Genomic DNA, 105,376 nt, shown 5'->3' on the forward strand with positions numbered 1-105,376 from the left:
ATGCATTGATCTTGTGGGGAAAAGGCCACTGTAAGAGTGACTGCCCCCTGTGTCATCCCACCAAGAGCATATCAGAAATTTGATAAATGTTATTTTTCCATCAAACTTTGATTTCTTTTTGCATGCATGATTTTCTGTTGGTGGTGGTTCTGTGCAGTGCATGCTCCAGGACTCATGATAATTGGCTTTATCGAGCTCTTCTGGCAGCAGCAGCCACCTGTGACAGTGCTCCTCCTGGAAAACTGCTGGCATCCCAGCAAAACTGCAAACCCACTCAAGGAGCCAACGTGCAAAGAAATAACAATCACTGGAAGGTGACTCCCTGCTTCCCTGAGAATGTACGTTCAAGTCCTCAGGCTCCTCCTGTTCACCCTGCCAAGATTCATGGAGGGGCAAGTCCAGGCTGAGGGCTGGAAGGGGGAGGCTGCCAGTGAGTACAGGAGATTTTCCATTTCCAGAACTCCCTGTTGTTCAAGTTGAAAGCACTGAGATATCTGAAATTGCAAGTACCATTTTAGATCATGTTATTTTTAGACATTTTCATAGCTCCTCAGCTGTGTGGAGGCTGCTATAAACGAGCCACAGCTCTCTTAATTTAGCAGATTTTGATTCTCTAAATAAATACAAGAATTTTTATTCAGTGCTTAAGATTTAGAAAATCTGAACATACAGTGAGTAACCCAGAAACAGTCTTGAGCTTAGAGAAATTTTATATCATGCTGTCATATTTCAGCTTATTTTCTAACCCTCACTTTCTGACCCATCTGTTATGAGTTTAAAAGATTTGGAACTGAGTTAAACTGACTCATACTGGTAAAAGATAATTCATATTGTTAACGGCAATCAACTAGAACAAATAGTACAGAAGCTTGGAACATTACATTAGGAATCCCAAAATGAAGTTGATTAATTCAGTAAACAAGAGTAAAATTCAGTAATCACAAAATTAATTGTGATACATTCTTATTACTTTCTAACCCTTTTTACAAGAAGCCACTGATCCTCCAAATTAGATTGTTTTCCTGCAAAATCATCTCAGAGAAAAAGGATGGTAAAATTTGTTAATGCTGACTTCAATGCTGGATATCCATGACTTTGCTGTATGAGTCACCGATAGGAAAGTTTCCCCCTGACTAATTTTAATTTATATGAGCAGTTTTTTCCCCTCATTAATATGTTAATACTATGCATTTACTCTAGTACAGTTGTATCTTTTTTAAGGAAGCAAAAAGTCAATCCATGCTTTCAGCCACAGTATTTTTCACACCTTCTGCACCAGTTCTATGGATTTTTCTAAATTCTGTTAAGGAGATGCAGTATTATATATTGCAGTTTCTATGTAACAATATTACTTTCTCTGGGATGTTGAAAAACCTTGTTTTTTTAAAATCTAAAAATGCTTGCTCAGCATGGAAAATAACAATCTGAGGACCTAACAAACCTTTTTTTTTTTTTTCTCTTTTTAGTTTTAGAATGCAGAGTAGCAGGCACATGCATAAAGTTGTAGGAAAAAATAATTTAAAATAGCAGTAGCTTGTTGCTACCCTCATACTCAAGTGCCTTCCATTATGGATGGAGGAGCTCCAACATGTCCTGCACTGTACTTTTTATTTCCTGGCAAAGAAGCCAATGGTCAACATGTTCCTAGAACTTTGATTATTTGTAGTAGTGTTGGTCAGATCAGTTCATCTCACTGTGCCTTTGTTTCTCAATCCCCATCAGGACAGTATTTTCACTATTCACTAAAGTGATGTGAATTCTGCCTGAGGTTCCATATGATTATCAGTTCAGAGTCTGTAGGTTTCCCTTCACACAACGCAGCAAATGCTGAAGCAGAACAGCATCTTATTCTTCTAAATATTGCCATCTTGGCAATAGTTCAGTGTGTGGTTACAGCATTAAACCACCATTTTCTAACCAGGGGTAGACTGAAGAACAGCACAAAAGGGAGAAACTATGATATTACAAAAAAATAGCAGAAAACAGCCTTAGTGCTGCATTGTTTTGACACCTTGCAAGTGTAGCACTTTAAATTTTTGAAGAAGTTGAAGCCTGGTCTCTCATTTACCCGATCCTAGCTGTTTTGCTGCCACCTTATTAAAATATGATTATCCAAAACTAATTTGTGTTTGGTAAAACACTGCCAGGCTCTCTCAAGACAGAAGTGCAAATCTCCTGTCTAGACATGGGTTTTGAAAATCCCGACTAGTTTGGCTAATGAGGAACACCTCGATATCAAACCCTCCCTACCTGCTGAGAGGGAAGGAGTTAAAATGTCATGCTGGTAAAGGAATCCCAACCATTCTTTTGCAGCTGCTTCTGACTTGCAGATCTGTGTATGGCTTCCTGCTCTTACTGTTGTGGATGCTGGGGTCCTGCATGCCATGGTCTCTTTGCTATTTGTGAGGAAGTTTTATCACTATACTCGCTGACTCTGAGATTTTGCTCCGCCTGTCATGACTGACTGTAAGCTGAGCCCAGAGTTTTTAATATATTTAGCCTCACAAATCGTCTTTGAACTAACAAAAAAGGAGAGAATTAAGGCTCAGCAAGAAGGAAGTGCCTTGCCTGAGGTCATCTGGGCTGTGTGAGCATGGAAGAGCTGCAATCTTTCACCGAGGGTAGAACTAAAATCATTAACCTATTACCTCTTCCCTTAAGTACAAGAAACAATGCAATCATTTTCAAAATACTCTTCAAATCTTTTTTTTTTTTTTTTTTTTTTGAAGGGACGAGAAAGTGGAGAGGTTTTTTAATGCAAATTCAATAGTTCTACATGAGCCTATCCTGCTGTGGAAAGCTTCTTTGTGATGTTAAATGAGATTCACATTATTCTTCCCAGTATCTTTGTTGTTTGCAGAGCATAACAAGCAGCGAAGCTCAAGGGAATCACATCAATTTTTATTCTGAGTCTGGCTGACAAAGATATGAACACTTAATTAAGATTTCTTTCATCTCATGAAAATAGCCCTGAAAATCTGAGCCTGATGAGAGCTTGATCTGAGTGAAGGCAAACTGTCCAACTGCAAGATCTTAGCTGGAACACTTGCCCTCACAGATCATTTGAACTGGAAGTGGGAACGAGAGGTTTCCAAGTGGATGACCAAACTTTGAGGGAGGGGCTCCTGCTTTCATTTCTGACTCGTTCTAATCCTGTGAATTCCTGTTTCACACAGGGAAAGACCAACAGGAAAGAGAATCTCTCAGCTCTGCAGAACAATGTAATCAATTCAGGCATGCATGCAGTAGGAATAGTTGGCTTAGGCTTCCCAAAGTGCCATCTGTGAGAAAACCGATTTTTAAAACGACTGATTACAACAAAATGCACATTCTTTTTTTTATTTTTTTTTTAACATAGACACGTGTATATTGATTAAAAGTAGTCCCTTCCTGCTACATTAAATCAGAATGTTAATAATTAGGCATCTGTGCACAGGGCTGAGAACATTAGGAGCACTAAAGAAACAAACAATAGTTTATAATAGGATCATTACAGGCATCTTAGCAACACTTACAACATGTTTATTCAAAAATGAAATATGCCCCAAGGAAGAAAAACACCAACTATGGAACCCTGGGGATTTAAAATAAAAAGGTCACTTTTAAAGCCCTTAAGTAAATAATTTCAAACAACTCAGCAACAGCTCACATTAAAAATAGACTAAGCAGCTAAAACAATAAAATGTGTTAATTATACAATCTGGAATGTATCAAAAGGACAAGCACTGTCACCCTCATTACCTCCTCATTGTTCAAAGTGAAAAAACTCAGTATTAATACTGACATACATCTTGGTGCATATATGCACAGAAAATACTTCAGGTTTTGTGTCTCAGAACGTCACTGCCAAGGAGGAAATACTTGCAGCTGCAAGTAGAAGGTTCAAATAAACTGCATTTCTGCATCAAGAGCTCAGGTCTCCAGAAACCATTGGGTCAGGGGAAGTTTACAGGTCCTGCTGCATGTGGGAACAGGAGAGTGTGTGTCTAAGTGGTGGGGAAACTTACACATACACAAATAAAGACAGCACTTGGATTTACACACGTTATTTCTCATTAATGTATTAAAAAGTGCAGCACCCACAGGTTTTGGTGGAACTAATGAAGCATTTCCATTACCCACTCACCAACAGGAGCTTGAGTAGGGCTTGGAGTTACCAAAATATAAAGCACTTTTGTGACTAAATTTCACCTCTTCTGTTTTCCCTCTGACAGCATATCCTCTTAGCATGTAACACAATCTTAATATTATTCTTTAATTCAAGGAATTAACTCAAAAGAACAGCAAAACAGTTCATGGGAACTAAACCTGCTGCAGCACTGGGTGAATTTCAGTGAAAGCCTGATGCTGGCAGTACCTCAAAGCACATCTCTTCAGGCTCTGCCCAGGTGCTGGGGGTTAGGAAGGGTGCTCCCCAGCTCAGGACCCACACTGGGACTTCCAAAACCACACACTGCTCTCTCTCACTCCCCCTTCCCCTTATCTTTCCTGCCGTGTTGGGATGGAGTTGAGAATTGGAGGCACAGCAATATACTGGAAACATTACTGAGATAAGAAACCTGCCCCCACTCCCAATACACAACAGGAATGATCCCTCTCCTCCCTGTTTTCTCCATAGGAAGAAAAAGCCCCTTTTCCCCTGCTTTTGGCAATAACCAGTGATATGAGGTGGTACAGAATAACCTCCATATGCGAGCCATGCTCTTTTCTGGCACCTGCAAAAATTAACACTACCCCTGTTGGAATCAGGACATCAGGAAACATTACTTATTACTATTTTGGAATTAAGGGCTGTCCATAATCACAAAATCAATCAGGTTGGGAAAGACCTGTGAGAATCCAAACCATGATCTAACACCATGCCAACCAGACTACAGCACTAAGTGCCATGTCCAGTCCTTCTTTAAACACCTCCAGGGACAGTGACTTCTGTTCCATTGTGTAATCACCCTTTCAGTGAAGAAATCCCTCTTGCCGTCCAGACTAGACCTCCCCGGCCGTGTCCCTGAGGCCGTGTCCTCTCATGCTGCCTGGGAGGAAAGGCAGCTCCGAGCTGGCTGCAGCCTCCTTTCAGCAGCTGCAGAGAGCGGCAAGCTTCTCTCTGAGCTTTCTGTTCTCCAGGCAAAACACCCTCAGCCGCTCCTCATCAGACTCCTGCTCCAGACGCTTTCACCAGCTCTGCTGCCCTTCACTGGACATGCCCTAGAACTTCCATGACCCTCCTGAACTGAGGGGCTCAGAACTGGCCGCACAATTCGAGCGGCCTCTCACCCGCGCTAAGTACACGGGAACGACTCTAAACAACGCAGCTTTCCTGCCAAGTTCCGGCTCTTCAAACCCCGGGAGAGCTGCTCCCCGCGGGCCAGGCGGGCAGGGCAGGGCAGGGCAGGGCAGCACCTTCCCCCGCCAGACCCGCCTGAGGGCCGGCGGCAGAGGCGGGCAGAGCCCAACATGGCGGAAAGGGCACCGCCCCCACCTCAGGTGCGGCCCCCGCTGCCGCAGGTGAACGCCGGGCGTCAGCACCAGCGCTTTTGTGATTGGTCAGCGAAGGTGTCAATCATTCGTCGCCGCGGCAACACGCGCCCGCCCCGCGCCATTCTCCCGGTGGTTGATTGGCCAGTGTGGCGGTGACGCGCGCGCCGGGGGTTTTACGGCCCTCGGTGTCGGTAACTGCCTGGAGAGGGCGGGCGGTGGGTCTGGCGGTTGGAGGTGCGTGCTGCCGCCATGACGTTCAAGAGGAGTCGTGACCGCTTCTACAGCACCCGCTGCTGCGGCTGCTGTCATGTCCGCACCGGCACCATCATCCTGGGCACCTGGTACATGGTGAGAGGCCGGGGCGGCCAGCGGCTGGAGGGGCGGCCGTGAGGGCCGAGCACAGCGCGCGTGCGCGGGGTGTTCGGTGGGGCGGGGGAGCAGCGCCCGCGCGGCCGCTCTGAGGGACCGGGGGCGTCCCGCTCCCCTCGCCCGGCACTTATTCCCTTTCCAGAGGGACCAGGAGCGTCCCGCTCCCTTTGCCCGGGCAGTCGCTCCCTTTCCTGAGGCGGTCGGGGGAAGCTGCACGAGGAGATTTCCTGGGGTCACCCGGCGGGCTTCGAGTGCCTCTTTCTTGGGGTCTCCTTCGGGCTAGCCAAGCGCGGCTGTCCCTCGGCAGCCACCCTTGTTGTGGTTGGAAAAAGAAAGTGAAGAGAGAGTTCAGAGCGTTTTCATCCACGTCTAGGAGAGATTGTGTTACTTTTCTGTTTCCTGGTTTGGCGGGATCAAGACAGTAATACAATGAGCGTGTCCTTGGTAAGGGAGGAGAGTTGAGGGGAGACTGGAATTTAGGGTATGTAATTGGGGAGTAAGTTGAGGTACCCGTGAGTGGTGTGTGACCTGAGAGGAAGATGAGTGTCTCCAGAATGAGCGAGAGCTTTGTGGCAGGGGAAGTTCCTGGTTGTTCCATACCCTGTTCTCGACACAGTGACTGAAGAGCAGTGCAAACAAGTTTGGTTCCCAAAACACCTCTTTTATTTCTGACTGGTGGGTGCTTTCTCTCCAAGAAATAGTGGTATCGAAGATGCAATATTAGAGATTAAGTTCTGAAGTATGGCAAAAGAGAAATGTGAAAACAGTACCAGCAAGTTAAAGGCCTGGAGCCCTAACGTCCCTTGGTTCCCTTAAAGGGGGCCTGAGCTCCCCTTTATTGAAGTAATTTCATTATCTTTCCTTCCCCTTACCCTCGTGGGCGATAAAAGTGGAGAGGACGGTTTACAAAAGTTGCAGCATAGCTTTTCTGTTCTGAAGCTGTAGTCAAAACCTGTATTCTCCTTTGCCCTTCTCCAGATTGTAAGAAACAAAGAATGCTGAATTTTTGTATTGATATGAAACAGCCGTGCACAGAAACTGCCTTTAGAAGCATGAGGATTTGATTTTGGAGAGCTTATCGTTTATTTTCGACAAGTATGGGGAGATCCTTTATTTTTATGCATACTGGTCCCTCGATTGGCAAAAAAATGTACAAAGTCGCTGGAGAGAGACGACCTGAGGAAAAAGCAGGATAGGGCGCTGAAAATGTAACAAAACTTTAGGGAAAAGGTATCTCTTTTGAAAAGAAGTTGGACAAAAGTCTTGGTGCCGATGAAATTGTACTATTAGTTCATTTCAAGGGAAAAGGTCCATTGTAATATTGAGGATCAAACTTCTTTTGGAAACCTGCAAGCCTCCCTGTTCTGATGGATGGAGTTCAAGAATATGCTTCTGGTCCCTTAAGCAGAAGCACAAATCGCTGGCAGTAAGGGGATCCTCGTTACAGAACAAAAGCACCTCGCTCCTTCCGCGCCGCGATTCCTGATCGCGGGAGCGGCTGTAAACCCGGGAATTGCGGGGGGCGGGGAGATATTTCCGTGGCCACAGACCTGGTGGCACTTCCAGCTTCTCCCTCTCCTGCTGTGCTTGTGTTTCCTCTCGTAGCCTGGATGCGGCACCTCTTTCTTCTTTCCGAGTGGGTGCTGGACGGTGGGAGCTGCGCCGGGCTCCAGGGGCGGAGCGCGGCTTTGATCTCGTGTAGCCGCAGCCGCTCGCCCTGCTAGAGGGAAAAGGAGAGCTGAGTTCAAGGTAGCAGGGGCCATGCACAGTGCCTAAGAGGTGCGGGTTTTTATTAAAAAAATACCCCCTCTGTGTCGAACACTTTGTTAAACCGTACGCTGAATGTTTTTTATTCAGTTCTCATGCGAGTTACCTGGGAAAGGGTGAGAACTTTTAAGTCTGGCAACAGTTGGCTGTTTAAGCTGAAATAAGGTTGTAGTATGAAGCTTTGGGTGATCTTGCCTAGTGCTTTAAATCAGAATTCAACTATAAATTATACTTTTTTGAAAGTAAAGTGTAGTTTGGGCAGTGAAAGTTAAATTTAATTGCCTGCTGCCGAACTTTTTAAAAAATGGTCCAGAATATGTCAGATTTTTTAGACATGTTAGTTAATATCCCATGTAAGTACAGCTCTAACTTAGTCTTTGAGGTTCTTATAAGAAATCTTTCTAAATCAATTAAATAATCTCTGCTTTGAAGTTACAGTGGGACAAATAGTAATAACTTCCTATGTAGAATGCTGGTTTGGCGTTGTGAGTTTGGTGGGGGTTTTTGTTTGTATTTTGTGTATTTTGGTTTGTTGGGTTTTTTTAAGGATGTAGGGGGAGAGTGTTTATTTCAAGAATAGTTTTATGTTATTGAAAATCTTGCTGTTTGCTATATAAACTGTGTTCTTGTGCACTGCAGTCCTGAAGGAATTGCTATCAAACTTAAAATGGAGTCTCATAGCAAACTACTCCAGATGTTTTAGTAAGATAAGACTTCCGTCTGCATAATACGTCTTATTCTTATGTAACCATTTCTTTAGGTGCTTTCCTATTCCCTGCTTATTTGTACACTCCTAAATCATGCATGTAATTAACTTTGCTCTTCAGTAGAACAGTTTTATCATTGCCTTTGTTGTGTGGTTCTCCAAGTCCAGAGAGAGCAAGGACTACCTTCTAAAATGTCTGCTGGGTGAACAGTGTGTGTCTCAAGCACGATTCTGTCCATGTGCTGCTGCTGTTTGTGATCAATAAATAAAAGTGTATTTACCAAAAGTTCAGAACATTTGTGGCTGAGTTGTACTTGAATTCCAGGACTGATAAAGCTTGCTTAGCTCTGCAACACCCACTGCTGTTTGTGTAGGAAGGAAAAAGAAACCTCCTGTTCCTCTCTCCATAATTGCAGTCGTGTTGCTTTGAAGCTTGTTTCTTCCTCTAAACTTTCATATTGGGCACTGTGCTTTCCAGAAACCGGAAGCACAAACTGCACTGGCAAGAACGGGATCAGAGTTCAGTAAACAGCATAAAAGGCAATAGCATTGTTTTGGAGGGAGGGGCTGGTGCGTTCTGGCAGCAAACTTCAGGGCTGCAGTCAGTGATGCAGGAGCATGAGGGGGATCTCTGGAACTGTTTGTCCACTGAACCTGATTGACAGCAGTGAGCCCACGTAGCTGGTCTCGGTCTAATACTGGTAGTGCTAGAGGCTCTGAGGTACCCTATTTAAAATAGCTCTTCTTCAGTTTTTATTACTTCAATATATAATAAACCAGACCAAATCAGAATCTCCATCATGTTGTTTTTGTTGGGTTTTTTTTCCCTTTGGGAATATGTCTGGGGAAAAAAATACTGGAAAAGTGAAAGGAAAATGAATGTAGTATTGCAAGGCAATTTCCCTCTTCCCCTCATAAAGGGTTATAAGCAGATTATAAATAGGAATTCTTGGTTTTGCCCGAGTCACTGAAGAGTGCTTGGGGAAAACTAGGCTTCATATTCAGGCCTCCAGAGAGGGAAGCACTTCCATGATTAGGCATAAAGTGTATACTGTGGAGATAAAACTCACTAATTAAAAAGCTAATGCTTGTTTATACACAGTCTTTTGAGTTCTAATCATATGGGGAGCTAAAATTTCTGTTAGCAGTGTGGAATAAATGCTGACTTTCTACTTGAGAATTTGAAATTTCAGCTATTTGAATTTTGATATGAGCTACACCAAATTGTTAAAATTAGCTATCCCAGATATGAAAATGCAAAATACGCTCCTTAAACTACTGCCAAACTAAATTAAAGTTATTTTCATCTTAGTGGAATTAGTTTTTGAATAAGGACTTGAACATGCATTTTGCCAATTTTTTTGTTACTATTTTTGATTTCCTAGAAAAAAAGACCAGAAAGGGGCTGCTGAGATTTCTGAGGTGTTACTTTAGGGTGCTGCAGTATCTGCTGAGTGCTGTCTTGTCAGTTTTGGTTGTTTTTTGGGGATTTTTTTGGGGGTGTTTTTTTTTTTTTTTTGGTTTGTTTTGTTTTGGATGGGGAGATAGTGATGAATTTAATCCTTGTATTACACTAAGGCATACGTGAGTTATATTTTTTCTGACTTCTCTATTTAGGCATTTTTGAACCTACATTTGATTTGCAGTGAGTATATATTTGCAAGCTCTAACGATGTTCTGTGGTCCAAATCCTATTCTTGCTGCCTGTTACATTGGTCTTGCTGTTATCAAGCTTCTGGGAAAGAATGGAAGTAGTTAAAATAGAGGCTCTGGCTCTATAGCTCTTAATTGAAATCCATATGTTAAATGTGATGAATTGCCCAGTGTTGTGATGGATTTGTAAACATCAGTAATAGAATGCTGGAAACCCTGAGGTGTTAATTAGCAGAGGTTTGGGTTTATTGTTTGTTTTTGTTTAGATTTGTTTTGGTTTGTTACTGTTTTTATTTGGTTTCATTGATTCAAATAGATTGGATTTGGAATGACTCTTTATTTTCTTTTTTACTTGCATGCCACTTCAGGTTGAGAAAATAAACCTTCAGTATTTGGAACTGCACTCAGTAACTAGTGAAATTACTTAGGACTTTGGTAAGCTGAATTAGGACCACAGATAGAATGAAAATAAAGTGACAGATGGGGAATTTCAGTCTCAAAATTCTGAGGCATTCAAGTTCTTCAGTACTTCTGTAGGAATTCAGGTGCTGCTTGCTTTTTATCCTGAGGCAGATAGCCTATCATGGCAATCAAACTTATGACTGTGTATAAACAATAAATGATTTAGTTGTAATTGAACATGTACTTTTGTGCTTTATAAAGTAGGGATCAATGTTTCAGCTGCCAGAGACCTGAACCTTGACATGGGCTTTTGGAAACAAGTACAGTGCAGAAAGATATTTTCCAATATCCCCAGCTCACTCACAGAGAGGAGGAAATAGAAGGTTTGAAAATACATTGGGAGCAGAAGCCCAGAGCGTAGAAGGATTAACCAGGTGGGAAATGAGTGTTCTGTAGGTGTGACCAGTGGTGAAGCAAAATAAGATTTAAAGACAAGAGGCAGGTGAGCACCTTAACAGTTTTCCTTTTTAAGAAGTGTCCTGTGAGAGTGAAAAAAGTACATTTTGAGGCTGAAGATGTTGGTGGCTAAACAGAATTCTTCATTGCCAGCTGTTTTGCCTACTATGTTTTATATTCCAAGGCATAAAATGCCTTATGAAAATACAAGTGGCTCAAAATAGCTGGAAATTCTAGTAAATTTATGTAAATACTTGATGAGATGATTGCATTTCTACAAAGTAACCAACTTTGATTCCACTAAAGGGTTACTTTTAGCAAAAAGTGCAAGCAAGCATATCACCATGTATCTCTAAGCCCCTGGGGAAAAAAGAAGAAAAACCCAATAAAAACAGTGAGAGGAAAGGAGTTATAGGAACTGTGAGTCTCAATTTTTAAAAGGCTCAAAATATTTTTTCTTACTGAAATCTTCAGTAATTGTACATAGACTAGCCATCATTGACTCCTGGAACTATGCCAGTAGAAGAAGAAATACCTGGCAAATATTCTTAAGTTGTGAGAAACTGCAAACCAGGGTTGTTTTTTTGTTGTTGTTGTGTTTTTTGGGGTTTTTTTGCTTGTTTTTTTTTCTTTTGAGGCTAATTGGAAGGGATCCTGCTGGTGGTGGTGACAGTACTGAATACTGATTGGAAAATGTCTGCAGCTCAAAAATACCATCATGAGTTTTTCTGTGTTGCGCAACCTTTGGCATGTGTCACCAGATGTTAGTAACAGAAACTATGTCCCTGTAAACCTTGAATACATTATAAATGCTGTCGAGGCAATTTTACAGAGGCTTAAGCTACTTTTGGTTCTTTGAACTCTTACTGAAGACATTTCTGGTGTGTTCCAAAATGAGGCAACAGAAGGAGTCTGAAGTGGCAGCATGAGGGAGGAGAAGGACTGGTGAGCACGCAGTTCATGCTGAACACACATCTTGGGGGTTGATCTTTGTGTGAAACTTTTTAACTTCTCCTGTGGTTGTGTAGACCTTTCTGATAAGGACTGGTGAGGTTTTAATAAGTGATCTGAGAAGAAAAGGGAGATGTTCTCTCCAGCTTATTGAAGCTGAAACATGGCAGAAACGCAGTAATTTATTTGTGTGTTGAATTTGTTGTAGAAAACAGAAATTCTTTCCAAATATTCCTCATTCTGTACCTTTACCTCCCTGACCTTTTTTAAGTGTTTCCCAGTTTTCCAGTGCACAAATCTCTACATTCATCAAGCAGGATCAGCTTAATTATGTTATTTGAATCCCTAGGAACCTCACCATCCCCTCAATTTGAAGAGTTTAGTTATGATTCATTGAACCTAGCAATTGCTCCACACTCTTTGGGTTGTTTTGGTAGTGGGTTAACTAAATTAGCTTGAAATTTAACTATAAGTTGGGCTCTTTTTTTTTTTTTCTTTCCACATACAGGCAAAGAGAAGAGTTTATTTTTAACTGAAATAAAGGATTATTAGTGGTATTAAAAAGATCTTAGGTGTTGCAATGTAATTAACCTTGAGGTAACTGTCATCTCTCTCAGGTGGTGAACTTGCTGATGGGCATCTTGTTGACAGTAGAAGTGACTCATCCAAATATGGTGCCAACTGTTGATATCCAGTACGAAGTCATTGGAAATTACTATGCTTCTGAGAGAATGGCTGGTAGGTCTAGAACTCTGCTGGCTGGTTGGAAGATAAAGCATGCAGTATCATGGATTTGTCTTACACTACTTTGTCATATATGCATACACCTTTTAATAAATACGGTTATCTTCTTTTCTGAATTTCTCTTCACTTATTCTGGGACTGAGTTCTTCCACAAGAATAAAAAGAAAAGTTTATGGACTATTATTTTAACTTAATTTTATTTCCAAGCATCTTAAGCAATGAGATTTCTTGGCCTTCTGATGCTTTGAGTATTGAAGTATGTATGGGACATCTCTGATTCACCGTTTCCATAAACATTAACTATCTTTGCTGTGTCAGTAAAACAAGCAGCAAAAAACAAGTTTAAAGACTTTTCTTCTGAATTTTTGGTCATCTTCATAGATTAGGAAATACAAGTACAATACAAGTATAATCTAACTTGTGGAAAGCACCTGTGCTTCTGTTATCAGTAACTGTGATGCACAAGGAGAATCTTTATCATGCAGCTTCAATGAGTGTCCTGGATTTTTCTACAAATTGGTTTCTGTTCCACTGCCTTTTCTTGTAAATAGTGGGATACCTTCCACACAGTGATTTCCTGTTTTCTTTAGTGTTACAGAAGGAGCAGTGCTGCTCCCACTGCCAATGACCAAATTACATAACCAAACCATTTTCAAGTGTAAAGGTTGATACTGTGTTAGCTTCACTTAAGATTCTGTCCAGTTGTAAAGTTAATCACTCACATACTTTCAGCACTGACACATATTGCAAATCAGCATCATTATGGTGCATTACTGTCAGGCTTCTAATTGGTGTTCCTGGGCTTTAGTCAGGCTTTTGACTAAGGCAGAGGGATTTTTCCAAGTAGTTGTAGGTTTTCTGGAACCAGATCTTTTTTTGTTAGGAGGGATCTGATCTACTCTATTCTGCTGCTGGTAGTTGGCACAGATGAGTAAATTGAGAACAGATCATAGAAAGGGACAAAGGTTGAGTACCTGTCAGCTGCAGTGTGACACCTCCAGGAAATAACTGATTCCTCATGTTTTTATTTTAATGCAGAAAATGCCTGTGTTCTGTTTGCTATCTCCCTCCTCATGTTCACGATCAGTGCAATGATGGTGTATGGTGCCATTGCTGTAAGTATATTTATAATCCATGGTTTTAAAGTTGCTGTTTGATTTTTTTTTTTTTAACTAAACTTACAGACTGCTCCTGTTTTCTATTTCTTAGCATCGTGTAGGCTGGCTGATCCCATTTTTCTGTTACCAACTCTTTGACTTTGTGCTCAGTTGTCTGGTTGCCATCAGCTCTCTAACCTACTTGCCCAGAATCAAGGATTACCTGGATCAGTTGGTAAGTATTCAGTTCAAGGTGATAATTTACATTTGAAATTAAAGTTTGTTTTAATTGGATCAGTGACTGAGCTACACTTCCCTTCCTGTGCATAAGAAAAAGAATTCAGCCTGCAGCAGCCACAGGTGGTTATGGTGGGAGTGGTAGCTTATCAGAGGTAGAAGAGTTAAAGGAGTCATTGCTCCCTAAAAGGAAAGCCAGGGAGAGTAAGGAAAGAATTGTGATGGAAACTACTGGTTTAAACTGTGTTGACTACAATTGGACTTGGAAGTGTGTTTGTAACCCTTTAAGCAATGGGGCTCAGTGGTAAATTTGCCACTGCAGATTAAAAATGTGTTGACCCTTATTTGGTAGGGAATGAGAAGTGTAGGTAAGGATTCAACGAGCAGTAAACATGGAATCTGATTCCAAGTTTTCTTTCTTACAATTTGTCTCTTCTTAAGTTGCAACAGCACTTTCTAAGGAAACTGCAAAGGAGTTCTCCCTAACACTGCCTGTGTTTTAACTGCAAGAAGAGTGAATGCATAGAATGTACCATCAGCAGGGACCACAAGCTCTGTCTGGCTGGTGTTGTGATCTGTTCAAGCAGATGTTTAAAAGCAAGTCCTTTTTTTAAAACAGATCAAATGTTAGCTTGTTGTTTGAGGCTTTGTTACTGTGGTCAGGGAAGGAAAAGAGACAGGTTTGCAGAAGCTCTGTTTTGGCTCCCCCAAGTTTGGGGGTGACTTCTTTCACTGCACACCTGTGCGTTGCAGGGTTGACTGACAGGATGTAAGTAACAGTAAGTTATTAAAGAGTTGTAGAGGACCATAAGTATGAATACTGTCCTGCAGCTGTGAATAAGAATCTGTGTTGGCATGAGACTGATGAAGTGACTAGGAACACAGACTGTACTGTAGTGATCTGTTCTTCTGGGACAGAGGCAGGATAAATACTGTGCTTTGTGGGAGGATAAAGAGGAAACTTGTTAGAAATTGAACTTTTTGTTTCAGGCGAGCAGTTCACACAAGGGTTTGTTTCATTTGGTGTGAAGTTTGGATGTTTTTCTATCATATTTGATTGTGCAGTGTTCATTCTTCTCTTCCCTTTCTCTCCCTTCCCCCTTGTTTTTTTTTTTCACTAGCCGGATTTCCCTTACAAAGATTATCTCCTTTCTTTGGACTCCAGCTGTCTCTTGTTTATTGTTCTGGTGTTCTTTGTTTTATTTATCATTTTAAAGGTAAGTTAAAACTTAATTATATGTCTGTTGCTAGAGTTCATAAATATTAAGACACTGTCAATCTGAGTTAATTCTCAATGCTGAATTCAGAACCCAGCTGCCTTCTTAATGCTGAGGTAAGAACTTTGAGCACAATTGTTAGGATGTTCAATTCTGGTGGGACTTAGGTCTGGTGTGTTGTGTACTGGTGTCTTCAGCTACCTTGTGTGTGTGCAGTGGGATGTGCAGCTCTGCCCTTCTTGAGTAGGAAGGAGGAATGCAAAAAGAGTTTTTGTTTATGTAGAGATTATTTCACTACAAGCTTAATTACAAATATTAAAATTATGTTGAGTTAGTGCATATAAGTTTCTAAACAAAATGTTCAAAATTTCTCTCTGTGCCTAAAAAACCAGGATACAAGTTTTGGAAGGAAAATGATGGATTGAGGAAATGTATAAATTAATTCTAGACCTACATCTTCCTCCCTGCTGAAGGGTGATAATATACTTTCTTTCTGAAGCTCTAAATAATGAGGCATTCATTTGAATTATAAAACTGCTTGTATAGAGGAAGCACATTAGAGAAATTAATTGATAATATACATTGGCCATGATACTATTCCTTTGTGTTCAGGTTTCATTTAAGAAAAAATGAAATTATGAAAAATAATTTTACTGATTTTTCTCTTTTTCCTAAGAGGAATGTTTAACTGGAGGGAATGGAAAATAGTACTGTAAATAGTACTTGTGTATAGATTGGGAAGTGTGGTACCTTCTGTACAACAGTGCTAGCTTGCTATTGAGTGATTTGGAGAGGTTAATGTTACACAAATTAGTAATAAAAAATCCCCTAATCCTCATCATATCATGATAGTGTTTTTTTCTGCAGCATCAGTATTAACTTGAAGTTCAAGGTTCATTGCTCTACCTTCTCCCTGCTGCCTCAGTTGTGAGTTTGAGCCCTTTCTTCACACTGCAGGTAGTGGGAGAAATTGTGCTAACTGGGGGATGAGTGGGATTGTACTGTTGGCCTCTCCTCCTCCTCCTGGCAAGTTTGGACTGAGATCCACAGGAGCATAAGCCAGTTGGGGATTAATTTGATTAGCACTTGTGAGGCAGACAAAAAGATCATCTGAAGGCATCTGTGAGTTCTTTTGCTAAAACCTGTGTGGTGCATCCTCTGAGTCACTGTGACAGCAAAACTAAATGGAGAGCAACATAGGTACATGGCCAGGTCTGTGAAATAGCAACCATTCCTCAGATGTGTATTGCCTCAGTTGATTTATGATTCTTTTTATCATAGGAATGTAATCCAACATCTAATTTCTGAATCTGCCAATGCTTATCAGGTGTTTAAAACAAGAAATCTCTCTTCTTTCAGGCATATCTAATTAACTGTGTATGGAACTGCTATAAATACATCATCAACAGAAATTTGCCAGAGATTGCTGTGTACCCTGCTTTTGAAGCTCCTCCACAGGTAAAACCTCTTTTTGAGATAAAAGAAGCAGTATCATAAGTTTTGAAGTAGAAAATCACCGTGTCCATGTATGTTTACAAGCCTTGTCCAGCTTTCTAAAGAAAGACTGGAAAGATAAAAAAAGTTAAATTTTGTGGTGGGCTATTTTTTAGCTAAATTCTAGCAGTCTGTAAAAGGAGGGTCTTTGGAGAGAAGTATTTCAATGTTTTCCTTGTGGTAGAGGGGAGCTTTGATTGTACCAGTGCAAACCTACCTTGCTGCTTTGCAAAGTCAGGATGCTGTGGGGTGTGGAATGAATGACCCAAGGTTAGGCTCAGCAGAGCAGTAAACTGCTCCTGCACCTTTGTTCACTTTCTCATTTGCTTACTAGGAACAGCAGTAAATTCTTAAAATAACTTTGCCTGCAGTAGAGGATTAAGTTACTGATGTGTGCTTTTGTTTTTTTGGGGTTTTTTTTTTTTTTCCATTTCAAATCTTTTGCATTAATCACTTCAACTTATCACTTCTTCTCCTTAGTATGTTCTGCCAACCTATGAAATGGCAGTGAAGATGCCTGAGAAGGAACCTCCACCTCCCTACATACCTGCCTGAAGCAATTTTTACATTCATTAACATCTGTACCAGCTTCCTGGGGTTTTTTTCTTTTAATCTTGCAAAACTGCTTAAGTAATAGAAATATTCAGGGCTTTAGGAGCAAACTGTTCTGTTTAAAATATAAACTTACTAAGCAAAACACATCTGAGAGTGATTTCATTTGCTTTAATTTTTGTTCTCCCTAATGCTCTTAAACATTTTATTGCCTTAGGGCCTTACACCTGCAAGAACTTAGGCATGTGACTAACTTGTGGCTTTTAATAATACCAATGAGCCACTCTGATTGAAGTTAGCTGTGATTATAAGTGTCTGCAGGATTATGCCCTTAATTTATATTAATTTTTTGTAAAGTAGTTCATAAAGACAATCTGATCGTGCAGCAAAATGACAGTTTGCCTTTATCCATTTTTTGGAAGGGGAAGGGTTTGAATGTGGTATATATGTGACTTTTTTACTTTGCACTTTTCTCATATGTTATCCTACCTTTTATTGTGGTTGGTTTTTTTTTTTTTTTTGGTTTTCCTATGTCTCGAAACAGTATTTTTGAGGAACAAGTGAGGGTGGCACAGGAGTTCTATTACAACGAGCTGGGAATGCAAGAAAAATAAATACAAATGTGGAAGATGGTTGCATGCTTCTAATCTTCTATGTATTTTCCTCTTTGTGATAAATGATACTTAAATAAATCTTTTACAAAATGTTTACCAGTGGTGTTGGTTAATCTTTTTGGTGTCTTTTTTGTTTAAATTATTCAATGTGATGCAGACAGTCCAACATACTCAGTTACAGGTTTAGTGGTTGGTTCATTCTTCAGTAGAAGTCCATATGTGACTGAGAACATGGATTCTGTCTATCACACCCAAGTACTTGGTTGATTTCTACTTGTCTGATTGGTCCTTACCCACAATCTGGGAAAAGGGAATTGTACTGGAAGCTTTGAGCCCTCAGGGAAATCTGAAGGTACCTTATTAGGATTGAGAGAGAGATGGGAACTACTGACCTGTGATCAGAATTCAAATTTACTGTGAGCTACATATGCTTATATATCACTTTTAGGAAGGCTAGTAATTTTTTACTATGTCCATTGGGTTAAACATCACACAGACAAACTACATTTCTACTTATTTCAATCTTCTTGTGATCTTCAAAGCTCTGTTTTCTCTTGCCAAAGCATCTTGGTTATTAAACTGTACATGCTAATTAAATCCACAGTACTCTGTTCTAGCTTCCACAGTAGCTGGTGTTAAATTCTAGATTCAAATTGTTACAGCATCTAATTTGTGGGGTTATTCCTGTATTTTCACTATGTACCCCTGTACACATTTAAAAGTACCCTGTTAGGGCTGTGGTATCAGCAGTAGTGTCCCTGGTAACTGAGGTGCTGTGAGAGCATTTGAACTGCAGTGGTCTCAGGCCTTTGTGCCCCTGTTATGACAGTGCTGTCCCTCCTGCTTACCCTGAGGGGATACCCAGGCTGGGCCCAGTGCTGCTGCCAGCTGCACTCTTTATTTCCAGGTTCTGAGGAACGGCACTGGGTCTGGACTCCCACAGAGACTCCAAGCCTTTAGATGCTGCCACAGGCTGCTTCAGTGTGACTGGAGGGAGGAGGGGGGGATGTGAAACTGTGGTTTTTGTGGTATAAGAAACATTGCTGAAACTGTTGGGCAGTTGGGTGCTGCTCAGGCATGGGTTGCAGCAGACACTGCTCTGGGACCCTCTGCAGTAAGGGAGTGTGTGTCTGACCGTGAGTGGGCAAAGAGCTCCTGCCAAGGGCTGGCTATTGACACTGTCCAACGGGTGGCTGACCATGCTGTGAGCAGTATTTGGCAGCATTGGGCACTGCCTGAACTTTTCCTGGGGTGTGTGTGCATGTTCTGCTCAAAAAGCTGCACTGTCTTCTGAGAGAGAAAAGCCATTATATTCCCCTGGAGCCCTTTCATGTGGCTTTCTCCTGCTTGAAGGGTGGTATTCCTGTTTGCAGCCTTTGGGAATGTGATGGTGGCTTCTGCTGTGACTTTGCAGTAGAACTTGGTGAAATGAGTCAGTGCCTGCCTGATACTGTACAGCTGAGAGGGGTTGATGGTTCCTCGTCTAAATCAAGGCTTCCCGTGCCCCTGATGGAGGTGATGGGAGAGAGGATGATCCTGCAGTACAACAGGATACTGATTTGGCAAAAGTGTCTTCTAAAGCGCTGTGCTGGAGATCGGGGTGCCTTTGTGCCCAGGCCGTGCTTTCCGTTCAAGCTTACCGCAGCTTCCTGCGGGAACTGGCAGGAATTCCAGTGCCAGGAGCCACCAAAACGCCTTTAGTCAAATCTGGCAGCAGAGCGGGCAGTTCCTTGTGCCTCGGTGATCCCACTGGGAACTTTTTCTCCCGTTCTTTGCAACTACTGTCCTAGAGACCGAAATGCAAAATTAACCTGGACCAAACACTTGTGGTGAGGGAAGAACAGTGTCTCGGCTCCCCTTGCGCCCAGGTTTGAGCCCTGCCCTGCCGCACACGCTCCCAACGAGCCGGGAATCCTCGTCCCTTCCCGCTGGCCGCGGCTGAGCGCCCGTCGGGGCGGGGGAGCGCGGCCACGGCCCGCCCTGGGGCGGAGGCGGCGGGGCGGCCGATGTGCCCCGGTGTCCCGGCGGCTTTAAAGGCGGCGGGGCCGGCGGCGGCACCGCGGGCCGGGCTCTCGGCACCCTGAGCTGCGGCACCACGGGCCGGGCTCTCGGCACCCTGAGCTGCTGCCTGGCGCTGGCACTGCCCGCGGCGCCCCGGGGCTCCGCCGCAGGTACCGCACCGGGGGTATCGCACCGGGGGTACCGCACCGGGTCCCGCACCCGGGATCCAGCGCTCCGCTCGCTGCTGCCGCTCCGCGCCGCTCAACCCCGCCAGCTCTTCACTACCACTGCTCATTTCTCGAAAGAACTTTATTTCAGCAAGCTGGTGGAACAACCAGCTTGCTGAAAAGCTTTTTTCCCCTTTCTCAATCTAAAAAAGAGAATTATTCTACCTACGAACCGGCTGCACCGGCTCTTTTCTTTTTTCCTTTCTCCTCTCCTCTCCTCTCCTCTCCTCTCCTCTCCTCTCCTCTCCTCTCCTCTCCTCTCCTCTCCTCTCCTCTCCTCTCCTCTCCTCTCCTCTCCTCTCCTCTCCTCTCCTCTCCTCTCCTCTCCTCTCCTCTCCTCTTTTTTCTTAAAGCTATGTCTTAAGCTACGCATGCATGCACTAACATTTTCTCACGTGTTTTCTCAACTTCCCCAAGGCAAAACTGAGTTACAGGACGAACATAAAATTATACAGAATATACCTGAGTGGGATCCTAGATTCGTCTGGTCGATTACTCCATCCAAAGGCAAAATCAACTGTGCTGCTGTGCTTCCTTGAGGGATTTTGTGCAATTTAATTTTTTCTCTCTGTTTTCACTTGAATCAGAGAAAAAAGGTCTCTAATGCCTTAGCGGGAAAAAAAAAAAAACCAAAAAAACCAAACAACAAACAACAAAACAAAACAAAACAAACAACAAACAACCCTGCTGTTTGCACTTCTACTTTTAGGTACGTGTGAAGTTTTTTTCTATTTAAGCAGGAATGGAATAATCAAAGTCAACTTGATAGTAGCCAGGAGAGGTTTGCAGGTTCCCAAAACAGCCCTCAAGGTATGAATTCAAACTGGACACCTCATATTTTGCTATTTAATGCACTGGTGAGCCAGAATGTCTCCTTTATAGAAATACTCTCGTTTTGAGTTGTCCATTTTTCAGCCGCAAATCCAACCTTGATGGTATAAACTGAGTACATGGTACCATCACTGTCAGGACATGGTGTCAGGACATGGTATCAGGACAGGGAGGGAGCATTTCAGTTGCTTGCTGTCACTGTCTGGACTGTTTTTTGTCTTCCTAGAAGTGATGCTTGTCTCTGATCTGAGCTATGTCTTTTCTGTCTCTGTCTAGATTTATATGACAATGAGGAACTTTGGAAGTGTGTGTATAAATGTTCAGTTTTACATATAAAATTACTTAATGACTAATTTCACTTTTCTTTTTGCTCTACAAGCCTTAAAATACTAACAATTTCCAAAGAAGCCTTTTTACCACATAATTTGTGTCTTTTCCTTGTTAGCCTTCATTTCTTCCTATATTGTTACTATTCTAAAAAATATTAGGATAATAGGTTCCCTATGTGATCTACTCAGATGTTTTGCCATTTTATTTCTTTATCTGATAGAAACTGGTATTGAAACTTTATGAAAATAAAAAGTAAATACATTTATATATCATTACTTCTTCTCTGTGTTGGTTGTTACATGAAAACCACAGCCCTTTGTTAGGATACATTTTGAAGGCTCAAATGGGCACTTTTCTATTAATGCTTAGAAAATTTCAATTATTTATAACTTGTCAAAATTAATATTTAAGACCATCTGATATGTTGCTAACTATAATTCGAAGCCTCTTCCTACAGAATCAACGGACATTATCTGGCAAGAGTCGTTTGCCATGACAGAACTCACTGTATTTGGGTGAGAGCTCCTGTCCTGTGTAGACTCAAGCATTTTCCTTCCTTCTTGGCAGACAGTGCCTATAAGAACCGGCCCCTGGACCTCGTCTTCATCGCAGACAGCTCCCGCAGCGTCCGGCCTGAGGAGTTTGAGAGAGTGAAAACCTTGGTGTCAGAAATGATCGACAGCCTGGATGCTGGCGAGAGGACGCGTGTGGCGGTCATCAACTACCGGTGCGAGCACTGTCCGGGTTTCGACAAAGCCTCTGTGAAGGAGGCTGTGTCTGGATCCAGCCCTTGTCCGCCGGCACCGTGACCATCGCCAGCCACGCTGCCGTGGATGGAGTGTTCACCGAGGAGATGGGCGCCCGGGCGGCTCCCGCAGCCCCGGGGCGGCGATGGTGCCGGCGGCCGCAGGACGGGGCACCGAGATGCGCGCGGTGGGCGCGGGCACACCGGCAGACCCTGAGCACAATGGCCAGACAGCCCCTGCACGAACACCTCTTCTGTGTGGAGACCGACGGTGTGATAGAAAAGCTGACCTCCAGACTCAGGGAGACCTTGTGTGGTAAGGGGCTCAGCCCAGGGGAGCTGTGTAACTTGGCTCCTTTGGAACTCTGCTGTGCTTCCACTCCTTGAGAAAGAAGTTTTTCAGAAGCGTTATGTATCACATCGAAATATTTCCTTTACCATCCACTGGGCAAACAAGCCAACCTTCTTCTTCAGTGGAGGCCAAGTAATGACCTTTCATTTTGAATAGTGCCCTTAGTGTAGGTAACAGATGTGATTGGAGTGGATCTCCTTGTGCAGTTGGTCAGATTTAGAGAGAGAGAGAAACCACAGCAATGTGGACAAGGTTTGACTGCATATTTACTGAATTACTGAAGGTACACACCAGAGCTGTGCAGGCTGCTTGTTTCTTTTCTCATCTCGATGGGAAGCAAGGAGGGTGAGAGTGTGGAACTGAAGGGATTCCCCCTAGGTTCAGAGTAGGAAAATCAGCGTGGCAGGTAAAACATAAACCGCTGCACTGGCTCGAGCAATCTGGTGCAGAATAAAGTGCCCAAAATGCAGCAGTGGGTCATCTCAGGACAGGCTTTCACTCCTTAGGCACTGCTGGGCTTTTCCAGTGTGCCAGACTCACACCTCCCTCTGTTTCTCTGCAACTTGAATTAGATAAGGAACTGTGGGATGGGATGAAGTAGCTTTGCTTTTTCAGGGCTGATCTTATAAGAATGCTGCATGGATTTGGTTTAGGCTAGAACTCCACTAACAATGCTAGGCCAGAGTGGGCTGTCACTGTAATTTACAGGGAGAAAAGATCATCTGAGTATTAAGAACTGCCTATAGATAGCTGTGACACAGCCCTACTCACAAAAATCACGTGACAACTTTTTGACAATTAAAAAACTTGTGCAGAGTAGATTTTTCTAGTGAATTTCTAAGAAATTTACTTTAAAATAAATCTCCAGCAAATAATAGGTAAAATCAGGTATAAACAACATTGTAATAAAATTAAAATTACAGCCAATTCCTTGGGAACAGTTGGCAGTATGTTACTTAGTTATTTCAGAGCCTAACTAAAAATTACCACCTCACATTTTGAGTATGTTTAAAGTGAATAGACCTCTTTCTCTAGGTATAAAATAAATATGTAAGGCCATCTGCAGACAGGACATTTTGCCCAGTAATTAGCATAGGAAAAGCCTTGAGGTTTGGCTTGGCACCATGTTGTGCTGCTGATGTAACCAGGTCCTCACAAGACCCCACCTGGCTGGACAGGTATGTGTGCTGGGAACATACCACTCATGTCCACCTATGTTCTTGCCAAACAAGTCCTTTCATAGCAGCAAAGAAAAATCTCTTGTTCTTAAAAATCTTAGGTAAAAAGATCTTAGGATCTGTCTTCCCATTTCTCCCTCTAATTCCCTTCCCTTCCCTTCCCTTCCCTTCCCTTCCCTTCCCTTCCCTTCCCTTCCCTTCCCTTCCCTTCCCTTCCCTTCCCTTCCCTCTCCCTTCCCTTCCCTTCCCTTCCCTTCCCTTCCCTTCCCTTCCCTTCTCTCCCTTCCCTTCCCTTCCCTTCCCTTCCCTTCCTTCCCTTCCCTTCCCTTCCCTCCCTTCCCTTCCCTTCCCTTCCTTCCCTTCCCTTCCCTTCCTTCCCTTCCCTTCCCTTCCTTCCCTTCCCTTCCCTTCCTTCCCTTCCCTTCCCTTCCCTTCCTTCCCTTCCCTTCCCTTCCCTTCCCTTCCCTTCCCTTCCCTTCCCCTTTTATTTGCTGAGTTCTCATTTCCAGTGTAATGTTACTAAACACTTACAAGCTCTCCTTGTTGAACCCTTTTCAATTCATCTTTTCTCCTGCCACCTCAGGTGCTGAGTTATTTCAGTGCTGTTTATGACCTCTCAAGAGTGGTGCAAGGGAGGTCTGTAACTTGTTCTGACAGCAACACAGCACTGACATTTACTAACACTAATCCAGCAAACAGTGCAAGATGTATTTCTGTAGGCATGAATGATTAATGCCTGTTCTTTCCTCTGGGATGACTGAAGAGCCTCTCTGCCCATGCCCTTTGCAGCTGTGAACGTGTGTGCCAGCAGCTCTGGGTGAGGAACAGGGCATCCTACTCTGTGACTGCCATGAAGGATACACCCTGAATCCAGACAAGAGAACCTGCTCAGGCATGACTCCTTTGGAAAATTAGTTCAAGCAGGAAAAAAATAAATTAACACTATACTTGGATTTGAGATGTTATTGTGTGCTTCTCTTGAAACAACATTCATCTGTATTTTTTTCAGTAATAAAAAATCTAGAAATGAATAATAAATAGAACTCAGCAAGTAATTATGAGATGTAATATTTTTATATGTAAATATTTTTATTGTGCCTGTAGATCCATTCATTAGGGCCAGATACCAAAACAAAGTCTTCAGATGTAGTCACTATAGATATTTTCTCCTGCTACTTGCTCTAATTCCTTAAATTATTATTGAAATTTCTGAGGTGATTCCAAATCAAAAAATATTAAGAAATGGGGATGTGCACTCCATCCCAAACTGCCTGTTATTAACAATGGGTTGTTTCTCTCATGCCTATCAAGCTGTGGACGTGTGCACCTGGGAGGAATGAGTGTGAGCAGATCTGTGTGAGTAACAATGGATCCTATGCCTGTGACTGCCATGAAGGCTACACCTTGAATCCAGACAAGAAGACTTGCTCAGGTAAGAACTAAAGGCTACTTGAATACATGAAACTCATGGAGATATGGATATGTTTTTTGTGAAAAATGAGAACTCAGCTGTAGTCTTTCCCTTGGTTCCAATAACAATAACATTGCATTTTTTTCTTTAAATTTGTTGATTAAAAAATGCAGTTTGGCACTTATCTACTATTTGATGGTCTTCACAGAATTCCATAAACATTTTTTAGCTGCTTAGTCTGACACAGGCAGGTTATTGCTCATCTCATGTGGGTTTTTAGCTTTATCCTTAGTGGGGATGTTTGAGTTGGAATTGCTGATGAAAGACAGAACTGCATGAGATGTGGTGCAGTCATGTCTTGCAGTATCTGCCTCCATTAAATATTTAATAACTGAATTCAGTTGTCTGCAGCATAATATAATAATGTAGTATGACACTGGTAAAATCATAATTAAATTGTAATTACAAATGTTGAGCATTTAAAACACTGGGAGGGATTAACAGGTTTCTTTCCTAAACCATGGCTCCCCACAGCCCTGGACATGTGTGCACCTGGAAGGCATCACTGTGCCCAAGTCTGTCTGAGGAATGATGGATCCCACAGCTCTGCCTGCCATGAAGGATACATTCTGAATCCAGACAAGAAGACTTGCTCAGGTAAGATATGATTAAGAAAAAGTTTTGTGTTCCACTAAAAGCAAGCAGATTTTAAAAATCCAGCTAATATATGTTATTTTTCTGATAAATTATCCCAGAGTCTCTGCTCAGCTCCTGAAAACTCAAGGCAACTTTGTTTTTCCATATGTTCAGTAGTAATTTGAGATCCTTGGCTCTTCTGCAGTTGTGTTAAAGCTGTATTTAATTAGGATTAAAATGCCATTTGGTATTTTCTTGAGGACTTCACAGTATTTTCACACCCATGGAGTATGAATTGTCATATCCAATATGTGATGTCAGAACAACATTTCTGTCAGAAAACACTTCAGTAAAGCAGCACAAGGGAGTGAGATAAGGGAGAGCATGGACTGTGCTGGAAGAGAGATTGTAATCTGTGTGAATATGAGTATGATTGCTCTTCCTGGTGAATGTGTTTGGACCTTAAAAAACATTCCAGCCTTAGAGCTCTAGAGGATGGAGGGAAATGCTCCTTCTCAGTGCTGGTCTCTTGTGGAGAACGAGAGCATAGATGCAGTTTGTACTCAGGGATGTACACATTAGTATATGTTAGCTACAAATAAATATCTATTCTATATTAACTTCACTTGATTAGGGTTTGATCTTCACCCTGAATTTCTTTGGATGTCTCATTGGTCATTTATTTAGGGAAAATCCTTTCTTTTCCCAACTTCCATTATAAACTCTTTTCTTATTATATTTTGTGTGACAAACTGTTGAACTTAGGCTTCCAATTCCAGGAAGTTCCTAGGCAAATCTCTCAAGTTAAGTCACAGGTCTCACATCTCAAAGATGTGAAGCCAAAGGGCCTCAGTATTTCTACATGCCTAGGTTAAGAGCTGATTTTGTAAATATGGTGCCTAGAATTAGCTCTTAGCTGGCATTACAGAGAGGCAATAAATATGTGAGGGAATGAAAATTCAATTAGGCCTCCCATTTGGGAGTCCAATCCCAAACCTCATTTCACAGCACTGATTCTCCTTCTGCATACTCTAAATTTTTTTCTTCACATGCTTGCTTTTTTCCCCCTTTTGAATCTTGTTTAGCACTATCCTGCTAATGATTTCCCAACCATCCAGGTCTTTGTGGCAATTATATCACAAAGATATGCAAAAATAGTCTTGGTCTGGGAGAGGGTCTTTTTTTTCCTTTTTCCTTTCCATTTTTTTCTTCTTTTCATTTGCTCCTTTCCCTTCTCTTTCTTTCTCACTCTCTCTCTTTTTTCTTTCTCTTCCTTTCTTTGTCCATCCTTTATTTTTTCTTGTGCCTTACTGGGTCTTCTTACTGCAAAGATATCCAAATATAGGAACTCCTTCTCAGCTTGCCCTTTCAGAGCTGACGTGTTAAATTTGGTAAAAAACAGCAACCTCACATATAAAGTGCCCACTTTGTAACTGGCAGTGGGTGTCACATCTTTTTTAGCAGCCACATATACTTCTGTTTATGGTCCCTTCACTCCATAAAACCGTGTCTTCTCCAACTCAATTAGTGCTGAAGTAATACCAAATAGTCTCTTAAAATCAAGGTATTTGTTCTCTGCAATTCTGTTGATTCTCTGATAATTGTTTTGTAACTTCATGACTTCTAGTTCCATTACTTTTGCCATCTGTTACAGCTGCAAAAAAAAGTGTTGCCAGTATTCCAAAATTTTGTACTAATTTTGTGACATGGATGGCCAGATAAAAACACACTCTGTGCACCCTGCTCTGGTTAACAGCACACTGACACTCAGTAAAAACCTGGTTTGCATCCAAATGAAGATGCACTTGTGCCTGGGAAGAGCTGAAGGCTGAAGTTTGGATATGGATTAACATTCTGCTCTGAAATTCTCCCTCAACTGCTCAGCTGTGGGCAGGTGTGTGTGAGGGATGACCTGCTCTACTCCTGTGCCTGCCACCAAGGCTACAGCCTCAACCCAGACGGGAAAACGAGCTCAAGGAAGAGCAGATTGCTGATCCCTACCCACCCTGCCCTGCCCAGCATGTATTGCAATAGCTCTTGTTGGCATGTGAATGGTTGTGTCTGTCTGAGGAGCTGTCACTGCACTCAGGGGTTAAAACACTTCTATGTCACTCTGCCTTGCCCACTTTGAGCAAAATTCAGAGATACAAGGAACTTTATACGTGACAATGTTAGTAAATACCATGCAGCTTTTGTCAACTCATAAATAAGGCCTTTGCTAATTTATGTAACATTCAGCAAACCCAGAACTGAGGAATAGTTGAAGAGAGGAGAGCTGGGGTTAGTTACACACTTTGCAGTGCTGTGGAATGTGTGTCCCAGCATGCATGACAGTTTGAGGTGATGTCCTCCCCTCCAGGCTGAATTTCATCTTGCCCTTCCTTTTTTTAGCTTCTCAGTGACTTTGTGTTACAGTAAAAATGTAATAATTTCAGAACCTTTTCTTTCTTTCCCAGTTTCCTTCCTGTAAAGTTATTGTGGACTGGAAACCTTTCCTATTGTGCCTTTGGAGCTGATGTGGCATTTTAGAGGGAGCAAGCTCTGAGGAACCCCTCACATTAATTAATGTATTAATCCCCAGTAAGACATTGCTGCTCCAAGGTGAGATCAGCTGCACAGCTCAGTAGTTCCTGATAAGATTCAATGAGGACAGGCTTCCAGCATGGAAAAGCATTGCCATTGGGAATTAAACATTAAAAAATGTTATCTTGTTTTTGGATAACTGCTCCTCCAAAGCACATCCTGCATGAACTGGTGTGTGTGCACCAGGAACCCATCACTGGCAGTGATCCACTGTGAGTGGATTATAGACTGTGATTGCCACAAAGGCTTTATTTTAAATTCACATGACAAAACATGCTCAAGTAATAACTTCATGTTGGGGTCTTTTTCTGAATATGTTTATTTATCGAAGCACCCCTTTTTAATGTGTCAAACCTTTTTGATCTGTTTGATAAATGGTCTATTAACACACAAGCTCCCAGGCAGTATAATACCTTTTCATTCTTTTATGCCTCTTCCCACGAATATTTTGAGCTAGTTTGGTCCTTGTTTACTTATAGCACTTGCTGTATTTAAAACTAGTTTAAGTTTAATGTTGTCTCTTATCATCACACTTTTAAGCCTCACTGTATTTAAAAATACAATCTGTCATATCTGCATTCCTGAAATGGGAATAATTGGGGGTGTTGGCAAGGCAGGGTTCTGGGACACCTGTGTCTGCATTGCATACCAGCATTTGGTAATGGCTGGGGGGGTCCCAAGGGGAACAGTACTCAGGTTAGAACTACTACAGTGCTAAAACTTGTATTCTTGGCCTCTCCTCCAAGCTGAGTGGGGCAAGAATGGACTCACCAACTGCTTTCTCTCCAGATGGGCAATACTGGGATTAAATGTTGGCAGAACCTCTCCACAGTTTGATGTAGAATCCAAAGTTAAGTTGGGTAGGAAGGGACTTCAAGAGGAACCTAGCCCAGCCCTGGTTCAGAGCAGGAATAACCTGCCCATAATGATCACATCAAGTGGCTGAAAACCCTGTGTAAGAGTAGAGTTAAAAAAAACAGGTGGATATAGACAAACACCATCTGCAAAAATAGTTTCTTGTTGGTTTGGACTTGAACACAAAGGTAGTGTAAAAACACAGCTTAACATGTTTTGTGTGACTTTGTGTTGGGAATCCCAGTGGCAAAAGGAATGCCCCAGATTTTGAATATCAAATACTGGAAGACTCTCAATTTCACAAGAAGGACTGTAGAAGAATTCAGAGTACCCTTGGACAACTGCCAGAGTTGGTTGAAAAAATAATTTTGTTCAAATAGACAAAATCCAAGGAGGATCTGTATCTGTCACTGGAGAATTTAAATGCAGACATAAAAAGCTAACTGGCAGCTGGTTGGAAACCAACCATGTTGGTGTGATGTTTTGAACTGGCCTTCCTCCAGATGACTCTTGCACAACTCTTCTTTGTACAGTGACCATAAAGCCAGTGGAATGTTCCAAAGAGGGGAGCTGGACAAATACAGGCTCAGTGGAATCAAGGAGACACAAATTTCAACACTGGCTTTAAGACAAATGAGTTTCTCCTCTGCCAGATCTGCAACCTCATAGATTTTGCAGTTTCCTTGCAAAATGGGAGTATTAATGGCATGACTAATAACCAAACCAAACCAACAAACAAAAAAGGAAGCCAAAACAGTCCAGGAAAAAAGGAAAATGTACTTGTGTATAATATTTCTATTGTTTTACTGTTACAATGCTCACACACTTTGTTTGACATTGATCAGGTATGAATTTATATATCTAGAGAAAAAAAATATTAGTATCTTATTGTTGCCTGTGCAAGTAATGTAAAAAAAAAAATCTTAAGAGATGGGTATTATATACAGATAATACCTCTTGATAAGTTATTGAAAATGTATTTGTAGGTTCTCTTTTAAAGGCTTTACCTTTGGAAGGTTATTATTCTAGTCTCAGATGTGGATGGTGATCTCACTACTGTACCTGTGCTGCAATAGTGACATACATTTGTTCTCAGCCTTCAGCAAAGTGGTGCAGCCTTAACTTATTTACTTTATGGAGCAGATGAGGTTACATTGCCTTTCATGCAGCTGGGAACTCACAGGCATCTACTGATGCTTAACTTTATCATACTACAGTGAAATTGTTGTCTCTCTGAACTCTTTGGCATTGCTGCTGGGTTTTGTGTGAATTATGGAGAAAAAGGAACCCTTGAGGGCAGCTGAGGCTAGTCCCCTGTAAGTCTGGAGGATGAAGGTCAAGACCTGGAACAGATTCAGTGGAAGCACTGGTTTGTCACTATAGGAAAGCTTCCTTTCTCTTCTTGAAGAGACTGATAACTCCTCTGTCATACTAACTGGTTCCTCCAGTTAGAGGAGGAGGAGCTGTGACTTTCTGCTAGATTTTAAATTCACTTGGGCCTAGCTGAATGATGTAATTTCCTCCATCTATATTTATGTGACATTTGAATGGATTTATGTCTACCCTCTTGAATCAAGAAAGATACTCCCTATGCATGCAAGTAGCAAACGTTAGAAACCAAGAGTACTTGTGGGGTGACAAAACTAAAGTTGATGGGGAGGGTGGTTGATCTCTGCAGCCAGATCCTTTAAAATTTTTTTTCTTCTTTTTTTGCTCAGTAATAGTCTAATTTAAAGAGTGTAGAGGATCCAGGTAGGCAGGTGAGGAACACTCTTCCTTCTTGGTTAGAGTTGAGCTCTCTCTTGCCTGTCCTGGACTATGACACTCAGGTCTCTGGCTACAGCCAGCCCCTGTTCACTGCTGCCCCTCCTTCCCAGCTGCCCTGGGTTGCAGTGCTTGCTGTAGTCCACAGCATGGGTTTGACTCCTTCCACAGGATCTAGTGTTTTCTAGGGATTTAAGTGTTCAATTATTGTAATAAATAGACTAAATGCTGTTTTCTCTCTTAGGAGCCATAACAAGCAGTCTTGTAACAGCTGAAGAGTCCTGTAAGTGTGAAGCCATAGTTGCCCTCCAGGACTCAGTGACCTCAAGCCTTGAAGCTCTGTCCACAAAATATATCCTTTTTCTTAAATGATCACCTGCATTCAGGATTTTACTGGTGTGTTTTGATATAAACCAGAGAAGAAATATCCCACAAAAGGATTTTCAGGGTGATTTTAGAAATATTATGGAAAAAAGATAGGTTGTTGCAAACACCATGATGTTTTCACATTCCATTGAAGAGCCACGTGATACAGGTAAAATGAATGCATATGCCCACATCCCCTAGATTATATGTGCCATGTTGAGCTTCAATCACTGCTCTACTCAATTCCTCTGGCTGGCTTTCACTGTTACATCAAATACTCAGTTTTGAGCCCTCCTATTATGTCCCAAAACTTTAGAGACAACTTCATGGGCAGTGTGACAACAGTCCCATCAGCTGTGGTATTCCTCTGCATCCCACCTCCAGAGGCAGGCACTGTCCCAAGTGATTTTCAAACACCTTCTTTTCTCTGGAAATGTGTGAGTTTGTCAGTACCCTGGGACACAGGAACACGAGAGAGCTGCAAGGCAGGGTGCTGAGGCTGGAGGCTCTGGGAAACCTTGTGCCTGTAGGAGCTCTGAGGTGCTGGCTGGTGGTGGAACTTGCTGGCTTCATTTGCTGCAGTGCTGTGTGTGCAGCTGGGAAGAGAAATGTGGTCAGCCCCCAGATTAGACATCCCACAAGCATGTGGGAGAGAAAAAAAACCCAACCAACAAATAAAGAGAAAGTGGTGAACTCTGCCATACCACAGCAAGCCTGAAAGCTGGAATAAATGCCCTCAAATGACATGGCAGGAACTAGTAAGTGCAAGTTGAAGTTGGATAAGCTGTGGTACATCATAAGGCATACTTTTTAGAAGTGAGAGTGGTTGATCACTGCTACAATTTACTAAGGACTGCCACAGATTTTCTTTGCTGAGACTGAATGTTTTTTTCTTATTCAAATAGGAATTGATTTAAAGGAGCATTATGTCTGTGGTTATCATCCCGATCCCTGGGGCTTCAAAATCAAGGAAAAGTGGACTATTCAAGATTTAAAAAATGGAGAGCAAAGTAGTGAGTTTTGTACATGAACTCATCATTTAGATAGATACAACAATTTTTCAGTTTGCCAAAGTTTCTGGAAGTCAAATAAGCACTTCTGCCAAGGACACAAGACTTTCCCAGTTTTTGAATAAATTCAAAGTTATTTTTATGATATCTAATTGGACATCCCTCTTCCTGCAGTGTGCTTGGAGTTCAGTTTATCTGCTGGGAAAAGTGAGGGGAAGAACTCTTATTTTCCTGGATTATAATGTATCATTCTAGAGAATCTAATTAGTTAAAACTGAACACCAAAATATTTAAACCTGTAATGTCAATGTCATCTCAGTAGTTGCACATCCTTCAGAGATCAACTCTTCTGCCCCAAGAGCTCATGTTAAGAAAATGTTGTGGGTTTAAATTAGACATACAATTTATTACAATGAACTGAGGCTTTCTTGAAAAGTTATTATTTGTTGGGCCATTTCTATCCCTAGCATCCTTTCAAGACAACCTGGAAAAACAGCAGAGACCATCACCTTCTGCTTCTCATCCCTGGGTATTACCTGATCCAACTCAGATTTCTAAGAAATTAGGGGTGTTGAGATTATTTGGTAAAATGCCAGATCTTGACACAGCTCTAATAGGCTTGGAAAACTCTGTTGCAAGCATATATTGACCTCATCTAGAAAACAGACTGTTTTTATGTAAAATGCAGTGATGAGAAAGACTGTAAATAAAACAAAACTTATAGCCATCTATTTTATTGCCCTTAACAACTGACCACTAGAGGAAGTGTCTGAGAAGCTGCAGGCACATCAAGACAGGCAGCAGATTGTCTGAGCTATCATTTTACTTGATTTCAAAATAATTTTTCAGATTCAAGCCTTTTTATTGTTTTCAGGAAGCTTTATTTCACTGCACAGCCTACAAAACAGCATTTGGTTTATTATTATTGATAAACATCAGGAAGACTTCAGGAAGACAAGAGTCTTGAAAATAGTGATCCTGAGGATGTTCATGTACAGTCACTTTATAGCCATGAAGCTACTCATACATCCTGTACTTCAGTTTGCACTGCAGACACTGCTTTTCTGTAGCAACTGCATTTTTTATTCTCTTACTTCAAAGTAAATACAGAAAAAAAAAAAAAAAGAAGAATGGATACAGTATATCACATTATATAAAATTCTGAAATGGCAAGGCAGAATGAAAAAACGTGCCTGTCTTCTTTCAATTAAATGGGAAAGTAAGTTGGGATCTTGTAACTTATTTTAATAAAATACAATATGAAATGCACATTGATGTTGGAAGTTATTTTGTATTCAGTCTAAAGGACATGTGCTATGACATAAAGTGTTTAAAAAACCCAAGGAAGCAAAACTTCAAAGACAAAGGAGGCATAAATGAAGAAAAAAAGAGAATACTGTCAAAAATCACATTTGAAAAAAGAAGTATTTGATTTTAAAACCTAGGCATCACTGTAAATATCGATAAAAGATTGAACAGTAATTTCAAGTATTAATAATGTTTAAAATGTAGAAGAATGAAAGAAATACTCCAATGTAATACTTTTATCCTGCAAGATTTACTTATGTTATTAGTAAGTCATTCCTGTTGTCATTACACAGACTTTACTGACACTTGTGTCAATCAGACTTTTAGGATGAAACACGAGTTAACAATTAAAAAAAAATTAGTTGTTAAAGGAATCAATTCATTTTAAACACTTCACATTTATAATCATTCAAATACTTTAGAAATTATATTTAAACTAGGAGTCAAAACAATGTTTTTTTTAATGGAAAAATCCCACATACTTTGTAGACCCTTGCAATATAATTGCACAAAATATTATATCTGGTAACTGGTTTGCCAAGGATATATTAAACAACATCTGCACTTGCTTCACACCCTGCACATACCACATTCAAGCACGTTCAGTTGTGTTCACTTCACTGCACATGGGAGTGTGACTTCAGGTATGCCTACACAGTAATGTTGTGTAATAGCACAAAATATATAAACATATATATATTTTTATATATAAATAAATAGCACAAGTGAACATGGGACACAGCTTCAGCTGCAAGGGCTAAAAATGAGACTATAAACCCTCCAAAAATGAATGCTGGATTGGCTGTGCTTGGTATTTTGTGATGTGTCCCTGTACTGATATTAATTTGCTGTAGTTAACAATTAAAGTTAGTGTGGGATGTCCTGGCTATGCTACACTTGCTTCCTCAAAGTGCTGTGCATGCATTTTTTTTTTCTCCAAGCCATAGAGTTTTATATCCAGCACTTTGCTTTCTTTCATGTCCTTTGCTTAGGCATGGGTATTATACAGGCATTTATAGAGCCAGAAGTATGCCTTGGCCTCTGTAATTGGTAAGAATAAACAAGTTGTAAATCTAATGCAAGACTTTACAACTTCTTGGCAATTGAGAGGGGATGACATCAGTCCTATTTACACTAAGGCCCGTTGTCAGATGAGATGTAAAATTTTATAGGATAGTGTAACAGGAAAATTGTCCTGGAGGCCAGATGTATCTTGCAAGCTGTCAGCTGGGCAGATTTGTTTCATGCACTAGTATTCATAACTTCATTTTGTATTACAGATGATAATATTTACATTAATTCCTCTGAGCAATTACCTACTTCACTTTGTGAGTACCATGTGTAAAATTCCATGATGATATAAATGATTTGTTTGAAATAGGACATATTGTTCAGAAAAATTTGATTTATTATCCAGTGTGCTACAAGCCAATAATTACACACTCAAAAGACACTTGATTGTTTATATCAGAGTTGTGTACCTAGACCTGGGTGCTCAATGGTTTTCCAAAAGTCAACTGCATTGCCTTTAAAAAGTTTTCAAGTTTAGTAAAACACAAAAATATAGTAAAATTTTGCCCTGAAAACAATAAAATTGCAGTACAGACTTTATTTTTGTCCATGTTCAATTCATGAGTCCTGAGTCACTTTCAGCTTTGGACAGTCCTTCTGTTTAAGACCACTACAAAGTTTAAGGGATACCTTTGATCTGTGTGTAATGAATTCATGAGTCCAGTCCTGTCAGTTCCATGTGTATGGTTAGCAGTACCTGACAAGGTCCTTTCCACTTCTCACCTAGTGGAGAAACTTCCCAGGTTTTTGGGTAACTTGATCTCCACACTTCAAAGAATATATTGGTGACTTGATTGGGACTGGTGATCTAAACATCAAGTACCTCTCAGGGTTTTATTTAAAGACCTTTATTAAATATTTTATTTATTTTATTTTATTTAAAGAGACAATCTGATAAAGCTTCCTCCCCTACCACATCATCTGGCCAGTTTTTCCTGTGGTGATGTGGTGAACCATACAGAATTTCAAATTTTGCTGGATTTCCCAGTACAACCTGGCAGACTCTTTCCAATGTATCAAATCAGTGGTTGCAAAAGAAAGTTTTACATATGCAGGGTTTTGGTGTACCCAAATTCTATCTGCAACTGAAATAAATGCATCACTTCCTCCAGTCTTACCAACATCAGTACTTTCCTAGTCCCAATTACCACTGTACTGATTCTTTCGCAGAGAAACCAACAATTGTATACCCTCTTCCTCACTATTTTCAGACACCTTTTCCTTTTATTGCAAGCTGAACAGCAACAAGATAATTTCTTTTTCTCTTCCATCACCATTAACACAGTTGAATCAGTCACCAAGTCACCTGCATTTCTCAAATAACCTGCATTTCTTTCTTGTTTTATGACCATTTCTCAATGAGAAAAACAAATCCACAAGATTTCATCCCACTTATCCAATCTTCTGCAAAACAACAGTTGTAGCATGTTATTATAATTTAACATTCTCATTTCTGGCCACTTTTCGTCACCATCCAATTGATATTTTGGCCACCATTGAGTACAGTATTCCTTTAACTTCCACTTTGTAAAAAGTTCTCCACCAAACTTGTCTCAATGTTTCAAAATACATTCTAATGGAGATCAAGAAGGTTTAACTGATTGCCCCACTCCACATTAGTACCCAAAAAAGAATGTTTTTTAACCATGACTTCATATACTCCACTTGTCACTGTCAAGCATGCATAAGTTTTCCACAATTCTGCTACACAATACAAATTCCACAAAATTATGTCAACCCCTCTTCTTGCTTTATACAGTCTCTTTTCATATGTTGCATCCTTGAGTGTCTTACACGCTCCTGGATGGGGAGATTCTTGCACAGTCCCCAGCCAAAAGGCCAATGGGCGCTGGAGTTACACTGTTCTCTTATTAATTAGTATTCTGCCTTCTGTTGGCTAATGATTCTCTTGTTTCTCATACTAATTAGTCCACATGCTTTTTTTTTTTTGGGTCAGTGGGTTTCTTGGGTCTGGTGGTAGCAATCTGCCCCTGCTGGAATTACCCTATACCCAGTCAGAGCTGATTGCTGCATGGTCGCTAAATTGACTTTATTAGTTTCTTTCTTATCTTGGGAATTCTGCCAAATGTGGCCCATAAACTCTGCATTCTTCATGTCCATTATCAGTGTGACATCCTTCTTCCCAAGCTTTATTAACCTCTCTGTAGGTCTGAGATCATCAAAACTTGTCCAGCCATAAATTTCAGCATGGCACTATTAGTGAAAAGTAATTTATCTTTCTAATACCTCAACGTCACTGAGAGCTTGTTAGCTGCTCTCTGTTTCATGGATTAAGTACCTTTCTTTTTTTGATAAGGAATGCCTTTGAACTGAAAGAGGGGAGGTTTAGGTTATATGTTAGGAAGAAATTTGTTACTGTGGGGGTGGTTAGGCTCTGGCACAGAGAAGCTGTGGATCCCCATCCATGGAAATGTTCAAGGCCAGGCTGGATTGAGCAGCCTGGTCCAGTGACGGTGTGATAATTGATAAAAGATCTGTGTTAATCATAGAAGTTTTGGAGTTGGTATAAACTAGAATACTTAGAAAAAAATAAAATTAAAAAAAAAAAAGAACACGGGCCTAGATAAAGGGAAAACAAAACTCTCGATATTCAGCAAATTTTAGATTGGTTTATTTTATATAGACAGAGCAAGCAGTGCTGGGGAAATGTGAGGGGTCACCGCTCACTCCATGCTCCACCGAACCTGGTTTGCAGCTCCCTTTTTATAGTGTGGTTTTTCTTGTAGTAATCAATAATTGTTGTTGTTTTGTTGTAGTAATTCTGCCAGGTAAGCAGTGGTGGTCAAAGAAACTTTTAAACTTCCGTGGGTCAGCTCTTGGGACAATTGGTCATGTAACCGTCTGGTCTTGGTAGATAAAAAACAGAAGAAGTGGGAAGTCTGATCTTTAGCAGATAGTTTGTGATTGATTACACAAAGGCAGTAAATCTGATTCTGCAAAAAAAAACTTTTCAGACTATGGAAAACCTTTTTTTTTTTTTTTTCTTTTACAAACTGGTATACACAATATTCCTAACAGGGAGATTTAAACAGAGTGGTTTTAATTCCCTTTATCTAGGTACACGTTCTTTTCTTATTTTAAGTATTCTGGTTTATACAAGCTCCAAAACTTCTAAGATTGACACGAATCAATTATCAATTATCACAGCGAGCGCTCCCACTCCCGGGCCGGGAGGTGCCCTCACGGCCCCGCTGCCGCCCATGGCGCCGGCCGCGCCCCGGAAGCGGCGCCATTTCCGCGGCGGTTGCCGGGGGGACGCGCCGCCGGGAGGGCTGCCCGCCATGTTCATCTACCTGTGCAAGAAGGTGCTGCCGGGGCCGCGCGGCGCGGCGGAGGCGGGCTGCTCTGGGCCGGGGGAGCCGCTCTGGGCCGGGGGAGCCGCTCTGGGCCGGGGGAGCTGCCCTGGGGAGTCCCGGCGGTCGTGGAAGCGGGAGGTGGCGCGGCGCTGCCGGAGCGCTGCCCGGCTCTGTCCCGCCGGTTCGCTCGGCCTGCCTTGGGGCTGCTTTGCTCCCCGCTAGTTTATCCGGTAGCTCCCCGCTAGTTTATCCGGTAGCTCCCCGCTAGTTTATCCGGTAGCTCCCCGCTAGTTTATCCGATAGCTCCCCGCTAGTTTATCGATAGCTCCCCGCTATCCCCGATAGGCTTTGAGCGTGGCTTTTCCCCTGGAGAGCGAAGCCCTGTGCACTGTGTGACCCCTGCCGCCTGTTTTTGCTGCTGCGCACACCTTTGAAGGTGTCCTGTTATTATTATTTACTGCATGAGTTCAATTGCTTGAAGGTGGCACAGTTTCACTGTTCTTGCAGTTCTGCCTTCTCTCTTTTTTTTTAATTTTTTTTTTTTTGCCTGTACAGATTTGTTAATAGAAATAAATTTATCTCTTTTGTAGGTGTGTCTGAGGTGTTCAAATAAATAAAACGTGTTTTTTGCAACTGTGTAGAGATACAAAATACTTCTTTTTCAGATTGGAGTTCCGGGTAATGTTCGATTAAAATGTATTTCCTGGAATAAGACCCAAGGTTTCTTAGCCTGTGGTGGAGAGGATGGATTGCTGAAAGTTCTAAAATTAGATACACAATCAGGTAAATGGGGTGTGTGTGTGTTTTTTAAAATTCTATTTTAAGAACAAAACCCCCAATATTTAAGAAAGCATAACTTTTTCTCTGAGTTACTTGACAATACTGCATATGTTTAAAATCTGTGCATAACTAGTTGTGTATTTCTTCTAGCATCAAAATTTTTCATCATTGTCTTGTGAATACAGTTTTTCTCCAGCTGGTCTTATTTGACACACAAGTAATTTGTCTACCCTTTGCATCTGCTGGAGTTTTCTTCAATGCTCATTCTTTATTTTTTTCAGGGCATATAATTAATTCTTTTTGTGTAGACTTCCTCTTTATTTTGGAAGTTACTTTGTTATTTTGCTTGAATGTGTTCTACTATCTTAATTATTTTGGGGAGAAAGCTCTGTATTTTAAATATAAATAAATATATTAGTATATATAGGTAAATATAAATTAAATATAAGTAAATATATTCTAGGAAAAGTGAAATCCATTTTCAAAAATTTTTAAAATTTTTTTTCTAAATGTAGCAAAATGTGTTAACCACAGCTGGTATTGTGGAGTTCGGGATTTTTTTTGTTTGTTTATTTTGTTGGCTTTTTTTCCTGAAAAACTGCTACACCATAAGGCACATATCAATTTGGATGACAGATGTGAATAGCAAACACATGGAAAACAGGGATGGAAATTTCATCCTGCAGTTTCTATGTACTTCCTTTTAAGTGATTCAGTTAATCTATGTAAATAGTGATTAGAGTTTCAGTATTCATAGTAACATGGTAACATGCTTGTTTAGGTTTATTTTCATACTAAATTTTGTTGTTTTTGTTTTTAGATGAAGCGAAGATAAAGGGAATAGCATCTCCTAACAACATTTCTATGACTCAAACTCTTGAAGGTCATAGTGGTAAGTGTATTTGGGCATTTGTCTACTTTTAGTTAGAACAGCAATACAAGATTTTGTGAAGCTGATAGAGTAATTTTGGTATAACTTTTTATTGTAAATCCCAAATAAAGGTTGTGAGTATTCAGCATGATATGTAACAGCTTAGCTGTATATTTTTACCATGTTATCTTGGTTTTCTGTTTGGTTCTTTTTGGGTTTTCTTTTTAATAATGTTTGTGAGATTTGCTTACATGTTACAGTTGCTTTCCATTTTCTTCTGAAGAAATGAAAATTGGTTCAGTAAAGCTGATTTCTGCATTTAAATATATTGTAATTTTTCCCATTATTGACAAATTACAGAATGTGTATATGCACAGACTGCAGTGTAAAGACAAAGTTTAGAGAGGTTAGAAAGAAAGCTGTAGAAGGATAATGTATGAAAGTAAAAATTGAATGCAGCAAAATTAGGGAGCATCTAAATTTCTCACATGAGAGATGCTGAATGGTCATCTCCCATGGACAGTGGAATATGAAGAGGATGCTAAAATCCTTGCATTATTTGAAGAAGTGGACTTTTTTATGAGGACTTGCAGTAGAAATCTGCCAAGAGTCAGGTTATTTTAAGGGCTTAATTAAATAGGATTAGAACAAATTAATTGTGAAGTATTGATTTAGTGAATACTTTGAATGGATGTCTCAATTCAGAAATAGATTACTACTACTTTAAAAATCCCTGGCATTCAGAATAACTTTCATTGGATCTGTTGATCAAGTTTGTGGCTGAAACACTAAAAATGGAAAGGATACAGAGAAAATGGGTACCCAGCAGTGAGGGCAGGAAAAAGTGTGATACAAGTTGATCTACAGTATGGAACTGGTAAAAGTTTAAAGATGTTTCAAATATTTATGAGTGGGATCCCATATGAAGCTTGAGAGTCTGAAGGATTTGTGTATGGAGTGCTCTTTGGGGTAATTGTCAGGGAGATTATGTTTTAAAAGTGCAGCAATAGTGTGGATCAGACTACTAAGAGGAAGAAAAAAACCAAACTTCCTACAACAGTAAAGTATGGTCAATATCCCAGAATGTCAGAGGTGGTCAGAAACTGCAAAACCATGATTTGGGATTTGGATATGGAATCAACACTGAGCAGGATTTGGAGAGGATGTTACTCCAGTGGGTGAATACAGAAGCAAAAGGAGCTCTTGAGCAGAATTTTCAAAGAGGAAATAAGTGACACAGAAAGAAGCCTACAGCTAAATCAAAGTCAGCAATGCAAATTTCTGAAAAGCTCCAGGTTGATTAAGTTGGATGTTGTATTTTTTATTAGTTACTTAAATAATGCTAATAAAAAGCTTTTTATCACTTTCTAGGTTTTGTGCAGGTTGTGACATGGAATGAACAGTATCAAAAATTGACTACCAGTGATCAAAATGGCCTCATCATTGTGTGGATGCTGTACAGAGGTATTCTGCAGGATGAACTTGAGATGGGATAATATTCTGTGTCATGGGAAATATTTTTTTCCTCACCTGCAGTTTTTGCAGTTATTTTTTTGGAGTTTTTATTTTGCAGATTGTGTAGCTCAAAATAATTTGAAAATTATTTTCAAGTTTCATTGTAGTGCTTTATTTTTTTTATAGTGTAGTCACATGTGACAAGGCATTTGTTCTACTGTGGAAGGTATCAGTACTTAGCCATGTGCTTGATAAACTGCTCTAAATTTTTTGTTTCTGCTTGTAATACAGTATGAAAAATATATTGTGCAGTGAGCACAAACAAGAACTTAGCAACACTGCATAAAGTATCAATTAAATACTCTCATAAAAACAATCTTTGGAAATGTTTAAGGAGGTAGTGAAGCAATATACTGACCAGTGTATGACTATAATTATCTTTTATTGCTCTTGACCCTTTCACATACACATATACTGTGATTCACTGGAATTCATTTGTAAGCCAAGAAATCTCACAGTCAAGGTAACCACTATCCAACATGTGGGAAACAAAAAGAAAATAGAGGGTTTTCCTATTCTCTTGGGAATTTTAGTTTAATGAAAAATGGAAAAAAAATCTTAGCTCTTCTTATTTCAGGAGTAAAGAATGAAAGTCTTTCTGGCTGATATGTGGTGGCTACTGTCACATAAATAATCTTAGTTTTGGAAAATAATCAGTAAATTACTTATTGCCTATTCCTAGCAAAGCCAATTTCCCCCTGTGTTTATGTTTCCTATTGTACTGTCAGTTCTGCAATTACTGAAGCACAGAGCTCTTTCTGTAGGGCTGATCTTGGGCTTTGGCTCACCTCTCTGAGTCCTCATTTGTCACCATTGGGAAATGAGCAGCTCCCATGGGAACGCTGGATTCCACAGTAACCGTGGCTGTGGCTTCTGGGGGCACTACTCTAGTCTTGCTGGGCTTTTACTGAAAGGGCAGTTCAGTGATTAGCATGTACCTTGGGTCCTCTAGAGGTTTATCAAATCACAAATGTAACTCCCTTTTTCTTTCACTTCTAACAGGCTCTTGGTATGAGGAGATGATTAACAACAGAAATAAATCAGTGGTTCGAAGCATGAGCTGGAATGCTGATGGACAGAAGATTTGTATTGTATATGAAGATGGAGCTGTGATTGTTGGATCAGTGGATGGTAAGATTTTAAATCCTACTAACTTGTGCTTTTACACAAATTTGTAGTATTTTGTAGTGGCTCTGTTTCTCTAGGTAAATACAGTTAATGGTTACTTTGACTTCAGCTGTTTCAGTTTTTACACTGGTAACTTGCATCCTGGTTTTAATTTTGTGGTTTATTTATTAAGGGCAGTCAATGTTTTGTTGCAGGCAATCGTATTTGGGGAAAAGACTTGAAAGGCAGCCACCTGTGCCACGTGGCCTGGTCCTCTGATAGCAGAATTTTACTCTTTGGAATGGCAAATGGAGAGATTCACATTTATGACAGTCAGGGAAATTTTATGGTAAGTTCATTGTGGTATAATTAAGGATTATAATTATAATATCAGGATATAATAATAATTGCAAGGATTATATTTGACTTCAACAGTTATAAAAGCTCACTTCCTCTTGTTTCATATTTGTTTAATTGATGGACATCAATACTGAGAACTGGACAACTTCTTACACAGAACTTTTATTCAAGAGTTCTGTAGCATTTAATTATAATTATTTCTTTTTTGGTAGCTAAATGATTATCATATCAACTAATGCCTTTTGGCCTTGCAATGGTTACTGAACATGTAAAAGTAGGAGTGGTCAGACTCGTGAAATGTAGTGAAACTCTTCAGGACATCTGAAAATCTTTACTTTCAAAGATGTTTGTGATGATAGGTCAGATTTAATATTTTTTAGCTGTTGGTTTTTTCCTACTTTCATTATTTGGAAGAGCAAATGCTGACTTAAAGGATATTGACTTCTTATAGCTTCTGTTCTTAAAGTATTAGCATGCTTTTAGAAAAAACAATAGTTTATTTTCTATTGCTTCTATTATTCTTTAGAGAAAACCTGGTAATGAGTGGAAAAATAAAAGGAAATAGCTATAGTATATTGTTGAGTTCCTGCAACCTAGATTTATTTATTTATTTATTTTTATTTACTTACTTATGACTATAACAAAATGCTAAGTTAAACACTGACTTTAAAACCAGTGTATTTGGGACCACATTCTTAACTTTTCAATGCTTAATATGTTGAATTTTCTTATCCTTTCCATTACCTTCCTAAGAAAGTATCTGCTACCCTTCCCATTTTCTTTTCTTTATGCTCCCCCTGTATCTATCTTTCTTCCCACTGTGTGAGTCATGGTATTTCCAACTGTTGCAAATTACTGAAGTTCTTCAAATAATTTGCCATCATTTCCCCACCATATCAACAATATGTACGATTGTGCTCTCTCTCCCATAATTTACCTCACCTTCCTCTTTGAATTGATCCAGGAATACTGTTATCTTTTAGACAAACCCTTACTTGTGTTACCAGGTATTCTGGGCTAATTACTGCAAAAGTTGTCTTAATTGGTATTCTAATTTGGACACTCACTTTTTCCAATTACTTTTATATGTTATTCAGCAAACTTCAGTCAAGAAAGCTATTGTTTTGTTGCTGTTGTTGTTGGGGTTTTTTGGTTGTTTTTTGAAATACTGTGCCCAGGAATGCTTTGAAATAGAAATTATTTTTTTCGCTGTTCCAGGGGGTTTCTTGTGTCTAAGCACATGTGGGAGTGGTGGCCTTTTACGTTGTTGGTTTTCTTTGTTTTTACTTTTCAAAGGATGAAAATGTGAACATTAGGGTACTCATAGTTAAAAAGATATGTTTTCATATCTCTGATCTGGCTTTGATTATATAAGGAAATTTTTCAAACCCATAGAATTCTGAGAACATGGAAATTTTTCTTAGGACAGGAAAACAATTTTGCTTAGACGTCTTGCCTTTTGCAAGTGTCAGTAGAGATGTAAATTATTCTTTAAATAACATGTTGTATATGACCTTAGTTAACCATTCTTGTGCAGGTGAAAATGAAGCTGAGTTGTTTGGTGAACTTAACTGGAGCCTTCAGCATTGCTGGGATACAGTGGTACCATGGTACCCAAGGCTACATTGAACCCAACTGCCCTTGCCTTGCTGTCTGTTATGACAATGGGAGATGCCAGATAATGAGAGATGAGAATGACTACAGTAGGTACAAAATGTAGAGTGCAAGTTAGAGCTTCTCTTGACCCAAAATGTCTACTTGTATTGATACTCTTAATGTTTATTCTTTAAAACCTAGATCCTGTTTTGATTGACACTGGTATCAATGTAGTGTGTGTTCAGTGGAACTCCAATGGAAGCGTTCTGGCAGTGGCAGGCTCCCTCAAAGCAGCTTCTCAAGACAAAGATGTCAATGTTGTACAGTTCTACACTCCCTTTGGTGAGGTAAAAATATTTGATATGTAGTGTAAATATTAAGGTTTTTTTAATTCTAAATTTTATTATGTTTTGCTACAGGGTCGTTACTGGTGGAATTTGCATGCCAAAATGTAGGTGTTTAGTGCTCTGAGGTATCCATCTGGGATATCCACATGGATCTGGAAACAGGACCATGTACCCTTTTAGAACAACAGCATAGTGACCAGCACGAAAATCCAAGTGCCTCTCAAAACACTAATGATAGGATAAGTGTGGTGTCTATCTTTGACACCAGATCCCTGAGATGAGACTGGGGGTAAGCAGTCAAAATGTCAACATCTGTGTATCAAATCTAGAAGTACTTGTCTTTCTACACTGGCTGTGTAAGAGACCTGGACATCTCTAGAATAGAAGCTGAAAATACAGCAGTGGATGAGTAGTGGTATTAAATACTTGGTATTTGCTCTTTTTTATAGAATAAGTGAAACTGGCAAAAAGGCATCTTGTATCAGTAAAAGCAATGACTCAGTAACCTCAGAAAAGCTAAATTTTTTGTAAACTTAATTTGGCTTTGGGGCTATTTTGTAAATGGTTTTTGTCCATCTTGGCTTTTTATGGTAGATTAAATGTTTGATAGTTGACAGACAACTGGTCAATGTAATTTTGTTGTGCTATTTTTGCCTTGCCAAGTAATATCCCTTTCCCTCTTAGTGATATACCTGAAAATCAGTAAGTTAGTGTTATGTATCAGAGTGTGATGAAGTTTGTCCCTGGTACAGAGGAAGGGTCAGCTCTGATCTGTGCTGTGAAAGGGATTCAGATCCAACATCATCTGTAGGAGTTGCTTTAGTTGAAAGGATTTAATGGCACCAATTTTGGCAATAATATTGCATCTCTGGTTGCTGATGTCTTTTGGGTTAGCTGAAACTGGTGTCCCAGATTTCGTATTTAGTGTTTAGAAGTAAATTCTTCAGGTTTGAGGATTATTTTATACTGATTCTGATAAACAGATATGGACTTAACTTATTGGAAGAGGGTATTTTTCATGAGTAACGTGTGAGCAGTATTTTGACTTGGTATTTGCATCTGATCAAAGGCACAAAATAGGCACTCAGATGGAAAGTTAGACCTGAGCATCAATATTCTACTCAGTAAAATGTATTTTTTAAATCCTAAGATTTTTCAAAATTATACAGTGAATAAATGTATCTTTTATTACATATATCTATATTACTTGCAACTAAAAAGGTACCCACAAACAAGGGCTCTGGTGGGACTAAGGCTTTTGAAAACATTTTTTTCTATTTGTTTCATTCATTCAATTGAAAATTCTTCAGCAAAATAAAGATATTTGAAAAAAGATTGAAATTGTACCGACTGCCTTTCTTAGATTCTTTTGGTAAGGGGATAGAGAAGAGGAAAATGTCCATTGCCTCACTGAAAATTGTGTACCTCTGCAGCTAATTGATTGTGTGCTATTGGCATAAAATAGGGATATGTATTTGTTTGTTTAAGCTGTCAGCTGTAGTTAAAGTTGGTGTACATGAACTGACTAATACACTTCCAGTGTCAGTGAAACTTCTGAGGTGTGTCAGGATCACACAACTGCTGTGTTTTAATTGTGACTGAAATCATAAAGGTGATTCCAATTACCAGCCAAAGGGAATAATATTTATACTGTCATTATCTACTGTTTATTTCTTCAAGCTTGAACTGTCACTGAGTCCTGTTGTTTCTTTCTCTCTGAAGAAATAAAACACAAATGACAAACCAAACCTAAGGTGTAAGAACACATTATGGTGTATACCTTAAATATCTCTGTCTTTGCATGTGTATTGCAGTTTGAGAATTGTTTTGAGATACTGTAAAGAATATCAATAGAGTTTTTGCATCATCTGTCAAAACTGTAGTTTATATATTTTAGAGTGGCTTTCCTGTGATAAATTCATATCTTTTTCTTTCCTTGTCCTAACCAAGCACTTACGTACACTGAAAGTTCCTGGCAAACAGATTTCTTCCTTGGCCTGGGAGAGAGATGGACTGAAAATTGCACTGGCTGTTGATCATTACATTTATTTTGCAAACATTCGTCCCCGTTACAAGGTACGTAGTAATGTAAAATTTCATTGTATTAATAAATTTCCTGTTACTTACTCTGTTTCTGATCAGGTTGGAAAAGTAGCTTGCTCTAATATACATATGTACTTATATCTGTGTGTATATATATATATATGAAATTAGTGCTTAACTTACAACTGCAGCTTGATCAACACTACAGACTTGATGTTTTAGTGGAATGTGAAGGTCTGTCTTGGTGATGCAGTGACTTAGCCATTGCCTTTACCATGCATTTGGAGTTTTAGTTTCACAATAAGGAAACAGAACTGGGCACAATTTTAAATTTGGTAGGAATTGAGGATTTCATTAGGTAAGGCTCCTGTGTTTTCACTGCTGTTTAGTTAGGCTGGGCTGTCATATGATGGGAATTGTTTGAGCTTTACTTTACTGTCTTATTATTTTGGGTGAATTGTTCATTTGAGCCAGGAAAGTTGAGTAGACACCTGAACTATAGGAATGAATGCAGCCTGGTAGATGTACTTCCTGCTTACATTTCAGTTCACAATATACTTCTTACAAGTGTGTATTCATCTAATGCTAAATAATGTTTTGTCTAGTGCCCAAGCTTTTTCATTTTCTTTTTTTTTTTAGGAGCTAGAACTATTTCACTTAAATTTACTGTTTAACAAATAATAGCAATTACTATCCAGTATAAAGTATTGTATACTTTTTCCCACATCACAGGATATGTGCTTTATTCATCAGTGTGTAGCCACTATAATTACAGAGAGAGAGAGCAATGTGAGGAACATCCTGCAGCTATATTGAAATGTATTCTTTCACCTGGTTGTGAAAAACCATTGGTCAGGGAGTTATAAACACAAATCTGCCAGAAAGCAATTTCAGATAGTTTGTTGTAAATCTTCTGGAAAAGACTTTGGAAATCTGAGCTGGAAATTAGTCTTGCAGGAAATGCTACCTAATGTTTATTCTGGGAAAAGTGCAACAGCTGGAACACAGGCCTGTTGCTTTTTCTTAAACTCATCAGTATCTAGGAGACCATGTGTTTTTCAAGATCTGGCACAGTTTGCAAATTAATAATACTTTGAAACTTCAGTTTTAGAAACTGCATGTGTAAACTTACTTTTTTCCATTTTCCAGTTGAAAAGGAAAGAAATGTTCAAATTAATTTATTTCTGCAGCAAATAAACATGTTGGTGGTGTACTCTATTTCAATATTAAATATTTTATGGTGAATGATATGTTTTCCTTCAATAAATACTTCTGCTGTGTTTTGATAATATAAGTAACTCCCTTTTAGGAACTACATATTCTAAAAGGTGACAGTCATTAAATGGGAGTGATTCAAAGCTGTAATTATCTTAGGCTGGATTGGAATTAATGACCTGGAGACAGAGTTAATATCACATTACCAATCTAGTGAATAATCTGTTTTCCTCTATTTTTCAATAAGCCATAATAAGAGAAAGAGGGTTTTAATTAACAAGACAGTAAAAACTATAAACTGAGCTGATCTTTTTTTAAAACTACTCATACTTTGCATGGAATTATAATACTAATTTAGAGTCTGCAGGTCTATTCTACAAGTTTTTCTGTTGATGCTGTAGTTTATCATCTTGGTTTCATTTCCTGAGGAGTGTGGGAACCTCTCTTGCCAACACTAATAAGTTTTCTCTTCTCTCTCTCTGGTAGATGCTGATGCAAAGAATTCTATTAGTTTTTCTACAATTGCATCATCTTTGAGTGTTTTGCTTTATGCCTCATTTATTTGACAGCTTCACCTCCTTCCTATTTTCTGATTCTGTTGTACTAGAAAGGATTTTCATTGTTAGATTTTGAGCTTTGAATCAGTCTAATGCAGTAAAATGCAACCTTATATTCTGTTTCTTTTTGCCTTTTTGCCCTTTCTTCTACTTGTTACCAGAATAATTACATTCTTCTGGGGGGAGGCAGGGAGGGGTTTTCTCATGGTACTAATATGGAAGAGGTGATGTGAGTTATTACAGTGCTCCTATATTATTACTTATTTTTGTCTGCTTCTGGAATTGCACTGTTTAAGGTATTTATTGTATTTCCTTTGGGAAATGAACTTTGGGTTTCCAAATCAGTAGTCACAAAGAAAGCATTTTCATGGCAAAAACCATCATCACAGTGGGTGGTTCTGAATAGCTGCAGAACCTCTTTACCTCTGTACCTCTATACCTACTGAACAAGGAAGAAACAAGACAAAGTGAGATCTTGTCACATTTTAGATTGATCTTTCAGTTATGAAGTTATACTGTGATAGAAAAGCTGTTTTTGCCAGTTTAATATTCTAGTATATTACCACGTGAGCTGTGTTCTCATAATAAATCAGTCTGTCACTTGACAGGTTAGAAATATTGAATACTAATTGTGTATATGAAATAAGCTCTTTCTTTCATGACTGTGAACAATTAATTGTTGAATTATTATAAATTCTGACTGGTTTTATCAACATTGTCTTTCTTGGCAGTGGGGCTACTGTTCCAATACTGTTGTTTATGCCTATACCCGAGCGGATCGCCCAGAGTGCTGTGTGGTCTTTTGGGACACAAAAAACAATGAGAAACATGTGAAATATGTCAGGAGCCTTATTTCCATAACAACTTATGGGGACTTCTGTGTTTTAGCAACTAAAGCAGATGAAAACCAGCCTCAGGTAAAATCTGTTTTAATTTTCACTTGAAATGCTCTGTTCCACATGTCAGGAATAAGATAAAATGTCAAAGTCTGAATCTGCCTTAGAGTTGTGTCAGTTGTCATTTGACAGAATGGCATGAATGGGCTCAATATTTAAAAACACAGAATCCCCCCCCCCAAAAAAAAAGTAAGTAGCTGATTAACTGCGTCGACACATCAACTCTGTAGCCAAATAAAAACTGCAGATTAATTTGCTTTAGAAATATTTGGAACAGTTCTCCAGAGACAAGGTAAAAGCATTGGAATGGTAATGAATATTTTATCACTCAGAAATGGGAAAAAAGGGGCAGTTTTTAAGTTGATATAAATTACATTTTACTGCAAACTGCTTTGTTTATTAATTTATTTTATATGTAATCACAATTGATAAATGTATCCTTTGGTTAATGAATGTTCAGTTAGTGTGATACTGTTACATGATTTTTCTTGTGTAATCACTTCAGAATTATTTTCTGCATCACTTATATATTGCTTACAAAGGAGGAGCATGAGACAGAGTCATTTGGTGGCATGGTAAAAAAACCCCAAACGTGCTTTAGTGCTGCTTTGCTTCATTGTGCTATAAATGGTATACTGTCATATGGACTGAAAGCATAGGATTATGTGCCTGTAAACTTCTGGTGAAGTTGAGTGCAATAAAATAATTATTTTCTGAATTGTTATTTTAAAGGAGGAAACAAACAATAGAAAGACTTAGTACAACTCTATAGAGCATAAATAAGAGATTTAATTTTAGCACCTGAAAATTACAGAGAGTAAGGACCTTTCATTTGTTTTGAAATGGCTCCAGTGTAATTATTAACACTGTGAGTTGCCAGATTTTAGGAAATGAAGCACGTAAGCTTATGGGGTAGCGGTTCATTAGAGTTGTTATCTGAAAAACTGATTTGGTTTACAAGGGATTTGGGTCATTAGAATTGTAATTTCAAAATGACAGAATTTACAGGCATAGTTAATGAAAAAAGACTTAATTTCAGCAGGACATGTTTAAAGCTATTGCAAGTAGATGTGTTAGTAAGTTAAGAAGGACTCAACGTTGATATCCATAACAAGGCTAGATAATTCAGACAGTGGAAACTCCCTGCCCTGGCACCACTGTGTGTGTGTGGGTCATACAGCCTGTCTTGGATACTGTTACTCCATTACTCCTTGACAGGCTCTGATCTGCTGACTTGGAGTCTCAGAGATGACTGGAAAGGGCATGAAAGGGAAATTTATTGTAGGCTCAGTGTGGGGATAATTTACCAGAGAAGAATTAATGTAAACGTGATGGAAATAAAAAACAGAGAGTTAGAAAAGCCATGTGTGTTTTCCTGCAAAGGCAGAGGCACAACATATTTTTTTTTAAATAGACATTTGAGAATGCTGGTGGAAAGTTTAACTCATGAACAGAGAAATAAAAATGCTCTTTTTGTGAGGTACTTACTGATGGCTAAAGCAGAAAAAAAAAAATTAAAATAAATCCATATTCAGCTCTTTTTCTTTGGAAGAATGAAATTCATACAATAGATGAAAAGCTAAATTGAGCTGCTCTCATGTGATGAATAAGATGTCAGTCTATCAGTTTAAAAGGATAACTGTACAGTTACTGTAGTCTGCTACCACAATTACATGGATTGTTCAGGACATGAAAGAGACATGAAAAACTAATTATATTTCAGTTCCTGGAGAGTCAGGATAACAGCTCTTGGGTAATTGACATTTTGGTAGCCCTGTAGATTTTATTTATTTTATTGAGTAAGTTTAAAGACTAGACAGTAAAAGTTGCTCCTTAATTTCCACACTTCCCATTCAAGGCATTTCCCTATGCAATAATCATTAAAATATTTAATCCTTGATTTGGTTCTGGAGAAATAAATACATAAACTGCAATAATGAAGCATTGGTGCCTAGTGAATTGTTATGCATTTGCATCTTCCTGAATTTAACAGCCCAGTATCTGAGATAACTGTGCTATTAAAGCCTTCTGAGTGAGATTACGAGAAGGGCAAAACTTTAAAAAAAAAGCCTCTTCACTTCTGTAGTACCTGTGACACTGCAGGGCAGAGGGAAAGCCTTGTTGACAGTTCTCCCCACACTTCTGGAGGTTTAGGATATGGAGATCTGCAGAGGATAGAACAAAGATCCTAACTGCTGGGAGTTCATTAGATTATCTTTTGCATGAGCAGCTGATGAGAGTTAAGTCCCTGAGTCAGTGGTGTATCATGCCTGTAAATACTTGCAGTGCAGTGTGTGCCTCCCACAGCAGCAGGGGAGATGCTGCCTGCCTTGCCCATGTCTTGTCTCTGGATGTGCTGCTGGTATCTCCTACTTGTTGGATTTTGTCTGGTAGATTTGCTCCCATGCATAAAACAGCTGGTTACTTGCCTGTTTTGTGCTTAATTTATAGTGCTAATTGGCAAATAGCTCATTACTCTCATGCTTATGCTGCTTTGTATTTTCTGCAGTCATGGTCTCTGTGTTCTCTGTTGCTGATGAGCATTAGAATGTGTGGTGTGGGTTGTGAGATGCACCATCTCAGAAAACTCTGTGCAGCTTACTAATCTACTTAATAATGTTAGTAATGACACTTGCTTTTGTTTCCATACAGTATGTGCTGGTTCTCTGCAATTCTATTGGCACACCCTTGGACCCAAAATATATTGATATTGGTAAGCAACTTGCAATAGTGTTATTCTGTAATTTGTGTTGGAATTCTCCTGTTATCTGTTAATAAAGGTAATGGCTTATCAAACCAGTAACATTCCTTGTCGAATTGGCTAAACTGAAACTGATTCTTCCAGTTAATGCAAACGATAGATAATAGAATTTTAAAAAATTGCTACTTTTTTTTTTTAAATGGATGTCTTTTGGCAATTCAGATTTTCCTTCACAACAGTGAAGAAAAATTCAACTTCTTTTTAAGAAAAACTTTGTAAAGGCTCCAGTTGTATCAGGTGAAGTGAAATGATTGATTTGGACTTCAATTTAAAAGTTACTTGTTGCTGCTTTGCAAATAATGTAGGCATCAATTTCTTGTGTTTCAGTGTTGATAATACTTTTTCCTTATTTTCCTCAGTTGTTTTATCTAAGTAGTTTCAGATTATAAATTAAAATTAAATTTTAAATAATCAGTGCATTATAACACAGGTATGAAAACACCCTCAAATCCTAACTACTGCTGAATTCCAGGCTTTCCTTGCTGCTTGTTTGCTGCAGGTGTGGTTGAGAACATTGCCAAATAATTGCAAACCAGTTTTCTGATTTTTGCTTGAGAATAAAGATCATTGATTATTTTCCCTTTAAAAAGATGAGGGAATTGTAGACAAACTGACAAATTTATCAGGTTTTTGACTAATGCATCCAGTTCTATTGGTTCTGGATTTTGCTTTATTTTTGGGGTGTTAGCCAAATAAATCTGAATTTGGATTCAGAGTAGACACTGTGAACCCTGTTTGCAGTTTTCTTTTTGAACCTTGATTCTTTCATTAACACTCTTGTTTTGTTGAGAGGCTAAATAGCTTATCTAAATTTATGAAAATATTTATTTGATTTTGAATGAGAGGGAAGACTCTGTTATGACAAGAACCTCATTAATTTTTTTAATGTACATTGCCTTCTAGAGCCATTGTTTTATCTTCTATGCAAAAAGAAACATTTCTGGCTAAATTAGTCTCAGTAGAAAAGTTAGTTTTAAGTCATTGTTATTAAGTCATTGGTTATTAATTATCAATATTAATTAATTATTAATATTAAACAAAAAACAGCCATTCTGTCTGATAAAATTGATGGGTAAAGTTTTGGTAAGATAGAAATGATGAGGAAAGTAAGGTGAAGAACTATTGAACAAAGAAGTAACAATTCACAGAAGAATACAAGTAAGAAAAAAATCAACCAAAGATTAGAAATAATTGAGATCATGAATGATTATTTCCCTCAAACAGTGCTTCTAAATGGTTTTATTCCTTGTTATATATTAACTAAGTTGTAAGTATAATTTTTTAATGTCCAGTTTTTTGGTGATAGCAGGAGGAAATCAACTGTGAGTCATACATGTATTTTGAAATTCATGCCCTATATTGTAGATCATAATTAAAATGAAGAGTGTGCTCTGATGATTGAGTGTGACTACTTTTGGAAAGTTTATGAAATATTGTAATAATTTTAGTCTTGTGATTTCTGTTTCTGTCCCTTTGATGTCCTCTGGCCACCTTTTGCAATAGGGTGGCCATGTCAGAATCTTAAGGAATAACAGGTCCAGGAGGTTCAATACCAAAAATGTTACCAAGACTGGAGGGAAAAAGATCAACAAAACAGCCAAACAATGTCCTCCCCTGCCAAAAAAAAAAACAACCCAAAAACAAAAAAACCAACCCAAAATAAAAAACTTAAACCCAAAACAGCATCCCATGAAGTACGATGATGTGATGGGTGTGAGTTGGGAGCCTGTTTTGTCCCTCTCCTGTCTCTTCTCCTGATCAGATGTCTGCACTGTATGTGCCCACTGGTTTCCTGGACTTACTTGGCAGCTGGGATTGGGGTGGTGGGAGTAGTTCTCATTTCTGCAGCTGACATCTAAAATAAGTTGAGTGAATCATGAAGAGGGGTCTTTTTGCTCTCCACTGGGTATGAAGAAGCCCAGGGCAGCCAGCTCATCTCTGTCAGAGATGTCTAAAATTAGGTGAGATGAATCCCACTCACTGTTAAAATTAGCTCTGCATATACATGTCTAACTGCATTTTAACTCTTTGATTTGCATTTTTCTAGTGTTCTGTTTATGTGAACTTTCTGAATCCCATCTGTGAGTTTTATTTACGTTATGAACAAAGGTTTCTTTCTGATTCTGCCAGTATGACCCATCTCCTACAGCTGCCTGTACACAAGAAAAGAATCTTTTTCAGTAACTGGGAACACTTAAAAAGAAAGGCTATTTAATTGAAAAATGCTGTTGTTATTCCAACTGTACTTGAATTGTGCTGAAGAGTTTAAATAATTTCTTCCTTTAGAATAACAAAGCTTTCTGCAGTCTGCTGCTGTTCCCTCCAGTGTTGGAGGTCCAGTTTAGTGCATAGATTTGCATTGCTGTTTCCTAGTGAGTTCACTTGTGAAAATGCTGGGCATTATAGCCTTCGGCCTCATAGATGGACAAATAGTTGAGGTTTGGAATATTTACATTTTTGAGTCCTGAAAAATTTCTGTAGTCTCATTTAAAACATTACAAGCGAGTCTTTCATTACTGTATGGTAAACACAGCCAGAGATTCAACCTTTTTTTAAAAAATATGCATCCTGTAAGACTCCTTTAAAGCTTGGTCTCCAAACTTGCAGAAGGGATTGAAGGTAAAAGTTAACAGCAAATACCTATTAATGCAACTCTTTTGGAACACATTGTGCTGGTTTCATCATAGTTACTTTCGTCTTTTTGTAGCATTTGAAAATGCAACTTTATAGAACAACTAGAAATATTTACAACATAAGGTCACTTAGTGTGAGAGGTTGACAGCTGAACATAGTCAAGGTCCTATTGTACAGTCTATCATGCTGTTTATCACAGTTGGAGCTTCTTGGCAGTGGGAAGTGTAATTGTTCCAGTTTGACAGCATGTTGAACCTAAGCAGCTGTCTGGCCTTGCAGAAGTCAATATAGAGAGAAGACCTTGTAAAACCTTAAAGGCAGAAGACCTTTCTGAAAGTTCTTCTAAGATTCCAGTTGATACTTGATTTCCAACAAAATCGTTGTCCTTTTGCTCTGTTTGTAAGTGAGGAAAATCAGCATTCAATCACTTAACTAGTGAGAGTAATTATTAATAGTTTAAGAAATAAGCAGTTAAAAAGTAAAATTAATTTATCTCTAACTCAAGGTAATTGGACAGGTGTTATGAAGAATGCTATTATCTGTATGTAAAATTCTTTTTTTCCCCTCTTCTTTCTACTAATACAAATTTTCAGGTTGTTTTCTTTTAGTAAGCTAGTAAATTGTTGCATAAAGTTCTGTCCATAAAGAGTTAGGTAATTAGGCATTTTGAACTCTTGTATCTGTTTCAGACTACTAAGTGCCATCTTTCAGAGTGGCTTAAGTACAGTGATGTTATTACTTTATTTTATTTTCATAAATGCTGGTGAAAAATTATTTCTTATGTTGTAGAATGTCCTCAACGGACCACTTGGTATCTGTGTGCTCCTGCCTTTTCTTGAATGGGTGCACTTCACTACCATGAGTCTAAACTGTATTTTTTGACTGGCTGTAATTACTGTAGATTGAACAGGCACTATGTGTGGTTTCTAGCAGACTGCCCCTTGTTGGAACAGGAATCACCTGGAGCTCTCCTGGGCATAAAGGGTTTACTCCTCCTTGAGACTTAGGTGCCTTGCAGGCCCCTTGGGCAAAGCCTCTGGGACTTCATCCTGGTAGGAGATGGATAGTGGAGAAGAAAGACTGCTCATGTAGGGATACTAAGTAACTGACAGAATATTTAAATAATGCATCTGACAACATGTATTAAGACACAATTTGTCTGAATTGTCAATTTATAGTATTTTATATAATGTTTGAACAAAGCACTATGAATCTCCTAATGACAAAGTAATTGTGACGTTATGCAGTGTTTGATTCACCCTTAGGAGATGTAAATCCTATGCTGTTGGGCTCTAAGCCAGTAGCTCAAGTAGCTAAGCCAGTAGCTCAAGGCTCAAAAAAAGAAGTGATTATTTCCTTTATTCTGCTGAATTTTTAATTATGTCATTAGCTTTCTAATGCTTGTCTCTGTTAATGATGGCAATAAAGGATTAGTCAGTTATCTGATGAAGGACCATCACTTCAGCTTTCTTTAGACATTGATGGGTGGTTGCACTTTCAGCTGTTCCTCATGCTGCTTTTTATTTTGTCCAAAGGCATTTTGTTTCCTCTGCTTCCTGTGCCTTGTGTTGGAGGTCTTCACAATAGCTTGTGTTTGCTAGCCCATAAATTACTCTTTTCTTCATTGTCTAACATTACTGCATTCCACCCTACTCTGGTACAAAAATTAAACAACACAGTGTCTTCTGTTCTTGTTTTACAACTCACAGGCTTTCTGTCAAAGTCCTTTGATGAATAACTAAATATAAACTACAGAAGGTTAAATATCTTGTTATATAATATCTTTTTAATGGAAACACAACAGATGGTATCTGCTAAGAAAAAGTCACTCAGGCTGGATTATATCATCATCTTATATATGCTTAGGAGCACTGACATAGTGAAGTGTTGAGTTATCTTTCAAGTGTGTGTTAGCACCCAGTGAAATTAATACAACAGCCTGACCAACATACAAGTGGATTAAAGGCAGAGTTGGAGTCATGCCCAGGTGTCTTCCCTCCCTCCTGGATGCCTTGACAGGGATGACTGAACTACGTGTGAAAAGCACTTGAATTGCTGTTACTTAGTTGATCCTTTTAATGTAAATTGTAATGGATTTTGAATATTTATGTTCTGTAAACCGTAGTTGTTCATGAGTTTTCCCACATGTCCCAACATGTTCACTTGTCCCTGCTGTTGCCTGACATTTTCTTCCATTTGTGAGCCAGCACTTGTAGAGATATATGAATCAAGCTCTAAATTTAGGTAGATTTATTGATTAGACTAAGTTCATTCTGGTTTCTCAGGAACAGCCTGTAACAGACTTGTATGAAAACAACAGTTTAGTATTTTGTCTGTCTGTCAGATTGCTTCCTTTCCATCAGATTTAGGTGGGATTACTTGTCTTTCTTGTTTGTGTATCCTATCTCATACACTAGAAAGCGTTTCAGCCTTTTCATGTGGTGAAGTAACGTAGTCGTGCATTAAGTTTGATTTCTGTCTGTATTTTTACAAGAAGATTAGACACTGAAGCAGGTGTTTTCTAACAGTTTTGAAGTGAGATGGAGTGTGTGTGGATGAAATGCAGACATTGTAGAAGGTTATTGGAGATTCCTGGGTATATAGGAAAGAAAGTTTCTTTCCTTCAGGGAGGAGGCTTTATGAAGAAATAGTGAAGAGAAATGAGGTGAGAAGAAAAAGGAGGGTCAGAAAGAATTTAAAGGGCAGTTGTTTCACATGTTGGAGTTGTTTTCATGGGTATGGCTTGTTTAGTCCTTTTCAGTATTTGGTCAACACCTGAAAAGTAAAGCACCTGTTTAAATGATTTCCCCACATATTTTCAATGTCTGAAAATTAAGCATTAAGACATTAATACAGAAATAGGGCATCGAAGAACTCAATAGCCTAAGAGTCTTACATGTTGAGCATGGAAAGCTGCTGAGCAGAGGAGTGTCCAAATCTCTTGCCTCCTTCAGACTTCAGATACCTGCATTTCTGTCTGCTTAATAATCAGAGCACAGGTTGTGTGAAGGGCACTGATGCTCAGGTGATCAGCACCTGCTGGTAAATCAGTGCTGTTACATGAGACAGTGTTTGCCTGTGCTAAAGGAAACTTAAGTAGTTAAACCAGCTGCCTGGAAAGGGATTCTAGATCTTCCTCAGCCTGAAGGGATTGAAATGAGCCTATTGTCTTTCATAGGAAATAACAAATCCCATTCTTTCCTTCTCTGCCCAGCAACAGCCCAAACTTGGGGTGGCTGGGACATCCTTCCCTCATGTTGAATTTATGCTGTTATGCAGTCAAGAGGGAAAATATTTTAGGAGCAGAGTGTAGTGCAGTGTGGAAGGCTCTGAGGTGAGAAGGTGGAATAGAATACATTCATTTGGAGGGGACTGACAATTAGCTTGTTGAGGATCACTCCAGGGCTGACCAAAAGCATGTTGCTTAGGGCATTGTCCAGTTACCTCTTAAACACTGACAGGCTTGGGGCACTGACCACCTCTCCAGGAAGTTGTTCCAGTGTGTCACTGCCCCCTCTGTAAAGAAATGTTTCATTGTGTCCAGTCCAGACTTGGATTTGAGGGTTTTTTTTTCACAATTTTTCTATTTGTGATTTCTTGTTCAATGACTGACGAATGCAAAATGTTAAAGCAGTTCTAGAAAAAAATGCCATGTGTCCTACTTTTATGCAATTGTTGAAGTTATACAGGCAATTCTGTAAAAGCATCAGTTCCCACATGGAGATGTTGCTCTTCCAGATGTGGCTTTGCATGGATCTGATCCTGATGATTGTGTCTGTGTGCTGTGCCTGTGATTCCACATTTGCTTTAAATCCAGTCATTACTGAGCCTGCTGTTGCAAAGAAGGGAAAGCCCTCCCCTCCATGCTGGCTGCTCATTCCTGCCTGCTCCAGCATTTGTGATTTTCTCTTTAATCCAACTTAATGTAATCTTTTATTTATTTAATTTTGAGGTCAGTTAGATGAATGAACTGATCCAACTTACTCTGTCCAGCTGCTGCTAGAGCTGATATGAAAAAGCGGCAGGAAAATGTGTCAGGGGTTGGTGTGTATGTGCTTTTTGCCAGTAGCAATCACTTTAGGCTTAGCATGTTCATAAAATGCCTAATTGATTGTTTTCCCCTGGATAAAGCATGAATGCTTTGCCATCTTGTTTCTGGATCACAACAGATCTTATGTTAACAACTTTTTTTCCTAGACTCGGGTATTTCAAGGTGTGCACAAATGAGTAAGTTTAAGCTCCATGGAAGCTGAAAGTCAAAGGGGGAGTCACCTCATGAATGTGAGGAATGTCCCTGGCTTCAGATATTGGCATGGCAATGTGGTTTAACATTGCCTTGGACAACAAGTACTCAAATGTTAACTAAGTTGAGTCCAAATGTGAGGCTTAGTACAAAAATGTGATTTGAGCAAACCTTATTCCCACCTTTGTCAGGAGATTCTCATGTTTAATTTTTAAAGGATAAAAGCATTGGTTGTTATGGCACATACAGCTGGAAGATAATAAAAACCAGAGCAAATACATGGAATTTATTAATGTTTTTGATGAAACAGACAACTGTATCATTCAGTTTGGATGTGACTAATTATTGAAATGAATGTGATAAAAGTACATGAAATACACTGAGTTGCATATAATGTAAACAACTGTGCTGTTCATGTTAAGCATCATCACTAAGCCTTCTTTACCAGTATTGAGATTTTTACTAAAAAGTATTCTGCAGCCATTGGGTAGCTTATATAATCCTCTTGGTTTCAAAGAATTGAAATCTGTTCAACCAATCTTCCCCCATCTGTCTCTTGTAGCACTGCTCTTCTATGTGGCAGGCTTATAGCTCCCTCCAGAGTTCTGTTCTGTGCTAAAATACAGAGGGAAAAAAAAAAAAAAAAAAAAAAGAGATGCACTGTAAAAGAATTTCATTTTCTGCTCACATCATGTTATTTGCATGACTCAGTGTTCCACTATCAGGCTGGTTTGCACAATCCTTTTGAATGTATCTCAGGGTTTTTTGGTATCATAGGATGTACTTGTAGAACTTAGACATTGGCTGATTTACATACTAAGTTTCTTCATTTTTGTATGCCTTCACTGTTTTGTTTTTGGTGGTTTTTTTTTTTTTTTTTCCCACTGAACATGAACAGCAGGAATGAGATACTTAATTTGTGCACATAAGTGGGCTTAGGGCTGAAGTAAAGAAAAAATCCTACACTGATTTTTTGGTATAATAAAGTAAGACTAATCATGCAGTCTGCTAATATTTAATTTGTTGCTATTCAGATAAAAAATTGATATTTAGCCCAGCTATTAGCTGGTATTATAATTAAGGTACAAACAATATTTCTAGGTATTTTCTAACTTAGTATTTATGAATTGTTTTAAAGAAAAAGAATCTCTTGTAGATTGTGAACGTTTGAATGACCTCAAATATGTAATGTATGAAAGTATTTAATAGATCTTGTTAAGGAGATTCAAGATGCTCCTGAACTGGTCATTAACCTGAAAGTTTGTCTATATGTATTTGATGTTTTCTGCATCAGCACATGAAGGTTTGCTGAAATATCAGGAAGGAAAGTGTTAATGGTAAAATCAGAACTTTTAAAGAATTTCTCTGTTCTTCTGGACAAGGCTCCAAGGCCCCTGTGAAATCTTCTGAGCTAATGAAAACTGCCTTTAGGTTGTGTGTAGGCAGATTTTTTTGATTGTTGTTTTTTGCTTTTAATGTATGGGTATATGTTTTCATCCAAGATGGATGAAATGTAGGGATCAGCATCTCTGCAGTGCTGCTCTAATTTTGCAGCTGTCTGTTGTGCCCCAGAGCCGCTGTTTGTCACGATGACCAAAGCGCACGTGGTGGCGGCTTGCAGAGACGCCTTTTACGTCTGGCAGTACCGGCTGGCCAGGAAGCTCACAGCCATGGAAATCAATCAGCTGGCACGGACCAGGAAGGAAGGCAGGGAAAGGTTTGTCCTCAGGCTCTCTCATTTTTCTTCCTCTGCTCTGGTGTCATTGCTAAGGTGGATTCTGCTATGTCTAAAATGCAAACCCTTGTCTTCTCATAGCAGGCCTGTAAGATGAAATACTAGTTTTGTATAACAAAACTAGTGGTTTTTATCCAGATCCCTCAGACATTTCTGGATTAGTTCCTGTTCAGTGTCTCCATTTGCTTGCTGCATGTTTTCCTTACGGAGCTGTGCGTCTTGATGCCTTTTTACCCCTCTCCTGTTTCTCCTCCATGCTCTTAGTTTCCAGGCAGCTCTGTTCCCTCTGATAACTTTAACTGCTTCTCATCTGTCATTGCCTGTAAGAACACAGTCTGTCCAGCTGGCTCTTCTCTAATGCACTTGTGTCTGGTTGTGGCTTTGACAACTAATCTTGTACGGACTTTTATCCTCTCAAACTAAACAAGCCAAAGTCAACATCATTTTGCTTCCAAAATATTTCGTTCCCAGGTGCTCGTTTGTGGCATTAACTTTTCTGTCACCACCACAAAACTCACCACTTTGTTATGGTTTTCTTTTAGTTATTCCGTGTGTCTTCCATATTGTCTCTACACTATATAATCTTTCTATAAACCTACCATCTCCTGTCACCATATATCCTTAATATTGAATAATTATTTGTGCATAGTGTAATAACTTACGTTGTTGTAGGACCTGGATGTCCTAGCCTTGGACAAGATTATAAATTGATAAAAACATTAAAAAATGTAAATAGTTGTAATTCAGCATTAATGATGATTTTGCTGTTTTTTAAGGCAAAAGAAAACTTGTAAGTGTTGAATAATACAGTAATACTTAAGTGTTTGTGGATGTGAAGGTGAAGGTCTTCATAACTGTGGAGAAGAGCCTGGGGAAATATGAAAATACATGTTTGAAAAGGACAACTGAGTGGTTGGTAGTTTTCAGCAGGACACTTAACTGTAACAGCAGGAATTTATTGTCACAGGATGAAAGTTCACAGATCATGGGGAATAGACCATCAGGGGCTGTGGAAGTGAAAGCAACTGATACATCTTCATATCAATACAAAGCAGGTTTTTCAAAGGGGATGCTTTTGAACATAAAAGCATTGCTTTTATTCTCTTCTCCAATTCCAGTTTCTTCTCCAAGGATCAAACATTATGATTAATATACCAGTGCTACCAAAGTTGATGCATTCTTTGAACTCACTTTTTCTTCTAACTTTCCTTCTCTACAGGATCTATCATATTGATGACACCTCTTCAGGGTCTGGAGATGGACCCCTTGATTACAGCAGAGGTTTTGAAGTGAGTGATGTTTTGAACCAGTTTCTTGGGTTGTTGCTGGTCGTTTGAAAGAGCAATAATTAGTGTTGATTTTTTTATTTTCATAGATTTTCATTAGTAGAAGTGGTTGTACTTAAAATTCCTTTTACTTCTATCTTTTGTACATAAGTATTATATTTCTTCCCTCTGGTTGGTGCTGTTACTGTGTCATTGTGTATTACTGGAAATATACAGCAAACTGTAGGGAACATATGTTACATATGGAAAAAATATATTCTGGGTGTGCATAGTATGTGGACACCTGCTGTCTTCCTGGTCAGAAGCATTTCCCCTTAACTTCAACAAAATATAACTTGGTTGAAACTTTGTGATCTTTTGTAGTATTTCAGTTTATGTGTGTGTGCAAGTGCTGGGTGTCCTTACTGATATACCCGATATAAATTAATTAACAGACCTTATGAGTCAGGTATTGTTGCTTTCTGGTGTTTTCTGTTAAACACCTGTTACATTCTGGGTTTCTTATTTTTCTGGAGGGAGGGGCAGAACAGTAAAGGAAACTGTTAATATTTTTGTCATGATTCCCATAGCAGAGGCTACTGATACCATAAACTATCCACAGACTGTGCTGACAAGGTTTGATAGCCCCTTTTTATGTGGACACTTATATCTTGCTTATTTAAATGACGTTCTTTCTTTAGCAGGGCATTCTTACCTTTGCAGGAAAACTGATATTGGTATCACTTGTTTACTTTTAGGGAACAAGAGATCCAATTTGTGCAATAACAGCATCTGATAAGATACTACTTGTGGTAAGCTATATGATTAACACAACTCCTAATTATCTCTTGCTCTTGTAGGTATAAGATTATTCTGTGTTCATAAACAGTCATAATTTCAAAGCATTTCTGAATTTAGAATTTACACAGACAAAATCTCTTTCTAAACTTCCTCAAAGATAACTTTAACAGTTTCTTCTGTTAGCCTGGATTCTTTCTTTGGGAGGGCTAATTTACTAAGTACTTGCAATTTAATTACAGACTAGTTGCCTGAGTTAATACTTACACATAGGATTTTATAAAGCTTAGGTCAGGACTTAATTCTGTAATCTGGGTCCTGAGAAATCTCTTTGAGACAGTATGTTCTAGACACAAAGATTTAAAACATTTGCCTGTTACATGTTAATGGTATAATGCATGGTACTGTACACAGAAGAATACACTGATGGATTATACAGGTGTGTGAGGTATTGAATCATGCCAAAGAGCTAGTGTATTTTTTTTGTTTCAGGATGGAAAGTAATCTCAGTAATGAGCAAATTTACATGTGGGCTTTAAAGCAAACTAATTGAACAGAACAAAGAGACAGAAAGAACATTGTTTCTTCCTGTTATCCACCTTCCAGGAAAGATCTCGATGTTTTCTCATGTTCTGATACCAGTGTGGATTTTTGTTTGTTTTTTTGTTATATTGTTTGATTGGATTTTACAAAACCAGAGGGTCACATGAGAAAGCATGAACAAAAGAAGTGTGATGGTTCATAGCTGACTGTGGAATTGTTGCAGCTTGAAGAATAAGAAAATGAATTTCTGACAGTAATTAATCTGTGACTTTTTTTAAAAGGAAAGAATGAGAAGAAATGCCTTTGAGACCAGATCTGGATAAATGTGCTGAAGCTGAATCATATCATATATGCATGCTGAAGAATGCATATGATAGTGGTTCAATTTTCTAACACTTCTGAACTAATCTACTTTTTAGTCTATAGGGTATACATGTGTGAAAAAGTCAAAAATGATGATTTATGCTGAGTATTTTAGGGAATGCTTTAGGGGAAGTAAAAAGAAAAGGAATAAAGTTTTCATGCTTTTGGAATTTCAGATGTTCCATCATTTCCAACATAAGAGTTGAACAGTAGGTAAATCAAGGATATGTTTCTCACTTTACAGAAACACCACAAGAAAATAGTGGTAGTGATCATTTCAGTTCAGAGGTGTCACTCCTTTCAGCCTGATCGTGTTTTGACACAGGGAATGGGTATTTCATTAAAGATAAACTGGTATTTAGATTTGTTTTCTGTTATTCAAGCCTGTGAATAACCAGTGTACTTTACAGCATTTCCTTTTCAATCTAGCTCTGGTCTTGCAGTAACTGGTGGGACTTGTTGGTATGCAGAGAGCCCCACATGAGCAGAGCTGTCCTGCTTTCAGTCCTGGGCTGGTGCTGCCATGTGGAATTCTTTGAGGGGATTTACCAGTGTGGGACAAGGATCTTTTCACACCTCTCCTTTTTTATTATGTAGCATGTAGACCATGTCTAGAGGTTCATGGCTCCTGAAACTCTGTGGGTTAGATGCAGACTGTAACTGTTTGTTTTAACATTCCTGATTTAAGCAGATCTGTCAATTGTAGCTTCTTACAGTCTCTTGTTTAAATACCAAAATTCAGAACTTCTGGGGTGATGGTTCTCTTTTCACTCATGCTCTGTCACATCCCAAAGCTCTTTTGTCTAAAACAGCATATATATAAGACCATTTTAAAGGGTTTACTGATGGATAAATTCTCCCACTAAGGCAGCATTGCTTTCCTCTAGGGAAGAGAATCTGGCATTATTCAGAGGTACAGCCTCCCTAATGTGGCTCTGGTGCAGAGCTATACCCTGGACTGTCGTGCCTATCAACTGTCTTTGAACTGCAACTCCAGGTGAGTAACAGATCTGCTTCTAACACAGGTACCCAATTTCAGAATGAAGCACTAAAATTTGTAAAAATACCAATTCTGTGAAATCTATAATTCTATAATAATTATATACTAATTTTAATTTTGTATAAACCATTTATTAATTATAGTTGTTATTACTGGCTGCTTCACCATTTATTTACTACTGATTATTTTCATCTGGACAGTCATTGCTCTAAGACACTGTTAGCAAAGGACTCTATGCTTTACACCCTGTATACATGAAAATACCTTTGTTTTATTAGATAAACCAAACATAACCTTCCTTTGATCGTGACATGAATTGATAAAATTCTGTCATAACCTGAAATTTTATATCTAAGACTTCTGTTTGTTTCTGTGTCCTTCTAAAGCCTGGAAAATTTAAAGCCATTATTACAGGCTGTAACTAATGGTGATGTTTCTACGAAGTCTGGTTCTCCCGAGCTTCATCTGTGCCTATACTGAAGTTACTTTCTACTCAAGAGCTGTTTTTTTGCAAGAGAGTGCATGAGAGTGTTAGCAGAAAATGCAAAATACACAGGAATTTGCAAAGCAATTTTAACCATATTAAAATAACTTTATCATTTCAAACAAAAGCATAATGCATGTGTAGATCTATTGCTTTTGCTTAAAAGGTGGTGTGATCAAGTCAGAGCCATATTAATGTTGTTTTGAACCCAAGCCATTTTCTTCCTAAATGACTTTGTTTTAGGAAAATAAGCTCAGATCCATAAGCATTTTGAGGTTAATTTTCTGAATTGCATTTGAAATTTTAATAGGGATTAAGGCTGTCTACTTGTCAATATTAAGAAATGCTTTTAAACTGGCCTTGTGGTAAATGCAGGTTACTATGATTTCACTGAAGGCCTATGCAACTGTAACTTTTCAAATGTAGTCCTTTAGAAATTGTATTTTTTCCCATATTTTAAACGACTTCAAAGATTACCTGGATTATACATAATATTGCCTTGGAAAAAAGTGAAGAGCACCCTTTGTAAAAAGGCAAGAAATCCCATTTGTGGAATTAATAGTCTGCATCACACCACTGACTTTTTAATTTAATAATCTGCTTCATTGCCTCCTAGTAAATAAGGAAAACCTGTTCAGTTGCTAATTTGAGTCTTTGTCTAGAAAAGTTTGGTGAAGGACAAACTTGTAATTTATTAAACTTGGTATCTGATGTGTCTTCAAAATGCTGGATATAAAAATGGGCATATTTCAGAATCTTTGGAGGCCCAGGTCCTGTGTGGGAAGATAAAGAACATCTTTCAAATGTTCTGGTGTCTGGTCTCTGCTATGTAGAGAAATGAAAATCTCGATCTATGGTTCTGTGCTGGTTCTGGCACACAACAGCATCTCATGGAATCTGTAGAACTATGCTGTGCCAGGTTAGAGAACTGTTCCAGATTGACAGCCTTGGGTAGTGCCATTTAGCTGCCTTGCATTTCCCCTGTTTGTTTTTGTGCAGCCGCCTCGCCATCATAGACCTGTCGGGGGTTCTGAGCTTCCTGGAGCTGGACCCGCGGGCTGCAGACAGCACGGGACAGCAGGAGAGGGGAGAGCAGCTGAAACTGGAGCGCAGGGACGTCTGGGACATGAAATGGGCCAGGGACAACCCAGACCTCTTTGCAATGATGGAGAAAACAAGGATGTATGTTTTCAGAAACTTGGATCCAGAGGTAAATATCTGTGAGGATTCTTTCTGACCCCCGGTGCTCTATGGCACCAAACTCTGGAGCTCTAAGGATTCTACTTGTTGGGTAATTCTTCTAAATAAGCAAAGCAGCTAATAGTCAAAAAGGTTATTTATTACAAAGCACATCTTATTACAAAGCACATCAGTCTCAAAAGGCACTAACAAAAGCAATGGCAAAAGCAGCAGCAGTAAGCAATAAGCGAATGGCTGGAAGCCCTGGCAAAAGCCAATGGCTAAAAGCAACAACTCTCCCAATACATAGTCTTATATAGGACTTTTCCAACAAGCTAAGACATGAGCTTGGACCACCACTCTTTAACCTATTAAAATTCTAATTTCTTAGCACACCAGGTTATATATAACATTACACATAGAATCTATCCTGTTCTATCTAAGAAATGTAAGCAATATTCTTACTATAACTATAATGTCTAAGTCCTGTCTACAGCTATGGTCCTGGAGCCTCCACTGAAGATACCAGTATGTTTGCAGCCTTCACTAAAACACTCGCTGCTACTGTGGCATTTGAAACCTTTTACTCACTAAAAGCATTAGAACTCACTCTAAAACTTACTCAATCTCTGCACTCTGATTTCTCTGTGAAGAATTCAGAGAGACCCCTAACTCACTGACTCCAACAAATATCAGCATATGTAAACTCATTAGAAAAAGTTCACTCTTAAGTTCATGACTCTTCCTTGAATAGCATTATTCTTATTATTACCATTCAGTTCTGCAAGTGTTTGTTTATATAAACTTTCTTCAGGAAACCTCAAAATCATGTCAACTCACATGGGAATGAGAGTTATTTAGTTTTGGACCAAATAGCTAAAATGAATGGTCAGTCCTAGAGACATAAAAATGGTGTCATATTTTTCTTGAATGTATGAGATTTTCAGGAGGGTATTTTTTTGTCTGCTTTGAAATACATAAATGTAATTTTAGTAGAGATAGTTGTAAAACAGTTCAGTTGAATCTAAATATTGGCAGGTGTTATTCTATCTCTTTCTCATAATTTAGTTGAAGAAAACATGAGGATTTTTTAATGATGTCTTTGTTTACAGAATTGTCAATAATGTTAATGATTGTAGTGTTTGTTTCTTGTTGGAAGTGCAAATATATCCTAGTTTGAAGAAGAATATGTATACTTAACAGATTTGATTAGGATTTAGCATAATACAAGTTCATTTCATTATAACTTCTTTAACTTTAAGGAACCTATACAAACATCTGGATATATTTGCAACTTTGAAGATTTAGAAATCAAGTCTGTTCTTCTGGATGAAATATTAAAGGTCAGTATAATTAATTTTATTTTGTAGGAGAAGTTGGTGTTTATCTTAATGATAGATACCTCTTTTGTTGGGTGAAAATAAAAGTCACCAGGAATAAAAATATGTTTCTTTATCCATTATGTTAGAATCCTGAGCATCCTAACAAAGATTACATCATCAATTTCGAGATTCGGTCATTACGAGACAGTCGAGCACTGATTGAAAAAGTTGGCATTGAGGAATCTTCCCAATTCATAGAAGAAAATCCACATCCCAGACTTTGGTAAAATCTTCTATAAGCCAAATTTGTTTAAACTTGTCTTCTTTTCTATTCTTTTCCTATTTGGACAGATCTAGTATGAAAATAAAAACCCTCAAATTAAAACCAGCCAAAGCAGTATATGTTTTACTCACAATTATTTAAGATTTAATGAATGTTGGAGTACTTAGAATGTCAGGCATGTGCTGTATCAAAATAGTGGATATAGGGTACAGGCTCAGGACACCATTTTGTTCTGTGCTATATGGGTCCCAAAACACAGTGTTCCTTGTGTTTTGGAGGAAATTTAAAGGAAGTGAAAAGCTGACAGAAAGATAACCAAGTTGGTTAAAATAAATTAAAACTTATATATTTGATATTGAACATTAAAGGTAAAGGGACAGACAGTAGGATGAGTAGTTTGAGTAGGACTGAGTGTGCTGTGTTCCCATGAAGCATCTCAGAAGTAATCTGAGAAATGGAGGTGGTGGCATGCTTAGACTAAACATGGCTCAGCTATTAAACTGAAGTTGAAAAGCCTGCAGAGCAAATGTGTGAGAATAAGTCTGTGAAAACAGGAGTGCTGGAAATCTGTTTAATATCCCAACTTATAAGGGCTGGAAGAGTAAATGCCTCAGTAGATAATTTAGCTTGCATTGAGGGGGTTGGAGAGTTCACTGTTAATTATGGTGGTTCAGAGATGAATTTATAGAGTTGCTGAAAGACTGGACAAGACACCTTGCTTTAAAAGTTTGTCCCAAAAAACATTCCTTTCTATCTAGTTGTTCTGTCTCCAGAATGTTCATTTTGAAGAACAGGATTTGCTAGTTACATATTGAAGGTTTCTGTAATACTATAATTTTATTATCTTGAGAGTGTAGGGTAAAATATTAGTGTTTTGAGTCTTCCCTTTTACAAATGTCTTGAAGTAGCTGAAGATTTTTGGAGCTTTGAAATTGTTCATGCTTTTTTTGCTAGTACCATCTGTTCACTTAATAGAAAATGACTATTTGCTTTGCAAGTCTGTGTCTCAGTAAAAGTTCTATATCATAAAATCACAAAATAAATATCAAATTCTGTTCTCCTTGCTCTGGAATTTGCATTAATTTTATTTGTATTATGAGAGAAAACACGGCCATATTTATGAAGAAGAGATGGATTAGAAATGCTGGATATAAAGCCAATATATTCCAGATCAGAACAAAACAGTGACCTTGCTTCTAGAATGCAATGAATGGTGATGTGCAGATCAGTTGTAGCAGATCAGTTGATTTCTTTGATGTCAGTGATGAGCACTTGAGTTTAAGTGATACCAACCTTCTTAAATTGATTCAAAAATACAGAGCTGATACTGCCTAAGCATGGCTTGAGTCACTGAATCCAGCAATAATATTAGTGGTTTTGTCAGTGCCTTACTGCACTGATTGTTTTCACAATGTCAATCAGCCAGTTTAAATTTTAAAAAGCCTTATTTTTGCAGAAAATTCTAGAGCTCATTCAAGCACCTGATGCACACAGGTTGGCTCTGAATTCCCTATTTACAGAACTAATCAATGGAGCAGGACCAGTTACAAGGTTCCCCAAAGGTTTTCCCTGGAAGAAAGAAAAAAACAAATAAATAAATAAATAGAACTGCACTGAGACCAGCAACACATTTCACATGAGTGTAAAATCTTGCCCATTCCTCCCAAGCCAGTGTCCACCTGAACAGCTGTACAAAAGAATATGAACAATTATTTGAACATCTCTCCCTGGCCAAATACCAGACAGATCACAGAATGTCTTCAGAGTAAACACATGACTGTATTACCTAAGAAACTATAAATTGCAACATCTCATATGTCTTCTTTAAATAATTCCTAGTTAAATGTATCCTCATTTAATTTAATCTATAGCTGCTTTTCCATCTGCTGTGTTTGTTTATCACACAGGCGACTCCTGGCTGAAGCTGCCCTTCAGAAGCTGGACCTGCAGATGGCTGAACAAGCTTTTGTGCGTTGCAAAGATTATCAGGGCATTAAGTTTGTGAAGCGCCTGGGCAATCTGCAGAGCGAGTCCATGAAGCAAGCAGAAGTGGCAGCCTATTTTGGCAGATTTGAAGAAGCTGAAAGAATGTATCTGGATATGGACAGAAGGTAATTGCATGTAAACATCTCAGCAGTAAGCAAAGAAAAAAAAGTTGGGGGGGAAAAAAAAGCATTCCTTAATCAGGAATGGCTGTTTTCTCTGGAGAGTCTTTACCAGTTTCTGCAAAAACATAAAAGGGTCAGATGGAGAGAATTTTGGTTTATCCATAGATAACCAGTTCTGTATGTAAACCAATGCATTCCAAACTGTTTACAAAACCTTGGCTGCTCTAGGTAGTGCTGTGTTTTATAATGTTTTTTTCACAAGTATTTTGTTGGTATTTCAACTGGGATTCCAAAAATACAAACAATCTTAAATAATGTTTAATTTATGTGGTGTTGCTCTGTGCTAGTAGCCAAGTACACATTCTTCTCAATTACATATACAAACAACAGAGTTTTTAATGAACTGTAATTTTTGGAGAGACAGAAGGACTTTGGATGAAACTGTGAAACATTGAAACCAATCAGTGTAATTTTTGCTCAGGAATGAAAACAAACAAAGCAAAATTTTAGAATTGCTGGGAATATAAATTAACACTAAGTAATTAGCTAGAGCACTGTCTCTACTGAAAAAGGATAATGAGAAATCAGCAGCAGCAGTTGTGCAGTGTAGCCTGTAGATGGTGGTCAAACATGGAGAAACATGAATCACTTATGCACATGTGAAATTTTTAAGCTTTGATTAATGGAGCCATGAAAAACAGTAGGGAATGATGGAGAAAAAATTAGTTATTATTTCATGCTGTAAGAATGAAAGTAAGGGGGACAGGGGTGGCAGGGCAGAGGGAGAAGGCAGGAGCTGGACAGAGATGCACAATAGTGCCTGGTAATGTCCTGATTAGTTGATGGCAGTCTGGTGATCTGGGATGTGGTCTGCCTCCTGAGCCCTTCAGTCACACTGCAACACCTAGTTTTAGATATGGCATGTTCCTTTTCACATGGCTGAAGAGAAATATGGTCATAGAATTGCAGAAATCAAAAACTTACTTTATTGTTTACTGTTTTCAACTTTCACAACTAGAAAAATCCTGATAAGGATCTACCAAAAATCACAATGAAAAAAAATCTATTTTTCAAATATATTTTTAATATTTTTAGATAGATGCTCTTATTTAGCTTACTGCATTGACTTTCTAGTGCCTTCCTTAATTTACTTGTAAGGTGAGGGCATTTTTAAAAGGAGGGCTTTTTTAGAAGAAGGGTTTAGGTCTCTCCTATTTATGTTCTATGCACCTGCAGAATTACTTTTATATGAGGTAATATAGAATTATTCTGTTTGGAAAAAACACGCCAGACAGAGACACAGTGAGTCATATGTATGCATGAATAATAAAAAGGAAAAACTACTGCTGAGTCCTTTCTCCTTTATCCAAAAATCACCCTGAACCTGGAAGAGAAGTCTCTGATATCCATTTTATTACATCTCAGCTTTAGCCTCCATTATCCATATTTGTTGTTTCTTGATCTTTCCCCTCACCTTCCTTCTGCTTTTAGCCTTTTGCAGCTGCTGCCATTTCTTATAGATGAACAGAGGAGGAGGGAACCTGAAGTAACATCAGCCCAACTGTCTCACTCATTGAGCTCCTGACACAGGAGTGTGGCTGATACATGATATAACCTGTGAGCTCTCTTGAGTATCTGCTTTAATGGAATAGTGTTTAAAGCTGGGATCACTCTGATACCTGCACTGCAGGTTAAGAACACAAAAATACTTTTGGCTGCTTTTTGCTGTTTTGTTGTGTGTGACTTGTCCCTGCCGTGCAGAGATCTTGCCATCGGGCTGCGGATCAAGCTGGGCGATTGGTTCCGCGTGCTGCAGCTGCTGAAGGCGGGCTCGGGCGGCGCTGACGACGCCCTGCTGGAGCAGGCGCACAACGCCATCGGAGATTACTTCGCCGACCGGCAGAAATGGTGCGGGTGCTCCGCGGGAACCGCAGCCGGAGCTCGGGAAATGATTCACTGCTGACCAGACCTCATTGATGAGGAGGGACAGACAGCAGGAAAGTCAGGGTGCAATACATTGGATAATTGTGGAATAATGACATTCAGCTCACACTTTTATGGTTCCTTGATAAGATAAGCAGAGAGCTGTTATCAGCTACCTAAAGGGCAAAGGTGATATAAATCTCTGCTTTGCCAGAAGGAAGGCAAGAGAAATACCTATACAGTTACATTAGGCTGGATATAGAAAGTGTTAAAAAAGCCAAAAGTAATTAAAAGTAGTACAGAATTACTAACCACGAATATTTGAGAAGGTCCAGAGTTCTCTGACCTGGATCTGTCTGCAGTTGTTGCCCAAACTGGGCACCCAAGAGAGATTTTAAGGGCAGTGCACACCTGCAATGGTATTTCTCCAGAGCACATTTTTGCAGTCAGGTGCTTACTGATCCAGAGGTAATGTCTTCATAGCTAATAAACTTGCAGTGAATTTCTTTCGTTAATATTTCTTGTTGCCTTCCTTCTAAGCCCATGTCTTAAGAGTTCCACAGTTCCACTATGTATTGCCATTATCAAAACTGTATAGTCACAATGCAGCTGAAAACTTCTGATAAGATTTTGAAATTTGAGATGACTTTTAGATGCTTTAGATAACTTTAGAGAATGGTCTTGGAGGTTTCAGTGCTTGTGTTTTCAAATAAGGAAACACAACAGTAAAGCCCTTTTCTGGAAGTTTAGCAGTAAGTTGTCCATTGTCTGCCCTCATCTCTGCAGATATTGGAATACAGCTTTAAGAATTCCTTGACTTCCTAATCTTAGGCTAGTCAGAGAACCAATATTGCTACACTTCTAATATAATGATCTGTGAAAATGAAATTTTTTTGTGCATTTTCAAAAAACAGTGAAATTGTAACCATGAAAGTTTTTCAAGCAAAGTTACCTATTTAAAATAATGTGATTTTAAATTTGCAAATGTGGAAGGCTTACAGAATTAAAACTTTTCTTGTGTTTATACATCAGAAGGCACCACATTTTTTTTGTCTTATTAGGTTAAATGCTGTACAGTACTATGTGCAAGGACAAAACCAGGAACGTTTAGCTGAATGTTACTACATGCTAGAAGACTACCAAGGACTGGAGAATTTGGCCAACTCACTTCCAGAGAATCATAAATTGCTCCCTGTAAGCAAAAAGCACCTTTATTGTTCATTGTCTTATACCCAACTATTTATTTAAAATTTCCCATCTTGGGAGGGTTAAGAATGAGAGAAGGAATGCAATGTATGACCTACTCACTTAAGTACAATGGTGTTACTGTGGTGTTGATCTCTAGGTTTACTGTTATTTTCATACTCCATCACTCTTCCTTTCCCTTATTGTCCCAGCTTCCCAGAAAGACCTGACTGACAATACTCTAGAAGGAAGGGAAGTAGATGGGATAGGGTGTGTGGGATATATATAGGGTATAGGTGTGTATATGTAGCAGGAAATTACTGAGTAATAGCTAATTTAAAACTGTGCTGTGGTTAATTTAATCCAAAATCCTTGGAAAATACAGAACATGCTCTTTTAATGCCTTTTCTAGTAAACCAAGACATAGCATCTTCTTTTAACCTCATTGTAATAGCTTTCTTGAATTTAGAAGCAGAGTGTGAGACTAGCACACTGTTCTAAAGATTTACAACAATGCCTGGTGCCTTCACAGGATCCATGAAGCAAACAATCCATTCCCTACCCTCTTGGACTTAAATTAACCAAACAGGAGTGCTGCTGTTGCTGCACAATGTTCTAAAATTGTGGAAGTGAATTTAATCCAGTGCTGATGCTTTTTGCAGGATATAGCTTATATGTTTGTGAGAGTGGGGATGTGTGAGCAAGCTGTGTCAGCCTTTCTGAAATGCAATCGACCAAAGGATGCTGTGGATACCTGTGTGCATCTCAACCAGGTAAAACAGCAGGCAATAATCTGTAATAGTACCAGTTTAACAGTGAGATTTCTGTCCTAATGCCCAGTGGAATACAAATCCTTGTTAAGTGTCAGATAATTTTTCCTAGTTTCTGGAACATTCACACTTCAGTGCTTAAGCCAGTTCTCTGAGATTAACATTAGACCACTGGAGGGCCAGTGCAAACCTACATGCAGGGTATGTGGGCAGCATGCTCAGCATACAGACACTTGTAGCCTCTGTGGAGCTAGGATGTGCTGCCTTCTGATGGAATGGGAGAAGACTGGAGAAGAGATGGATGTTCATTCTGCATATTTTCTACATCCTCCTCCTTCTTTGTATAAATGCAGATAGATTTGTGACTGCATGAGGATGTAGCTGGAAAAAGCTGAGCTGGAAACTGATCTGCATGTTTATGACTAAAGCTGTTTCCTGGTATGACTTACCCTGTGCAAATGTCTGTGTCAACACACATAAGGGAAAATCTGAGGATGGCTGTGAGGAACTCGATGGATGGGAATGGCAGGACTGACTAGGGCTGGATTTATGTGAACAATGTCTTAGTTTATGGATCTGAAGAGCTATTAGGTGTGAGATTCAATTAATATCTCAATTCTGTCAAACTTTTCATCTGGGGCAAACACAGTAGCCAAACCACTGAAGATCAGGAAAATTCAACAAAGATCAGAAAAAATGAGGTGTATAGAAGGATAAGTAAAGTGTTACTGTGTGCTTTAAGCTACTGAGCTGAGATCCTCTTTCAGACATGCTTTTGAGAGTCTGGTTTAAGCAATATCAGAAGTGTTGAAATCCACATGTCCAGCTATGAGCTGCAGTGAAATGATTTTGCATAGCTTTTATGAAAGTAGAAGCAACTGTTTTACATGTGGTTTTGAACAGAGGTCCAGCATTTTTTTCAGTACTGCTGCATCACAATTGGCAATGATGTAATCATTTGTATTCTCTTGTTTTTTATGTTAATTTTATAGTAGTCTGATTCAAAATGGTGATTAAATATTACACACAAACATTGCAATCTGTTGATGAATAACTGGTTTGTTTTGAGAGTCTGTTTGAAAAAATGAGATTAATAATTGTCTGCTTTAATTTCTAGTGGAATAAAGCTGTGGAGCTGGCTAAAAATCACAATATGAAAGAGATTGGTTCCTTGTTAGCCAGATATGCAAGTCATTTACTGGAAAAGAATAAAATCCTTGATGCCATAGAACTCTATCGTAAAGCCAATTATTTCTTTGAAGCTGCTAAACTCATGTTCAAGGTATAACAGGTTTTATTTTTGTCAAATGACTGGGTTTTTTGGACTAGCTCTTACTATTTCTGTGCTACTTTTATTCTCTTGGGGTTATTTTACTCTTAACAATGTCTAGACAATAAGCAGATGTCATCATACTTATGCAAAGATGAACCCAACTCCCAGAGTTGAGGTATCTCTAATAATCACCCTGGGTGTCTTCTGCAGCTAGTGAAGAGGAGACTTTGGGGACACAAACCATGAATTTATTTATTTTGAGACTTTCACTTCAGTAGGAGATGAACTGCACCTCAGAAAAGGTCCTGATGCCCTGCATTGCCTAGTAAAAAGAGTATACTGGCCTGTGGTGCAATGTCCGCATTATTTTAGATACCATGGGAGTTATTTTTGTCTCCTTAAAACAAAAAAAAAAAAAAAAAAGAAAAAGCACTGTCAATAACTAGAAGTTAAATTTTGGCATTTATTTAATTATTTCCTTCATTTAGAAATGGCTGTGATGTGCTTTGAAGATAAAGATGTTGCTTTGATTTGGTTTGGCTGCAGAGATTTCTCTACATAGCTTAAAGTCTTGTAGGAGTGATAATGTAATTCTTACAGAAAATATTTATAGCAGAATGTGTATATATATATATATATACACACATATATATATATATATATATGTAATATGTTACTTTCAAAAGCCATTCTTCTTTTCTGGGAAAACCACCAGACCTTATTGAAAGCTATGCATGTGTTTAAAATTTGCTATTTTTTAGTTTGTTTTTATACTAGATCACTAGACTTATACATGGTTACACTGATTTATCCTTCCTGAGAATCTGGCTTTATATACATGTTAGCTAAATAAATATAGAATAAAGTGCATACTTCACTTTGACATTTTCATTTATAGTTCTCTTTGCAGTCTAAATTATTACATTTAAAGGCAGAATAATTTTTGGCATGACTTCCTAGATTTGTGCAAGCATTGCAGTTGTCCAAGACAATTAAATCCCTTTGTTTTTTCTTTTCAAGATTGCAGATGAAGAGTCAAAGAAAAGGACGAAGCCTTTGCGAGTTAAAAAGCTTTATGTGCTATCAGCCTTACTTATGGAACAGTGTCATGAACAAATGCAGAATGCACAAAGGGGAAAAGTTAAAGAGAACAGTTCAGAGGTAGTGTCTTTTTTTTTTTTTTTTTTTTCCCCTTTCTGGTATCTGCTAGCTAGGTCAGAATAAAGCAAGCCATCTTGATGGGAGCTTATAATAGTTTTTTAATAACCCTTTTCCCTGCTAAGAACTAAGCTTTCCTTTAAGCCAGTCCCCCATGAAAACATATTATTTTAAGTACTATTTTTAAACATTTAAATTGTATGTTTTAATAGTTATTTTTCTTCCTAAGTTTTTTTTAATGTTTTCACTGCAACAATGAAACCCATACAAAGAAACTACAGATTTTTTTCTTCCTGCAGGACTCTTGTGTCATTTAGGAGTAATTTTTGATCCCAAAATGTGATCTGTGATTAGATTAAGCTGTGTTGCCTGTAATTCAGCAAGGAGATGAGTCCAGATACAGGGGAAGCAAATGGAAGATTTTTTTTTTGTCTGTTCACACATTCATCTTCATATGCACAAGTGAAATAGTTTAAACAAATATTTAAGAGCTCTGGTGTTGAAATGCAGTATTAATCCAAACTATGAACCAGGCAGCAGACATGCACAAGATGTATTTGTATACACACGTATATGCTATTTGTCTTTAAAAATCTGCACCATATGTTGTGCCTGTGCTCTGGACAGAATGCCTGACAATTTGGTCCATTTGTATTTTTCCGAGTAAACATGGACAGTGGTGTAATCACCAAGTATAGAAAAATTCTTTTCATATAGGCCCATTTCCTGCTGTATCTGTTTCATATAAAAATTACTTGTGATACTGTTTTTTTTGTTTTTTTTCAGAGTGCTTCAGCTTTGGCTGGTTTGCTGGAAGAAGATGTTCTTTCTTCAACTAATCGCTTTGCAGACAATGCTTGGCGAGGAGCAGAGGCTTACCACTTCTTCATACTTGCACAAAAACAGCTCTATAAAGGTTCTGTAGATGCAGCACTTAAAACAGGTAAGAATTCGTTTTCAACCCTGTAAAGACAGCACATTGCTTCATTTATAGCTGCCACATTTTTCAATTCTTAATAAGTCCATGGAATTTAAACCAAAACCACATAATGTATCAAAAATGGCTGCAGTCACAATACCTGGAAAGGACTTTGCTGAAGAAAATGCAAATTTTTCCAAATATTACCTGGTAAATTGGTCAATTTCTGTGGATGTTCTGCTGACTGTTTTCTTTCTCTCCCTAAATTATAAGGCATGCATGAATTTACATCAGATCTCCTTTTTTTGTAGAGCTTCACAAAAAAAATCTGTGGGCATTAGAGAAACAAATAGTGCCTTGTACTTCGTCCAAGTAATGAAGATTTCAAATCTTTCTTATATTTTTTAAACAACCAACCAAAAGAAAGTCTTTCAAGAAAATGCCAATTTCCAGTGAAATCTCTTGATATTTTTTAGAGCAATGCTTCATAGTCATGTCACTAAAAGACTGTGGTTCATTTTGTCCAGTTTTTAGAATGAATACTGTCATCTAGTAGCAACTTTCATACAGATGCTTTCACTTCTGAGAAGATGTGTAATAATTTCCTTGGATTTCTTTTTTTTATTTAGCTCTTCATTTGAGAGATTATGAAGACATTATCCCTGCAGTTGAAATCTATTCCCTTTTGGCACTCTGTGCATGTGCAAACAGAGCATTTGATACTTGTTCAAAAGCCTTTGTTAAATTAGAATCCTTGGAAACTCTTACGCCAGAGCAGAGGCAACAGTATGAAGACCTTGCTCTAGAGATATTCACAAGATACAGACCAAAGTATAACAAAAAATCTGATCTGGATGATGTTCTTGAGAGGTTGGTTTATTTTTATATGATACTATAATAATACTATCACTTTTTTCTTGCTGTCCACTGTATTTTGGGTTTTGTGTGTGACCAAATTAATTAAGTGCTTTGCTGCTTAAACCAAGTATTGAGCAAGAATGAGGCAGGAGTTAACAAGTTTGGAGGAAGCATTATACAGTAGTATATTGTTTGGGAAAATAGACACTGTCTGCATTTGAGGAACTGAGCATAAAGATGTAACTTTGTCTTAATTTGATATGCAGTTAGACAAAGCACAGGAGTTCTAGGACCTTTGAGACTGTGTCATGTGACATTAAAGTAAGAATGTTACTGTTTACATTTCCACCCTTGGGTGATGAAAGTATCAACAAGGGACTGTTTAACCATTATTAACTAACAAGTCTCCAGTGTTTCGTGAAATACCTACATGTAGTTGGTATGAAAAGAGCCATATGTGAAGTTAAAATTAGTAAGGTCACACTTAAGGGATAAGCCCTTGGAGTGGCTGTACCCACAACAATGTATTTGACATGTTTCCTGCTAAGGGCATGGAACTTGTAAATATGGAAATCCGTTGTGAATCAATTTACTTTTAGCAAACAGGATTTTAACCTGTTTTGATAGATCCTATTGTGCAGCTGTGCAGAATCTCAGTAGCAGCTGTCAAGCTGACCCTTCAGACTCCAGAGGAAGGAGTGTAACAGCAGTGCAGGTGTCTAACCAGGCCTTACCTTTCTGTGGCCTTCACTGCTTCTTGTCACCCCATCTTTTGGATCTGCTGCTCCTGATTTGTTGACTGTATGGTTTTGGGGGTGAGCATTCTCTGGTGTGAAGATTTATATACTTAAACAGTGAAGTGTTACATGAACTAATAATCAATAATTGGCACCCCATACTTTTATTCTTTCAGCTTTACTTTTTTTTTTTCTTTTTTTTTTATCTAGTGGAGATGGTAAACTTCCTGTGTGTGTTGCAACGGGAGCCCCTATCCTGGATTATCGATTCTGGATGTGCAGTGTGTGTAAGCACTGTATGAAAGCCAAAGAAGCAGGCCATTATAATGCCTGTCCTCTGTGCCACAGCACAGTAAGCTGAGGACAAATCCTCTGTCTCTGCATTTATGACTGCTAAAAACAGCCTCTGAAATGTTAACTATCTTTTGAAATACAACTCAGGTACTGTATTGTAGCAGTTAGTGCTGCTATTAGAGAAAAAAAAAACCAAAGCCAAAATGGAAAACCCACAAGAGTAACCTTTACTGCTTCCATTTATCTGAAGAAATGACTGTGTAAATAGATTCCATTTTTTGCTACACCATAAAGATTTAAGGTAAAAGCATTCTTTTTGAATTGTATATTGAGCCTAGTTTCAAAACCATATGAGTTAAATGTAGGCTCATATCAATATGTTCCACTCTGAGAAGGCTCCTTTTATTGTCTAACTCCATAGGAAATTTCTGGGTTTTCTCATAATTCACAGTTTTTGGAAGGAAGTAATTCCTGAGTTGAAATAATGTCACAATAATTTTGATGATATTATCATATATGTTTTTGTACTACTGTTTAGAGTGATACCAATAAGCATATGTTAGTGCTGGTTTCTTTTGCCAAGTGTATTTAAACCCACCACAGCAATAAAGGGCTTGAAAACATGCAGCAGTCAGTGTGTCACTTGGGTTCCTGAGCTTAGGTGGTGTCATCTTCAACAAGTTCAGGAAACCTCCATGAAGTTGTAACCTAGAACTTGGCATTTTTCATGCAGCTTGAGAGAGCAGCCTGCATCTGTTGAACAGATTTCAGGAAGTGTCACCCTTGTTACACACAAAGGTCCAAGGAATGATGTCTTGCTGTCCTGCCTCACTGCTGGTTCAGGGCTGTGCTCTGGCACTGCTGCAGGGATGAGCTGCCCCAGCACCAGCCAGCACTGACAGGAGCTGTGAGCTGTGAGTGTAGGATCCCTTCTGTGCTCTCACCTAACCCTGGGCCAGGTCAGGATAAACCCCATCTCCCTGGAATCACAGTGGTACAACAGCCGGGGTTGGAAGGCACATTAAAGACCATCTTGTTTTAAGCCTCTGACAAGGCCAGTGACACCCTCCACTACACCGGGTAGCACAAACCTATCCAACCTGTTGAGTATTTGCAAGGACGGGGCATCCACAGCTTCTCTGGGCAACCTGCTCCAGTGTCTCACCACCCTCACAGTAAAGAATTTCTTCCTTATGTGTAGTTTAACCTAATTCTCCCTTGTCCTGTGCCTTTATGCCCTTGTAAACAGTCCCTGTCCAGCTCCTAGAGCCCCTCTAGGCACTGGAAGGTTCCTGTCCAGGCTGAGGAGCCCCAGCTCTCCCAGCCTGTGTCCTGAGGGGAGGTGCTGCAGCTCCGGCCCCGCTCCCCGCCGTGCCTGTGCTGCGGTGGGGGTCTCACGCGAGCGGAGCAGAGGCGCAGCCCCGTGCCTGCCCGGCTGCTTGTTACGGGAATATTTCGCTGTTTTTGTATTTCGTGAGTATTTCGTGTCCCTCTGTGCGAGCAGCTCCCTCCCCCAGCGCCGTCTCTGACGTGGCCGCGCGCCGGCGTGCCCGTGACGTCAGGGCGCGCCCGCCCCGCGTGACGTCATCGCGATGGCGGGGGAGGCGGCGGCGCTGCTGGCGGCGGCGCGGGCGGAGCTGCGGGCGCGGCGGCTCTCGGCGGCCGAGGAGCTCCTCAGCCGCTGCATCGCCGGCAGCGCCGCGGGGTAACGCGGGGAGCGGGGAGCGGGGCGGGCGCGCCGGGCGGGCCCCGCTAACGCCGCTGCCTCTGTGCCCGCAGCGCCCGCAGCGAGCTGGCCACGGCGCTCAACGACCGCGGGCAGGTGCGCTACCTGCGCGTGGAGTTCGCCGCCGCCCTGCAGGACTTCACGGCCGCCATCGAGTGCCAGCCCGGCTTCGAGGTGCCCTACTACAACCGCGGGCTGGTGCGCTACCGGCTGGGTACGGGCCGGGCACGGGCACGGGCGGGTTCGCAGCTGCTGCCCGCCCGCTCTCACACCCCTGCTGCCGTCAGTCGAAACGTGCTGTTCGTGGAGAGCAGCAGGAGAGGGCTGGGTGACCCCAGGAAAACTTTGCGCTGGGGTAAAACAAGCCAGTTCAAGCACTGCTGTTAATGCGAGATAAAGCGCCTCCCAAGCGGCTGTAGCTGCAGTGGGCGCAGCCTTGTCGACTCCCAGTGTCTGCCGCCGCCTCTGGCGGATTTCTGCCCCGTTTTCGGTGATGCCATCACAAAGTGCCAGCCCTGTGCCTTTTGTTGGAGCTTGGCTGCTGCAGAGTTCGAGGTGCTGGGGAATGGAGCCTTGGGCACCGGCTGGGAGCTCTGCCTGTGTGCCAGCTTCAAGGCAGCCTCTTTATTGGTGTGGGCTTTTTGTCTCCTTCTCTGGGGGGTAAACTGGCTGAGCTGAGCCTTAAGTCCATTTGAGGTTCAGAAATACATAACTCTGGTTCTTGGTGTGAAATCCCTTGGCTCCCAGTTGGGCCTGGGAGAATCCAAGTGTAGAATACCCAGGAAGCAGCTGCTACTTTGTGGGTGGAAGTATTGGGAGATGTTCTTGAGTAGTGAGAGGTTTGTGAGTATGAGCAGTTACTGATAATTTTACTTTTCTTTTTTTTTTCTTTTTTGGGACAGGAGACTTTGATGAGGCCATGGAAGATTTCAGAAAAGTATTAGAGTTAAACCCCCAGTTTGAAGATGCTGCATTGAGTCTAAAACAGGCTATTCTTGATAAAGAAGAAAAGCAGAAGCGGGGTTATTGAAAATTCAGGTAGTGATATGATGTGAAAATATTCCCCTAAACATGTGATTTTTGTCATTGATGGATAAAACAGAAGATCGTTTACATCTGTTGAAGAACTTCATTCTTGGGTGAACAAGTTAAAAATTGATTATGATTGCAAAATAAACTAGATGTGGTATTTTTAGTCTTGAGGGAAAGTATGATGTTGATCTCTGTGAGACATATGTACAGATTTTGTACAGAAATACTTGGTTATTCTATAATAAATGTATTGTCCGGATTAATTGAAAATAAAAGAAATGAACGTGTATTTTTTATATCTCGTGTACAGAGTTTACTGTAGAAAATATTCACAGGAGGAACTGTGGCTTTCTCTGTCTTATTGAAGAGATCAATTCCCTGAAAAATACATTGTGAAATCCACCTGATGGAACTAGCTGTGAATACCTGAGAGCTCAATTTCTCACGTGGTAGGAGGGACCATTACTGAAATCTGTAAATCATCAGCAAGAAGCAGCCTTGCATGTTCATGGCAATGTCAGTTTTAATTAAATACTCTGAGATAGCCTACATGAGCAGTAGAATTCTGCTTTTTAAATCAAATTATGACAGTGGCATTTCTGCTTATGGTGAGTTCCTCCATGGGTGATCCTGGAGCCTGCACAAGCACAGGGCTCACTGAAGATGGTGAGACCCTTTGGGTGAGTCATGAGAGCAGCCTGGAGCCTCTGGATGCCCGTCCCAGCAGCCTCACTGGGATCTCTTTCAGTGTGGGGATAAAACTGCAACAGCCACAGTGAGCAAATTTGAAACGGGGCTGAGAAAATGCTGCAGTTACCTCATGCTCTTGACACTTGACTGCAGCCATTTGAAGTTACAGAAATATGGTACATATACCAGGATGTGACTATTCACAGTTTGTGAAATAGGCAGTGTCCTCCTCAGAAGTCTTAATTTTGGTCATTTCTTGATATATTAAACACATGCTTCATTACCATTTATCTTGGTGTTCTGTCTCCAAACAATACAGATAATTGTTCAATGACTTGACACACTTAATGCCACCTCAGTCTTAAAAACTAAGAAATCCTACCAACTCTTGACTAATGGTGAGAAGGTGAGCTAGAATTAAACATGTTCCTGACTGACTGTGCCAAGACAATTAAAAAATTAATGTGACTTAAATTTTACTGTGGGAAGAGAGATCACAGGTGTGGTTCTGCACAGAACACTTAAAACGACAGTATATAGATCAAAATATTAACAGTGAATAAGTATTTTAGAAAACAAAGATGCTAGAGATAATGTTCCAGCTTGTGTTGGTTTGTGAATGTTGCTTAATTACTTCTCATGCAATTTTTGGCACAAAAGTACAGCACTGGGCTGGAAAGCAATTGCCAATTCTCCACAGTATTTCCTTGTCTCTCCTGTGAAAGGATGAGCTGTCATCATGCTGTTCAGCATAATCTGAAGTTCTTTCAAGGTAATTTTGGCCAGTAGGGTTTTCACATTTTCTCCTTTCACATGCACACGAGTACTTAGTTCTGGTTTTCAGCCTGAAATTAGTAACTAGCCCTGCTGGTTTCAGCTGGGGTAGAGTTAGTTTTCCTCACAGTGGCTGGTATGGGGCTGTGTTTTGGATTTGTGCTGAACACAGGGTTGATAATATTGAAATGTTTTTGTTATTGCTGAGCAGGGTTTGCACAGAGCCAGGCCCTTTTCTGATAAGTACTGCCATGCTTGGGAGGAAGCTGGGGATGCCTGGGAGGGTGGGAGGAGACACAGCTGGGACAGGTGACCCAAACTGACCAAAGGGATATTCCACACCATAGGGCATAATGCTCAGTATATAAAGTAGAAAAAAACCCCAAAACTTGAAGAGTAGTATGTATTTAGTAACTCCCCTTGTCCTGCAATATTTCCTGTTATAAAACTTTAAGAATTAAAAGCCTAATGGAAAATAATCAAATTCTATGTAATGTGTTGTGAGATTCAGGCAATCTCAGCCTGCAAAAGGAGCAGGGTTGTGTGCTTTGGAAGCTTTGCAATGCAAGATGCTGTAGCTTTATACCTTCACTGGGCTTTAGGGGCTGTCTCTATGTGAGAATTCCACACCTCATGGAGCTCCTGGGTCAGTCCTGCCCATTCCACTGCCTTTGCTGAAGTCATGGGGTTACACCAGTAAGTCAAACAGATGTTTGCTGCTAATGCACCGTGACTCTCTTTACTCTGGCCAGAAATATTTCAATGTGAATAATTCTCAGCTGCTTTCCCAAGATCTCCTACCTATAAACCTACTGTCCCAAACCCTTGACTTTCCTTCCACAGCTGTCACTGGCAGCCTCTCTTGTTTGGCTTGTCCCTTGTAGCCACGGTTAATTTGGCAATGAGTGACTGTTCTCACCTGATGATTTACCTCTACACTTATGAAAAACCCTGTGAATTCCATAATACCTTACAGAATGTCAAAGAATAACATCACTGCCTTAGAGAGCAAGTCAAAGAGTAACATCATCACCTGTGCTTTTCCCTAGGACTCTGTTTGTCCTACTGCAACGTGGGAGGAGGAGTTGTCACACAACTATCAGTGTTGCAGGGCCTGTCCCTTGCTTTTGCAGAAAGGTGGGAAAAGCTGACACAAAGCCAAAGTTAGCAGGGCACTGAGCAGTGTGAGAAGGTTTCATGCATGTTTAATGTGAGTGCAGAAAGGAGAACAAGGAGGGCCTTTCAGATGGAGAGCTGTGGCACATTGAGACCAAAGGGTTTGGTTGTCAAATAGCCAGAATGTGCCTCTTCCATGTGCCTGCCTTCTGAGTGAGAAGTGGAGGTTTAGGCAGCATGAAAAGCCTGAAACTCTTGGGCTCTTACAAGTGAGGGCTGCACTTCTTATCTAGTAGGTAACCTTGTTAAAAAGTGACTGAGGAGAGAAAGGTGCACTATTCCAATTTTGTGGGGATTGAACACCTCTATCTCATCAAGCTCAGCTATGCAGGTCATGCTCTTTGTTGCCTGTCAGAGAGGAGAAGGATTCAGAAAAGCAAAAATGATGTTCAAAGCTGAAGATTGCTAGTGGGAGGATAATATCCAATATTCTTTTATGTCAGCAGATGACTGTTCATCTGCCTCATCCTTTTAGCAGAGGCAGGGGCTGGATCAGTGAAACAGATTCAACCCCAGCCAGTGGCTTTCATGCAGAATGAAAGGTCTGATTGCTTTTTATGAAAGGAGTTTGCTGAGAGATCTGGTCAAGTTGGAAGCCCCACTTCCAGCATGTTGTGACCATTTGAGCTGAACACTGGTCCATTTCCTAAGATTATTTCCAAGATTCTCCTTGTAGGGTCTCTAGTGCATGAGCAGGGGGGGATTGGATGCAGTCCAGAGCATTAATTCTACAGTTCATGGTGATCAGTTCTTTTATCACTCATGTTTGTGTTGTACAAGGAGCATGTGAAAGGGGCCTGAAGGATATCCTTGTCTCCCAGCAAGGAACAGCTGGTCCAGCTGTGTCCCAGGCATCACAACAGTAGGTTTCAACCTAACTCCTGTTTCTATGCTGTGCCTCTATCTGTGTATTAAAAGTAGCTTCTTTCCCAATTCCTTTTCTCCAAATTGGCTGAATAATGAAGGTTTATAGTGGTATGACTAGAATAGACATTTAAGCCCACAGGCCTGAAAACTGCAGTCTAGGACAGGAGTTAGGTGCTGAAATTCCATCTGTAGCACATGAGATGTAGGAATAACCCCAAGAGAATGTAAGTTCAGAGCAGTTACACCCATGCTATAGTATGGCTGAATCATACCTTGGGAAAGACACCCTCACAGGTAAACAGAGAATGCCTAACCCTAGCACACTGTGAGATTTCACAGTGTGAAAATCATCATCTATACCATGAACAGCAGCCAAGGTAGGAGAAAGAGACCAAGGATGTGGAATTGCTTTGGCTTGTCTATGGGAAGGGGGAAACCTGAAATCCCTGTTGAAATGGGAATGCAAGTCTGTCTCTCCTTTTCCATCTCCCTTTCAGTGTATGTGGAAAAGTCTCTTCATTTGTCAGGTGGTGGGTGAAGGGTATGGAATGCTGCTGGACCCCTTCCTGGTTTTCCAGGGCAAAAGGGGAGGATCTGGGGTATCTCACTTACTGCAGACATGTTTATCTAAATATGCTCTGCAAGGTTGCAAAACAGGACAACTTAGTGACACCTGACCAGAGGTGATGCTACCTGTGTGCCTGAGAGTGCTGAGAACAGCTAGCATTTGGTCATTATTACTTCCCCTTCATCACAGTCGACAGATTTTTAGAGGACTGCTTTTTAGATTAACAGAAAGTTAACCTAAAATTGTGAGTTTGCTGTTGTTGAAAACAGAGAGTGTGTTCTCCTGGCAAATGCATGGGAGCAGTGAGTTGCTGGGCTCTGCAGTGTGGGCTGTGGACAGCAGAGTGCACTGCTCATGCAGCAGAGGAAAGCAGCACCCGGGCAGCTGCTGGGGGGTCCTGGGGTCCCAGCACCCTCCCATTCCTTTTTACAGCTTACTCCTTCAGCAGGTGCAGCTTTAAGAGGGCATTTATTCAGCAACCATCTCAGGCAGGACTGCTGCTCTTGGGGAGCAGGCACGTGTGTGCAGTGAGCAGCCATCCTGGGAAGGCAGGGGCTGCAGAAACTGGGAATTCCTCTGGATCTGCACACGAGTGAGCTGCCAGCATGAGTGTGCCATCTGCCCCCTCTGCACTGCTGTTGGACAAACACACCTGCAGTTACACTGGAGGCACCTCCTGAGAGTGATTACAGGTGGTGGCATGTCAGGTTTGTACTTGGTCTCTAAAAAATATAAGAATTAAGAAAAAATACCAAAAAAACCTTCTGTGTGCACAGAAACAAAAAATACCAGGTGTAATTTTTGCTCATACTAGAGTATTCATCTATTCTGTTTTGTAGAGTTTTCCATACAGAAGCAGGTGAGATGGAAATGTGCTAACAAGTTTCCAGGAATGTCAGGTTGATGTAATGATACAGACAAAACTCTGCATGAGTGGGAAGCAGCGTGTGCCCTAGTGTTGCATGCTGGAGGGGCACTGGCAGTGGTTGTTTGGCTCTTTGAAGCCAGTGTTGGTACAGCAGATAGCTGCTGTTGCACTTTAGCAAGGACATGTTCTGTGCTTACATTGCTCTGGTGTATTTTTATTTGACTTTTCAGATTTGCACTGTGCATTCACATGGGAGGATTGGCAGTCACTTTATGAAGTATTACAAGAAGCAGCCATAATCAGGGCTTGAATAATTTTAGTGATCTGCAAGTCCATATTTGAGCAGCTGGAAGAAACACAAACTGTTATTTTGCAGCCTTGAGTGGTTTTCTGGTAAGTTTTCTTCTGTAGCCACTTCAGAGAGGCAACAGTTTGCAAGATTTACTGATCCTGTTAGCAGACAAGAACTTTCCAGTGCTGTCCCACCATCTGGTCTTTAAACTTCATGCAAATAGTTCTGGTGGTTCCTGGGAGTAGTAGCTCCTGTGTCCAGTGGCACCATTTGGAAAGCAGCAGCACAGCAGAGCCTTCAGGTGCTGCTGGAGACACACACAGAGGCTGAGGTGAGGAGTGATGCTGGAGCAGACAGCTCAGCAGCTCTGGTTGTCCAAGGGGGAATGAAGCTGTGGGAGAAACCCTATTCTTTGGAGGATTTGAACCATTCAAAAGCATTTGAAATATGGCAGTGTGCCTTAGTGCCTTAGTGTTTGTTTCTGAAATTTTGGATCTGTTTTCTCTCAGACTGGGGGCAGTCCTGTTGAAAACCTGTTGAAATAATACCTGGCTCCAAAACTGCCTGCTGTGGCCCAGCTCCAGCATGCCCTGCTCTGCTGTGTTTGGCTTGGCAGGGAGCTCTCCTTCTTCCCTCTCTCATGAGCTCAAGCTGAGACCATGGGGCTGTGAACCATGTCCATTCCCTGTTCTTGTCCCAGAACTTTTATTTTTGAGGTCCTCAAGGACAGGCTCTGCATTGCTTGTGTCACAAAGCATGGTGACCTCTCAGGGTGAGTACACATGGCCTGTGCTCTTACCAAATTCAGTCTTGGTGTGTCATCTTAGATCTGGAGAAACAATCCATACTGGTCCAGCAAGTACATAGCCCTGGAGACTGTCAGAAGGGTGCCCTGGAAATCCTGAGAATGATACACACTGTGTTTGTGTCGTTTTTAAAGAATACATAGGTGACATCAGCATTCACAGCCCATGCTCGAGGCATTTGAGATGCCAAAGAGCTCCTAAATCTCTGAGAAACATCAGGTCAGGGGTGCATTGCAATAGTTCTTTTTCTGCTCCACAACCTACCCTTCCTCTCCCTGCTTGTGCTGCACTGTCCTCTGCAGGTGCTGCCAGGCTGTGTGTTGGTAGGAGAGCACGCTGCCACCAAGCAGTGCACATACACCTGAGAACAAGAAAAGATGACACTTTTTTTCTTGATCCATATCAAATCCCACTTTGCAGAGCATCATTTTGTATTTTCCTTTTGCAGAAAATGCATCTGATTAGACTTAGGCTTCTCTGAACAGTTCCACATGGCACCTTCTAGCTGAACCTGCCTAGAATTTAAAGTTGGTGTCAAGGAAGCCCTCAGGCAGTTTGGTAACTGGGAGGCTGAGACAGGAGAAGTTAAAACCTCACATGCTGCAGTGTATCAAAGCTGGACAGAAACTCAATCTGGTGCCTGCTGCACACTTAGGAAGCAGCACAAGCCAGGTTGCATTCATGTTCATTTCCAGCAAGTTCAAAAGTTGAGGGGCCTGTGAAAGGCTGGTAAATAATGATGCAGTTTATTGAGCTGCCCAGGCAGTGAACACTCCATGGCTGGTATCAGTACATGTCAGAACAGGCAGTTCACTCAGCTGGGTGACCAAGGAGCAAAGTGCCCTCAGGTGACTGTCCTGGTTGGTTTTTTTTGGGTTTTTTTTGTCTGTCCTTAGTCCTTAGAGGAGAACAGGATCTTTAAGACCAAACCCATGTGCTGTGCTTCTCTGCCCATAAGGCTGACCCCAAGGAGGTGGATGACTGGCTAGGACAGATGGGAGACAGCAGAGCTGAACTTCATGTGGATATTGGGACATATAAGTTGATTTTTCTGCTCTAGACATTTTGAGCTGAAGTGATATGACTATGATCCTACACAAAGCCAGAACCACCATATAAAAATCATATTTTTTTGTTTACTCCAGCCAGTCCAATCTCAAGGTGGCAGAGGAGATTTAAGAAGAGAACTGTATTAAAGCTGCACACCAGTCAGGGCAATTGAGTTGAATGCTGATTAGGGTTTAAGTCTGTGAGGTGTCTAAATCTATTTCTCAAAGCCCAGAGCCATAGAATATCTCAGGTTAGAAGGGACCCATACAGATCATCAAGTCCAGCTTCCTGCTCCTTGCAGGACTCCTGCAACTAAACCACGAGTAAGAGCATCATCCAGACTTCCAGGATAGGGTCCATGAGTGGGAGGTGAGCCTTTCCCTCAATCCTACCTGTTCCAGTTGCTGTGCCAGGGTCCTTACTGCCAGCCTTTTAAAGTGAGAAGGGTGTCTCACCCTGGGGCTAACAGGCACCGGGCAGAACTCTGCAGCAAACTCACTGCCATTAATCTCACACCTGTTTGAGAGGAAAGATAACACATATCAGTAGAAATTAGGGCTTTCCTGATGAGTTCATTGGGCATTTACTGCTACTTGCCCATCCACAGTGATGTTCCATCTTGGGGTGCTGTTGAAGTCTGGAGATCTGGCTACCCAGCAGTTTTCCAGGTATAACTCCGCGCTGGGGCTCTCGTCTTTCAGCTCCACCTCAATAAACACAGGCTCCATGGGTTGTCTGAATATTGTCATGCTGGGCCCATAGAACTCCATGAAGGATTCATCTCGAGAAAATGTCAGGGGATTTTGTTGTTGTTTATTATTATTTTAACTAAAACATACTTGGAAATTCTCTGATTTCCCTAGGAGGAGATTTACCTTTGGACACTCTTGAAACTACATTCAGAGCTTGTCTTACCCTTCTGTAAGCTGCAGAGAAGGAAATGTTAGTGAGGTTCTTTAGTTGAAAGCAAGGCATGTCTTTACCAGGGAACTTAGGACTGAAAGAGTCAGAGAGGTTTAAAAATGAAGGAAGAGAATTGCACACCTGCAGTGTTTGAACGTGGAAACATCATCCCTGAGCCAAAGGGAGGGGATGTGGCTGGGTCACTGGAGAAGGCACCGAGCACTAGGGTCTCTTTTGCTTGGTAGTAGCACAAGACTGTTAGTCTAGAATAGAGGAAACAGCAATCTTTGTGTTCACATCTATTTCCCAGCAGCTGTACAAAAGTGAGCAGTGTCAGCGAGCAGCAGCTCCTACCTGTAGTCTGGATCTCTTGTGATTGTTGGAATGCTCTGTCTTGGAAGAGTCTCTTTCTCATAAGAGATTTCATTCTCATAAATAATGTGATCACCTTCAAACTGTGCATATGGGAAGCTCATTATAAATTGACTCTTCTCAGGAGCTGGGGCAGGGGACCAAAAGAGAAAATGCAGGAGAGGCAGAGACTCCAGCAGGTGTATCTGCTCTGGCCATGCACTTACCCTTACAGAAGTGCCACAGGTAGTGATGTGGAACTTGAAGAAGGCATGGGCTTCATTATACTCCCTAGGCTTGCAGGAGCTGTCCCTTAGCTTGGTTTTGCTCATGTCAATGGCAGGAACTGTCTTCATTTGGGCAGATACCATTATGGTACCATCTGGGTGGCATACTGAGAAAGTCAGAGAGTTGGTTATGAGCTCAAGAAAGAATTGCACATCTTTTTATTGATTGATCAGTTGCATAACTTACTTATAAATGCTGAAGAATTAAAACTGCAGCTAATGGAGAACATCTGTAAGGTCTCCATAGTTCTTATTTTCCTTAGGGAGACATCAAATCTTGCTTTAATTTTCTGAAAGGACACTTCCTGCAAAGGAGGAGATGGAAGAGATTTCCTGTTATAGTACATCATCCACATGTACAGAGTTCTGCTCCTTAGCTTGTGCCACTTGAATACTAACAAGTCACAAGAGTTAAGTCATTGTGAAGACTTGAGCCTGAAGCAACATGAGTGCAGAAGTACAAGTTTTCTGGTATGAATTTATCAGTCACTGTCACAGAGATAAATTTGGGCTGATTATTGTAGAATAGTTCAAATTATTACAACATCAATTTTCCCCTGCCATGTCTTAACATTTCTACGAACAGTTCCTTTAAAAGAGCTTCTTTCATAAAAGCTATATTGAAATATTGTTTCTGGCTCAGTGCAGATGGGACATTTTGCCTCATCTTACTAAAAACACTAAGAAATTTGTTTTTGAAGACTTGGTGCATATCTTTTAAGAGACAAGTGGGGACTGCAGATTGCATGATCCATGACATTACCAGAAGGGTCCACGTCTGATGCCTCTTATCCCACTTGCTCTGGCTCAGAGTCCTTCCCTCTGGATGTTTTCCAACATGTGTAATACCCCAGCACTACAGACTGGGACTGTAGGGCTCTGTGAGAGCAAACAGCCCCATGTGCTGTAAGAAGGACATTGCTGAACAGCTCCTGTACCTCATAGATGAGTCCCCCAGCAAACAGAGGTATTTGCAAGATGAGGTGTGTGGAGTTGGTGGCTGCAAGGTACCCATTGGTGAGGGCAACGTGTCTGTTCAGGATCTTGTTACCAAGGTACAGGTCCCAGTACTGGTGCAAGCCAAACGTGGGCAGGGTCAGGTACAGGTTTTCTTCATCACAGGAACCAACTGCTTCTGGTACTTCTGTGGGAAGAAGGTGGGGTGTGGGGTTAGCAATGGAGGAAGGTTTGAGTGGTGAGGTTGGCCCAGGCAGGGATTTCTGTCACAGTAAGAAGCCCCAGCAGCCAGTTTTGTGCATTGTTTGCAGGGCTTGTCTGTGTTGTAGCAGGTGTAGCAGCTCACAGCTCAGGGGATGGGTCCTGCCTCAGCAGTGCCCTGCCAGCTTGCTTCCAGGACTGGTCCCTGTTTCAGTAAGGCAAGCTGAGCAGTGTGTGTAAAGGCATTTTTGGATCAGCCTTCTTTGAGCTGAACCAAGAGCTATTTCAGAGATAAAGTAGGACAGTGAAGGGACTGTCATCTTTGTGGAATCCAAAAATCTAATAAGTTTGAGAACCAAACAGACCTCCCAGCTGTTTCAGTAACCTGCTAAGTACAGCTTTCAGTGGATGATTTCTCCTTAAGAAATGCTATCTTTGGAGATTAGAGCAATTTTTTTTGAGTCAGTTAAATTGTGCCCTGGATGGATGCAGAGGCAGAATTGTGTTTGAGGACAAACTGAAACTTGTAGCAATGTCTGAAAGTTTTGCCAGTAGATGTATGTTCATGTTCTGAGGCATCTTGTTTAACTGAGTCTGCAAGCCAACTCCTTCTACACACTTGTTTTATTGCTCTCAGTGTCTCCAGGGCAGACTGTCTTGCCAGGATGCAGAAGAGCTGCCATCAGTGGAGCAGCAGCTTGGCTGTTACCAGCAATGAGCTGTGGAGGGTGGGGTTTTCCCCAAAGCTCTCACTCTGATGCTCTCACTGAGCCCAGTGACAGCCGTGCTGTTGATGCAGAGCAGTTGAGGTCAGGGGAGAGCTTACCAATATCAGCAATCACACACTCCACCTCTGCTGGGTGATAGTAGAGTGTCCTCTCCAGACCCACACTAAGGGTGTAGTTGACCAGGAGGGTGTATTTTGTTTCATTTCTGTTCACATACTGAAAGACAGAGAAGTGTTAAGCTGCACCATCTTTCAGAATAGGCAGGCATGTGTATTCTGAACAACACTAAATAATTATTCCAGCACCTCCCCTCTCCCCTGCAAATAGCTCAGGCTCCAGAAGCATCACTTCAGCTGGCCTAAAGCTATGCAGGAATCTGGCCTGGATTCAACAGCTCTTTCAGCCAAACATAAATGTGGAGAATGTTTGCCTTTTCAGAAAATGAAGACAGAAGTGAATGCAATGGTGCTTCCTCTGTAGCCCAATGGTGAAAGAGCTTATAGGAAGAGATCCTGGTCCAAATCCTTGTTCTTCTTTACTTAGGGTGTGAACTGAACCCAGGAGAGTAAGTAATTAGTGGAATTGAAGGTATGAGAAGATGCTGTAAGAGATCCTTCTCAATATCCTCTTTTCCTTCACTGAAAGTGCTCCCAAAGTAAAACCTGGTCAACCTAAAAGAAATACTTCTGGATTTTTTTTTTCTTGCTTTGATCCTTAATGCAATTTGACTGTGGTTTGACTGCAGCCTGAAAGCTGTTTGCACAAATCCTGTGTGTTCACAATGCTGTTCCTTGTAACAGTATCACAGCTCTGCGTGGTTTGGTTGAAAGAGTGGTAGAGGATTTGCAGTTATGCGTCCTCCCACTGAAATGAGAGATTGAAATCCCTCTGTGAGTATATACCTTTGACAAATATTTAGATTACAAATGGTCTGAAGCTTAAGAAAATCACATTTAGAGTACCCTGAGCCTGCCCATATTGTGCTTGCACGGGGCATGGCCTGTGCCAGCAGTCAAACAGTGGGTCCAGGAATTGCTGGATTCTGAAACTGGTGTTTGCCAGCATTGCAATAATTGATATTTTTTTTTCCAAGATGCTCCTGTTTCAAAGGTCAGCATCTAATAGAGACTTCAGAAACCTCTTCCTGTTGGGTGTGCACTTGGACATTGCCATGCTGACAGGCACTGAAGGAAGCAACATTTCATCCCATTTAATTACACTTGATACTGATCTCCTAGAGATCTGTGGAGAGCAAGGTGGGGACATAAAAGCCTCTAATCTTATCTCAGATGATCTCAGGCTCATTGACACCTTTATGATCAAGGAGCTGTTGGTTAATAAAAGCTGGACCATGTTCTGCAATGGGACTGCTCCACCTCCTCTACTCTGCTGCTGAAGTGACCTGCTGTATCCCACCTCTCTCAGAACATATGGATCATCAAACGAGACTTCCAGGATAAATGCTTTTGTTCCATTAGAAAAAGGAGTTTCATAAATCTTGAAGCCGTGGTGCTGTGCTTCCCTGAGGGAGAATGGCACATTTCCTACTGAGATTGCCACCAGAGAGACATCATGAAGAAAGTGTCCAAATGCAACATGAAATAGCCTTTCCTCTGGCACAGAGTCTGCAGGGAGAGAACACCAAATTACTGCTGATGTGGATCAAATAGCCAAGACAGTTGGGGTGGCCTCCCATTCAAATTCCAGGAAACTTAGCCAACAGCCATCTCTTTAATGGCTCTGATTAATGAGTGTTTGTGTTCTAGTCAGATCTGAAATACTCTGAGTGCATGAGAATTGCTTCAAGCTGCAGGGGATTAACAACAAATACATAGAACTTTAAAGAAAGTGGGTTCAGTGATTCCTTGATGCTCACTATGATGTGCAATACCTTTAAAGAAATCTAGAATCTAGTTCAGCCACATAAAATTTGAAAAATTTATTATAATTTATGGTAAGAGGCTCCTTTTTCTTTCTATATCATTTATCCAGACAACTCCAAGTATGTGTAGTGCCTTAATGCATAGGAAAATAAAATTTAAAAGCCATGACTGCAGCACTGGGTGGCACAATGATTTCAGTATGCTCTCAAGGTATCAAATGCATGCAGTTTGGAGGAGAAAATACCATCAATGAATGCTGTCTTCAGACAGTTCTTCTTCCCAGTAACTGCACATCACAACATCTTTAGTCCAGTGCTCACTGGAAAAATCCAGGTATTAACATGAAAGGAATGCTTATGTTTTTATCAGCAACTTATAAGTTAAGGCTAAAGGGTTTTTGTTGGGGTTTTTTTTGTTTGTTTTATTATAATACTTGAATCTTGACTTTGCCTAGAAAATTGTAATTGGGAGTTGAGAACATTCTGGTGAATGTAGATGTGTGGCACAGATAGGTGGAGCAATGGATAGCACAGCAAAGGATTGGTAAGAGTCAATAGGAGGAATGACTTACTGTTGATGACAGTTGGTATTTGTGGCAGGAAAGGTGTGGTGATGGATTTGATGACTGTATACTTTGTGGTTTGCCAACCTGCATCTGTCCAGGTGTGCTCCAGAAACAGGTCAATACAGTAAATGACTCCATATACACCACCAGAAATGGAGCTCTAGGAGGTAAAATACGTGATTAAGTCTTAATTCTCATAGCTTAATAAAGGGATGACTGAATATGGTTAAAATTCTTACACTAATAAGAGCAAATGGTATTCTAGTACAGCTTGGGACAGATTTTGCTAGGGGATTTTGCTTGTTTGTATTGTACTTGTCCCATTTGTCTAACCCATGTGTGGCTCAGATACTCCTGAGGTCCTTAATAAGGAAGTATCAGGTTTTCAGGGGTGTCCTCATTAAGTTTAGCATGTCAGCACATTTTATTTTTTTTAACTATCCTGGAATTACCAGTCATGTCTCTTGTTCTGTCTGTTACACAAATAGGGAGCTCCTGAAGAAGATAAGTCAAAATCACACCAATGTCATCTTGTAGGAATATTGCCAACTCCTTTCTAGGTGTTCAGGTTGGATGGAGTTTTGAGCAACCTGATCTGGTGAAAGATGTTTCTGCTCATGGCAGAGGACTCTGGAGTACATTGTCTTTAAAGGTTCCTTCCAGCCCAAGCTGTTCTGTTCTACTGAATATTCCTTTTGACATTGCCTCTGTATATATGATATATATACAATATGATATATATCAATATGATATATTGATGAAGAATAAACTGTGTTCAAAACAGGTGACTGCACCCCAACACCATGCAGAGAATCTGTTCCTTGCTAAATCATTTTGTCTTGGAAATTGGTAGGGAAATTAGTCATTGAGCCAGGCCAGAAGTTTAGGATCAGTTACATTATTGAACAAGGCAGACAATTAAATTCCAGTGTCCAGAAATCCCCTCACTCTTAATGTATTAGTATGTCTTATAGATTATTAACAAAAGGCAGTCACTTGCTTCTACCATGTTTTGTCATTATAAATTCCTAGTTTCTGAGTAAGTGCTTTCAAAACACAGAGAAGAAGCATCTGGTTCTTCAAATATTTATTGTATCTACAAATTTTAAGCAGAATCAATCAGTATTTGGAATTGTCATGATTTGGAAACATCCCTAGAATAGGCCCTCAAATGTGTTTGTGTGTGGCAGGTTTGTACTCACCTCTAGCTTGCCTCCTTCTGCTCCAATAGGGATGGTTATTCTGATTTGTGTCTCATTGTACTCCAATAAGTAGTTCATCTCCTCTGGATTCACTATGACTTGATCATCCACTCCCATTACAATGCTTTTGGACAGAAAGGTAGATTCCTGGACCACTAGTGTGGGGATAACTCTCGGCACAGTCCATGTTAGTGTAGTATTGGTGAAGCTGATGCCATCTGTGGAGTTACAGAATTCACAGAATCACACAATCACTGGGTGGGACCTTCAAGATCATGTTCAACTCATGCACTAACACCTCAAATAAACCATGGCACCGAGTGCCCCATCCAGTCTGTTTTTAAACACATTCAGGGATGGTGACTCCACCACTCCCTGGACAGATTATTCCAGTGCTTTATCCATAAAAAACTTTCCATAAAAAACTCATTCCTAATATCCAGCCTATAACTCCCCTGGCACAACTTGAGACTGTGTCCTCTGTCTCTGTCAGTTGCTGCCTAGTGAAAGATACCAACCCCAGCTGAGCACAGCCACCTTTCAGGGAGCTGTAGAGAGTGATAAGGTCACCCCTGAGTCTCCTTTTCTCCAGGCTGAACACCCCCAGCTCCCTCAGCCATTCCTCACAGGGTTTGTGTTCCAAGCCCCTCTCCAGCCTCGTTGCCTCCTCTGGACATGCTCAAGCATCTGAACATCCTTCCTAAACACTTCCAGAGAGGGGGCAATTGGAATTACACTCAGTCCTGTCTCTGCCTTCCCCTGATTCCATTTCACCAGGATATCCCTGCAGCTTTCACTGATGCAACACCTTGTAGGGTATTAGCCAAATGATGGCTATTTTGTTACAGTGACCCTGGGACTCAGAGCAGACCTGAATCACCAGTTTCAGGTGAAACACTGATTTATTCAGAACTGGCAGCTGTGCTCCCAGGTACCTGCTCTGTTGTCTCAGGGCTTACTGGCAGAAGTAAGAGGGCACAGAGCAACCTGTTTGGACCTTCTTGAAATATTGGCTTTATTGGCAACTGAAAACCTTGTGCTTCCTCTTCACTTGTTCACATTAATACTTTTCTGTGAGAGCCAGGTGCAGTCACCACTTCTTTGCAAAAAGCCAGGCTAGCCCTGACTCTCTAGAGAAAAGGATTATGTGAGTTTCAAGGAGGCAGAGCTGCATGCCTTGCATGGAATAGTGTGGAAAAGAAGAGCCAAGGCTGTGGGATTAGTCCATGGGAGACTCCCTGGCTGTTCTATAGCAATTTTGCATGTTTCCAGTTCCCTGAATCTGATGTAGGGATCTGAGAAACCACAGACGAGGCATTACACTGCACTGGGAGCGCAAGTAATGTAGTGTCACAGCAGGAACTGTGTTTGTCCAGGAGTAAAGCCACAGACTCTTAGCTCATGTTGCTCTGAGGGAAGCTTGTAAACCTCTTCTCTTAGTGAGAATGGGAAGTCTGTGTTTTCTACTACCTCCTTTGGTGGTTATTTTTAGTGAAGAAGGAAGAGATCCTTACCAGCAGGACAGGAGACGGTCGTGTCAATCAGCAAAAGCAGCCACCGCTGCCTGTACATGGAGGTGGAAGTGATCATGCTCATATTTACACCACTGACCTGTTTGAGCCCAGGCAGAAAAAGAGAGCTGATGCTCTGGAGAGGCAGTGGGAACAGCAGAGCTTTGTGTCTGTTGGGATCAACAACTCACCACGCTGATGTCAGACTCGTTGCTGCGGTAGGGCGCTCGCAGGTACACTCGGGACAGGGTGTTATTGAAGCTGTAGCCCAGCTTTACTGCATCACTTACTGTAATTCTCTTTCTCCCTGATGGGGAAACAAACATCAGTTGCCATTGCTGGTATGCAACATTGTGAGTCTGCAAGAGAGAGATGAGCTTCATCAGTTCTGTGTCTGCCAAAGTCTCTTAGAAAGCTGTGATGCTGTAGTGCCTGTTTTCCTATTAGCAGTGGGAGTAACTGGAATGGTACTGCTAGCTCATCTGAGGCAAGAAATACCTTTGAGAGGTGTATATATATATATACATGGGAATTCTAGAGCTCTTTAAGGCATCTTTAGAGATGGGAATTGCTCTTTAAGGCAATTTTAGAGATAGTCTTCTAGCACTCCTGGAAGAAATGTAGACAGGTAGCCTTGAACAAATCCATTGTGGACAAAATATCTGTGCTGTTAAGAAACTGATCTGGTTATTGCCGGGGCAGTCCAGAGGCCAAATGACAGACTACCTTTTATAGTGTGCAGCCATACTGTGCCAAAGATAAGAAGAGAGCAATGCCTGTACTGGTCTAGAACAGAGTCACCTGCAGTGATGGCCATATGGGAGCACAGTCAAAAGGAAAATGGCATCAGGAGCAAGTAAGGCATGAGGAACATGGGGCAAGCATATATATTTGACAGAATCACAGAATGGTGAATGCTGGGAGGAACTGGAGGCCATCTAGTCCAACCTCCCTGCTTGAGCAAGATCCCCATGAGTGTGGTACTCAGGATTGTGTCCAGGCAGCTTTTGAATTTCTCCATATGAAACCCTACACCTTCTTTGGGCAATCTGTTCCATTCTTCCTCATGTTCAGTTGGAACTTCCAGTGGATCAATTTCTGTCCTACTGCTGGGCACCACTGAGGAGAGCCTGCTTCCATCCTCTTGACACCCTTCCTTCAGATGCTTGTGTACATTGGTAAGATCCTCTCCTAGTCTTCCCCAGACTAAACAGGCCCAACTGTCTCAGCTTTTCCTTGTAAGAGAGATAGTCCTGTCATCATTTCCCACTCATTTTTTCCAGCCTCAAATATTTTTCATCTCAGTGACTCCTGAGCTGTCTGTACCTTCTTTGTATTTTGTATTTCTTATTGGATTTCTCTTCACTCAACTTTTCCAGACTCTCCTTGGGATCAAGCAAGTTTTTAGCAGCCACAACATCTTTTGGTGATGAGTTTGACAGTTTCACTACCCATTGTGTGAAGAACCACCTACCTTTGTTTGTCTTGAACTCATTTTCTACTAATGGAACAAGCGTATGACTCTGTTCTCCCACCCAAATGTCTTTTTGCAGTCTAGAGGTCTAAAAATACTTGAGAGGTTTTCAGTACTTGATGGCAAATCTGTCATCTCCCTTTTTTTGTCAGAGATGGAGCTATGCCCCAAGAATGACTCACAAAAGTAGAGAGAAGAGGCAGGCTGTTAGGAAAGACTCCCTTTCATACCTCTGGCAGTGCTGACATCCATGCTACGGTGTAGTCATTTGAAACTGCTGGGACATCAGTCTTCACTGACACCTGGGGACACAGGAGAGTCTTTGGGAGCAAGGGAGCAATCAGATCTGCAGTGTTATTGCATGCATGGGGAGCAGTGTCACCAGGATTTAGCAGTTTGCATTCACTGGAGGTAATTAAAGTGTTTCAGTGGAGGTTCTTGATGGCAGTAATTTTTGTGGCCTTAAAATGGAAGTTTAAAAAACCCATGGCATTTATAGTGGTGGGAATGCTTTGTGTATAGCCAGGTAAAGCTGATGTCCTGCTTCATATCTGGCAAGCTGCAAACTAGGTTCAGCTCTAGGGACCTTTAGGGACATCTGGGTCACTCCACTGGAAGTGTAAGAAAGCAGTTAATTGGCATTAACAGGACTGGTTCTCTCTTTCCATGCAGGCTGAACACCTAAAAATGCAGGATGCCCAGTACCTAAGGTAGGTGCTGTGGTGTAAATCTGGCCTACATGTGCTGCAGAGTGAGGCAAGGAAAGAGGACAGTCAGAAGACATCTGTACCATGGTTTAATTGTGTTTCAACACCCAGACGTGACTGCAGAACCTTGAGTTCTGACAGAAATGTGCTTTCTTTTTCCTGCCTGCTGCAGGCATACACAGAAAGCAATGGAATTTGGTTTGTTTGCTGCCTCATTTCTACCCTGGTGTGTAGGTGATGGCAGCAGGCTGAGCAGCCCAATTGCACCTGGCAGGAGGCAGCTCCTGTCTCACAGTCGTGTCCTGTGAGTTGTGTGATTCAGCAGAGATGCAGCTCTGCAAACTCTAGGTTTTATTATTTCAGATATGAGGATGACATTCTCACAGATGCTACAGCACTTTGTGACCAAAAGGGACTTTCATGAGCTTAAGAGCTTGGCCTTAAGCCTCTCTGCTGATTTGCTTGCAGAAGCTTGCCTTACTTCTTCTGTACAGTTAACTGAGTTTCACTGCATGCAAAATATCTACAGCATGTAAATGTGTGACTAATCAGATCTGCAGTTACACACTCTGGTGAATATCCCCAGGTTGCTATTGGCCTGGTACATGGGGTACAATCGACTTCTGACAGGAATTTGTGCAGGTTGCTGTGCCTGGCAGGGGGCTTGGATGTAGCCTTGCCTTCAGTGGGAAGGTTTTTACCTCCATGTAGTTTTCTTCACATACAATTTCTCTTGAAGCCCAGGATGCATAGGAGCAGTACATGGGGTAGGTGTAGGTGACAGCTGCCCTCATGCTCGAAAATGAGGAGACCTTGATGCTCACAGTCAGTGAAAACAGCTCATCTGCCTGGGAAGAAAAACTGGCAATTCAGCAGAGGGTGTGGAGGGTTCCAGGAGTGTGTTCTGTTTCTGAGAGTGTTTTATAATGCTGAGAACAGATTGAGAGCTGCAGTGACAGCTCCCACAACATGCTAGCCTGTCTGAAATGGTTTACAGGGTCTTACTGAGCCAGGGACATTTCCTCAGCACTCAGACCCATCTCAGCACTGTTCACCATGAAGGAGCAGCTGCTCAAGGGCAGGTCTGACCTACCTTACCATGATGTTCATGTTTCTCCTCTTTGTGACTCTGCCTCCACATGGAGAGAAGGTACTGGAGCTTTTGTTTTGATCTAAGTAGTTCAGATCTAACCTACAAATGCTGTCAAGCGTTTAAGACTAGATTAAGTTCAGTAAAAGAATCCTTTTGATTCTTCAGCTCCCCAGGAGCCACACACAGAGCAATGGACTATCCTTCTACCTGACATAGATGTGTATTTTTCTACAGAAGAAGGCAAAACCTTTACAGAGAATTTTCCAGCCTAGAAATCCAGGTCATTGCACAGCACACTGTACACCCCCCTTCTTGTTAGCTAACCTCTGCCTATAAAGTTTTACCATATTTTTTCTGTGGGGCTTCCAGGACCAACCAGACTAAATATGGACAAGCAATGAAGTTTCTACTCTGATTTGTTCTGGTTTTGGGTACATTTCATCTCAACTAATATTTAGAAATTAGAAATCCAGGCTGTACTTTTACAGATATTTTTGGAAGGGGTGAATCACCTTCTGGAGATGCCTGCTTCTCTCCATTGACTATTGTGGAAGAGTAAACAACTAGTTTAGACTAGACATTATCTTTTAGATGGCTAAAGTTACGTGAGGCAAATCTGAGTCTAATAGATGTGTGTGATCTACGTTCCTAGGCATGTGTTAACAGGCACATTACCACACAAATTAAGCCAGGAAACGATCTGCCAGAATCACACTGCAAACATTGCTTTTTCAAGCAGATGCCTACTTCTTTCCAGAGAGGCTTTCAAGAAACTCTCTGGCAAATCAGCAGCTACAAGGATATGTTTGAGAACTGGCAGCTGCTCAGCAGCATTCGGGTTAGTGTCGTTCCATGGAGAGAGGAAATCCCATGTCAGTCACACTGAGCAAACCTCCCAGCAGGGAGCCATTGCCTGTTCATTTCCACACCACCAACAGTTCCCTGAGTTCAGTATTCTCAAAACATGCCATTAGAACGCCTTATACTATCTCAGTGTTGTATTTTTGGAGAAGAGGTGCTGCCTGAGCTGCTTCCCAGCCCGTGTCTGGCCCTACCTCGTTGGCCACGTGGCAGCCGAGCACCGAGGCGCGGAACACGGGATTGCCCCACACATCTTGTGACAGGGCGTAGCCACAGCGAGATGCTAGCTTCTCATCCAGCAGAACAGGGCCAGAATGAGGATCTGCAGAAGAGGGGGAAGATGTGTGGGATGCAAAGCTCAAGGCAGGTGCTGGAGCAGAGTGGTGCTGCCTTCTCCCTGTGGGCTGGGCGCTCTCCCGTGACCTGTGCTGGTAGGGAGCTGGTGGCACTGTGCTGGCGTGTGTAGGAGTGCATGAGGCAGTTTGGCATGGCTCAAGCTCACACACATAATGTGCACTCCAATGCCTGTTTCCCTGCATCCAGCAGCTTGTGCCATTGCTACTTTGAAGTGCTGTTATGGAGAGTTTCTTGAAGCGTCACCTACATTTCTCCCTCCCCAGTTTGGTTCTCTAGAAAAGAGTTATGGGCTATTAAGCCCATCTGTTTCTAAAAAACATCAGGTTGGGATAATCTGCTGCTCAGTCTACTCAAATGATGTGTTTACAGACCTGCTTTGGGTGGGCTCTTTTACATATTGATCAGGTTTTCTGCTTCTCTGTGTGTGCTGTGAAACCTATGAGGGAGCCAAGCAAGAGACGTGACAGGGACTGGCTGTGCTCAACTCTTGATGGTAGAATTAATAACATCATGTTTTGTTAATTATCTGCCCTCTGATTAAGGAACTATTTCAGTCTTGGGTTAGACACAAGAATCTGTACAAGTAGATAGGGTTTAACTAGCTGCCACTGCAATTTCTAGGTTTGTCTGTCATGCCTATATGTTGGACAGTTCTAGACCTGTTGTTTCAGTCAATGTATGCCTGCAGCTGGGTTAGGCTCAGGAGATAAATGGGAATAATTTTGGAAGAAGAAGGAATAGCTTTTATGAGACCAACTGATAGAGCTGGAAGAAACAAACAGCATTTTGTGCCTGAAGGCTGGTCTGTTTTTTCCAGCAGTATCAGTTACTCTCATAAATGCTATCCCTTCTGCCCACACCCTTTCTGTTTGATTTGTTTCAGTTCTGCCTCCAAATCAAATAAAAAAACCCAACATAACCCAGGAAAAAGTGCATTGGTTTCACGATAAATTAATTAGGTTTGGGGTGAAATCACACACTTTTTACAATCTGATGTGAACATTTTCTGGTTTTCATTTTGATTCTGAAGATTTTTGTTTTCTACAGAAAATGGAACCCCTTTGTCTAATTTGAATTATGGTATTTAAATGCCGTTGTGGTGGTAAATAAAAATGAAATAAAAAGTCCTTTAGTTGCTGCACACTCAGCCCTCATTGAGAGTATGTTTTCTGGGTATTACCCAGCCTACAGTGCTGTTGTCATTATGCTGTTCAGGACATGCCCAGTCTGCAATGTTGCCTGTTTTCCTTGCTAGACACATGTAAGGGCTCAGCAGAAGAAAGAATGAAAGCCAAATACCAGTCCTTCCTCCTCAGACCATCCTTTCTCCTTTCCCTACTGTAGTAGCACAGGGCACAGGGGGCTGTGGCTGTAGTTGCCAGCTTTACTCCTCTGTGGGGTTAGTGGCCAAATTGAGATGGGAGAGGCTGGCTCAGGTGACAAGGGCGTGCTGCAGGTTGGGGTGAGTCACCAATTATCAATAGATGGCATCCAGATCACAGACTCTGTGATCTCTTAGGTGATTCCCTTCATGTTATTTGGGTCTGCCACTTGTAACTTACCATAGATTTCCAGCTGGAAGAACTTTCCCTGGAGCAAGAGCTTATTCAGTTTCATCCAAAAAATTCTGGAGCGGCAGCTGCTCTCTACAAAACCTGGTGGGAGCACATATAGAGCTGATGAGCCAGTGGCACTGGAGGGCAGAGAAGAGGCACATCAGGTTAGGAACAGAATAACCCAGTACTCCTCCTGCCTCTCCTCAGCCTGCTTTTTATCATTTCACCAACCTGGGGGAGCCATCTGCCTCCCTTGTCCCAGCCAGAGCAGGAAGAAAAACAGCCAGAGCCTGCAGTGTAAGCACATCAGCTGATAATAGGGAGAACAGAGAGAAAAAATAAAATATCAAAATGGAAAATTAACGAGGTGGAAACCAAAGTCCTGTTACCTGTGTAGCAAGTGACTCACAGCCTCCATCTGTCCCCAGAGACCTGTGCATGGGCAGCCAATTTCTCCTCCCTGTGGAGTGAAGCAGACCCAGGTGTGCAGGTGGAACTTGGTCAGACCCAGGAGGAGGGGTGCAGGTTACCTTTCACAGATTGTGCTGTCTTCTCCAAACCATGTGTGTGTGGACCAGGAGAGGCCAGTGGCTTCTGCTGTGGCAGGACACCTGGGTGGAATCCTGCAGTGCCCTCCAATGTTATCAGAGCTCAGTCCTGGCAGGGAGAGGCAGCTCCCTCTCTCTGGCAGGGCACAGCACCCTCCTGCCTGATACTTGCAAGGTCAGAAGCTGCTGCTGAGCCTAATTGTGATGAGTACATCAGAGGGTGCTTGGTGCTTTCCATCAGCCCCTGGGAAATATTCTCATTCCTTACAAGCCAGTTGAGTAGCTCTAACTTCAGGTCTTTAGAGCACATGAAACATTTCTCCAATGGTATTTTAATTTGGTCTACACAGGAAATACATTTTTGTTTCTGCGAAATGTCCCAGTGACCCAGCCATGCCAGAGATAACAGCAGTACTTTGGCAGCTGCACTTTTTGCTTTTGTGGATTCAGTTAGGTTGCCCTTTGATTTGTTTGATTATCAGAGAGTGTTTTGGTGAAAACATCTTGTTTTCAGAAGTGCTGCAATATCTCTGTATCAGTACAGAGCAGATGCAGGTCTGTAAATGGCCAAGCATAGGGTCTGGGATAGTTTTTGCTCATAATGGGAGTTGTTTCTCTGGGACTGCAAGTGACCCAGAAAAGAAAGGCTGGGAGGCTTGGAGAGTTAAAGATGCAGCTTGTGTGGCATGGATGAGCCACAGCAGGGTGGGGAGTACAGGAGACTTAGGTTGACATTTTAGCCATTTCAACCCAGGGCTCATTTTCCTTTTTCTCCTCATTTTGGGCCATTGACCAAACGTTCTTACTTTTGTTCACAGGCATGAGCAGAGCTGTGCTGTAGAACAGATTGTTTTTGCAGTGCACTTCACACAAGTGTGGGATAACAAAAGCCAGGGGTCACATCCCCTCTCAGGACACAGTGCAATCAGAGTGATTTCTTCCTCTCTGAGAGGATCTGTGCAGTGGCAGCAGAACCCCCACCACTGCCCTGCCAGAGAGCTTGCTTTGCACAGCAGGCAACAGTGGCACACGTCCTTGTGTGAGTGCCCTGGAGCTTTAGCCATCTCTAATTAATGTCCTTTGGCCACAAGACCCTTTCTCATTCTGTGGAGCTGAAGTCCAGCTTCTGCCACAGCTCCTGAGCCCAGGCAGGACTCACTGCATGGTCCTGGCCCCGTGAGCTGTGTCCGAGTGACTCCTCATTGAATCCAGCTGGGGCTGGAATTCTGCTGGAAATGGCCCTGCTCAGATACCACAGTGATGAGTGTGGTGTAACAATGAGATTTTGAATTTTGAGTGAAAACTTCAGTATATTTGGATAGCAAGCAGTTCCAATTTTGATAAGCCGCTTCCAAGCGAAGTGTAGCATCTCCCTGAGATACTGTGAGTCAGGGTCTGGGGGAGCCATGTTTGGGAGAGTGTGATCACAAGCCATTAATTAACAGTCCACTGTCAAGGCAGGTACACAGCCACAATTAGCTGCCACAAGCAGCAAGACAACT

General features: G+C 40.5%; 4 protein-coding genes across 9 annotated transcripts; 3 read left to right on the forward strand and 1 right to left on the reverse strand.

Annotated features, from left to right (window-relative positions):
• The first annotated feature begins 5,647 nt into the window (after positions 1–5,647).
• On the forward strand, positions 5,648–17,830 carry LAPTM4A (lysosomal protein transmembrane 4 alpha). 3 transcript variants are annotated; one of them, XM_079329698.1, is made up of 7 exons: positions 5,648–5,823; positions 12,397–12,517; positions 13,562–13,638; positions 13,733–13,855; positions 14,979–15,074; positions 16,434–16,532; positions 17,049–17,830. In XM_079329698.1, exons 1-7 carry the CDS (start codon positions 5,725–5,727, stop codon positions 17,121–17,123), a joined length of 690 nt encoding a protein of 229 aa, XP_079185824.1. In that variant the 5' UTR covers positions 5,648–5,724; the 3' UTR covers positions 17,124–17,830. The 3 variants fall into 3 exon arrangements, with proteins under 3 accessions (XP_079185824.1, XP_079185825.1, XP_079185826.1); XM_079329699.1 differs by having other exon boundaries at positions 5,679–5,816; XM_079329700.1 differs by lacking the exon at positions 5,648–5,823 and adding an exon at positions 7,360–7,593.
• A 14,080-nt stretch (positions 17,831–31,910) lies between these two features.
• On the forward strand, positions 31,911–79,679 carry WDR35 (WD repeat domain 35). Of its 3 annotated transcripts, none has more exons than XM_079297907.1 (27): positions 31,911–33,242; positions 38,385–38,502; positions 39,320–39,391; positions 40,742–40,834; positions 41,888–42,016; positions 42,208–42,341; positions 43,890–44,055; positions 44,150–44,295; positions 46,246–46,371; positions 48,842–49,027; positions 51,659–51,719; positions 60,217–60,361; positions 61,599–61,668; positions 62,403–62,456; positions 64,236–64,345; positions 65,832–66,042; positions 67,274–67,354; positions 67,480–67,616; positions 69,524–69,727; positions 71,486–71,632; positions 72,709–72,841; positions 73,495–73,605; positions 74,720–74,884; positions 75,896–76,036; positions 76,820–76,976; positions 77,582–77,822; positions 78,758–79,475. In XM_079297907.1, the coding sequence occupies exons 3-27, from the start codon at positions 39,364–39,366 to the stop codon at positions 78,906–78,908; spliced, it is 3,327 nt and encodes a 1,108-aa protein (XP_079154033.1). In that variant the 5' UTR covers positions 31,911–33,242; positions 38,385–38,502; positions 39,320–39,363; the 3' UTR covers positions 78,909–79,475. The 3 variants fall into 3 exon arrangements, with proteins under 3 accessions (XP_079154033.1, XP_079154031.1, XP_079154032.1); XM_079297905.1 differs by lacking the exon at positions 31,911–33,242 and adding an exon at positions 37,647–37,728; XM_079297906.1 differs by lacking the exons at positions 31,911–33,242; positions 74,720–74,884 and adding an exon at positions 37,647–37,728 and having other exon boundaries at positions 78,758–79,679.
• A 710-nt stretch (positions 79,680–80,389) lies between these two features.
• TTC32 (tetratricopeptide repeat domain 32) lies at positions 80,390–81,895 on the forward strand. Its single transcript, XM_079298895.1, has 3 exons — positions 80,390–80,546; positions 80,621–80,781; positions 81,470–81,895. The coding sequence occupies exons 1-3, from the start codon at positions 80,434–80,436 to the stop codon at positions 81,595–81,597; spliced, it is 402 nt and encodes a 133-aa protein (XP_079155021.1). The 5' UTR covers positions 80,390–80,433; the 3' UTR covers positions 81,598–81,895.
• A 4,618-nt stretch (positions 81,896–86,513) lies between these two features.
• On the reverse strand, positions 86,514–104,120 carry LOC306798841 (uncharacterized protein). 2 transcript variants are annotated; one of them, XM_079299164.1, is made up of 24 exons: positions 103,857–104,120; positions 103,716–103,786; positions 103,558–103,616; positions 103,333–103,425; positions 101,608–101,735; positions 100,161–100,307; positions 98,983–99,054; positions 97,470–97,637; positions 97,282–97,378; positions 95,768–95,985; positions 94,572–94,725; positions 93,534–93,742; positions 92,216–92,333; positions 91,170–91,375; positions 90,419–90,536; positions 90,172–90,338; positions 89,948–90,048; positions 89,735–89,856; positions 89,566–89,616; positions 89,288–89,471; positions 89,083–89,206; positions 87,905–88,001; positions 87,634–87,735; positions 86,514–87,138 (listed from the first exon to the last, which is right to left on the reverse strand). In XM_079299164.1, the coding sequence occupies exons 2-23, from the start codon at positions 103,742–103,744 to the stop codon at positions 87,653–87,655; spliced, it is 2,745 nt and encodes a 914-aa protein (XP_079155290.1). In that variant the 5' UTR covers positions 103,745–103,786; positions 103,857–104,120; the 3' UTR covers positions 86,514–87,138; positions 87,634–87,652. The 2 variants fall into 2 exon arrangements, with proteins under 2 accessions (XP_079155290.1, XP_079155289.1); XM_079299163.1 differs by having other exon boundaries at positions 86,514–87,160; positions 103,716–104,119.
• Positions 104,121–105,376: the final 1,256 nt, after the last annotated feature.

This window comes from Erithacus rubecula (assembly GCF_903797595.1).
Source record: "Erithacus rubecula genome assembly, chromosome: 2".
NCBI classification, from domain to species: domain Eukaryota; kingdom Metazoa; phylum Chordata; class Aves; order Passeriformes; family Muscicapidae; genus Erithacus; species Erithacus rubecula.

Bases quoted from the DNA above. Each gene is read 5' to 3' on its own strand.
- LAPTM4A (XM_079329698.1), top strand. From the start codon at position 5,725: ATGACGTTCAAGAGGAGTCGTGACCGCTTCTACAGCACCCGCTGCTGC. The intron at 5,824-12,396 runs GTGAGAGGCCGG...CATCTCTCTCAG, and splicing joins TCCTGGGCACCTGGTACATG to GTGGTGAACTTGCTGATGGG. The intron at 13,639-13,732 runs GTAAGTATATTT...TCTATTTCTTAG, and splicing joins TGGTGTATGGTGCCATTGCT to CATCGTGTAGGCTGGCTGAT.
- WDR35 (XM_079297905.1), top strand. From the start codon at position 37,705: ATGTTCATCTACCTGTGCAAGAAG. The intron at 60,362-61,598 runs GTTTGTCCTCAG...CCTTCTCTACAG, and splicing joins AGGAAGGAAGGCAGGGAAAG to GATCTATCATATTGATGACA. The intron at 67,355-67,479 runs GTCAGTATAATT...CCATTATGTTAG, and splicing joins TTCTGGATGAAATATTAAAG to AATCCTGAGCATCCTAACAA.
- TTC32 (XM_079298895.1), top strand. From the start codon at position 80,434: ATGGCGGGGGAGGCGGCGGCGCTGCTGGCGGCGGCGCGGGCGGAGCTG. The intron at 80,547-80,620 runs GTAACGCGGGGA...CTGTGCCCGCAG, and splicing joins ATCGCCGGCAGCGCCGCGGG to CGCCCGCAGCGAGCTGGCCA. The intron at 80,782-81,469 runs GTACGGGCCGGG...TTTTTGGGACAG, and splicing joins GCTGGTGCGCTACCGGCTGG to GAGACTTTGATGAGGCCATG.
- LOC306798841 (XM_079299164.1), bottom strand. From the start codon at position 103,744: ATGGAGGCTGTGAGTCACTTGCTACACAG. The intron at 90,049-90,171 runs GTAAGTGCATGG...CCATATGCACAG, and splicing joins CCTGTGGCACTTCTGTAAGG to TTTGAAGGTGATCACATTAT. The intron at 89,207-89,287 runs GCAAGTAGCAGT...CCTCTCAAACAG, and splicing joins TGGAACATCACTGTGGATGG to GTGTGAGATTAATGGCAGTG.